This window comes from Electrona antarctica (assembly GCF_951216825.1).
Source record: "Electrona antarctica genome assembly, chromosome: 8".
In the NCBI taxonomy this organism is placed as follows: domain Eukaryota; kingdom Metazoa; phylum Chordata; class Actinopteri; order Myctophiformes; family Myctophidae; genus Electrona; species Electrona antarctica.
Window position 1 is genome coordinate 6549906 of NC_136789.1, and position 144179 is coordinate 6694084.

General features: G+C 40.2%; 8 protein-coding genes across 10 annotated transcripts in view; 2 read left to right on the forward strand and 6 right to left on the reverse strand.

Moving 5' to 3' along the window:
* Nucleotides 1-57190: 57190 nt before the first annotated feature.
* wnt11 (wingless-type MMTV integration site family, member 11) lies at nucleotides 57191-68536 on the reverse strand. The gene is made up of 6 exons (XM_079507298.1): nucleotides 68310-68536; nucleotides 66467-66657; nucleotides 64006-64250; nucleotides 61310-61587; nucleotides 60543-60835; nucleotides 57191-58282 (listed from the first exon to the last, which is right to left on the reverse strand). Exons 2-6 carry the CDS (start codon nucleotides 66571-66573, stop codon nucleotides 58108-58110), a joined length of 1098 nt encoding a protein of 365 aa, XP_079363424.1. The 5' UTR covers nucleotides 66574-66657; nucleotides 68310-68536; the 3' UTR covers nucleotides 57191-58107.
* Nucleotides 68537-77974: 9438 nt separating this feature from the next.
* On the reverse strand, nucleotides 77975-95445 carry LOC306928375 (uncharacterized protein). The gene is made up of 11 exons (XM_079508431.1): nucleotides 94988-95445; nucleotides 93585-93705; nucleotides 91854-91958; nucleotides 89242-89278; nucleotides 87294-89107; nucleotides 87147-87177; nucleotides 85140-86908; nucleotides 84977-85025; nucleotides 81232-83033; nucleotides 81054-81099; nucleotides 77975-80154 (listed from the first exon to the last, which is right to left on the reverse strand). Exons 1-11 carry the CDS (start codon nucleotides 95098-95100, stop codon nucleotides 78638-78640), a joined length of 7404 nt encoding a protein of 2467 aa, XP_079364557.1. The 5' UTR covers nucleotides 95101-95445; the 3' UTR covers nucleotides 77975-78637.
* A 1197-nt stretch (nucleotides 95446-96642) lies between these two features.
* Nucleotides 96643-102203, reverse strand: thap12a (THAP domain containing 12a). The gene is made up of 5 exons (XM_079507254.1): nucleotides 101918-102203; nucleotides 101228-101348; nucleotides 99702-99797; nucleotides 99543-99582; nucleotides 96643-98867 (listed from the first exon to the last, which is right to left on the reverse strand). The coding sequence occupies exons 1-5, from the start codon at nucleotides 102001-102003 to the stop codon at nucleotides 97015-97017; spliced, it is 2196 nt and encodes a 731-aa protein (XP_079363380.1). The 5' UTR covers nucleotides 102004-102203; the 3' UTR covers nucleotides 96643-97014.
* Nucleotides 102204-103522: 1319 nt separating this feature from the next.
* On the forward strand, nucleotides 103523-108624 carry LOC306927399 (uncharacterized protein). 2 transcript variants are annotated; one of them, XM_079507120.1, is made up of 8 exons: nucleotides 103523-103660; nucleotides 103871-103956; nucleotides 104915-104980; nucleotides 105026-105738; nucleotides 105837-106155; nucleotides 106462-106522; nucleotides 106887-107166; nucleotides 107314-108624. In XM_079507120.1, the coding sequence occupies exons 2-8, from the start codon at nucleotides 103915-103917 to the stop codon at nucleotides 107585-107587; spliced, it is 1755 nt and encodes a 584-aa protein (XP_079363246.1). In that variant the 5' UTR covers nucleotides 103523-103660; nucleotides 103871-103914; the 3' UTR covers nucleotides 107588-108624. The 2 variants fall into 2 exon arrangements, with proteins under 2 accessions (XP_079363246.1, XP_079363245.1); XM_079507119.1 differs by having other exon boundaries at nucleotides 104915-105738; nucleotides 107314-108623.
* Nucleotides 108625-108743: 119 nt separating this feature from the next.
* On the reverse strand, nucleotides 108744-119449 carry stt3a (STT3 oligosaccharyltransferase complex catalytic subunit A). Of its 2 annotated transcripts, none has more exons than XM_079507116.1 (18): nucleotides 119320-119449; nucleotides 118514-118638; nucleotides 116678-116738; nucleotides 116457-116578; nucleotides 116097-116242; nucleotides 115874-115964; nucleotides 115659-115765; nucleotides 115380-115544; nucleotides 114379-114559; nucleotides 113987-114142; nucleotides 113757-113848; nucleotides 113207-113362; nucleotides 112607-112795; nucleotides 111211-111327; nucleotides 110520-110622; nucleotides 110084-110272; nucleotides 109575-109690; nucleotides 108744-109102 (listed from the first exon to the last, which is right to left on the reverse strand). In XM_079507116.1, exons 2-18 carry the CDS (start codon nucleotides 118599-118601, stop codon nucleotides 109064-109066), a joined length of 2118 nt encoding a protein of 705 aa, XP_079363242.1. In that variant the 5' UTR covers nucleotides 118602-118638; nucleotides 119320-119449; the 3' UTR covers nucleotides 108744-109063. The 2 variants fall into 2 exon arrangements, with proteins under 2 accessions (XP_079363242.1, XP_079363243.1); XM_079507117.1 differs by lacking the exon at nucleotides 119320-119449 and adding an exon at nucleotides 119270-119315.
* Nucleotides 119450-120273: 824 nt separating this feature from the next.
* On the reverse strand, nucleotides 120274-126586 carry ei24 (EI24 autophagy associated transmembrane protein). Its single transcript, XM_079508722.1, has 11 exons — nucleotides 126442-126586; nucleotides 125029-125165; nucleotides 124041-124186; nucleotides 123508-123568; nucleotides 123039-123105; nucleotides 122812-122936; nucleotides 122578-122697; nucleotides 122251-122362; nucleotides 122042-122153; nucleotides 121850-121924; nucleotides 120274-121740 (listed from the first exon to the last, which is right to left on the reverse strand). The coding sequence occupies exons 2-11, from the start codon at nucleotides 125068-125070 to the stop codon at nucleotides 121578-121580; spliced, it is 1023 nt and encodes a 340-aa protein (XP_079364848.1). The 5' UTR covers nucleotides 125071-125165; nucleotides 126442-126586; the 3' UTR covers nucleotides 120274-121577.
* Nucleotides 126587-127569: 983 nt separating this feature from the next.
* On the forward strand, nucleotides 127570-136122 carry LOC306928179 (beta-galactosidase-1-like protein 2; the record flags this gene model as incomplete). The annotated part of the gene is made up of 19 exons (XM_079508107.1): nucleotides 127570-127661; nucleotides 128078-128263; nucleotides 128351-128419; nucleotides 129532-129627; nucleotides 130112-130220; nucleotides 130304-130396; nucleotides 130517-130598; nucleotides 130718-130782; nucleotides 130902-130986; nucleotides 132295-132432; nucleotides 132615-132692; nucleotides 132793-132899; nucleotides 132994-133140; nucleotides 133512-133583; nucleotides 133723-133801; nucleotides 133951-134038; nucleotides 134207-134318; nucleotides 134454-134570; nucleotides 135587-136122. The coding sequence occupies 19 exons, from the start codon at nucleotides 127570-127572 to the stop codon at nucleotides 135671-135673; spliced, it is 1902 nt and encodes a 633-aa protein (XP_079364233.1). The 3' UTR covers nucleotides 135674-136122.
* A 170-nt stretch (nucleotides 136123-136292) lies between these two features.
* Nucleotides 136293-144179, reverse strand: part of LOC306927756 (galactosylgalactosylxylosylprotein 3-beta-glucuronosyltransferase 1-like) — a 15794-nt gene continuing 7907 nt past the window's right edge. The window contains exons 3-7 of the mRNA XM_079507602.1: nucleotides 143093-143241; nucleotides 140332-140843; nucleotides 139010-139306; nucleotides 138226-138331; nucleotides 136293-137642 (exon numbers count right to left, since the gene is read on the reverse strand). Of these exons, the coding sequence (XP_079363728.1) occupies nucleotides 138245-138331; nucleotides 139010-139306; nucleotides 140332-140843; nucleotides 143093-143210 (1014 nt within the window). The 5' untranslated portion in view covers nucleotides 143211-143241 and the 3' untranslated portion in view covers nucleotides 136293-137642; nucleotides 138226-138244. The remainder of the gene's footprint in view (nucleotides 137643-138225; nucleotides 138332-139009; nucleotides 139307-140331; nucleotides 140844-143092; nucleotides 143242-144179) is intronic.

Sequence of the window (144179 nt, forward strand, 5' to 3'; positions counted from 1 at the left end):
GCCATAGAGAATGCATTGGGCGTTTAAGTTAAATAACTCAGAAACTACAAAACATTTCAAAGTAAAAAGTTCCAGCATGTGTCTCCACAGAAAGCTGAATTATAAAAGGTGTGAATGAAGTTTCTAGGTGAAAGTGCTTTTTTGACGTGCCAATATCTGCCATTGAGCCCCATTGTAAATGTCTCAAATTTGAAAGCACTATATTTCTAAAACGATGTAACATTTCAAAGATTCCTTTTCAGGCAAACATGTCCACCGTAAGATGAACCTAAGTAGGCAAGAATGGGGTTGCTAGGTGTAAGTATGTAGGACTAGTAGCATGCCAAATTTTGTGCTATTGCCATAGAGAATGCATTGGGCGTTTAAGTTAAATAACTCAGAAACTACAAAACATTTCAAAGTAAAAAGTTCCAGCATGTGTCTCCACAGAAAGCTGAATTATAAAAAGTGTGAATGGAGTTTCTAGGTGAAAGTGCTTTTTTGACGTGCCAATATCTGCCATTGAGCCCCATTGTAAATGTCTCAAATTTGAAAGCACTATATTTCTAAAACTATGAAACATTTCAAAGATTCCTTTTCAGGCAAACATGTCCACCGTAAGATGAACCTAAGTAGGCTAGAATGGGGTTGCTAGGTGTAAGTATGTAGGACTAGTAGCATGCCAAAGTTTGTGCTATTGCCATAGAGAATGCATTGGGCGTTTAAGTTAAATAACTCAGAAACTACAAAACATTTCAAAGTAAAAAGTTCCAGCATGTGTCTCCACAGAAAGCTGAATTATAAAAAGTGTGAATGGAGTTTCTAGGTGAAAGTGCTTTTTTGACGTGCCAATATCTGCCATTGAGCCCCATTGTAAATGTCTCAAATTTGAAAGCACTATATTTCTAAAACGATGTAACATTTCAAAGATTCCTTTTCAGGCAAACATGTCCACCGTAAGATGAACCTAAGTAGGCTAGAATGGGGTTGCTAGGTGTAAGTATGTAGGACTAGTAGCATGCCAAAGTTTGTGCTATTGCCATAGAGAATGCATTGGGCGTTTAAGTTAAATAACTCAGAAACTACAAAACATTTCAAAGTAAAAAGTTCCAGCACGTGTCTCCACAGAAAGCTGAATTATAAAAAGTGTGAATGGAGTTTCTAGGTGAAAGTGCTTTTTTGACGTGCCAATATCTGCCATTGAGCCCCATTGTAAAGGTCTCAAATTTGAAAGCACTATATTTCTAAAACGATGAAACATTTCAAAGATTCCTTTTCAGGCAAACATGTCCACCGTAAGATGAACCTAAGTAGGCTAGAATGGGGTTGCTAGGTGTAAGTATGTAGGACTAGTAGCATGCCAAAGTTTGTGCTATTGCCATAGAGAATGCATTGGGCGTTTAAGTTAAATAACTCAGAAACTACAAAACATTTCAAAGTAAAAAGTTCCAGCATGTGTCTCCACAGAAAGCTGAATTATAAAAAGTGTGAATGGAGTTTCTAGGTGAAAGTGCTTTTTTGACGTGCCAATATCTGCCATTGAGCCCCATTGTAAATGTCTCAAATTTGAAAGCACTATATTTCTAAAACGATGTAACATTTCAAAGATTCCTTTTCAGGCAAACATGTCCACCGTAAGATGAACCTAAGTAGGCTAGAATGGGGTTGCTAGGTGTAAGTATGTAGGACTAGTAGCATGCCAAAGTTTGTGCTATTGCCATAGAGAATGCATTGGGCGTTTAAGTTAAATAACTCAGAAACTACAAAACATTTCAAAGTAAAAAGTTCCAGCATGTGTCTCCACAGAAAGCTGAATTATAAAAGGTGTGAATGAAGTTTCTAGGTGAAAGTGCTTTTTTGACGTGCCAATATCTGCCATTGAGCCCCATTGTAAATGTCTCAAATTTGAAAGCACTATATTTCTAAAACGATGTAACATTTCAAAGATTCCTTTTCAGGCAAACATGTCCACCGTAAGATGAACCTAAGTAGGCAAGAATGGGGTTGCTAGGTGTAAGTATGTAGGACTAGTAGCATGCCAAATTTTGTGCTATTGCCATAGAGAATGCATTGGGCGTTTAAGTTAAATAACTCAGAAACTACAAAACATTTCAAAGTAAAAAGTTCCAGCATGTGTCTCCACAGAAAGCTGAATTATAAAAAGTGTGAATGGAGTTTCTAGGTGAAAGTGCTTTTTTGACGTGCCAATATCTGCCATTGAGCCCCATTGTAAATGTCTCAAATTTGAAAGCACTATATTTCTAAAACTATGAAACATTTCAAAGATTCCTTTTCAGGCAAACATGTCCACCGTAAGATGAACCTAAGTAGGCTAGAATGGGGTTGCTAGGTGTAAGTATGTAGGACTAGTAGCATGCCAAAGTTTGTGCTATTGCCATAGAGAATGCATTGGGCGTTTAAGTTAAATAACTCAGAAACTACAAAACATTTCAAAGTAAAAAGTTCCAGCACGTGTCTCCACAGAAAGCTGAATTATAAAAAGTGTGAATGGAGTTTCTAGGTGAAAGTGCTTTTTTGACGTGCCAATATCTGCCATTGAGCCCCATTGTAAAGGTCTCAAATTTGAAAGCACTATATTTCTAAAACGATGAAACATTTCAAAGATTCCTTTTCAGGCAAACATGTCCACCGTAAGATGAACCTAAGTAGGCTAGAATGGGGTTGCTAGGTGTAAGTATGTAGGACTAGTAGCATGCCAAAGTTTGTGCTATTGCCATAGAGAATGCATTGGGCGTTTAAGTTAAATAACTCAGAAACTACAAAACATTTCAAAGTAAAAAGTTCCAGCATGTGTCTCCACAGAAAGCTGAATTATAAAAAGTGTGAATGGAGTTTCTAGGTGAAAGTGCTTTTTTGACGTGCCAATATCTGCCATTGAGCCCCATTGTAAATGTCTCAAATTTGAAAGCACTATATTTCTAAAACGATGTAACATTTCAAAGATTCCTTTTCAGGCAAACATGTCCACCGTAAGATGAACCTAAGTAGGCTAGAATGGGGTTGCTAGGTGTAAGTATGTAGGACTAGTAGCATGCCAAAGTTTGTGCTATTGCCATAGAGAATGCATTGGGCGTTTAAGTTAAATAACTCAGAAACTACAAAACATTTCAAAGTAAAAAGTTCCAGCATGTGTCTCCACAGAAAGCTGAATTATAAAAGGTGTGAATGAAGTTTCTAGGTGAAAGTGCTTTTTTGACGTGCCAATATCTGCCATTGAGCCCCATTGTAAATGTCTCAAATTTGAAAGCACTATATTTCTAAAACGATGTAACATTTCAAAGATTCCTTTTCAGGCAAACATGTCCACCGTAAGATGAACCTAAGTAGGCAAGAATGGGGTTGCTAGGTGTAAGTATGTAGGACTAGTAGCATGCCAAATTTTGTGCTATTGCCATAGAGAATGCATTGGGCGTTTAAGTTAAATAACTCAGAAACTACAAAACATTTCAAAGTAAAAAGTTCCAGCATGTGTCTCCACAGAAAGCTGAATTATAAAAAGTGTGAATGGAGTTTCTAGGTGAAAGTGCTTTTTTGACGTGCCAATATCTGCCATTGAGCCCCATTGTAAATGTCTCAAATTTGAAAGCACTATATTTCTAAAACTATGAAACATTTCAAAGATTCCTTTTCAGGCAAACATGTCCACCGTAAGATGAACCTAAGTAGGCTAGAATGGGGTTGCTAGGTGTAAGTATGTAGGACTAGTAGCATGCCAAAGTTTGTGCTATTGCCATAGAGAATGCATTGGGCGTTTAAGTTAAATAACTCAGAAACTACAAAACATTTCAAAGTAAAAAGTTCCAGCATGTGTCTCCACAGAAAGCTGAATTATAAAAAGTGTGAATGGAGTTTCTAGGTGAAAGTTCTTTTTTGACGTGCCAATATCTGCCATTGAGCCCCATTGTAAATGTCTCAAATTTGAAAGCACTATATTTCTAAAACGATGTAACATTTCAAAGATTCCTTTTCAGGCAAACATGTCCACCGTAAGATGAACCTAAGTAGGCTAGAATGGGGTTGCTAGGTGTAAGTATGTAGGACTAGTAGCATGCCAAAGTTTGTGCTATTGCCATAGAGAATGCATTGGGCGTTTAAGTTAAATAACTCAGAAACTACAAAACATTTCAAAGTAAAAAGTTCCAGCACGTGTCTCCACAGAAAGCTGAATTATAAAAAGTGTGAATGGAGTTTCTAGGTGAAAGTGCTTTTTTGACGTGCCAATATCTGCCATTGAGCCCCATTGTAAAGGTCTCAAATTTGAAAGCACTATATTTCTAAAACGATGAAACATTTCAAAGATTCCTTTTCAGGCAAACATGTCCACCGTAAGATGAACCTAAGTAGGCTAGAATGGGGTTGCTAGGTGTAAGTATGTAGGACTAGTAGCATGCCAAAGTTTGTGCTATTGCCATAGAGAATGCATTGGGCGTTTAAGTTAAATAACTCAGAAACTACAAAACATTTCAAAGTAAAAAGTTCCAGCATGTGTCTCCACAGAAAGCTGAATTATAAAAAGTGTGAATGGAGTTTCTAGGTGAAAGTGCTTTTTTGACGTGCCAATATCTGCCATTGAGCCCCATTGTAAATGTCTCAAATTTGAAAGCACTATATTTCTAAAACGATGTAACATTTCAAAGATTCCTTTTCAGGCAAACATGTCCACCGTAAGATGAACCTAAGTAGGCTAGAATGGGGTTGCTAGGTGTAAGTATGTAGGACTAGTAGCATGCCAAAGTTTGTGCTATTGCCATAGAGAATGCATTGGGCGTTTAAGTTAAATAACTCAGAAACTACAAAACATTTCAAAGTAAAAAGTTCCAGCATGTGTCTCCACAGAAAGCTGAATTATAAAAAGTGTGAATGGAGTTTCTAGGTGAAAGTGCTTTTTTGACGTGCCAATATCTGCCATTGAGCCCCATTGTAAATGTCTCAAATTTGAAAGCACTATATTTCTAAAACGATGTAACATTTCAAAGATTCCTTTTCAGGCAAACATGTCCACCGTAAGATGAACCTAAGTAGGCTAGAATGGGGTTGCTAGGGGTAAGTATGTAGGACTAGTAGCATGCCAAAGTTTGTGCTATTGCCATAGAGAATGCATTGGGCGTTTAAGTTAAATAACTCAGAAACTACAAAACATTTCAAAGTAAAAAGTTCCAGCATGTGTCTCCACAGAAAGCTGAATTATAAAAAGTGTGAATGGAGTTTCTAGGTGAAAGTGCTTTTTTGACGTGCCAATATCTGCCATTGAGCCCCATTGTAAAGGTCTCAAATTTGAAAGCACTATATTTCTAAAACGATGAAACATTTCAAAGATTCCTTTTCAGGCAAACATGTCCACCGTAAGATGAACCTAAGTAGGCTAGAATGGGGTTGCTAGGTCTAAGTATGTAGGACTAGTAGCATGCCAAAGTTTGTGCTATTGCCATAGAGAATGCATTGGGCGTTTAAGTTAAATAACTCAGAAACTACAAAACATTTCAAAGTAAAAAGTTCCAGCACGTGTCTCCACAGAAAGCTGAATTATAAAAAGTGTGAATGGAGTTTCTAGGTGAAAGTGCTTTTTTGACGTGCCAATATCTGCCATTGAGCCCCACTGTAAATGTCTCAAATTTGAAAGCACTATATTTCTAAAACTAGGAAACATTTCAAAGATTCCTTTTCAGGCAAACATGTCCACCATAAGATGAACCTAAGTAGGCTAGAATGGGGTTGCTAGGTGTAAGTATGTAGGACTAGTAGCATGCCAAAGTTTGTGCTATTGCCATAGAGAATGCATTGGGCGTTTAAGTTAAATAACTCAGAAACTACAAAACATTTCAAAGTAAAAAGTTCCAGCATGTGTCTCCACAGAAAGCTGAATTATAAAAAGTGTGAATGGAGTTTCTAGGTGAAAGTGCTTTTTTGACGTGCCAATATCTGCCATTGAGCCCCATTGTAAATGTCTCAAATTTGAAAGCACTATATTTCTAAAACGATGTAACATTTCAAAGATTCCTTTTCAGGCAAACATGTCCACCGTAAGATGAACCTAAGTAGGCTAGAATGGGGTTGCTAGGTGTAAGTATGTAGGACTAGTAGCATGCCAAAGTTTGTGCTATTGCCATAGAGAATGCATTGGGCGTTTAAGTTAAATAACTCAGAAACTACAAAACATTTCAAAGTAAAAAGTTCCAGCACGTGTCTCCACAGAAAGCTGAATTATAAAAAGTGTGAATGGAGTTTCTAGGTGAAAGTGCTTTTTTGACGTGCCAATATCTGCCATTGAGCCCCATTGTAAAGGTCTCAAATTTGAAAGCACTATATTTCTAAAACGATGAAACATTTCAAAGATTCCTTTTCAGGCAAACATGTCCACCGTAAGATGAACCTAAGTAGGCTAGAATGGGGTTGCTAGGTGTAAGTATGTAGGACTAGTAGCATGCCAAAGTTTGTGCTATTGCCATAGAGAATGCATTGGGCGTTTAAGTTAAATAACTCAGAAACTACAAAACATTTCAAAGTAAAAAGTTCCAGCATGTGTCTCCACAGAAAGCTGAATTATAAAAAGTGTGAATGGAGTTTCTAGGTGAAAGTGCTTTTTTGACGTGCCAATATCTGCCATTGAGCCCCATTGTAAATGTCTCAAATTTGAAAGCACTATATTTCTAAAACGATGTAACATTTCAAAGATTCCTTTTCAGGCAAACATGTCCACCGTAAGATGAACCTAAGTAGGCAAGAATGGGGTTGCTAGGTGTAAGTATGTAGGACTAGTAGCATGCCAAATTTTGTGCTATTGCCATAGAGAATGCATTGGGCGTTTAAGTTAAATAACTCAGAAACTACAAAACATTTCAAAGTAAAAAGTTCCAGCATGTGTCTCCACAGAAAGCTGAATTATAAAAAGTGTGAATGGAGTTTCTAGGTGAAAGTGCTTTTTTGACGTGCCAATATCTGCCATTGAGCCCCATTGTAAATGTCTCAAATTTGAAAGCACTATATTTCTAAAACTATGAAACATTTCAAAGATTCCTTTTCAGGCAAACATGTCCACCGTAAGATGAACCTAAGTAGGCTAGAATGGGGTTGCTAGGTGTAAGTATGTAGGACTAGTAGCATGCCAAAGTTTGTGCTATTGCCATAGAGAATGCATTGGGCGTTTAAGTTAAATAACTCAGAAACTACAAAACATTTCAAAGTAAAAAGTTCCAGCATGTGTCTCCACAGAAAGCTGAATTATAAAAAGTGTGAATGGAGTTTCTAGGTGAAAGTGCTTTTTTGACGTGCCAATATCTGCCATTGAGCCCCATTGTAAATGTCTCAAATTTGAAAGCACTATATTTCTAAAACGATGTAACATTTCAAAGATTCCTTTTCAGGCAAACATGTCCACCGTAAGATGAACCTAAGTAGGCTAGAATGGGGTTGCTAGGTGTAAGTATGTAGGACTAGTAGCATGCCAAAGTTTGTGCTATTGCCATAGAGAATGCATTGGGCGTTTAAGTTAAATAACTCAGAAACTACAAAACATTTCAAAGTAAAAAGTTCCAGCACGTGTCTCCACAGAAAGCTGAATTATAAAAAGTGTGAATGGAGTTTCTAGGTGAAAGTGCTTTTTTGACGTGCCAATATCTGCCATTGAGCCCCATTGTAAAGGTCTCAAATTTGAAAGCACTATATTTCTAAAACGATGAAACATTTCAAAGATTCCTTTTCAGGCAAACATGTCCACCGTAAGATGAACCTAAGTAGGCTAGAATGGGGTTGCTAGGTGTAAGTATGTAGGACTAGTAGCATGCCAAAGTTTGTGCTATTGCCATAGAGAATGCATTGGGCGTTTAAGTTAAATAACTCAGAAACTACAAAACATTTCAAAGTAAAAAGTTCCAGCATGTGTCTCCACAGAAAGCTGAATTATAAAAGGTGTGAATGGAGTTTCTAGGTGAAAGTGCTTTTTTGACGTGCCAATATCTGCCATTGAGCCCCATTGTAAATGTCTCAAATTTGAAAGCACTATATTTCTAAAACGATGTAACATTTCAAAGATTCCTTTTCAGGCAAACATGTCCACCGTAAGATGAACCTAAGTAGGCTAGAATGGGGTTGCTAGGTGTAAGTATGTAGGACTAGTAGCATGCCAAATTTTGTGCTATTGCCATAGAGAATGCATTGGGCGTTTAAGTTAAATAACTCAGAAACTACAAAACATTTCAAAGTAAAAAGTTCCAGCATGTGTCTCCACAGAAAGCTGAATTATAAAAAGTGTGAATGGAGTTTCTAGGTGAAAGTGCTTTTTTGACGTGCCAATATCTGCCATTGAGCCCCATTGTAAATGTCTCAAATTTGAAAGCACTATATTTCTAAAACGATGTAACATTTCAAAGATTCCTTTTCAGGCAAACATGTCCACCGTAAGATGAACCTAAGTAGGCTAGAATGGGGTTGCTAGGTGTAAGTATGTAGGACTAGTAGCATGCCAAAGTTTGTGCTATTGCCATAGAGAATGCATTGGGCGTTTAAGTTAAATAACTCAGAAACTACAAAACATTTCAAAGTAAAAAGTTCCAGCATGTGTCTCCACAGAAAGCTGAATTATAAAAAGTGTGAATGGAGTTTCTAGGTGAAAGTGCTTTTTTGACGTGCCAATATCTGCCATTGAGCCCCATTGTAAAGGTCTCAAATTTGAAAGCACTATATTTCTAAAACGATGAAACATTTCAAAGATTCCTTTTCAGGCAAACATGTCCACCGTAAGATGAACCTAAGTAGGCTAGAATGGGGTTGCTAGGTGTAAGTATGTAGGACTAGTAGCATGCCAAAGTTTGTGCTATTGCCATAGAGAATGCATTGGGCGTTTAAGTTAAATAACTCAGAAACTACAAAACATTTCAAAGTAAAAAGTTCCAGCATGTGTCTCCACAGAAAGCTGAATTATAAAAAGTGTGAATGGAGTTTCTAGGTGAAAGTGCTTTTTTGACGTGCCAATATCTGCCATTGAGCCCCATTGTAAAGGTCTCAAATTTGAAAGCACTATATTTCTAAAACGATGAAACATTTCAAAGATTCCTTTTCAGGCAAACATGTCCACCGTAAGATGAACCTAAGTAGGCTAGAATGGGGTTGCTAGGTGTAAGTATGTAGGACTAGTAGCATGCCAAAGTTTGTGCTATTGCCATAGAGAATGCATTGGGCGTTTAAGTTAAATAACTCAGAAACTACAAAACATTTCAAAGTAAAAAGTTCCAGCATGTGTCTCCACAGAAAGCTGAATTATAAAAAGTGTGAATGGAGTTTCTAGGTGAAAGTGCTTTTTTGACGTGCCAATATCTGCCATTGAGCCCCACTGTAAATGTCTCAAATTTGAAAGCACTATATTTCTAAAACTATGAAACATTTCAAAGATTCCTTTTCAGGCAAACATGTCCACCATAAGATGAACCTAAGTAGGCTAGAATGGGGTTGCTAGGTGTAAGTATGTAGGACTAGTAGCATGCCAAAGTTTTTGCTATTGCCATAGAGAATGCATTGGGCGTTTAAGTTAAATAACTCAGAAACTACAAAACATTTCAAAGTAAAAAGTTCCAGCATGTGTCTCCACAGAAAGCTGAATTATAAAAAGTGTGAATGGAGTTTCTAGGTGAAAGTGCTTTTTTGACGTGCCAATATCTGCCATTGAGCCCCATTGTAAAGGTCTCAAATTTGAAAGCACTATATTTCTAAAACGATGTAACATTTCAAAGATTCCTTTTCAGGCAAACATGTCCACCGTAAGATGAACCTAAGTAGGCTAGAATGGGGTTGCTAGGTGTAAGTATGTAGGACTAGTAGCATGCCAAAGTTTGTGCTATTGCCATAGAGAATGCATTGGGCGTTTAAGTTAAATAACTCAGAAACTACAAAACATTTCAAAGTAAAAAGTTCCAGCACGTGTCTCCACAGAAAGCTGAATTATAAAAAGTGTGAATGGAGTTTCTAGGTGAAAGTGCTTTTTTGACGTGCCAATATCTGCCATTGAGCCCCATTGTAAAGGTCTCAAATTTGAAAGCACTATATTTCTAAAACGATGAAACATTTCAAAGATTCCTTTTCAGGCAAACATGTCCACCGTAAGATGAACCTAAGTAGGCTAGAATGGGGTTGCTAGGTGTAAGTATGTAGGACTAGTAGCATGCCAAAGTTTGTGCTATTGCCATAGAGAATGCATTGGGCGTTTAAGTTAAATAACTCAGAAACTACAAAACATTTCAAAGTAAAAAGTTCCAGCATGTGTCTCCACAGAAAGCTGAATTATAAAAGGTGTGAATGGAGTTTCTAGGTGAAAGTGCTTTTTTGACGTGCCAATATCTGCCATTGAGCCCCATTGTAAATGTCTCAAATTTGAAAGCACTATATTTCTAAAACGATGTAACATTTCAAAGATTCCTTTTCAGGCAAACATGTCCACCGTAAGATGAACCTAAGTAGGCTAGAATGGGGTTGCTAGGTGTAAGTATGTAGGACTAGTAGCATGCCAAATTTTGTGCTATTGCCATAGAGAATGCATTGGGCGTTTAAGTTAAATAACTCAGAAACTACAAAACATTTCAAAGTAAAAAGTTCCAGCATGTGTCTCCACAGAAAGCTGAATTATAAAAAGTGTGAATGGAGTTTCTAGGTGAAAGTGCTTTTTTGACGTGCCAATATCTGCCATTGAGCCCCATTGTAAATGTCTCAAATTTGAAAGCACTATATTTCTAAAACGATGTAACATTTCAAAGATTCCTTTTCAGGCAAACATGTCCACCGTAAGATGAACCTAAGTAGGCTAGAATGGGGTTGCTAGGTGTAAGTATGTAGGACTAGTAGCATGCCAAAGTTTGTGCTATTGCCATAGAGAATGCATTGGGCGTTTAAGTTAAATAACTCAGAAACTACAAAACATTTCAAAGTAAAAAGTTCCAGCATGTGTCTCCACAGAAAGCTGAATTATAAAAAGTGTGAATGGAGTTTCTAGGTGAAAGTGCTTTTTTGACGTGCCAATATCTGCCATTGAGCCCCATTGTAAAGGTCTCAAATTTGAAAGCACTATATTTCTAAAACGATGAAACATTTCAAAGATTCCTTTTCAGGCAAACATGTCCACCGTAAGATGAACCTAAGTAGGCTAGAATGGGGTTGCTAGGTGTAAGTATGTAGGACTAGTAGCATGCCAAAGTTTGTGCTATTGCCATAGAGAATGCATTGGGCGTTTAAGTTAAATAACTCAGAAACTACAAAACATTTCAAAGTAAAAAGTTCCAGCATGTGTCTCCACAGAAAGCTGAATTATAAAAAGTGTGAATGGAGTTTCTAGGTGAAAGTGCTTTTTTGACGTGCCAATATCTGCCATTGAGCCCCACTGTAAATGTCTCAAATTTGAAAGCACTATATTTCTAAAACTATGAAACATTTCAAAGATTCCTTTTCAGGCAAACATGTCCACCATAAGATGAACCTAAGTAGGCTAGAATGGGGTTGCTAGGTGTAAGTATGTAGGACTAGTAGCATGCCAAAGTTTTTGCTATTGCCATAGAGAATGCATTGGGCGTTTAAGTTAAATAACTCAGAAACTACAAAACATTTCAAAGTAAAAAGTTCCAGCATGTGTCTCCACAGAAAGCTGAATTATAAAAAGTGTGAATGGAGTTTCTAGGTGAAAGTGCTTTTTTGACGTGCCAATATCTGCCATTGAGCCCCATTGTAAAGGTCTCAAATTTGAAAGCACTATATTTCTAAAACGATGAAACATTTCAAAGATTCCTTTTCAGGCAAACATGTCCACCGTAAGATGAACCTAAGTAGGCTAGAATGGGGTTGCTAGGTGTAAGTATGTAGGACTAGTAGCATGCCAAAGTTTGTGCTATTGCCATAGAGAATGCATTGGGCGTTTAAGTTAAATAACTCAGAAACTACAAAACATTTCAAAGTAAAAAGTTCCAGCATGTGTCTCCACAGAAAGCTGAATTATAAAAAGTGTGAATGGAGTTTCTAGGTGAAAGTGCTTTTTTGACGTGCCAATATCTGCCATTGAGCCCCACTGTAAATGTCTCAAATTTGAAAGCACTATATTTCTAAAACTATGAAACATTTCAAAGATTCCTTTTCAGGCAAACATGTCCACCATAAGATGAACCTAAGTAGGCTAGAATGGGGTTGCTAGGTGTAAGTATGTAGGACTAGTAGCATGCCAAAGTTTGTGCTATTGCCATAGAGAATGCATTGGGCGTTTAAGTTAAATAACTCAGAAACTACAAAACATTTCAAAGTAAAAAGTTCCAGCATGTGTCTCCACAGAAAGCTGAATTATAAAAAGTGTGAATGGAGTTTCTAGGTGAAAGTGCTTTTTTGACGTGCCAATATCTGCCATTGAGCCCCATTGTAAATGTCTCAAATTTGAAAGCACTATATTTCTAAAACGATGTAACATTTCAAAGATTCCTTTTCAGGCAAACATGTCCACCGTAAGATGAACCTAAGTAGGCTAGAATGGGGTTGCTAGGTGTAAGTATGTAGGACTAGTAGCATGCCAAAGTTTGTGCTATTGCCATAGAGAATGCATTGGGCGTTTAAGTTAAATAACTCAGAAACTACAAAACATTTCAAAGTAAAAAGTTCCAGCATGTGTCTCCACAGAAAGCTGAATTATAAAAAGTGTGAATGGAGTTTCTAGGTGAAAGTGCTTTTTTGACGTGCCAATATCTGCCATTGAGCCCCATTGTAAAGGTCTCAAATTTGAAAGCACTATATTTCTAAAACGATGAAACATTTCAAAGATTCCTTTTCAGGCAAACATGTCCACCGTAAGATGAACCTAAGTAGGCTAGAATGGGGTTGCTAGGTGTAAGTATGTAGGACTAGTAGCATGCCAAAGTTTGTGCTATTGCCATAGAGAATGCATTGGGCGTTTAAGTTAAATAACTCAGAAACTACAAAACATTTCAAAGTAAAAAGTTCCAGCATGTGTCTCCACAGAAAGCTGAATTATAAAAAGTGTGAATGGAGTTTCTAGGTGAAAGTGCTTTTTTGACGTGCCAATATCTGCCATTGAGCCCCACTGTAAATGTCTCAAATTTGAAAGCACTATATTTCTAAAACTATGAAACATTTCAAAGATTCCTTTTCAGGCAAACATGTCCACCATAAGATGAACCTAAGTAGGCTAGAATGGGGTTGCTAGGTGTAAGTATGTAGGACTAGTAGCATGCCAAAGTTTGTGCTATTGCCATAGAGAATGCATTGGGCGTTTAAGTTAAATAACTCAGAAACTACAAAACATTTCAAAGTAAAAAGTTCCAGCATGTGTCTCCACAGAAAGCTGAATTATAAAAAGTGTGAATGGAGTTTCTAGGTGAAAGTGCTTTTTTGACGTGCCAATATCTGCCATTGAGCCCCATTGTAAAGGTCTCAAATTTGAAAGCACTATATTTCTAAAACGATGAAACATTTCAAAGATTCCTTTTCAGGCAAACATGTCCACCGTAAGATGAACCTAAGTAGGCTAGAATGGGGTTGCTAGGTGTAAGTATGTAGGACTAGTAGCATGCCAAAGTTTGTGCTATTGCCATAGAGAATGCATTGGGCGTTTAAGTTAAATAACTCAGAAACTACAAAACATTTCAAAGTAAAAAGTTCCAGCATGTGTCTCCACAGAAAGCTGAATTATAAAAAGTGTGAATGGAGTTTCTAGGTGAAAGTGCTTTTTTGACGTGCCAATATCTGCCATTGAGCCCCACTGTAAATGTCTCAAATTTGAAAGCACTATATTTCTAAAACTATGAAACATTTCAAAGATTCCTTTTCAGGCAAACATGTCCACCATAAGATGAACCTAAGTAGGCTAGAATGGGGTTGCTAGGTGTAAGTATGTAGGACTAGTAGCATGCCAAAGTTTGTGCTATTGCCATAGAGAATGCATTGGGCGTTTAAGTTAAATAACTCAGAAACTACAAAACATTTCAAAGTAAAAAGTTCCAGCATGTGTCTCCACAGAAAGCTGAATTATAAAAAGTGTGAATGGAGTTTCTAGGTGAAAGTGCTTTTTTGACGTGCCAATATCTGCCATTGAGCCCCATTGTAAATGTCTCAAATTTGAAAGCACTATATTTCTAAAACGAAGAAACATTTCAAAGATTCCTTTTCAGGCAAACATGTCCACCGTAAGATGAACCTAAGTAGGCTAGAATGGGGTTGCTAGGTGTAAGTATGTAGGACTAGTAGCATGCCAAAGTTTGTGCTATTGCCATAGAGATGCATTGGGCGTTTAAGTTAAAAAACTCAGAAACTACAAAACATTTCAAAGTAAAAAGTTCCAGCATGTGTCTCCACAGAAAGCTGAATTATAAAAAGTGTGAATGGAGTTTCTAGGTGAAAGTGCTTTTTTGACGTGCCAATATCTGCCATTGAGCCCCACTGTAAATGTCTCAAATTTGAAAGCACTATATTTCTAAAACTATGAAACATTTCAAAGATTCCTTTTCAGGCAAACATGTCCACCATAAGATGAACCTAAGTAGGCTAGAATGGGGTTGCTAGGTGTAAGTATGTAGGACTAGTAGCATGCCAAAGTTTGTGCTATTGCCATAGAGAATGCATTGGGCGTTTAAGTTAAATAACTCAGAAACTACAAAACATTTCAAAGTAAAAAGTTCCAGCATGTGTCTCCACAGAAAGCTGAATTATAAAAAGTGTGAATGGAGTTTCTAGGTGAAAGTGCTTTTTTGACGTGCCAATATCTGCCATTGAGCCCCATTGTAAATGTCTCAAATTTGAAAGCACTATATTTCTAAAACGATGTAACATTTCAAAGATTCCTTTTCAGGCAAACATGTCCACCGTAAGATGAACCTAAGTAGGCTAGAATGGGGTTGCTAGGTGTAAGTATGTAGGACTAGTAGCATGCCAAAGTTTGTGCTATTGCCATAGAGATGCATTGGGCGTTTAAGTTAAAAAACTCAGAAACTACAAAACATTTCAAAGTAAAAAGTTCCAGCATGTGTCTCCACAGAAAGCTGAATTATAAAAAGTGTGAATGGAGTTTCTAGGTGAAAGTGCTTTTTTGACGTGCCAATATCTGCCATTGAGCCCCACTGTAAATGTCTCAAATTTGAAAGCACTATATTTCTAAAACTATGAAACATTTCAAAGATTCCTTTTCAGGCAAACATGTCCACCATAAGATGAACCTAAGTAGGCTAGAATGGGGTTGCTAGGTGTAAGTATGTAGGACTAGTAGCATGCCAAAGTTTGTGCTATTGCCATAGAGAATGCATTGGGCGTTTAAGTTAAATAACTCAGAAACTACAAAACATTTCAAAGTAAAAAGTTCCAGCATGTGTCTCCACAGAAAGCTGAATTATAAAAAGTGTGAATGGAGTTTCTAGGTGAAAGTGCTTTTTTGACGTGCCAATATCTGCCATTGAGCCCCATTGTAAATGTCTCAAATTTGAAAGCACTATATTTCTAAAACGATGTAACATTTCAAAGATTCCTTTTCAGGCAAACATGTCCACCGTAAGATGAACCTAAGTAGGCTAGAATGGGGTTGCTAGGTGTAAGTATGTAGGACTAGTAGCATGCCAAAGTTTGTGCTATTGCCATAGAGAATGCATTGGGCGTTTAAGTTAAATAACTCAGAAACTACAAAACATTTCAAAGTAAAAAGTTCCAGCATGTGTCTCCACAGAAAGCTGAATTATAAAAAGTGTGAATGGAGTTTCTAGGTGAAAGTGCTTTTTTGACGTGCCAATATCTGCCATTGAGCCCCATTGTAAAGGTCTCAAATTTGAAAGCACTATATTTCTAAAACGATGAAACATTTCAAAGATTCCTTTTCAGGCAAACATGTCCACCGTAAGATGAACCTAAGTAGGCTAGAATGGGGTTGCTAGATGTAAGTATGTAGGACTAGTAGCATGCCAAAGTTTGTGCTATTGCCATAGAGAATGCATTGGGCGTTTAAGTTAAATAACTCAGAAACTACAAAACATTTCAAAGTAAAAAGTTCCAGCATGTGTCTCCACAGAAAGCTGAATTATAAAAAGTGTGAATGGAGTTTCTAGGTGAAAGTGCTTTTTTGACGTGCCAATATCTGCCATTGAGCCCCACTGTAAATGTCTCAAATTTGAAAGCACTATATTTCTAAAACTAGGAAACATTTCAAAGATTCCTTTTCAGGCAAACATGTCCACCATAAGATGAACCTAAGTAGGCTAGAATGGGGTTGCTAGGTGTAAGTATGTAGGACTAGTAGCATGCCAAAGTTTGTGCTATTGCCATAGAGAATGCATTGGGCGTTTAAGTTAAATAACTCAGAAACTACAAAACATTTCAAAGTAAAAAGTTCCAGCATGTGTCTCCACAGAAAGCTGAATTATAAAAGGTGTGAATGGAGTTTCTAGGTGAAAGTGCTTTTTTGACGTGCCAATATCTGCCATTGAGCCCCATTGTAAATGTCTCAAATTTGAAAGCACTATATTTCTAAAACGATGTAACATTTCAAAGATTCCTTTTCAGGCAAACATGTCCACCGTAAGATGAACCTAAGTAGGCAAGAATGGGGTTGCTAGGTGTAAGTATGTAGGACTAGTAGCATGCCAAATTTTGTGCTATTGCCATAGAGAATGCATTGGGCGTTTAAGTTAAATAACTCAGAAACTACAAAACATTTCAAAGTAAAAAGTTCCAGCATGTGTCTCCACAGAAAGCTGAATTATAAAAAGTGTGAATGGAGTTTCTAGGTGAAAGTGCTTTTTTGACGTGCCAATATCTGCCATTGAGCCCCATTGTAAATGTCTCAAATTTGAAAGCACTATATTTCTAAAACTATGAAACATTTCAAAGATTCCTTTTCAGGCAAACATGTCCACCGTAAGATGAACCTAAGTAGGCTAGAATGGGGTTGCTAGGTGTAAGTATGTAGGACTAGTAGCATGCCAAAGTTTGTGCTATTGCCATAGAGAATGCATTGGGCGTTTAAGTTAAATAACTCAGAAACTACAAAACATTTCAAAGTAAAAAGTTCCAGCATGTGTCTCCACAGAAAGCTGAATTATAAAAAGTGTGAATGGAGTTTCTAGGTGAAAGTGCTTTTTTGACGTGCCAATATCTGCCATTGAGCCCCATTGTAAATGTCTCAAATTTGAAAGCACTATATTTCTAAAACGATGTAACATTTCAAAGATTCCTTTTCAGGCAAACATGTCCACCGTAAGATGAACCTAAGTAGGCTAGAATGGGGTTGCTAGGTGTAAGTATGTAGGACTAGTAGCATGCCAAAGTTTGTGCTATTGCCATAGAGAATGCATTGGGCGTTTAAGTTAAATAACTCAGAAACTACAAAACATTTCAAAGTAAAAAGTTCCAGCATGTGTCTCCACAGAAAGCTGAATTATAAAAAGTGTGAATGGAGTTTCTAGGTGAAAGTGCTTTTTTGACGTGCCAATATCTGCCATTGAGCCCCATTGTAAAGGTCTCAAATTTGAAAGCACTATATTTCTAAAACGATGAAACATTTCAAAGATTCCTTTTCAGGCAAACATGTCCACCGTAAGATGAACCTAAGTAGGCTAGAATGGGGTTGCTAGGTGTAAGTATGTAGGACTAGTAGCATGCCAAAGTTTGTGCTATTGCCATAGAGAATGCATTGGGCGTTTAAGTTAAATAACTCAGAAACTACAAAACATTTCAAAGTAAAAAGTTCCAGCATGTGTCTCCACAGAAAGCTGAATTATAAAAGGTGTGAATGGAGTTTCTAGGTGAAAGTGCTTTTTTGACGTGCCAATATCTGCCATTGAGCCCCATTGTAAATGTCTCAAATTTGAAAGCACTATATTTCTAAAACGATGTAACATTTCAAAGATTCCTTTTCAGGCAAACATGTCCACCGTAAGATGAACCTAAGTAGGCTAGAATGGGGTTGCTAGGTGTAAGTATGTAGGACTAGTAGCATGCCAAATTTTGTGCTATTGCCATAGAGAATGCATTGGGCGTTTAAGTTAAATAACTCAGAAACTACAAAACATTTCAAAGTAAAAAGTTCCAGCATGTGTCTCCACAGAAAGCTGAATTATAAAAAGTGTGAATGGAGTTTCTAGGTGAAAGTGCTTTTTTGACGTGCCAATATCTGCCATTGAGCCCCATTGTAAATGTCTCAAATTTGAAAGCACTATATTTCTAAAACGATGAAACATTTCAAAGATTCCTTTTCAGGCAAACATGTCCACCGTAAGATGAACCTAAGTAGGCTAGAATGGGGTTGCTAGGTGTAAGTATGTAGGACTAGTAGCATGCCAAAGTTTGTGCTATTGCCATAGAGAATGCATTGGGCGTTTAAGTTAAAAAACTCAGAAACTACAAAACATTTCAAAGTAAAAAGTTCCAGCATGTGTCTCCACAGAAAGCTGAATTATAAAAAGTGTGAATGGAGTTTCTAGGTGAAAGTGCTTTTTTGACGTGCCAATATCTGCCATTGAGCCCCATTGTAAAGGTCTCAAATTTGAAAGCACTATATTTCTAAAACGATGAAACATTTCAAAGATTCCTTTTCAGGCAAACATGTCCACCGTAAGATGAACCTAAGTAGGCTAGAATGGGGTTGCTAGATGTAAGTATGTAGGACTAGTAGCATGCCAAAGTTTGTGCTATTGCCATAGAGAATGCATTGGGCGTTTAAGTTAAATAACTCAGAAACTACAAAACATTTCAAAGTAAAAAGTTCCAGCATGTGTCTCCACAGAAAGCTGAATTATAAAAAGTGTGAATGGAGTTTCTAGGTGAAAGTGCTTTTTTGACGTGCCAATATCTGCCATTGAGCCCCACTGTAAATGTCTCAAATTTGAAAGCACTATATTTCTAAAACTAGGAAACATTTCAAAGATTCCTTTTCAGGCAAACATGTCCACCATAAGATGAACCTAAGTAGGCTAGAATGGGGTTGCTAGGTGTAAGTATGTAGGACTAGTAGCATGCCAAAGTTTGTGCTATTGCCATAGAGAATGCATTGGGCGTTTAAGTTAAATAACTCAGAAACTACAAAACATTTCAAAGTAAAAAGTTCCAGCATGTGTCTCCACAGAAAGCTAAATTATAAAAAGTGTGAATGGAGTTTCTAGGTGAAAGTGCTTTTTTGACATGCCAATATCTGCCATTGAGCCCCATTGTAAATGTCTCAAATTTGAAAGCACTATATTTCTAAAACGATGTAACATTTCAAAGATTCCTTTTCACGCAAACATGTCCACCGTAAGATGAACCTAAGTAGGCTAGAATGGGGTTGCTAGGTGTAAGTATGTAGGACTAGTAGCATGCCAAAGTTTGTGCTATTGCCATAGAGAATGCATTGGGCGTTTAAGTTAAATAACTCAGAAACTACAAAACATTTCAAAGTAAAAAGTTCCAGCATGTGTCTCCACAGAAAGCTGAATTATAAAAAGTGTGAATGGAGTTTCTAGGTGAAAGTGCTTTTTTGACGTGCCAATATCTGCCATTGAGCCCCATTGTAAATGTCTCAAATTTGAAAGCACTATATTTCTAAAACGATGTAACATTTCAAAGATTCCTTTTCAGGCAAACATGTCCACCGTAAGATGAACCTAAGTAGGCTAGAATGGGGTTGCTAGGTGTAAGTATGTAGGACTAGTAGCATGCCAAAGTTTGTGCTATTGCCATAGAGAATGCATTGGGCGTTTAAGTTAAATAACTCAGAAACTACAAAACATTTCAAAGTAAAAAGTTCCAGCATGTGTCTCCACAGAAAGCTGAATTATAAAAAGTGTGAATGGAGTTTCTAGGTGAAAGTGCTTTTTTGACGTGCCAATATCTGCCATTGAGCCCCATTGTAAATGTCTCAAATTTGAAAGCACTATATTTCTAAAACTATGAAACATTTCAAAGATTCCTTTTCAGGCAAACATGTCCACCATAAGATGAACCTAAGTAGGCTAGAATGGGGTTGCTAGGTGTAAGTATGTAGGACTAGTAGCATGCCAAAGTTTGTGCTATTGCCATAGAGAATTCATTGGGCGTTTAAGTTAAATAACTCAGAAACTACAAAACATTTTAAAGTAAAAAGTTCCAGCATGTGTCTCCACAGAAAGCTGAATTATAAAAAGTGTGAATGGAGTTTCTAGGTGAAAGTGCTTTTTTGACGTGCCAATATCTGCCATTGAGCCCCATTGTAAATGTCTCAAATTTGAAAGCACTATATTTCTAAAACGATGAAACATTTCAAAGATTCCTTTTCAGGCAAACATGTCCACCGTAAGATGAACCTAAGTAGGCTAGAATGGGGTTGCTAGGTGTAAGTATGTAGGACTAGTAGCATGCCAAAGTTTGTGCTATTGCCATAGAGAATGCATTGGGCGTTTAAGTTAAATAACTCAGAAACTACAAAAAATTTCAAAGTAAAAAGTTCCAGCATGTGTCTCCACAGAAAGCTGAATTATAAAAAGTGTGAATGGAGTTTCTAGGTGAAAGTGCTTTTTTGACGTGCCAATATCTGCCATTGAGCCCCATTGTAAATGTCTCAAATTTGAAAGCACTATATTTCTAAAACTTTGAAACATTTCAAAGATTCCTTTTCAGGCAAACATGTCCACCGTAAGATGAACCTAAGTAGGCTAGAATGGGGTTGCTAGGTGTAAGTATGTAGGACTAGTAGCATGCCAAAGTTTGTGCTATTGCCATAGAGAATGCATTGGGCGTTTAAGTTAAATAACTCAGAAACTACAAAACATTTCAAAGTAAAAAGTTCCAGCATGTGTCTCCACAGAAAGCTGAATTATAAAAAGTGTGAATGGAGTTTCTAGGTGAAAGTGCTTTTTTGACGTGCCAATATCTGCCATTGAGCCCCATTGTAAATGTCTCAAATTTGAAAGCACTATATTTCTAAAACTATGAAACATTTCAAAGATTCCTTTTCAGGCAAACATGTCCACCGTAAGATGAACCTAAGTAGGCTAGAATGGGATTGCTAGGTGTAAGTATGTAGGACTAGTAGCATGCCAAAGTTTGTGCTATTGCCATAGAGAATGCATTGGGCGTTTAAGTTAAATAACTCAGAAACTACAAAAAATTTCAAAGTAAAAAGTTCCAGCATGTGTCTCCACAGAAAGCTGAATTATAAAAAGTGTGAATGGAGTTTCTAGGTGAAAGTGCTTTTTTGACGTGCCAATATCTGCCATTGAGCCCCATTGTAAATGTCTCAAATTTGAAAGCACTATATTTCTAAAACTTTGAAACATTTCAAAGATTCCTTTTCAGGCAAACATGTCCACCGTAAGATGAACCTAAGTAGGCTAGAATGGGGTTGCTAGGTGTAAGTATGTAGGACTAGTAGCATGCCAAAGTTTGTGCTATTGCCATAGAGAATGCATTGGGCGTTTAAGTTAAATAACTCAGAAACTACAAAACATTTCAAAGTAAAAAGTTCCAGCATGTGTCTCCACAGAAAGCTGAATTATAAAAAGTGTGAATGGAGTTTCTAGGTGAAAGTGCTTTTTTGACGTGCCAATATCTGCCATTGAGCCCCATTGTAAATGTCTCAAATTTGAAAGCACTATATTTCTAAAACTATGAAACATTTCAAAGATTCCTTTTCAGGCAAACATGTCCACCGTAAGATGAACCTAAGTAGGCTAGAATGGGATTGCTAGGTGTAAGTATGTAGGACTAGTAGCATGCCAAAGTTTGTGCTATTGCCATAGAGAATGCATTGGGCGTTTAAGTTAAATAACTCAGAAACTACAAAACATTTCAAAGTAAAAAGTTCCAGCATGTGTCTCCACAGAAAGCTGAATTATAAAAAGTGTGAATGGAGTTTCTAGGTGAAAGTGCTTTTTTGACGTGCCAATAGCTGCCATTGAGCCCCATTGTAAATGTCTCAAATTTGAAAGCACTATATTTCTAAAACGATGAAACATTTCAAAGATTCCTTTTCATGGCAAACATGTCCACCGTAAGATGAACCTAAGTAGGCTAGAATGGGGTTGCTAGGTGTAAGTATGTAGGACTAGTAGCATGCCAAAGTTTGTGCTATTGCCATAGAGAATGCATTGGGCGTTTAAGTTAAATAACTCAGAAACTACAAAACATTTCAAAGTAAAAAGTTCCAGCATGTGTCTCCACAGAAAGCTGAATTATAAAAAGTGTGAATGGAGTTTCTAGGTTAAAGTGATTTTTTGACGTGCCACTATCTGCCATTATACATTTCTCAAATTTAAAGCACTATATTTCTAAAACTATGAAACATTTCAAAGATTCCTTTTCAGGCAAACATCTCCACTGTAAGATGAACCTAAATAGGTTTGAATGGGAATTCTAGGTGTAAGTATGTAGGACTAGTAGCATGCCAAAGATATAATCTTTTTCGGACGGCATACTATAGCATGTCGTTTTTCGTGATTTTGGAGGATTTGAAAAAAATATGAAATTCATGAAAAAACGACATACTATAGTTCATGGTTTCGGCCGGCATACTATAGCATGTCGTTTTTCGTGATTTTGGAGGATTTGAAAAAAATATGAAAATCATGAAAAAACGACATACTATAGTCCATGGTTTGGGACGGCATAATATATTATGTCATACTATCATGATTTTGGGACACTATGTCAGAGCCAGGACTTGAACCTGCACCCTCCTGATTCCCAGGCAGGCTCTGCACCCAGTGAGCCACTGTGCATGCTGTTCTTAAAAGGCTGAATAGATAATGACAGAAGAGCCAGAGACTTGTTTCCATTGTGGTTCATAAACATTCAAACGTCTAGAGATAAACAACAGCAAAAGAAACAATAGACAAATCTCCTGTTATTTTATTTTTTGTATTTTATTTTTGTATCAATGTTGTACTCAAAGGGAACAGCAGACTGCATTATGGCTGGTAGCAAGTAGATCAGATCAGTGACTTAGCACACTGGCTGCATGATCTGGAGATTGTGGGTTCAAACCCCACTCAAATCTTTACTTGCCAAAATCTGCCATTGACCCCCATTCTGAATTTCTCAAATTTAAAAGCACTATATTTCTAAAACTATGAAACATTTCAAAGATTCCTTTTCAGGCAAACATGTCCACCGTATGATGAACCTAAATAGGTTTGAATGGGGTTTCTAGGTGTAAGTATGTAGGACTAGTAGCATGCCAAAGTTTGTGCTATTGCCATTGGGAATGCATTGGGCATTTAACCTAAATAACTCAGAAACTACAAAACATTTCAAAGTAAAAGGTTCCAGCATGTATCTCCACAGTAAGCTGAATTATAAAACGTGTGAATGGAGTTTCTAGGTTAAAGTGATTTTTTGACTTGCCACTATCTGCCATTATGCATTTCTCAAATTTAAAGTACTATATTTCTAAAACTATGAAACATTTCAAAGATTCCTTTTCAGGCAAACATGTCCACTGTAAGATGAACCTAAATAGGTTTGAATGGGAATTCTAGGTGTAAGTATGTAGGACTAGTAGCATGCCAAAGATATATTTTTTTTCGGACGGCATACTATAGCATGTCGTTTTTCGTGATTTTGGAGGATTTGAAAAAAATATGAAATTCATGAAAAAACGACATACTATAGTTCATGGTTTCGGACGGCATACTATAGCATGTCGTTTTTCGTGATTTTGGAGGATTTGAAAAAAATATGAAAATCATGAAAAAACGACATACTATAGTCCATGGTTTGGGACGGCATAATATATTATGTCATACTATCATGATTTTGGGACACTATGTCAGAGCCAGGACTTGAACCTGCAACCTCCTGATTCCCAGGCAGGCTCTGCACCCAGTGAGCCACTGTGCATGCTGTTCTTAAAAGGCTGAATAGATAATGACAGAAGAGCCAGAGACTTGTTTCCATTGTGGTTCATAAACATTCAAACGTCTAGAGATAAACAACAGCAAAAGAAACAATAGACAAATCTCCTGTTATTTTATTTTTTGTATTTTATTTTTGTATCAATGTTGTACTCAAAGGGAACAGCAGACTGCATTATGGCTGGTAGCAAGTAGATCAGTGATTTAGCACACTGGCTGCATGATCTGGAGATTGTGGGTTCAAACCCCACTCAAATCTTTACTTGCCAAAATCTGCCATTGACCCCCATTCTGAATTTCTCAAATTTAAAAGCACTATATTTCTAAAACTATGAAACATTTCAAAGATTCCTTTTCAGGCAAACATGTCCACCGTAAGATGAACCTAAATAGGTTTGAATGGGGTTTCTATAGGTGTAAGTATGTAGGACTAGTAGCATGCCAAAGTTTGTGCTATTGCCATTGGGAATGCATTGGGCGTTTAACCTAAATAACTCAGAAACTACAAAACATTTCAAAGTAAAAGGTTCCAGCATGTATCTCCACAGTAAGCTGAATTATAAAACGTGTGAATGGAGTTTCTAGGTTAAAGTGATTTTTTGACGTGCCACTATCTGCCATTATACATTTCTCAAATTTAAAGCACTATATTTCTAAAACTATGAAACATTTCAAAGATTCCTTTTCAGGCAAACATGTCCACCGTAAGATGAACCTAAATAGGTTTGAATGGGAATTCTAGGTGTAAGTATGTAGGACTAGTAGCATGCCAAAGATATAATTTTTTTCGGACGGCATACTATAGCATGTCGTTTTTCGTGATTTTGGAGGATTTGAAAAAAATATGAAATTCATGAAAAAACGACATACTATAGTCCATGGTTTGGGACGGCATAATATATTATGTCATACTTTCATGATTTTGGGACACTATGTCAGAGCCAGGACTTGAACCTGCACCCTCCTAGATCAGTGACTTAGCACGCTGGCTGCATGATCTGGAGATTGTGGGTTCAAACCCCACTCAAATCTTTACTTGCCAAAATCTGCCATTGACCCCCATTCTGAATTTCTCAAATTTAAAAGCACTATATTTCTAAAACTATGAAACATTTCAAAGATTAATTTTCAGGCAAACATGTCCACTGTGAGATGAACCTAAATAAGTTTGAATGGGGTTTCTAGGTGTAAGTATGTAGGGCTAGTAGCATGCCAAAGTTTGTGCTATTGCCATTGGGAATGCATTGGGCGTTTAAGTTAAATAACTCAGAAACTACAAAACATTTCAAAGTAAAAAGTTCCAGCATGTGTCTCCACAGTAAGCTGAATTATAAAGTTAAAGTGATTTTTTGACGTGCCACTATCTGCCATTGAGCCCCATTGTAAATGTCTCAAATTTGAAAGCACTCTCGGCCATGGTACATGCTGTTGACACAATGTTGTAGTCGGCATCACCAGCACAGTTGAACTCCAGCTCACTGCCAATGAAGTACAGGAACTTCTGCTTATTCCTGGGGTTTGCGAGGCATGCCTTCTTCCTCATGGTCAGCTGCATTCCTGGCTTGAAGTAAACTTCAGCTCTGATGTTTGAGCTGGAACATCTCTGGTGTGCTTCATCCTTGGTAGAGGAACCACTTCCATAACCATCAATTATGACAGCAGCATGCCTGTAATGGCGATGTACATACTGCACATACAAACTGGAGAGATTGGCATATGTCATCTGGTTGGGCCATGGCAAGGACGTACACGACATCATCTGGACATTTACTTACTACACAGATTGGTACCTTCTTCACAAGGCCTGTCTGGAGACTGGCCTTGTCTGGCAGACGCATCAGGAGACTGATGTCAAACAGAGCTGTGGGGTAAGCTGACAACTCGTGTGTGAAGAAGGTTTTTGTTTTAACAGTTCCTGTTCCTGCCAGAACAAGGCGCTGGAACAACTGTTTCGGGTCGATTTCTAGGTGTTCTCCTTCAATGGCAATGTAAGTTGAGGCAGCAAGTGTGGTGACCTGATCTCTCTTGCGAAACGAATGCTCTGCTACCGATTTGCCCTGTATAGATTTCAGTATGGCATGACCAAATGACTCTACTCTTTCTACATTCACATTTGTCCTAGACTCCAGATGACAGACTATGCAGTTCCCTCGAATCCCGGGAGAAGGGTTTTCGTTCATAGAAGTAGTTCAGGATCATCTGCACATCCTTGGCATCTCAGGTCATCCTAGCAGCTGTCCTTATGGACCACTGCTTCCTTGATGTCTTCTCTCATGGCCCTGTTGACTTCTCCATATGCTGGGGTGGACAGCAACCAATAGACTTGTCGACTGTTCAAACCCCCGACCTCTTGTAGGACCACCAACCGCCTTAATGTTCCTCATGAGAACTTGTTCAATATACAGGTCACTGTTGCCGTGAGAAGAAGCGAGAACTACTGGGCAGGTATATAGAGTGTATATACCTGCCCAGTAGTTCTCGCGTCTTCTCAGGACAAAGTAACCTGACTCCGCAAGATGGTGGCAGTAGAGAGTACACAGGTTCCCTCCGAGGAGGGAACCTGTGTACTCTCTACTGCCACCATCTGGCGGAGTCATGTTATTGTACAGGTAAAGTGTAGAATGAGAATATTATCCCATTTCCATTTTATCTCATATCTAGCAACTGCCAGCTGTTTACTTATTGCACTTGCACTTAATGAATCACAATGTCTTTAAACACCAGGACACTTCTAGAGCCAGGATTTGTTTGTGCAATTCAGTTTGGACACAATCAAACATGGTTCACATCAAACTAACCCAGTCCATCTGCTAGTTGATGTTCGGCTTACTAACAAGAGGTATAGCCATCTGCGCTGTTGTCTGTCAGGTTCTCGGTCAGAAAGGCACAGGCAAATCAAAGTCCTGTACCTCTCCCTTATTTTCAGTAACTTAATTTCCAGCTGTCTGCCTCCTCTGTCAAGCGTACAGTACATGTGTAAAACTGTCTCTGTAAAAATAAGCTCTGATGGGGCCCTCCAATATCTATCAATAAATAATGAAACACTTCCTGTTTTTATTGTATCCAAACATGTACAGGTTCAGGGACTGGATTTGGAATTAACTCTGACCTGCCACAATGAGAAGGTGGTGCAAGAAATTGAAGGGTGGGGTGTCACTGTTAAACATCATGAAAATAAAGCACCAATGTCAAGCAAGCATGATGAGCGCAGACTTGGTTATTGTCTGGAAAAGTCCAGAGACAATGTCATCTGATAGATACGTTCCTCTCTCCTCAGAAGTCACCAGGGGTTGCAGCAGGAGGAACTCCCTACACTTCTTTCCCTCTGCGCTAGCCTATACAGCAGATCTGGTCTATCTCAGCCACTGCTGCAGGTCACAGCCAGACGTGCATGTGACCCCAACCACCCCACCCTCCCCTTTCCTGTTGCCAGTCCTACGAACGCCATGTCAGGTGTTAGTTGATACCTTTCTGCTGAGGAGGAAAATAAAAAAGCGAGTGAACAGCTTCAGTGGGACTATATTAAAAATCAGGGATGCATTAGGGTAGAAATGTCTGGTTCTGAGGTAAGCTGGTGGTGTTTTTTTTTCTTTTTTTTTTTTTTTTACAGACCATAAAGAGTGCTGCTCCCCCTTGACCTTGTTTTTTTCCCCCTTTCTACAAGTGAGTTAATTATTCTCAGGTGTCATGAGTGACAATACAAAAATATCATTAGATATCAAATATCTAATTCTCAGGACTGGAGGTGGGACAAAGGGGTAAGGGACATGACTGTGCAGTGTGCAGCACACTGATGGGATGTGCATAATTGTCAGTTGGAGCCTCATGGCAATGAAAGCTCTCATCACAGCCTCTTCATTTGGTACCTTATGAAACAACTCACAGTGGGTGCTTGCTGCTCGGGTAAAGTAGGTTTGTTGGTGCGAATCCACTGTGGTGCATCCGGATTTGTCGAGTGTCAGACAATGTTCTCTAGGGAGGGTGTCTGCATGTATTCCGTTTCCGACGGGGTGGGGTGGCGGGAGGAGTAGGATGAAGGCTCTACGTCCTTCTGGGGAAGGCTCCTCACTGGCATGTGTGTCAGTAAAACACAGAAATGTGTGTGGGGAGGAATTAATTGGCATTATGACTAAATTGGGGAGAAAAGGGGGTAAAATTCAACAACTCACAGAGATGCAATTTACTGTCCATGTATTTGTAAGGCTTTATTTGATACGTGCAGTTGAGAGAGACAGGAAACACGCCTTAACCATTGGATGGCTCCCACGGTGACTTTTTTTAATTATCTTTTCTTCTGAGCGAAAGCATATTACAGTACACAGTTTGTGAAAATGTGCACATCTTAGCGAAGGATTTCAGCCACAATTTTCGGCAAAGAAAGTATAGGAAAGGCAGCACCGAGAGAAGGGAATGGGGATGACATGCAGCAAAGAGCCCTTGGTTGGGTTGGATTCGAAGTCGAACCCGGGCCATAGCATCACACAAATAATAACATATTAGTCTAGTCTGACCATTTTATGCAATCATTTAAACCAAACTAAAATGACTTTTCCACGAGGCTTCAAACACTAGTTGAGCCATGTGTCAAATGTGTCAATTTGAGAAAAAATGAAATTACATAATAACATGTAATTTAGCTCCCCCTACAGGCTGGTCTCGGTGCCTGAGCAGAAATGGGAATGGAAGGGATGAACAGCTTGTTCCTCCACACGTGACAGTCAACAGGCTTCTTTTGTTTAAAGTGGGAAACTTTGTATAGTCTTTGTTATTGTCCTAAAATATTGTCTATATACATACATTCATGAATCCACTTGCTGACCGGCTGTCTGTATTGAGCAATTTGTTTTATAGGGGTTTATATGTGACCATACCATTAACATCCTATAGGCTATAAGGCAAAAATGTCAAACATTTTTAAAATTTAAGTAGCATGTGACATGTCAAACTAGGGGGGATTCTGAATCCATTCCAAGCATGAATTTTGCACAAAAAACACTCCTTGGGCTAAACTGACAGCCAGTGTCGGTATTGAGACAGTGTCAGCAAGTGGATTTATGTTCGTATAGACAATATTTTAGGACAATAAAAAAAGCAAATATCCCACTCCACAACCCCGGCTGCCGGACTATAATGCCCTCCTGATGAAACTGCTCACTGTCAGGTGAAAAGAAGCGTCTGGTGACTCCATGTGCACCGGAGGAGACATGTGGTTGTCTACACCTCCCCAGATCAACAGTACTATAGAGGTTAGCAGTCACAGGGACTACTAGTCACACGGCGACGCCGGTAGGCTGCGTGATAACATGCCAGTGCAGTCCTGCATCATCTATGCTGTCAGAACTATGACGTCATGTCCATATTTGGGCAGGAGCAAGACCAGAGCCATAGAGTAAGACAGAGTTACGAAAACTCTGCTCACTTCATGGGGCCAGTTCAATGTCTTCTACATAGACTTCTATTGAGAATGGGGACAACAAATAGGGACAAGTCCTGGACCGGAAGTAGGCAGAAATGCAATGGACCCAGGCAACAGCCCAGCTGTAATCTTAAATCCCTTTATTTTAGATTGTTTTGTAGTAATCGTACAACATAAACATTACAGAGACTTTAGTTGTTACTGTACAATACTTTAAAACAGTTGTCATGTTGCACACATGCCTAAAATTGCTCTTATTTGCGCTGCACTCGTTGAAAACAATGTATTTCAGATGACTGTCCTGGTATGATGTTTGGGAGGCCACAGCTGGGCTCTCCCTCAGAGAGTCTAGTAGGTTTAAATCATGGGGGATTTTCTGAGCTGAGCTGTGCTGTTCTCTCCGTCAGAGCAGACCATGTACATTTAGACTGGAATGAATTAGACTATTATTAATTATCCTGCATGCGGGTCAGTGGCGCCATAAATAACCTCCGACTGAGGAAGGAAAAAATATGACTGACAGTTTCTAACCAGAAAAACAGACTGGTGGGCAGCCGGTGAACTTGAAGAACTTGAGGAACTTCACATTCAGATATGGTATTAGAAGGTATTATATGATATTATTGAATCGGTTCCTTTGTTTTATATAAACATTAAGGTTTGACATTCAACAATATGGAGGATTACCCATGATTAGAAATATGAACTTTAACTGTCTGACTATCAGCTCCTACGAAATATATACTCTGATATTTGTTGTTCTGTAATTAGTTTATTTTTCTTTCTTTCATTTCTTTCAATTTATCAAAGCACTGACAACATGAAAGCTATAATTCTATTTATCGGAATATGATGTTATCTTAACACACTGTATTTAAGTCAAATACATGAAACCACAGTGAGGGTCATGACACCTTTCCTTGGGTTGTAGCTCTATCTTGCAATATAAGCACTAATTTCAAGGCAGCTCAAGTGATCACACAGAATCCTCTGATTTTCAAGGCGCGCTGCAAAAATAACTGCAAAAAGCACCCATGAAATTTATACACTCACAAAGTCTTAGTGTTATTGCCCCAAACCACTCCCGGGACAGCTTTGGTTTTGTTTTTCCCACCCACCAAGGCAAACAGAGCAGGCGTGTAGGACATCAAAGCACTAAGATGCCCTCAGGCAATGAGGGGCCAAAGTATCTGAAACATTTCGGAGTGTAGCAGCCAGTGTATCCCACCCGTGTTAACCACCTTTTCCTCATATGTGTCTTAATCCCCCCTATTTTATTACCTGCTGTCAATCATTTCTCAAACCATTATCGGCGATGGACCACATGAACATTCAAAAACATTCATGAAGCTGGTAGGATCTTTGAATACACTGCATAAACAAATCTGGATATCTTGTTTGTTGATTCAGTTCATGGCCATGATTTGTATGCCTGCTTTTGGTCAGCTCAAGTTAAATATGAGGTCAGTATATTTTGAATCGCCAGCCTCGATTTCAGTCGCCCTTGAGCTGAGACAGAACTCGCCGTACCGCATTCTACGTTAGGAATCAAATAAACAAATAACACCCTTTCCCTTTTGCCCCAAGGTACTCGCCATTCCAGCCGTTTTAGTGATGGATGATTACAGTTTTAATAAGCATTAGAAGAGAAAGCCTGTGGGCCCCTGCCGTGTCAAAACATTTATCCAGCATGCATGAAGCCCAGTGGTTTTACTGGTGGTCAGCGGAGAAAGCATTTACTTTTATTTTAGTCTTCAGCCACCCCGCTGTTGCCCCTTTGCTCCAGTCTTTCCGAGGGCAAACACTAAGAGCATTTAGACGAAGAACCACGTGGCTGAGTCATACATGTCATTGTATGTGGTTGGATGATTCATGGTGGAGGAGGGAAGATGAGGCACCTGCACAATGTTATCCTTGTGCCATCATGGTGGATGATTCATGTAATACAGAATAAAGGGCTACCTGATGATGGTTAGCATCACAATGCTGTATCTTGGATTAAATAAAAAGTCACTGTCAGAGGTCAGAGCCAGAGGTATTGACCAATTTCACACAGCAGCCATTTTACTTCATACTTTGTGGGTGGGTTTTCCCACGGGTCCACTGAGTCTGAAGTAAAAGCAAAAATCACACCTGTGTGAAGTGAGGTGCTCTATCATCATACATCATCATTTCATTCTGGTCAATCACAATTTGCGTCTTCACTTTTCTGTCCTCACTTTTGTCTTCAATGTTTGTGTTTAAACAAATACGAAAAGCTGGGCATAGGAAAATGGCTGCCATCTGAAAATGGTCTATGCAGATGTACATCTCCCGCATGAAAGTCCAACATCTTAACCACTAGATCAAAGGGATATCCCTCTGGACTGGGGGAGATATTAGACTTTTGAGGCCATCAGGCAGAGTTTCTGAGCCACTCTGCTACACTCACCCCCCTTTTGACCTCTTCCCACAAGGAAACCAGATCCGGGTCACGGCACCAATGTAACGCCCAGGATTCGAACTTGGGTCTCCCGCGTGAAAGTCCAACATCTTAACCACTAAACCAAAGGGATATCCCTATGGACTGGGGGAGATACCGGTATTAGACTTTTGAGGCCATCAGGCTGAGGTTCTGAGGCACTGCTACACAGAGCACAAACCAGCAGCACGCTTTTTAAAGTGGTAAGAAATAGTATCTAGCATCTACAAGTAGCCTAGGTGGAGATGATCTGATTGGAAAAGTTTAATCTAATAAGGAAACTGCAGCTGGAAAGCTGCAAAGGCAGTAACCACATTTAAGAAAGAAAGAAGAAAACAATAAATGGTTAAAGAAACATTGTGTGAATTTCCTTTGTGTGATGAACTGAAAATAATTGTAGCACATTGCTTAGATGCCTCTTATTGCACAACTAAACGACAACTGTTTATGGCAGGCCTAGAGTAAGAACTAAAGATTGTGTGGTTTTAAGTGTGTGTGTGAAGTGTTTCAACAGTAATCTTTTGTGTACAAGGTTAGTGCAATTACAGGGGATCTTATTTAAATAGTGATCCATCAGAATTAAAATGACATTGCAGTCGTTGTCTTTGACACCATACGATTAGCGTTTGAGCCTAATTACTAGTAAATTAATACAAGATTCACATGTTGTTTTCATTCATCATGGTTGTGCTATAAATTTCATTCATGCATCATGCGTTGTGCAATAAAACGTCCTTCGAGAAAAGGCCGCGTTCAATAACCGTAACGGGGTGCACACATGCAATGCACTCAATCACTGAATGAGGGGGATAAAAGGGATGGAGGACATTGTGAAAACAATGTTCAGCATTTTTGTTTTAATGATTCAATAAATATAATGTCTCATTTTTTATTGTTTACAGTCCCATTTTATCATTTGATCCAGTGATCCCTAATGTTGGTTCTTAGCTGGCATGTGGCAAAAGGCTTAGTTTCATCTGTTCCTCATATTGTCTTTAGTAACAGTCACTTGGCTGGTTAGTAAAATAGCTGTGAGGAAAGGCATGCTGTGCAGACAGTAGCATGGCTCCAGTGGCTAATAGCCAAGAGTCTGCTGGGTACGTGGACACTGACGAACTCTGCTCAGTGCTCAACCTATTATAAGTTAGACAGAGAAAAATATATCACAGTTTTTCAACCAGCCACTCTGTTTAGAGTCAGACATCTAACAACATCTGTGGGCAATATTTTAATATTGAAAGCACAACAAATATCTCTATAAACAAACAACCAATATAACCATTTTTATTGATAGAGATCAACCTCTTTTTTTTACTTTTGCAAGTGTGTTTTGCAGGTATTACACCCAACAATGCCAGACACTAACTGAGGCACAAGTTTGTCTTTGTTCTATGGAAATGGTTTGAAGTGGCATCTTCTCCATAGTGCAAGCGGTTTTCATGGTCGTGTGGCTTTGCGTTGTCTCAGTGATTTATTATCATTATTAGGAAGGATCTTTTTCTCCGTTCTGGAAATTATTAAAAGATTCTGCTATGTTGGAGACCCAAAGAGAAAGAAGCAACACAGGACCAAAACAATGAAAATGTGCCAAAATGGAGGCCGCAAACGTAACTAGAGGAATGTCAGCCGTTTGTTTCCATTGTTTTGTTTTCTGTATGTTATACTACCAGCCTCTTTTAACGTATTGTTTGTCAGTGGTCATTTAAGTACAGCTATTCAAAATGACAACATATTTTGTAAACCATCTTCATTCTGAAGTGAAAATCTGAAAGGGCTCAGTGGTAGCCTAGGTATTATGAACAGATTTGGCTGTGTTATTGTTCCTACTTTGCGTGGTCATTGTACACATATGTATAACTTTGACGACTTAGTGTGGTACTCAATATTCTGGTGTCCCTCCACATATGTCATCTTCAAAGAGCACAGAGAAAACTAGTTACATTGCTTTCCTTGGACCACTTTCACAGCAGGACAAATCCAAGCCTCAGTTACTGCAGCCGATCTGTTTCCTATAATATTGTGGTACAAAAACAGGGATAAATAACACCTAGGGGGCATTTCTTGTTGAGGGCTTACAAGAAGGTTCTAAACGGAACCAGATAATCCCATGCATTTTCATTATCCTTCAGCAGGATCCATTGTAGAGAGAGAGCTGCATGGACTTCTCATCAACAGCAGGGGCATTCTGCGAGGTAACATGGGCAGACAGGAGTGGCTACAGAATCCACAGTAGCTGAGCCCCCAGATTAAGCTCAGCCTGATAAGGTTGTCTTGGGGCTAACAACAAGCCACAGCAGGAACCCGACCCATCCATTTCCCTGCAATAAAGCCTAACTTACAGCCTGGTACCCCAGGGCTTCAAAGAAAGAGTCAACCCAAGCGAGGCCAATCCTGCTGTGGGTCATAGCTACTGAGAAGAAGCAGTGCTGGAGCTGTTCAACCTGGCTGCTCCTGTTGTCCGGCATGTCTGGCCATATATCAATCCATCAATGCATGACACCTGCACCATTCACCTCCCCTGAGACTCGTGGTCCTAGTAAGGAGTAGACTGATCTGCATCAGGGGTCAAGGAGGGACGCCACATGACTGTATTGATGTAAATGACCTCTGAACTTTTGTCTCTGGAGGAGGGCAAGGGTGCCTTTCAGCTCCTGGCAGCATGTGTCCAGGCCCTGACCCGACACCTGAAGTCCTGCAGTGGCTAAAGGTCTTCATCAACCCATCCTTTAATTCCTGACTTACAGAGAGCCACCCAGTTCAGCAGAGCCAAGCTATCTTCATGACATGATATGTTTGGGCTTTGTGGGGGGAAAGAAACACACTTGCTTTCTGCCAAATTTGCCTGCAATGTTGTAGGTCTATGCGTGAATGCCGAAACAAGAATGTAGACACTGAAAATGTGGCACATGTTCATTCACACATGACACCAAAATCAAATATGCGGAAGTTGCATGCAAATCTTGTACAAAATATCTGAACGGGGCTAGTAGTGTAGTGAACTTAACTACTACTACTTAACTTGTTTTTCCTCAAATAATATATAAAACTAATCCAGAAATCAGGTTTGGGGTAAAATATACCCTTACTGTGTATGCAAATGTATAAGCTTTGTATGAAAACATTTGTGATGATAGCCAACATAAAATGCTTAACCTTTCATATTAAATGTAGAAAAAGGAAGTACAAGGATGAAAATAACAAGAAAAAACTGAACAAAAAAGGGTATTATTAATCACACATCACTGTCAAATCAATCTTACAGCTACGTGATATAATTGAGTTTACAGTGTTTCCAAAACCTCATATGTACTGTAAGGCTGCCCTGTCATGCATGGGGCAACATTCATCTCACTTAGAAATTTATGACACATCATTTCTAGCGTACAATTAGGACCCATAAATTTGTTTTAATGACACTGAGTGGTTGTGTCTGTGCACAGTTTAGCGACACTCCAGGCCTGGGGGGTTGAGTTGAACACTTTGACGGCAACAGTACCCCAGGAGAAGGACAGGGACTGGATGGAACACAACACCACGCACCGGGACACCACTCCTCCCTCCGTTATCACAACAATCAACTCACGACAGCCCTAGGGAGGAGTCACACACTTGGACAGCTCACTTTACAGAGTCCACCATACCATGGCTGGCACTTTGAACGAATACAGCGAAAAGAAAATCCCTTATTTAATTTATACTTTAATTACCTACATTTTGTTAACCCTTCATTGTTCCTTTTCTACTCCAGCTCTTTTCTAATTAGTTTCCACTGAGGCATCGCTCAACTAGCAATGCCTCTGTGTACCAGAAGAACCTTAAGAAAAATCTCTAAAAGAGAAAACCAGCGCTCACGGAAATCACGCTTTAAGGCACTCTTTAATTTATTTAAATGTTGGCATGGTATGCTACAGAGCAGCAGCAACGAACGTGTTTCGGCGTTCAAGCCTTCATCAGCGTTGTCTCCCTATAGGCATGAGACAGGTTCCTCTGTCCCGTGCAGACATACATAACACAGCCAACTACCAGAAGAACCTGAATACCAGAACACCAGAAATACTGACAAAAGACAAAAACAAACTACAGAAACAGATCCTATGTGAGATTGCAGATGTCTATCATTCTACAAAGATGCTCCTAATTTGATGGGCGCATCTTTAAAAGCCAGCCTGCTCTGCTCAATGCTTTGGGCTGAGTCTGACACCTGTTGATTTATTCTAATGGCAAGATGCTGGAAGCCTCTGAGCATCTTTGTTTTGGGAGTGACAGGTTGCCTGCATGTGACCCTATCCTCTGTTCAGAGCTGAACTAAACAGTGCATAACTGAATGTCAGCTCTGATTGGCTTTGGCTTAGCAACAATTGTGCTGGGCAGTTATACAACAGCCAGTCAACTTCATAGAGGCTATAGAACTGTTATGTAAACTGGTACTATTGTAGTTAGCCCATAGTCTTGTGTACAGTGCCTGAGCATGACAGCCGTGGTGTTGAACGTCACTGAATGGCAGCGCTGCATGTCTTTAGAGGAGAGGGCCAATAATGGCAGAGAACCTAGTGGGACCTCCCCCTGTGTGCCAGCATGCTGGGCTGGCCTGACCTCCAGAGCGTGTTCCAGCAGTGTCTTCACCCTATAATCCCACCACAACAGGGAGCGCCAGGGTCAGCTCAGCCAGCTCCACCACTAGAATGGCCAGAGACTCCCTGGAGGGAGGAACTCCAATAAAATCCCTTTGTTGTACTGTGCTGCACCTCAGGTCCTAATCAATGCTGTGATTTGTTGCTTCAACAGAAACCAAATACCCCATGGCTGCTTGCTCTCTTTGTTGTGGAGAGATATATGAATGGTAAATGATGCAATTATAAAGTGCTTTTAGCCAAAGCACTTTACAAAGTGCATTACGTGTACCCATTCACACACTGATGGCAGGTAACCATAAGGCACCAACCTGCATATTGGGAGCCGTTATGGGTTCAGTGCCATGCTCAGGGACACTTTGACACAAAGCCGGAGGAGCCGGGGAATCGAACCGGATACCATCTGATTCCAAAATGCCGCCCCTAGAATGGCAATGGAACATACCTATTTATGGGGCCACTAGAAAAGTATGTGTAGTATATTGTCAGAAATATTTCCCAAAATGTACATATGAAGAAAGACTTTTTTTTTAATAAGGCCCTTTGTTAGATTTTTTTTAGAATCTTCTGCACATGGAATGAAAACATTTCAGAGAAACTGCGGGAGGAGGACTGTTAATTTGGTATTGGGGATATATTCTTCCGATAAAGACGTTTCACCTCTGTTGGGTTTGTACAGCTCTCAGAAAAAGAACATTTTACACATCAAAAGCATTTTAAATAATGTATAATTACAAAGAAGAGAAAATTCCTTTCTGTGCGAATAGTAATTCTTCTGAAGTGTCTGTTTGTTTGTTTCCGTTGCCACGGAGATAAAAAGATAGTTTATAGGCTAACTCAAACAGCCTGGGCTTATCAGGCTCATCATTTAGAAGTCAACATGCCCTTGCTCTCTAATCAGCGTTCTGCATCTTGGAGTCATTTGTGATGTTCTGGAAATCCGAGACAAATTATATTTACAAGCATGATTCTGACAACATTTGTTCTTGGGCTTTACAGTACAAAATGTGCCATCCTGTAATGATCTTCTGAATACCAAACTTGTAAATCAGCTATGAAAGAGACTTCCATAACTATTTTCATTTTAACAGAACATTTATGGAAAATGTACTTTAAAATGATGGTATTGTAAGAACAGTTATGACAGAAATGACTAAACCCAAGCAAAATAGCCTCACATGGTGCCAAATCCCATTTGTTAATGATTCTTCAGATCATGCTGTTGCTTTCCAATGGGTATCCCTGCATGTGAATAAGAGAGGCCACCAAGTGGAACAATCGAGAAAGTAAATATTTGATCCATCTTTCTTCCCTGCTGTGTCTAGCTGTCATTACAAATGGAGGGCAAGATGCAAAAGATTGGATGGTTTGGTGTATAATGACACATAAACAACGGGTGTGCGTGAAATGATATATGGTTTTAATTGAATATAAATGTTTACGGCGGTACAGCAGAACATCAAAGCCTGCAGCGAAACTCTCTGTATATAACTGTAGATTCTATCAGAGCCTGCTAATAAGGTTTACATCAGTTGATGGGCGATCATTCATTGTTGTATTTATGCACACAAACAAACACATCTCTATGAATTGCTGTATGTCAGCGTGGAGTGGTTCAACATCCTCTTCTCATTATCCCAGCCAGGCAACTCAAAGATCCAAAATGGTTGCCGCCTTTTGGCAGCTGACCCCGAGCTAAGGGGAGTGCATTAGATGAACTAAAACTGCTGACCAAAGGGCTGTAGTCAGTGTTGTCTTTGACGGTGAGCGGGCGAGGGTGGCGGGGGCAGGGTGCAGCAACCATCGCCTCCATAGAGATAGACCATGAGCTCCACAGCAAAGAGGCAGAAAATTAGGCATCAAAGCATGACTACAAACTTGCACAGTGTGGGTAGAACCATTCTGATGGGGCGGGGGGGGGGGGGGGACCTTTCTGATTTCCAGTGACCTTGCGATGCAGGCAAACAAGAGCACATTGGAGATTAGAATTACAATTTACAATTTAGGCATTTAGCAGGCGCTCTTAATCCAGAGCGATTTACATTAAGCAATAACAAAAAGCATGGCATACATCAGTGGAAGTGATGTCTCTGAATCAGACACTTTATCTCACATTGCTTTGTTTACTGTATGGTGTGATGTGAGATAAAGAACAATATACTTTTAATGTTACCTATAATGTCATATTTAAATGTGAGGAAAGAATACAATGCGTCTGGTTCGGTTTCCGTTCCTTCCTTTCTGGCTGTTGGGCTGGCATTGTCTCTTATACCTCTATACAAACAGACACCAAATCAACCTGAATAGACTTGCTCAACCAGAAGAAGTTTGGGTTTGAAAAGGGGTGATATAAACCCATGATAATCCATTAGGTAGAAGAATATTACCAGCCTTTACTGGAATATAGTGACATTTACTATATGGATTTGTGGTCGTGTAATGTCCCTTTTAATAGTCCCTTTTAAACTGTTGCATAACAATTTACTTTAAAAGTAATCTTCCACCAGCACTGTTGGGCAGGCGGACATAGAGTGCGGACAGGGGGGATTAGAGCCACTGTCAGCCAGAGAGAAAGGGCAGAGGGGCACACAGGAAATAATGTAGGCCCCATAGAGTCAGGAGGCCAGCACAGCCAGTCCAGCTGCTGTTAAATTCACGTATGGCCACAGGGGAAACAAGTAAAGTGCAAGGTCAGTAGAGTGTTCAGAGAAAGAGATGGATCAAGCACTGAGACACAAGGAAAACAGACAGCAGAGTGGCCAATATGTAGAGAGCAAAGTGAAAACGGAACACGATCGGAAATAAACAGATTCTCCACAGAAATCTGCCTTTCATTTCCTCTGGGAATAGAAGACAGTTTTTACATTGAAGGACCAGCAGCCCGTTGCTTTTGATGCATGATTGGTCACCCCTATCCTTTTGGCAGGGGAGATCTGTGCATGGGTGCTCACTGCTCATTAATCTTATGTGCTGGTGCTGGCTGCCCAGAGACATTGCTCAGGCATGTGGTGAAAGAGGAAGTACGCTACTTTGGCTCCCAGCCACGTCATCCCGTGTAGAGTCAAGGTGTTCTCTGATTCGCTGGGCTCATATTAGTAACAGCTATTATGAAACTGGTAATTGACTCTGGCAGAGGAGCTATGGCTCACAGTCAGACCAACATCTAAATCAAAACAAATGGAGCCCGGCTAATGTGGAATTTCTTAAATACCCGATACAGCCATTAAAAGGATCAGTGCCACTCCAATAAGAGTGAATTAACAGACGGTTTCCAGAACCTTCCCTATGCCCAGTATCTTCACTTGGTGAGCTCAATCTAAAGGGCCATTTTATACTTTTTGAGGGGCGCCAGCTTTGTGTGTGCTTGTGTACCCCATAACGATGATTTGATTGGCTGTGGGCTTAAAAAAGCGAAGATAATAAGTGAGGACAGAAATCGTATCTCCCCATCAATTCAAAAGACCCCTCCAGCATACACAAACTTCACACATGCCTAGCTAACATAAAAAAAAAATCAAGCCCTTCCTATCCACCCCCGACTTAACTAAAGTAATCCACGCATTCATAAATTCACGCCTCGATTATTGCAACTCCCTGTGTTCCTGTCTCTCCAATAAGTCCATCCAACGCCTACAACTAGTTCAGAATGCCAGAGTCCTGACCGGCACAAGAAAATATGACCACATCTCACCAATCCTGGCATCCCTGGCTTCCAATCAACTTTAGAATAGATGTATTATTTTATTAATAACTTTTAAGGCCATCATGGTCTGGCTCCATCCTATAGCTCCGACCTACTCAAGCCCTATGTTCCACAGTGTGGACACCCTGACGTCCTCAGACAAAGCTCTCCTAGAAATCCCAACGCCTAAATTGAAAACGAAAGGCGACCGGGCCTTTGCTTTCATAGCCCCAACTCTCTGGAATGCTCTCTCAGGCGCACAGAGTCCGTCCCTCACTTCAAATCCCTCCTGAAAACTGACTTTTATAAAGCTGCTTTTATCCCCTAGATGAACCCATTATGCCCTACTGTATTTCTGTATTTCTGCATAATTATTGCTTGTTTTACCCTCTGTATACCTATTGTTGTTTATGGTGTGTATTGTTTTTGTTTATATTCTTTGTGAAGCACTTTGTTTCGAAAGGTGCTATATAAATAAACATTCCAGCCAATCACAAAAGTGATTGGCTGGAATGTGATGATGTATGATGATAAGAGCGCCCCTCACTTCACACGAGTTTGATTTTTTTATAGATTGTTTTTATTTCTTTATTGATATTTTCCAAATCACATATGGGTCAAGCAAATGTATAGGGAAAATAACAGATGTTGTACATTGACAATCTGTTATTTTCGCAAACCGGAGCGGTTGTGCAACTACACTACTATACTAGATAACTAGATATACAATTTACTAGTATAAATTGGGCTTAAAGTCTGCATTTAAACATGCCACCCATGTGAAGTGAAGAACAGACAGAAGAAAAGAGTTAACAGGCAGATCACCTATCATAACAAAACAACTCTGTTTGAGACCTAAAAGAGGACGACATCAAAAGATAATCCCTGGGCCAACAATGATTAGACCAAAAAGGCAGAGTCTTTCATGTGGTAACAGTCATGTGCTCATCTTGGCTGCGAGACCAAACCATCTCTTTTTCCCCTGACTGTCAGAGAAACAGACCACCAGACTGTCACCGATGTCTCCTCTGTGTGAGTTTCACTTGGTAGGCCTGCCCTATACTCAGGAAGTGTCATTGCGGAAAAGTGGTCCCTGCAGCTCTATGTCGATCGTGCTCAGTGGGGGATAAGGAGTGACAATCTGAAGTCTGCCAGGCGCTCTGCTACGCTGGAATGGCTTGTTTCTATAGTGTGCAGACTGTGCAGACTGGGGTTCTGCTTCTCTGAGGGAGTAGCCTTGCAATGACTTCCGGTTAGCAAGCCTAAAGACTTCAGTTATGCTAATGGTTAACGTAAACCGATAATTTTAGCTGCCCGACTCCAAACGTTTTTTTCCTTGAGAGTCACAGTGCATTTGTTTTTTTAGGAGCACAGACGGACGATTTCCACTCTTGCGAAGCAACTGCCTCTGATAATCATCAGAAACCCTCGCTCAAAGCAAACCTACTCTTGCATAGAAATGACTTGATTTATATTGAAGTAAGATGCAACTGACATGTTTTCCGTGGCGGAAATTTGAACCTAGACTCTAGTATGGCTTGCATAGTGCAGCTAGCCCACATGTGTTGACCACATAGTTGAGTGCTGGGAGTCTAGTGCTGAGAGTGGGATATGCATGAATGGAGTGGAACAGTTCAAGCCCCATGTAGACAGAATCCATATTATCTCCTGTATTCTTTGTTGCTCCCCTGCTAAGCCTTCATTAAAGCCTTTTAATTTGCATGCGTGCTCTGATACTGAGTAACAAGAGTTTTGTGTAGCCTGTGTGTGTGTGTGTGTGTGTGTGTGTGTGTGTGTGTGTGTGTGTGTGTGTGTGTGTGTGTGTGTGTGTGTGTGTGTGTGTGCGCGCGTGCGTGCGTGTGTGTGTGTGTGCTCACGTGTGCGTGTCTCATGACTGTGCAAAATCGGAGTACACCAATAATGCCAATAAAGTGTCACCATCGTACGACAGTATAAATCAGGCTTTTTTAGCATCACAAATTATATTCTTTGCAACACCCACACCCAAAACACTGCCAAGGTTAAACACATAAACATATCAACTGGACGTCTGGCAACACCTCGGCAGATAGACTGATAACATATCTGTGAAATGTATCCAGGCAGAGAATGAATGATTCAAAGTTCCATTCTGGGGTTCTCATCAAAGCCTCATCAAATTCCCCAGCCAAGATAGAGCCGGACACACAGCTGCACTTCATTTAGCAACTGAGTTGATTTAAACTGTGCTAAACAAGATCTAATTCATAGCTAATAAGGCCCTTGTGTGGTCGAAGCGCAGCTAAACTTTAGACGGTCACTGGTATCAATAACAGGTGCCTGTCAAAAAAAAGAACAACAATTTCCTGACAGGGCTCATGGAGAGAGATGCTCACCATGTCGATTCCCCATGACACACCAGTACACAAGGACCTCCCTCTGACCTAGCACTGTTTGTTCTTGGTGATTTTACAGGGCAACTAACAAGGGGTAGAATGTGTCCTTGTCCACTTATTGAAATTCAATAAAGTCCTCAACAAAGGCAAACAGCCTCTAGTTAGGTGCTGAGTGTGGAGAGTGGCACCTCTGTGTCAGGTCAGTTGAGAGCTGCTGGGCCTTGACTGAATGCCCCAGCCCCTCTGTCCACCTGTCATAGCCACTGATTGTTGAGTATCAGTAATTGTGGATCATAAGTGACATTCTGGCACGAAAGCCTTCAGGAAATCCCTCCAACAAAACAGCCGCCAGGCTGGAATGCTAGCACCACGCAGGCTCTCCAATCCCTTCACCCGGGGCAGCAAGCTAGCCAGTGCCTGGCAAGCTCGAAAGAAGGGCAGAGAGGCATGTGACACAGAAAGGAATGCTAGAGTTGAGCTGGAGGGAGAAGGGATGGTGGTTGGAGGACAGTGGTGAGGGACTGTGGAGGTTATGAGGATTTGGGGCCAGCAGCCGAAGCTGTAGTGCTAATCCCCAGTTGGCAGGGTGAAGTGTGACTGCCTATACGTGCTGACGTCGTTCATCACTGATGAAGTGGTCTGTGGCCTTTCTGTCAAACATACGTAAGAGTGACAGGGTCTGCTATGCCTGGCCAGTGACTGCCATTATCCCATTAGTGGAGGAGTTGTGAGACATCCTTTTTCAATGAAGTAGGGGAGAACAGAGATTAAATCCATAGGAAAAATACATTCATGTACATCATGTTGAAAGTGAGCAAGTGAGCAACAAAATGGAAACGGGGCTTACAATTATACCTAGGTGATCAGAAAATATCTGATACATTTCCGAAAGCATTCCTAATGGCAAATATAGTTGTTTATTCAGTTGTCTCTGTCACGTAGCATAAAGCTGTCATTGAAGATATTTTGACATAAGTCATGCGACTGCAGTTGGAATCTATGGTCATGAGTTTGTGCCTTTCCCAGCACAGCCCAGCCATGAATTACTGAAGCAGAATGACACTAATGTTCATGAGAGTATTGATGCAAATTCTTAGGGGGACAGCTTCATGTCGGAATGCACTTTTGCGCCCATGATCAACCCTCCCCAGCAATGGAGACAATAATCCAGTTCCACCACAGAAGAGAGAAGAGAGAGTGAGAAGGAGGGAAGGAAGAATGGAAAACAGGAGGACAAGAACGCCCTGATGGATATGAGGTTTCCCCATCACGTCTTTATCTTCGTTTGACAGACAAATGTTAGAGCTGTCACATAGAAGATCGTTGCTTTGTGCCATTTTTGCCCAGCTCCCCATATACAAACACATTCTTTCCACACACACACACACACACACACACACACACACACACACACACACACACACACACACACACACACACACACACACACACACACACACACACACACACACACACACACACACACACACACACAAAGGGCTAAACACCACAGAGGGACCTTACACTGTATACAATTGATCAGCGACCTCTGAGGTATTCAACACAGCTGATGGCTATTGCCTTTGTTTGACTCACAGCGACAGGATACAGTCAGTCAGTCTTTGCCGCTGACAGAGGACGAAAGCCCTTCTTAATCATTTACTCTCTGCATAAACAGTGAATGTGACCCCATTGCCACACCACAAAAGCTGGCCGGTTTGGGAATCTGACCCATTGTTCAGTAGTTATACATTGAAGCAAACAAGTTAAAAATATACACATGCTACCAGTGAGAGTTCTACCTTTACAAATAAGCCCACCAGCACAGTACATGGTACACAACAATGCCCACCAGTGTAAGAAAATAATGCACACCAATACTAAAACAATGCATGCTTTCATGTCGGCCTCAGAAACAATTAGACCACTTCCCTTATCGTTTGTCTTTCTTAACAGGCAAATACCAGACAAGAGCAAACACACGTGCGAGCGCACACACACACACACACACACACACACACACACACACACACACACACACACACACACACACACACACACACACACACACACACACACACACACACACACACACACACACACACACACACACACACACACACACACACACACACACACACACACACACACACACTCTCTCTCTCTTAAAGCAAGCGTGCACACCACACACACACACACACACACACACACACACACACACACACACACACACACACACACACACACACACACACACACACACACACACACACACACACACACACACACACACACACACACACACACACACACACACAAGAATACAAATGCACCCCCCACCCCACCATCTGTCCCTCCCTCACTCGTTCACAGAAAAGTCACACAAGGCCCCGAAAGAACAAATGTTTGTTTCCCTCGGCAGAATTAATGAGAGCATCAATTTCGGCCGCCTCCGCTCTCCAGTGCCGACAGACTGCGCCCAAGCTCCTGCTCTGCCTGGGCTTGAAAGGGAGAAGTAAATATTAGGACGTGACTATTTAGAATGAGCAGGAAGCGTACGGAACACAGCAGGGCCAAGAGAGCAGCAGGGAGGGAGAACTGTGGGCCCTAGCTCTATGGGAAGAATGCCTGTGATATGTTCCCCAAGTGTGAGAGGGAGATGGAGGTTAATTGACATAACTGTTCACACATTTCTGCTCTATTCGTTGCCATCAACCGCTCTCCTGGTGTCTCTTTGAAATAATCATTAATCCTTCCCTCGTGTCTATCGCGTCTGATTTACCAAGATGCCCAGAGACGGGGTGATTGGACCCAACGTGATTTTAATTGGGCAATTCGGAGGGCAGTAGATTAAGGGGATTTGGTGCATGGCCAGTCTCCCTCCCAGGTTTATTAGGCTTTAACGTGCGCTGCACATACTTGTAGGCCAAAACAAAACATTCAGTGGCTATTTGTAGCATCTGCAACAACCCCACGGCCACGCACAGTGACAACTAGAACGTGAAATAACAGATTTGGTGGACTCATCGATAATGGGCTGTGGGGAGTGGGTTTGGATGCGAGGTGATGGGGTTCGAGGGGGAGATCGAGGGCTAGCCATAGAGCAGAGGAGAGAGAGTGTGCAGCACTGCAGCAGTCCCCCTTGGCTACAGCAGAGTGTAGATTTAACAACCCAGGGTTGAGTCCATTCCAGCGCTCTAACAGGGGCTAGTAAATCAGGTTGGCGTCAGACTGCAGGTATGATATAGTGGACCTGCGGCCTGTGGCTGAGGGTCTGTGGGTCAGAATGGGTGTCTGTAACAGGCTCCTTACTCATACAAAAGCAACTGGGGATTACGGTGGAAGTAGATGATTTATTCATTTTTTTAAATTTGTCCTTTCCAGTAATATTAAAGTGGAAGTGTTGTCAAACAACATTCTTCCAGGGAATTTCTTAGTAGAGTACTAACGACTACTATACCTCTGCACCTGTTTCAATTTCAGCAGCTAATTATTGGTGATTCATGAGGACATGTAGTTTCCGAACTGTACCAATCAATACTATAGGCTTAGCTCGTAAAAAGGAATCACCATATATTGCCGGTGGGCGTATCTGTAGTCAGAAATTTCACAAATCAAACCAGCACTGCAAACTGTGCTAATCACACATAATGACTCTGCTGGCTGCCATTGCCACTCAGTGTTCACCGAATAGATGGTATTGCTATTACCTCATCCAGCCTGAGAAATATGGAAGCAATTAAAGAGAGGGGGCAATCTGGCTACCACTGAAAATTACACTTACATTGTGTGTGTGTGTGTGCGTGTGTGTGTGTGTGTGTGTGTGTGTGCGTGCGTGGGTGCGCGCACATGCATACATATAATAGCCTACATACAGTGTATACGTACATATAAAAATATTTATATTAAAAAAGAAGAAAAAAAATATAGAGAGAGTTAGAGACACTCTCTCACACACACACACACACACACACACACACACACACACACACACACACACACACACACACACACACACACACACACACACACACACACACACACACACTATATGTATACACATTACACACTATATAGGCCCTTTGAAATGGTGAATGATTTCGGGCGAAAAATGTGAGATTGATTTACAGTGATACGCATGAGTTGCAGCAAGAGTGGAAATGTCTGAATTCTATAGCTCAGCCATTCATTTAGCGAGAGAAACTGGCCACATTTAAACGGATCAGAGAGGATTTGGGCCATGTAGTGAGCTCATGTGGACTGCCCACTTTAAGTTGAAGCAGTAAGGAGTGCATATACCCACTGCCCACTCAACAACTGTGTCCAGTGAAGCAGTAAGGAGTGCATATACCCACTGCCCACTCAACAACTGTGTCCAGTGAAGCAGTAAGGAGTGCATATACCCACTGCCCACTCAACAACTGTGTCCAGTGAAGCAGTAAGGAGTGCATATACCCACTGCCCATGACTCAACAACTGTGTCCAGTGCTTGAAACCAGCAATTATACTAGCCTGAACTCATGTCTCTATTTTAGACATATGTATGTCATTATAGGTGAACAATGTCCAAAACTAGCGAATATAGCTCAAGTCTTGTGATGCGTTGTCGGCGTGTTGGTTGGCTATTCACTGCCCAATCATCATCATCATATGACAATATAATTACTTAAATGGTTAAAAAAAAGAAATCAACACACATGTCTGCTATTTATAAGGTTGCTGAGATAATAACTTGAACCTCAATTATAGCAAAACAATTAAATAAATCAAGGAATCAATTCCTCAATCCAAATAGATGATCAAGTAAAGAGTTGTGAAATGAAAAACAAATCCAGGCAATTTTGAGGAAAAAAAGAGAAGAAATTATCTAATCTTGTGAAAGAGGGGTAACCTCAAACTAAATTGTGTATTTGAGATAATAATTGACAAGTTAAAACTCGTATTGCAACCTACAGTGTGTGTGTGTGTGTGTGTGTGTGTGTGTGTGTGTGTGTGTGTGTGTGTGTGTGTGTGTGTGTGTGTGTGTGTGTGTGTGTGTGTGTGTGTGTGTGTGTGTGTGTGTGTGTGTATGTGTGTGTGTGTGTGTGTGTGTGTGTGTGTGTGTGTGTGTGTGTGTGTGTTTGTTCCATTCGGGTCTGTGCGGTTCAAATGAGATTAATAATTGTGGTGCAATTATGGTGAACAGACGGCCTCACATGACGCGTTATTGACGTGGGCTTTATTGGTGTGAGCCTCATTGACGCTTTCTATGTTTTCACGTTCACAGATTTGACTTCAGTGACATCACTGGGGTTAACTTTTCACCACAAGTTCTGCACCATCATAGAGTCACAGAAGAGTCTGTTTTATTGCTATACTAATGGAACATAAATAATCCCTAAAACAAATGTAACGCAATGATGTTGGAAACGATGATGGCCTTTAATGAGGCCTTCATGGACCTGCATGCACACCACGGGAAATCTGGACAAGAAGTAAAGTAGTAGCCTACTGTGAAGCCAGAGGTTGAGCCATTCTCCTGCAACCAGTGGTCGTATTTGTATTACGTATTTGTATTTTTTTAATATATATATCACTACATTTCAAAGAGTACCACAGACGAATAACAGTCTAAGTCCACACTATTGATCCATAATATATAAATGATAGATAAGGGTTCAGGACAACGAGGCCTTTTCGTGGAGGGGTCAGTCTGAAATTTGGACTTAGACTGTTTTTCGTCTGTGGTACTCAAATATTGTACTTTTGACTCTACTACATTTCTGGGAAGGGGAAAATGTATACAGCTACTTCATGATTCAACCACTGAAGCCCTGTTTCAAATATAATAGAAATATCAGGTCTACAAGCTCGCAACACACCACGATGAAACACGTTGTGAGCTTGTAGATCTGCTATCTTAACTCTTATTAGTTTTTTGAAAATTAAAAACAAAATGCATATGTGTGTTGCATATTTTACTGTTGCTGTCAGGCAAAAGTCGCTACTTTTCAAGAAATGGAAAAATTAACCAATGGATCCAATGTAGTTATTATTTAGTCCCAAACTCTGTTCACTGATTAAATATTTATAAAACCCTCAGACAGACTTGATCACTTTCAACCTATTTTGGGCTTTAATTGTCATAAGTAAAAATGTTAAAAGTTTTTTAAAAATGTTGAAACAATAGTAGATCTACAAGTCACTTTTGTCATACTATGAAGTATAAAACCGGGGCATTAATTTATGAAAATACTTCAAAATACATAATAAAAGATGAATAAAGATGCTCATGCACAGAATGAAATCACAAAATATCCGGCTATGGAACCCTCTAAACATATGGGTTATTCACATTCTCCTAACAGTGACTTAAACACCACGTACAGTCTTGCCACGTCTGCTTATTATATGCAACTTTGGGCTTGTTTTTCTGTGAAGTCCCTTGTAAATATTGGTAGTTGAGGGTTGATCTTTTCTTGTATTCTTGTATTCATTTATTTATTTTTAGCTTGTTTGTGAGTTTATAGTTGCTTATTTGGGTTTGTTTTTTAATGTTGTTTATAAACCAGTGATTCTTAAACATTTTCATAGCAAGGACCCCCAGATTAATATATATTGCTACTAAAAGAACATATTCCCCAAAACAAATGTTTTAGGGATACAGGGATATGTTTTACCATACAAGATTTGCGTTGAAAATCTTACTTTTCCTCAAGATTTTTCAAAATAGCACTTCTATAAAGCTCACAACAAGTCGCATCGCATCGCTCGTCCTGAGCTTGTAGATCGGTTATTTTCAAATTGGGCTTATTTTCATACCTGGTTGCTTATTTCTCTCGCAAAATCTGGCAATGCTGCCCATATATACTGTACGTCAATCCACTATTTCACTTCTCATTATGTTCACACAGAATAGAAAACACTAAATGCTGTTGTCATCGTCCAGATGCAATTCGCATTCCACTTCTTTTATTTGACATTCTAGTCAAAACAGATTGTTGTTTTCCCGCCCTCAATTGTCTATATGAGTTCATTGGGTAAATCATTGCATGCAATATATTGTGTATAATGAGCATCATGTTTGTACAAAAAGATAAGGTCAGCACGATGGGTCTTTGGAGTGTGTAACTTCCCTTCGCACAATTGAAGAGTAATGGAGAACACATGCTGTCATTTCCAAGGGATACAGATGAAAACAAGCCGAGTTGCAGCACAAATGCAAATTTATGTCTGTTCTCCCTCAAAGTGTTTCTCTCAGTGCCTTCAAACTTAAAGGGCCACTTCACCCCTTTTGCAACTAGATCTTACTTTTATGATGTTTGGGAGACATGAAACACTTTCATGGGTTTTTTTATGTGTGGAATACGTGTTTTTAGATATTTTAGTATTTCAAAGTGCCAGTGATGTCACAGACGCTGGTCTCACTTACTTCCTGGACTACATGCTGTCTCAGTAAGACAGCCCTCTCCCTGCACCAAAGCATTATGGTCATTGTAGTAATCCAGCAGTGAGACCAGTGTCCATGACATCACATACACTTTGAAATACTAAAATATCTAAAAACACATATTACCTACATAAAAACCCCCAGGAAAGTGTTTCTTGTCTCCCAAACATCATTAAAATAAGATCTGGTTGAGTCAATTGTCATAGTCATTTCGTTTATATGTTTGATTAAAATTAAATAAAAAGTAAATTGAAAAAAATAAAATAATAATAAGATCTGGTTGCAAAAGGGGTGAAGTGGCCCTTTAAGGCAAGACATCAGGTACGATGTGGATATAGTGCTGTGGCCAATGACCAATGAAGATCAAGTAGAACTTAACTATACTGTTTGTACAAATAAGAAAATACGAAAAAAAGAAATAAAAGTTAAACAACGATAAAAATGGAAATGTGAAATAAATGTTTTTTCCCCCAGGAAATGTATGTATGTATGCATGTCCAAGAATTGTATTTACCTTGACAGCAAAGTACACGAACTGTCCCATTTTATGTTACTACTATGTTAATACTGAGTTTACACATCAGAAGGTGCTATACATTTGAAACATTGTTGTAGATATTGACTGACTTGACTTTTGACGCATGTGGTTGTGATTTTGTGTTATGAGATATTATTTTTCTATTTTAGAGATCGCACTTGGAAATGCATTCAAGCAATTGAGAAAACCTGCAAGCTACACTAATTTAGTTATAAACGGTAACCACTTAAACCTTATACTTAGTTGACTGGGGGTCCCCCAGGGCCTCTCTAGTATTTCTCTGTACACCAAATCTCTTCGCCAAAAATAGCCAATCTACAAGCTCACAACGTGCCGTGATATTGTAGAACGGTTATTTTTGCCAAATGTTCAGCCCAAAAATAGGGACAATAAGGCTCATACGATTAACTTAATGATGTAAAATATTATATAGATATTCAAAACTATTTGTAACTTGTACTTTTTTGATCAAAGCTAAAATAAGAGTGGAAGAAAGCACAGAGCCATCTAGGTTGAGCATATGTAGGCCACGCAAACACGGACAGATGCCAAAACTGTGAGAAACCAAATGTCTTTGAGACCATGATTTATATTCTTCAACCGTACCGTTGAACTCCAGACAGTGGCTGCACATGGAGATCCGTTATTGGTTTTTATATGAATAAGGCAGCTACCCTCTTTAACCCTTCTCAGTGATATCAATTAGTTGGCTGCTAAACTCAGCGTGAAGCCTGCTCTGTCTGCAGGCCACCCGGCCAGATTAACTGTGATTACATGGACCAGTGTTTACTTTTCCCAGAGTACTTAGCTGTCTGTATCTTTTATTCATATACCTTCATTTCCATTGCTCTTTTCATTTATCCTTCTCTTGGTAGCTTACACTAAATGTCCAGAAGCCAGATAAGCACTAATACACCATACATTGGGATTAGCTAGTCTAAATTTATTTGATGCTACATTTTAAAACTGTTTAGTTTGAAGATGAACAATGGCATGCTTTTCAAAACAAAGTGCCACGTTGTGTAATTTAATGTTCCACTATTCTCACGGAATGAGGAAATTCCAAAACACATTTTTCAAAACTATTTTGCAACAAATGATAATTACACTCGATTGTTATATGCTGGGAATACAGTAACGACTAAAATAGAGTGGGTGTAGTCCATGGTTAAAGTGATCTTTTACTGCATACTGAATAGTAGGCCTTTAAGGCCTATACCCTTCTAGTTTTCACAGTTCAAAAGAGATAGTTGACTACATGTTCCTATAAAGGTTCAAGATATTCAGCTGTTCCCTGAGGAAATGTTTGAGTTACATATAAACTAGACATATTACGCTGTTTTACAGTAGGCCTATTGGTTAATAATCTCACTTACTAGAAATAGACTCACTTTGACAAGCAACGACCAAATTTAAATAATATTTTGGAGAAAGACATGACAGAAGACATATCTGTGCATTTATCCTTATTGAATATGCTCTGTCTAACATGAAACAGTTGCATGTGTCTTGCTCCTAGAAAATTATTCGCCTGAAGCATGTTTAATATTCTGATGTTCTGGATGTGATTAAGTCTTGAAAAGCAATATTACAAGCAGGTATAGCGGATTTTTGCAATTATTTGGCAGTCGTTGCTACTTGCTATACATGCAAATAACAACTAACTGACTCAAGAGTATTTTACGGGATACTAACAATTTATCAACATTTACAAGTCTACTAAATAACAAGTCATCAATAACAAGTCATCAAAGAAAAATCACACCTGTGTGAACTGAGTGGTGCAAGGTCTTATATAGTCTGATCAGCTGTGGTCTGACGTCACACACTAACCATAGTAACCATGCTCACCTTTGCACGGACACGTACACAGGTACACAAACATAGATACAGACAAAGCTGGTTGTTGGAGTGGTTTGCACCACTCAAAAATGTTATGCATTGCTCAAAAATCACACCCGTGTGAACTGAGTGGTGCAGTGACGTCACACACTAACCATAGCAACCATGCTCACCTGTGCGTGGGGCCACGTACAGGTACACGGGTACATACACGGGTACAGACAAAGCCGGTTGTTGGAGTGGTTTGCACTTTGCACCACTCAAAAAGGGAAAAAGTTCAAGTCAAGAGGCCATAGCAGGTTCCCCTTTGTTCAACTAAAGCCCTGAACTGATTCAGAGCTAAACCCTCATGTTACTTGACCAAACCTTTCTTCTTTTTTTTTTGGTTTATCAATTTCTGATTATGGTTTAGTATTGGCCTTAAAAGAGTCTCTGTGACAAACCACCACCAAACAGTCTTTTTGATACCTAAAATAGAACCCCTGGCCGTCTCACTTCCTGTACTTTTATAGATGTTCATGGTACCTCACTTCCTGGAACTATTGCTAACATGCTTTTCCCCACAGCTCCCCCTATGAGCAATTCTTGTCAACAGAAAATGAATGACCATATTCAACTACACAAAACAAAACATATTCTTCCGTACACTACATTTCGGGGGTTAATTATACAACCATATTTAACCAATAGATTCCCTTGTTATCAGTATCACCCTTGTTATTTCATTTTTTTCATTTTTTTATTGTTTCATTTTCTTTCAATACTCATACCAGGACAGGAAATACATTTCTTCAGACATTTATGTGGCAGTGTCACAACTCTATAGCATAATGGTCTTTAGTCAAACTTTTGCCAATTTGCCAAATCAAGTCAAATATCTTTGCCTCTAATTGCTATCACTAGCAGTGATCTACTGGTTGGGTGCATAATATCTGCTATCTCTCAGTAATGTGCCTGGGGACACATTCTAACTACACCCCCATCTCTCTCTCTCTCTCTCTCTCTCTCTCTCTCTCTCTCTCTCTCTCACTCACACACACACACACACACACACACACACACACACACACACACACACACACACACAGACACACACACACACACACACACACACACACACACACACACACACACACACACACACACACACACACACACACACACACACACACACACCGTGCTCAACAAAACAACAAAACAACATTTAATAGCACATACTCCTGCTATTTAAAGTGTGGAGGGTGGGGGTGTGTCCTACAAAAGTCCATTTACAGTACGGGTCAGTACATCTCAAAGCCTTTAACGCTGCAGTCAAATTCTTTGTCCCCTTCATTCACAGCAAGTTAGCTTGTACAGAGACTATACAAAGGCAGTTGGCATTATATTGTCTGGACTGACATTAACCCCTGATATTTCCACTGCTCTCCATTAAAGTCCCCTTTCCTTTCTCTATTACAGGGCAATTCTCACAGACACAGGGGTCATAGAAAACACTACTACTCTGGCAAACTGAGACACGTAGACACTTCTCGACAAAGAAAGAAAGAAAGAAAGAAAGAAGGAAACAGCCCCTTGATTTCTACAGCAACAATTAGTTCCATTATTTTGTGTATCCTTTTGGTTCGTGTTATTTTTTTAAATGCTTTACCAGGTTCTTTGAAAGTGGTTGCTCATTCTACTCACAGCTCCTCTACAACTTTTCCGATGGACAAAACAAGAATTTGCACATTTGTCTTATTAAAAAATGGTGCAAATTCTTGTTCAGTGCAACACATTCCTTTCTTTTGAGTGAAGTTGTTTTACGTGTCATGTACCATATCCCCAATAAGGGGTTAAAAACAGGTCAGTGCAATAGTTGCACGTCTTGTTGATAACAATAGTTACTTAGAACATCAGCTACGATTGTATTTCACAGAAGGCATGTCAGACTATAGATACAAATTCAAAATCTAATCTTTTGAGGTGTGGTGAAATGTCTCTAATATACATTGCCATTGTTTTTAGTCTCAAAGATCTGTCAGTGACAGACATTCTGAAAGATATCAGTGAGATTATACGTGGTTCAAACAATTACATGGAAGATATTGTACATAGGGCCTTCACACGACCTGGCTTCCATTGATTGAAGATAAAGTAGATTTTGTAAGACACTTGTCACAGGGTTCCTAGTTGACACTGTGAAGGGTCAAGAGTTCAGTTACCCTCCAAAATGTCAGTATTTCTACCAGTTTATATCAGTTTGTTATTGATGTTTCCCATAGAAGTAAGTGGTTAAATAACCTTCCATAATAACCTTGGATGTAATTAACGTTACATTACTGATGTAAATACACTTAACGCAGCGCCTCACAATAAAAAAGTGTAAAGGTTATGACTGTCTTACTGTCTTTGTTATGTGTACAAGGCTGTGGAAGAGGCTGTCTTGTGAGTTGTGACAAACACCGACATGAGGATGTAATTTATTCTCTGTCTTCTGATAATCTGAATATTGTAGATCCAAGGTGCCACATCATGCTGACCTGTTACTGTTATGGGAACAGCTTGTGACTGAGACATAAGGTTTGTGTATAACCATGGCCTGAGGCCGTTTTTGGCAGATAACTACTAAAGGGATTTTATTTATTATTTATTGGGGCCCTATTTATTTCATAATTTGGACCACAAACAAAGCGTGGGCGCAAGAATTATTGAAATCGTTCCCTTTGGTCGCCATTCACCCTGGTTGAGGGGCAAGCTTGTAATACTGATTCAAACTATGCCTGTATTTTATTCGCATTTTTTTGTATTTTCCTTTTTCGTTTTACCCCCAGAGACCATTAGAAAAGTACTGTGTTTTCAGACAGATGTAAGAATATACGCCTGCATTTGTTACAAAAAGAACTTGCTCCTTGATCTGTACATGAAATGTCCACAGGCGAATGAAAGGACCAATTCTAACAATTTTCCAGACACTCTTTGTTTGTGGACCAAATTATCTAAAATAAGGCCTAGAATTCCCCTACAAAAACCTGTATTTTAATGTACTTCTCCGGTGAGCTCATGTAGTAAAAATCTATCTTAGAAATACTCAAGTGTGCCAGACTGTTTGCCTCAACATCCTCATCGACAGTGGTCTCAAAATCACGACTATCCAACTCCAGTTATTAGGCCACCTCAATTCAATAAGTCCTACATTCAAAAGTTTAGGCCTCACGTTTACAGCACTGAACACAGTAATGCACTGCAGACAGTCCACGCACACACACACACGCACACACACGCACGCGCGCGCGCACACACACACACACACACACACACACACACACACACACACACACACACACACACACACACACACACACACACACACACACACACACACACACACACACACACACACATCTTAACCTCTCCAACTGCCAGGCTGAGGAATGCCAATGACTGAAGGGTCCTCGAGGCTGTCGACAAGACGGGGCTGTATGGCAACAGACCCCCGCTCACCTGCACTTTTTCTTTACATCAGACCTTCCCTCCCCCTAAGTCTTACCAACCCCACAGACACACTGGCCATAGTTGCTGGTGCCTCTTCTTTAAACCACACAAATCTTAGCATCCCTAATCTGGGGGTGAACTGTGAAAATAGCTGATCTACAAGCTCTTGAATTCTCTTCGCTGGCTATCTCAGGCAGACATTTGGGGCTATATCTTGCCCCTTAACCCTTATCCCTAAACTTATTTGCCATTTTTTACTATTTAAAAAAAAAATAGTTCAAATAGCTGATATACAAGCTCACAACATGTAGATGTAGATCGGCTAGTTGAACTATTTTAAAATGATTTTCAAAATAGTCAAAAATGGCAAATAAGTTTAGGGATAAGGGATAAGGGTGGCCCAAGATGGAGCCCTTGGTGTAGAGGGGGAAAAGCGGTGGACAGAATGTACCTTAATGGTATCTCTCCAATATAACCCATTGTCCACTATTGTTACTACACTGTTGTATCATCTTATATCATTATTTCGCTGTTGAAAAGAAGAAAAAGAAAAACGCTTGTATCCAGCTTCTTGGCTTAACTAAAAATCTCAATATGGAATCTGGAGTCACATTTCCCCTCATTACAAGTGATAAAATATGACTAATTGGCTAAGCATAACCCGTGGTTTCACTGCGAAAAACTAAATGAAATGAGGAATGGAAAAAACACCCAATGAAACATCAACGCCCAAATCATAAAAGTCACACTATAGTCTAATCATAAAAGTCACACTATAGTCTGGTGTAATGGTGATGGCATTCCAGCATGGCTTATTGTTCTGAAGCATATGGTGCTGTTTTGGCAGTGTGTGCGCTTCCACAGGCCAGGGTCAATGGTGTTACACTTGTGCAGATATTGCAGACTGGATGTGTCATGTGAGCTCACAGCATGGACCCGTACATGCTCTTCAGCTATTTCTGTCGGCGTAAAATCATGAGAACCACTTCAGCCAACACAAGACTGGAGGGCAATACTTTTGCTCCCAACAGTGCCAAGTCTTTTGTCTCCAATAACAACCTGACCATCTATCAAAATAAAATTGATTTTGTTCTTTTCTCTCTTTTTTATGTAAAGCCATTGGAGGTTTGGTTCCTAAGATGAGTGTTTGTTAGAGCCATGATAGAAGGGATGAAAAGCCCTTTACAATGGCCTTTGTGAGGATGTGGAATGACCAAACAAACACTTTCCCAGGGTTGGGTAATACAGAGGCCGATCCCAAAAGGGCTTTCAGGTTGAACTCTGAAACTCATAATGGAATGTGCTGATTTGATTTACAATCGAAATGTGCTATAAACTGTGTTGAATTGTTATTTTCTAACACTTAATTAATAACCCCATTCTTTTTGCCCCCCCCTTTTTTAAAGTAGCTTAATCCAAAAATAATTTGCCTCCACACACACACACACACACACACACACACACACACACACACAGAGAGAGAGTGAGAAGATATGTGGTCAGAGTAAAGGAATACAAATGCAATTTCCATGTAAAGATCTTGGTAAAGATTATTTAATTAGTTTATAAATATTTCTTTCTTTATTTCAGTATACAAAAAGACAGTATTTACATCCACACAAACGTGGTTTACAAAATAGCATTGAAGGAGAATCCATGAGTTCAGTTCATAAGCTTTCCAAATAAAATAATTTGAACTGCCTGCGTTTCAGACATTGTGGAGATAATGCACTTTTTCACAAATGGCAAGTTCTTTATTCTGTTGTTGCGCTCCTCAGATGCACAGACATGACCGATAGGACCCATGATCAGAGTCAAAAACACCAAACACGAAAATGTTCCACAACTGAAAAGTACTTGAAGTTCCCTTTGTGTTGTTCCTTTTTCTGTCTGTCCGTCACTCCATGGGGGAAAAACGTACCAAAGTACATTGAAAAGAAAACGTACCGTTCGAGTTTCATGGATCCTTACAGAACCCTTTTCATTTCCATGGAATGGTTCTGAAGCCAAACACCCATCTGGGTGTAGTTGGCTTGGAGATACAACACCCCTGAGGGGAGAGACCCTCCTCCACCAGAATAAAATCCAATAGTATTTCTCTTAATAAAGATATAATAAAATAGACTTTCAGTATCCAAGTAGGGCAATTGTGTGCTTATTAACAAGAGAAAAAAAACACACATTAGGACGGTGGTCTTCACGTAAACCAACAGGCATTATCACAACACCCCACGTTCACGTTTGTGAAAGAAAAAAAAAGAAATGGCAGTTCGGGAGATTCGTTAAAAAAAAATAGACTTTCTTTTTTTGAGAAATATACATACTAAAGCTTAAGACAAAAGTAAGCCTTGTTGTTATCGTAGTGCTTTGGTTATCTGTAGCCCGATAGACACTGGGCTGGGTATTAAGGTATAGGACTGCTGGTTGTGCTGTTGTCGGTGGTAGGGATTCATTTGCAGACATATCTCTCCACCATTCTCTCACACTTCTTACAGGTCACATAGCAGCACCAGTGGTACTTGCAGTGGCAGCGCTCTACCAGTTTCTCTGAGTAGGGGTTGTAGCCACGACCGCAGCACATCAAGTCACAGCTGTCACTGCCCAATGAGGTTTTGTTGCACTGCCTGAATGATAAAGATAGAGACAAAGAGAAAAAAAGTCAGAAAATAGGCTTATATATATATATATATTTTATCTGTCCTGTCCTGCTGAGAAAAAAAGTTAAATATTTGTCTCTACATGTGATGATGTGAATGGCTCTGAAAGCCCCGAAATGACTCTGAAAATTCCACACAATTTGGTTTCCTGCCGAGGACAATTAAGTTTACAACTTCTTCTGTGAATCATTTTGTCCAGCGGCGTGTACAATCTCACAGACCACAAGGAGCGCACAATGGTCCCCAAACAGAGTTTGACCAATGTGCTTTTGTACTTTTGCACATTCATTTACCTAAATACTTGAGCAACGGATGCTTCGGAGCCTTTCATTTCAGAAGCCCGGGGCATCTTGAGGGAGCAGACAATAGCCCCACCATAAATCACTTTGAAAACACAGGGGGACCCTCCCTCCATTTAGCCTGCCCTCTACACATAATTGTATTGTTTTATAATGGCCAGAGTGTTAATGACCAGTGTGGTGAGAGAGACATTGGGGGAATGGTTGCCTGAGAGCGGGGTGTGGGTCACTGAGAACGTAGGACTGGCTAATTACATTGGCACGTCCTTTGTGAGTATTAAATCTGCCTAAAATCTGAACAGCTCTATACACATCTAGATTGGTGATTCCCCTGACACTTATTCTATAGTAATCACACATCATCCATTACCTTCGGTGTACAACAAAAAAACAATTTGTGCTTGGATTCGCAAAACAATAGGAGTATCGCTACAAGTAGTACAGCATAAGTGTACATGGCCTGGGACACAGCGCTCTCGTTTCTCGTCAATGGGTCACACGGCTATCAATGCTGACGAGTAGCAAGATTAGAAGTCACTTCAAGGGTAAAGCCAGATTACACCGTCCTGAAGTGGCCACCACTGAGCGAGGGGTCTGAGAACATATTACAAGATTGCACAGACCGCACACAGGAGAAGCTGCGAGACAATTGTGGGATAGCAGAAGACACTGTGACCTTGTGATCAAGTGTTTCTGGGATGGTGGGTGGTTGGAACACCCTCCAGATTCCCCTGGATGATGCTCATGGAAACATACAGACAACCAGAAGCATGTATCGGCATCACACGTTCCCTCGACGACGGCCACCGATTGGGTGCCTCGTGACTTGGCGTAAAGTGCTAAATATGTAGCAGGACGTATGTGACTGCAATACTATCAGGTGGGGGACAAGGGATGCATGGGGCACAGTGAGTGTACTTGATGTGAAGCATATCTTCAGGTTATCTACAGCAGGGGTTCTCAACCCGCGCGACCCCTCGGATGGTCGCCAAATTATTTTGGGGGGTCCGCAAATTATAAAAAAAATAAATGCATTTATCATAATTTGGAAAATACAATGCACTAGCACACGTTATATAGCATACATTTGTGCAACTGGTTGACCAGAACTCTAAGTCTGTGGGTGGGTGTGTCTATATGTGTGTGTGCATGTGTCTGGCTTTCAGACAATGAGGCCCCTCACTGCCCACCAAGTAACTATACTGTACAATACACACACACACACACACACACACACACACACACACACACACACACACACACACACACACACACACACACACACGCACGCACGCACACACACACCATCAACACAGACTCAAATAAAACATTGGGCATGAATGGAGTGAGTCTCTCTTTATCTTAGAGAGACCATTACCTATTTCCCCCCTTTTGTGTGGCGCTCTCAAATTGATATCAGCTGAGTGCACTCAGGCCTAAGAATAAGGACATTAGTCATTGGTTCTGTTCTGATAGCAGCATACAAGGGGCTCAGTCAGACACACGTGCTTAGACATGTCACAGTCACAGACAGGCCAATCTCAGGGATCACCTATCAGCCAACCTCCAAATGGAACGGTGCCATCAAGGAGGTCAACACTTCACTAAAGTCAACATCCTGGACGAGCCGGCAAAAAACAAAATTGGTCACTTCCTGTTTGTTGCTTGGCCGGATCTGTCACTTAGGTTCTGATAACGAGTCCAAACAGGAAATGACAAACTCACTACACCTTAACCACAGCTTCAAGCTTTCAGCATGCATGCACACTGCGTGCGTGCGTGCGTGCGTGCGTGCGTGCGTGCGTGCGTGCGTGCGCGCGCGCGCACGCGCGCACGCAGGAACGCAGGCACACACACACACACACACACACACACACACACACACACACACACACACACACACACAGAGTGAGGGGGATGACCATTACCTGTCCTGGGTGCCGACAGAGCCAAGCTTGTCATTCTTGGTACAGAAGTCCGGGGAGCTCTGCAGGTATACCAGCTCATTCTCTCTCACTGGTCGAATGTCGATGTCTTTGGGCACCAGCTGCTTGCGTGTGCCCATGGGCCGGTGAACCACCTTAGTGGCAGACAGATACTTGGTCTTCAGGTCCATAGCAATGTCTCTCAGGTCTTGCAGGCCTCTCCAGCAGGTCCTTATTGAGCAGGAACCTGACACACCGTGGCATTTACACTTCATTACCAATGCATCTCTGAGGGCCTGGAGGGCAGGAGGGGGGGGGGGGGGAGGACACAGAGGTCAAATTCTGGATGCTTTCTAGATTTCATATGAACAAACTACATTTCTCTTAAATAAATACAATTAATAAATAATTACACAAATGCATATGGTCGCCGTCAGTTTTCTTTTTTTTTAAATAGCAAATATAGCCAATCTAAAAGCTCACAATGAGTTTTCTATATTTGCCACTTTAGTGTGACACTGTAGTATAATGTAGGGCATTCAATAACTAAAAAACACTTGAGGTTTCTGCCCGGCAGCAACACTATTACATTTAATTAAGAAGATATTTCTATAACAGAATAGACTGGGAGATTGCAAATGCAGCAAGTTAAAACATGAGTGTGTGTGTGTGTGTGTGTGTGCGTGCGTGCGTGCGTGCGTGCGTGCGTGCGTGCGTGCGTGCGTGCGTGCGTGTGATGAGTGCATAGTCATATTTAACCCTGAGCTTACCTGTCTCCCGACTTCGCTGTTGTGCAGGTGCATCAGTTTGTTGGCATGGGACCCTGCCTTCTTCATTTTCATGGGGGCGTCACTGAACTTGGAGCCCATGACTAGACCATAGTGCAGGTTGTCTGCACAGCCGCCCCAGCGGTAGCCAGGTTCTGGGATCTCTCCGGGGATAGGACCACATGAGCATAGCCGCAAGTCCCCTGATGTGCACGCCCGCGCTATTGTGTGACTGATGGCCGCTGCAGACAGGGCATATACAAACGCCGATTCCCTCGTTCCTGTCAGATAGGAAAGACATGGATCAGTATTAGGTATATCTACTAAATATGTGGTACAATCAAGTCTCTTGAGAGTTGAAAATGTCAGTATCATTATCTACATCCAGAGAGATGTGCACAGCGGATAAGACTCCTGTCCTTGAAAACACATGTGCAACTGCTGGGCCTGGAACTGAATTCCATTAGAGCTTTCTATCCTGTGTCCCTCCCTCCTTCGTCCTACTCTCAGGTTTCTTACTGTTTCGCTAAAAAGGAAAAGTAAAGTACTGATTAGAGTGAACTTCCCGTGTTCTTTTGAAATACTAAATGTAATTATCAAATATATCAAGGGTATGTCGCTAGTCGCGCTATAACAATGGACCGAGCAGCACTGATGTAATTGGTGATGATGTCCGTACACGAAGAGCACATGTGTTTGGGGGTAGAGAGTAAATGGAGATAAGATAACAATCATGCATAACCAAGGACGGACTGTAGATCAAAGCCAACCCTGGATAAAGAAGCACCGCCTCCCGTCTCCAAGAGCCTCAAAGGATGTTCACTTGGCAAAAGGAATCTGTGTTCTTTTCCGGGGAGCAAGCCCTCACCTACACCCCTTTCTCTGGCCTACTCTAAGTGGTGTTACATCATACTCAAAGAGTAGAAAACACACACCCATGCAGTCCATAGATAATAGCAGGAAATGTATCAATAATGAGACAATTATTAGCCTGGCCCAGCCAGTGTGATTTCTGGTCTATACTCTCTAGAGGGGCGGGTGCCGGTCAAAAACAGGCAGTTGATCCTTGATTCCTATTGGTTCACCGATCTGAGTGCCCGCCCCCGCTCCCCTCCACTATCCAGTAGAAAACACTGGAGAACACATAGATATTAAATAAATCACACCCGTGTGAAGTGAGGGGCGCTCTTATCATCGTACATCCTCATGCATCATCTCATACTGGCCAATCAGAATGCCTGTTGCCTGTTGCCACAAATTTACGTCATATTTGGCGAACATTTGACCTAATTTCTCCTTTCATTGTCGATGGCAAATATGAGACATGTGGGGACAAGATGACCTACATTTTCCCTTCATTGTCAATGGCATTTAATGTTTGTGTTGCGGACATGTTGTGGGGACTAAAGCTGTATATAGGAGGGGCTAGCGCCCCTCAAAAAATAGATGCCTCATTGGCCACTGCAGTTCATTGGAGCGACGTGTCTCCATTGAAGGCAGGAAGTCAAGCGGAACTGCTGAAGGCATTTGCTGAAGGCACGCTGCGTCGCTGCCCAGGTGACGTCACTCATGCGGGTGACGCATGAGTGAAGCTTCCGCTCATGCTTCACAAGGAATCTCGGGAAAATTGTGCCTTCAATGGAGACACACGTTTTCCAACGCGCTTCCCCAGGCTTTCATTTTTGAGCCGAATGACAACTAAAATAAAAGCCTGGGTACCGAGGATAGACAATTATGAAACCATTAAGACCTGAGAACGATTCTACAAATGTCTTCTAAATCAGTAATTCTCACACTTTCAAGATTTTTCAGAAATACTCGTAGCACAGTACAAAGTGATGTGCTGTGAGCTTGTACATCTGCTGAATAGCCAACACAAACATCTAAAATGCTTAAATGCTTTTTTTTTTTTTTTACACACATAATGCTTTCCCAGTTTTAATGTGTTAATCATATTCTAATCTACATATACATTTTTTTAAAGGGAGTATTTTCAAATAACTGTTTTATTACTAGCTTCTGTGGGCTATTTAGAAATGTATGATGTAGGTTATTATGTACAATTAATTTATTTAGCAACATAAAGTATTGAAGATAAACAGGATTTTCTTTACGAAATGACAACTTGAAATAACAAGTTCATCTCCTTTCATTATGTCTACATCATTTGCTTATTCTCAATATAAAACTCACACGAATTGTGGCGTGTGAGCCCAGCCACTGTCATGTTTATGAGCATCATTCCAGAGAATATCCTAAGTGAAAAAGATGCAGTTCATAAAGAGGATTGATGACCTTGGCCTGGGATATACACGCAAAGTTTTCGAACATCAAGGAATCCACAAACCATTGCCGTAAATATTCCACCCTCGTGAATAAACCTAATAAACCATTCCGAATTTCAGATGCTCTTTGGAAACATCAGTGTTCCTACTGAGATTTGAATCCATTAAGGCGATCACGTCACAATTAATTTAACCACTTTAACCTGGTGTCCCAATTTTGGGATGGAAATTATAGTAAAAAAAGAAAAGAAAGCAGCATCGAACATTTTCTGAAAATAGATGTTGTACAAGCTCATCATCGCACTGCAATATGTTGTGAGCTTCTAGAGTGGCTACTTTCAAAATAATGTATAAAAACTTTGTAGTTAAGTGGTTATAACAATCAACTCCTTCTGTTTATGGGCCAGCATGTACCTCTGTCCAGGTCGGGGCGATACTTTGGTGAATCGACGGGTATTTCGATGGAGGAGCAGTTCCAGCGCATGTCAGCGAAGGTCTTCTGGCAAGTTTTCTTGACCTCACGGGCAGCTTGAATGATGGTCTGCATGAGCTCCAGGTTGCTGCGGCACAGCTGGGCTTGGGAGGACACCAGGCCTGGCAGCTGTTTACAGTGCTGAGTCTGGTTGATGTATAACGACGTGGGGGTGTGTGATAGCGCTCTGAAATGGGAAACACAGAAATCAGTCACACACGCAGCACAGAATGTATAATACTGTATGTATTAACATGGACTGTCTTCCGTCCGTCTTAAATACGTGAACCTCTGGCGTACCGATTCTGAGTGCATGTCATGACATTTGCCAAAGATAGGTGAACATTTTGGTGAAAATAGCTGACCTGCAAGCTCACAGCGCGTCGCAATGGGACGCATTGTGATGCAGACATTAATGTCTTGTGATGTGTTTTCACTATTTGACATACAACAGAGTATACGTATACAGTAGGGTTTAATACTTAAACCCATAACGCATCGTATTCAATTTATAACATTTTAAGTGGTTAGGAGAGTGTAGACTGTAGAGACAGGAAAATTACGGCACAGAGAGGAGAAACATTAAAGTTTAAGTGGTTAAAATGAATACGATGCGTTATGGAATCAAATTCGAGAACATAAAAATAGACAACAATAAGTGGAATGTTTTGAGGTCCATCGAGATTTCTATGTTCATTCCTGTTTTTTAGTAATGCAGATTTCCAACATCTGAGATGATCAGATTAAATTGAAAAAATCATACCAAATTGCAGGAAGCAGGGGAAATTTTTGACTTGCTTTGGCAGAAGGGAACCAATTTATCATAATTTCATAATTTATCACAATTTCCTGGAGAAACTCCTGTCCGGTCTCTCACATGTTTCTCCTCTCTGTGCCCTAATTTTCCTCTCTCTACACTCTCCTTTATAGAATAAAGCATAACATGAGAAAACAAAAATCATAGAAAGAAAGAAAGAAAGAAAGAAAGAAAGAAAGAAAGAAAGAAAGAAAGAAAGAAAGAAAGAAAGAAAGAAAGAAAGAAAGAACGTTTTCACTTTTGTTTCAACACAGAGGTCTTGGGATATGCCAGACAATCTTTCATTGCAAAACAAAACACTACAGATCTAACCCAGATCTTAAGTAAGGATCTGCATCCTGTGTGCAAACTGTGCATGTTACGTTCCGCATCCACTGCCATTGAAAGGGTTAGCTCTCTGTGGCCTTAGTTTGACATGAACCACCTGTTTACAGATGATTAAAGAGTGGCCAGATTTCATTACAACAATTTAAACCTATTGAGGATTAACTTAATAGAAGAACCACAGGAGGAGAAGGTCAGCTCTGATCTCGGCTTTCTGCATCTTGCACTCTACAGCGAGTTCGTGAGAATGCAGCGTCTCCTCCTGCACCTTGGCCTGTTTCACATTAAGGTTGAGGGGCCGCCACTCATTGTGCCCTATGATAAGCTGTGACTCCCCTGTGCTTGTGGTAACCCAGCACTCACAGGTGTTTACAGCTGCATCTGTTTTGCATTGGTAGAGCCATGCATTATCAAGGCTGTGAGAGTCCTCACTTGGATTTAGCACATGCCATCCCTTTTCTCATGGGCACATCTGTGTGAATGTTAGGCCAATAACCCTTGGTACACAATCAAATCCTCAGTGTTAACTACTCTGGACCCAAATTGACACGTGAAGGTCCATTTTTTAAATTAACATAAAGGGTACCCCTGTGTAGTGCACAAAAAGGTCTCACTGATAAGTTGTGATTGTGACTGATGTCTTAATGTAGATTCAGTTCCTGAAGAATTTGAAATGCTTGTACCCTACAAATAAACTCTGTATCTCTCTGATGCATATCGGCTGTAAAATGAATCACTTCTCCAATTCTCATAATAATTTACTTTTATGTTGCTTGCAAAAAATTAAACGGTGGAGTGACTTCCTCCCACGCACGGCCCACACCAGCAGGATGCCTTGCCGTTTCTTTCCTAATTATTTGCTTTTCAAATCCTCTCATTGCCATAGTAAATTCAATTCAATGAGAGATTACAACTGAACACACAGTCACCTTTCATAGAATCAGCATACAAAAAACAAGGTTTCACTTGCTGAACCCCAGCCATGTAGACGGAATACAAAGGCCGCCATTTCCCAATTCTTGTATTGTGAAATTGGAGTCCATTTCTTCTGCTCCCATCTATACACTGACATTTCAAGGCCACAAATACGGTAAGACATCTTGAATGTGGGGTCCCCATCTCTCTGCTCTGCGGAGCCTAACGACTAATACAGATCATTTATATACCATGCTGAAAAGTAAAAGACACTTAATTCACAAATAGTGAATAGGCCTATGTGTCTTTTTATGTCTTCAAAAATAGAATAAGAATAGAATACTTACAGCCATTTGATTCCCGAACAGACTTGAGACAGCAGCAGAATCGTGAGCAGACCAACAGGCAAAATATACGAAGTACTCCTCATGATTAGGCTGTGGTTCCGATTCATAAAGGACAGAACTATAGGAGGCTGTTTAACTTCTTGGCTCAGAGAATCCACTCAAAGGTCAGTTGTCATGTCCACGTCTTCACCCTGTCATGAAAGAAGTCGAAACATTCACATTGAGGCAACACTCCAAAGTAAATAAGCCATAAATAACGTGATCATAGATTTTGCCATTTAATATTTTCAAATTAGATGGGAGGACTCCTTGACACATGATGATGCATGGGGTTCAGTAACCACAAGACTAGATTGTGGATCATGAGACAGCCTAACGAACAGTAAAATAAATAAAAAAAATCTTTATCTGAGATAACATGGTGAAGTCAGAAAGGGTATTTTAAGCATTTATACAAAATACAAGAACAGTAGCCTACTTGTATCTATATATAGTCAGTCACGTTATCAAAACAGACAGAAACTGAACACTAGAGATGTGCTTATTTTCAACAGCAAACGTTTCTAGGACAAAGTACATTTGTTTTTTCTTACAATTATTTAGATACACAGGTGCTCTAAATAGAAATATATAGCACTACACAGTCACTAGGTCATAGCCAAACATAAGTAGGCTACTCTAGCGTACACTAAAAATACAGAGATCATGGCACAATCACACAAGCTCAACCAACCAGCTATTTTCTAAACTTTTTCAGGAGACACTTCTCCCCCCAATATGGTAGCTGTCATATGTATAAATGAAGCTATTTGGGGGAAACTTTGAACAAGTTGATTAAAGCTGCTTAAGTGCATTCTAACAGTGTCAACTCATTAGTTGGCGAAGGCGAATCCCTAAGCATTTGAGATAGCAATCTAGGCCTACTTTAAACAGCCATTATAGAGGATACAAACCATCACATCTCCCTCCAGTGGACGCAGCAGTACATCTGAAGCGCATTATCTGATGGTGCTTTTTGTTGTCCCTGTGCCGATAAGGTAGGCTATCTCTTTAGTTTAAAGCGTGCTTCAAATGTGTGCGCACAACGCCCATGCTGGCTGATTGCATCCTTATTTATGTTTGTTTAATTGTAGACCAATTAGCCACAGGAGGACAGACTATTATACAGGTCACTGGACACTGGGCCAGGTCACTGACTGTCCGATAGATTTCACACAAACCATTAGATACGCTACGCTGGGCTGGACTTCATGATTGACAGAGCATCACATTAGTAATGATCATAGCCATTATCACTATTAATGGTAATGCCTGCTGCTACTGCCCATTGATTAGCTGTAATCAAATGTTGCCTAATTTTGAGAAATGAGTAAGCTAACCCCGCCAACCCTCCTAAAAGGGTCACTCTGCAATATATAGCTTTTATTGCACTATTAACAGTGTGACCTTAATGACTCCATAAACAAGACTGCGCCTGCTACCGATGTTGATTTAGGCTACTTTACATACAAGTAAGTGTGAGACTGTGGACCTATTTGAACCAAATATAGTCACAACATTGGCGATGGGTAATTAAGGCTAGATAAAAATCCATGTACCATCTCTACTGAAGATGTGTCCCCTGTCTGTTTTAGACGATCACAGCGCGACATGTAGGCTAAATTCACGCAATTTGAAAATTGCTTCTTTTCTTCTTTTTTTTTTTTTTTTTTACTAAACAATAACATACCTAATACAACCTAAAATTAGGCTATATCCTACACACACTACTAAAACTAATATATGCTTGTAACAGCTTCAACTTTCTTTAAAACGCATTCACGCAAAACGTTCACTGACTCACCTTTACTGAATTGATCACGTTTCGAAGTTGTTGCGAACCCTCCAAAACAAACCAAAAACCAAAATCTCAATATAAGGCGAAAGAAATATCCTTTTCATCTAGTAGTGGGATCGGCCAGGTACACGAGTAGTAAATCCACAACGAGGCGATAGAATAGCTCCAGATGGGTAAGCATCATTCAGTAGAATGATGTGCTCCTCGTGCGTGCAATGCAGTGTGGTGGTGTGTGGAATGTGTGTCGGACAGGGCAGTGCAGCAGCCTCCACTCTCATAAGTACTCCTGCACCGCTTTGATCTCACTGCTGATGTCACCGTTGATTAGCATAAGAAAGCAGCTGGAGGGGGGACTTAAAAGAAGGAACTCCAAATACTAAACATTGTTGTTTCATTTGTATTGAGGAAACAAAAAAATAAAAAATAAAAGATTAATCCACCCGCACACATTCTTTTCTTCATTTATCACTTTGCCATTGACTACTTTGCCATGTTTCCCCAAATCCGCCTTGAAAAATATAGCGGGCTTTGCCAACACACACAATAAAGTATTGTTTTCATTTTTTAAACAGCCCAGCCCTTAAACAATAACACACTTTTGCTGGAAAACAATAGACTAATCTATTATAATCTTATTAATGCCGAAATAATTACAATCGCATACGACTCGCAGTAGATGACAATTCAGCCTAAAATATATTTTAAATCCTAACTTTTAAAAAGTTAATGATTCAGGCTACTTGCCTACTTAACTAATTAAGAACAAAATCTATATAAACTGGATTAATTAGAATAGCTAATGCTGTGTAAACATAAGCATACACCTGAATTCAAATAGCCTACTATAATTTTAACCATTGAAATAAATTCTGTAGCCTAGTCACCATCTGAAGAAAGAAAATCTGAAAAACAGTGCTTTGCTCTATAGGCCTATCAAAATGCACTGAAGAGTACAATGTTATTTAATTACTGTGGCCTGAAGCATTTCATGCAATCTTCATGTTTTGTACACCGGCTACATCAGACTTTGAACCAGAATTCAATAACATTTCTGTTTGGCTAAACTATCCTGTACACTTTCTTGTTTGTACAGGTGTTATTCACTATTGCTGATAAGCTGTATATATATAAAAAGGCTACTCATTATATTAACAGTCACTGTTGATACATATACCGGTACATATACCGGTAATCCAGATATACTCTGGATATACTCACTGCTGAAGAATGGTTGATTTTACACGCGCTGTATATCACATTCACTGTTGTCTGTTGACAATATAGATACGTGCATGTATGTAATATCTAGATGTATATTACTGCATACATTTTATGATAGATTGTATATTTATAGCCTACTTGTATCTATTGATAGAATATACATGTCAACTCAGTCCAAGTGCTGATGTCTAGCGTTAGTCATGTCCATTCATTTCATTTCTATATTTATTCTTATCGTTCACAGGCCTAATTTCACAGGCATCAATAAAGATTGATCTTTTCATTTCAAATTATGTTGTCCTGATCTATACAATGGGAAAAAATATAGAGGCACACTACAATTTCACACAGCTTATGAATATAAAATGTATGTTAAGCCTCACTCACTCACACACGCACACACACACACACACACACACACACACACACACACACACACACACACACACACACACACACACACACACACACACACACACACACACACACACACACACACACACACACACACACACACACACCACACACCACACACCACACACACACACACACAGAGTGTTTCCACAGAAAGCAACAACTTATTTTTTTATTTAATATTCACCCCTTTTTTTACCCATTAAGTTATAAGTTGGATAGCCAGCAACGGGAGAATATAGTTGTACACATTGTCCAGACATTGGTACTCAAAACCATAACATTCACTCTTTATACACTACTGGCCTCTACAGTGTACCCAGGAGATCAAATGTTGTCATGATGTCTAAGTCTAACCCCCTAGAGAAGACACTTTTACAGACCAGAACATGCCCACTTCCTCTGGGAGCATGGGGATTCTACATCCAAAGCTGTTTGCCAAACACGACCCGCTCCAACACTTTATATGACAGTCCCATATGTTGAGGGAGCTCTAAGGGACTGGACATATCTTATTTACAGTGCGGCTATGATCCTGGTTCCAGAGAGAGTCAATGTGTTTTCCATGGCAGTCAACTGTGAATGGGCATAGAGTGAACTGTGTGGGCGTTGTGGTGCTCACATTGGAACCAGGGATGTCTGAGAGCTGAGCTTTTTACACTCAGGCTCTCCATTCCAGACTAAGCCAGGATCAACACACAGTCTCTTGATCTCGCTTCTCACCTTCCAAGTAACACACTAGGTGGGAGGAATGCCTGATTTGTATTTTGCACTTGGTTGTGCGCCGTGTTGCACACCAAAGATAGCTGATCTACAAGCTCACAACGTGATGTGACATGACGTGCTGTGAGACTGTAGATCGACTATTTTTGGTGTATGACACAAGTACCGATAAGTAAGTCAGACTTATGCATTTTGGCTGTTCCAGAGGGGCACGTGAACCATATGAGGATTAATGTTGAAATCATTATTTGGGTAATTATATAACAGTTTATTCTGAGCCTGCTTATTATGACGGTATATCATTTTCCCTTGACTGTCTTTGTCTCTAATTTAGCATGAAATGGTCTAGCCTAATAATTGGCTGGCTATAACACAAATGATGTATCAATCAATTAAAATATATGCAATTTAATTTACAATAAAAATAAAATATGCAAACATGGTTACATAATTCACTCTTCAGCTACACTATTTAGCCCAATGGTATAATCTCATATGCAGGTCAGGTGCATTTTTTAAATATAAATTAAAATGTTTTCACACAACATTTGGTTTAAATAATCGGTTCGCATCAGCACTGAGGTAAATTTCATTGAATTCAGTAATCTCTAAAATACACTGTATTATTCATTGAGCATTGGGGATATATAGTATAATTGATCTACCAGCTCATAATTTGCTGCACCACAATGTGTTATAAGATTATAGATCATCTATTTTTGGTGTGCGACAACGGCGCTCAACTAAGTATAAATCAGACTGAAGTCTTTGGCTGTTCCAACTGAACCATAATATGGAATATGGAAATAATTTCAACATTATAATGTTGAAATCGAGCCTGCTTATCAACATCAACGTTTTCCGGTTTTCCTGTCTGTCAATGTAGTATATGGTCTAATAATTGGGTTATAATTGTAACACTAATGTTCACAAGAATAGAGTGCTACAATCAATATGCAATTTAATTTACATAAATTAGAAATATGCAAACGTGGTTAGAAACAAATGTTCAATCTTAAGGCTATTCTATATATTCTAATGTCAGCTAAAATCTAAATGAAAATGCTTTAACAATAAGATTTGGTTAGAAATAGCCAATTCACAACAACACTATACCCCAAGATATATATTGATCATTTATATTCATTTAATTTTAAATGGTGTACTGTAAAGACAAGCATCCAAGTGTAAATTAAAAAGGAAATAGAAGCTTCAATTCATTTACTCATTTAGTAAGTTCTTCATAGTTTTAATAAGACAATCTGTTTTTATAATAATTTATTTCAACATCTGAATAATCCAGAAAATAAACAATCTGAACTTTCTTAATAAAGGCTTAACTCAATGGAGCCTTGGTGCACATACTGTACAGTGCTAAAGACTGGGGAATGGCTTCTATGGCTCACAGTGTTGGACCATTGTCCATCCTATCTCAAGAGGATCAGGGCAAAATCAAGAGTCTGGAGGCTCACCAGAGGGAGATAAGGACACTCAACTTTCACCCAAGAGACCTGGTTCTGAATGGGTCCCGAGTCACAGCTATACTCCTTGAAAATACTCCCAGGGTTTCATCAGGACATCAAATTGTAATGAGCTTCGTGAAACAATGCGACTGAATCTCTGGCTCAGCGGGCAACAGAGAAACAATTCTGAGATTTAACAGATGCTTCAAAATGAATACACACAACAAACAGTTCATAATGTTGGTGCATGCCGGTGGAACAGCGAACTAACATTAGTCCTTTTTGGATATTGTTTTAAATTCTGAATTTTGTATTCAACCACTAAATAAAAGCATGTTATTTTTCTTCAGCAGTGCACACATCATTCCTTGTTCAAGCCTTTGCATTCATGCACGTACAGTACCAAGTGCAATGTCTAGTACTATAACTATGTTGAGATATCCTAGATAATTTTCCAGTTGACAAATATTCATGGGAATGTGATGCTAATGAATTATTTTATTTAATCAACAAATCCGTAATGTTGCATGCCGCAGAAACCAGCCCTTTCAGGTTGGTGAGGTTGAGATTTGAGAACTGAAAATTGTGTTGTTGATTTCATACAAGGTGCTATATCTATAGTTTACAAGAGATGTGCATGGAAAAAACGTAAACATTTCTAATCAACTAAAGAATATTAGTCGACTAAGACTAAACCAAAGGATTAATCGTCTATGAGGTAACAGTCCTACTAATATGTTGTACATATATTGTAAATATGTTATGTGTGGAATTGTATTACTATATTTCTATCTGGTCTATACAATATGATACATGACATATCTCATCACAGCATATACACAATTCTGTTCAGTGCTTACCGCTTATACTGCTCACATCTTGTGAAAAGAACACATGGGCACCCGAGGTTAGCTCACATCTGGTCTGAATCTATGCTCCTTATTTTGCTATTTTTACTTTCATATTTATATATATTTTTTTTTATACTGTAATATTATATATTATACTTGTTTATATCTGCTGTATATATTTATTTAGTTTGAGATCAATCCACCAAGTCAAATTCTTTCTACGCAGTAAAATCGTACATGTAACTGAAAGCGTTTTTTTACCCAAATGTACAGTGGGTCTCAAGTTAAATGAACAAGCATGATTTTACTGTGTGTGTGTGTGTGTATGTGAACATACTTGGCCAATACAAATATTCAGATTCATTTCTGTTTACAGCAGGAACAAAATTACTTAGTGTCACATGCTGTACACAAACCTATCCTTTTCACTGTCTGCATGGATTCTATCCCCTGAGCATTTCATGCATTCAAATAAATTATATAAATTCCATAGACGTTTTCAATAATGAGATCAACCAGCATTCATGAATCAACATTGGTTGCGTGACGTTAAGCAAACCCCTTTAAAGCTTTAATTACTTTCATTTCTCAGTTATGAACACCGGGACAAATAACTAGAACATTATGCTCTAACCTCTATCCTAATATATTTGGAATACCAATGAATTTTAAACAAGGGATAATGCTTCATTAAAAAAGTCTGTAGTGTTCCGTTCAGCCATGGGAAAATCAAGTCTCTCAGCATTTTCTGGTGCCCCACCTGTGCCTGCAGAAAGTGCTGTATCTCACAGCAGGGGTCCCACCAGAAACAACAATCTCCATCCATGTCATGCACCCACAGGGTGCATGTTTGGACCCACACATCTTTTGTGAACCATTTGTTTATAACCTTTCTTCTATTGTGCTTTGAGGACTAAATTCTTTCAAGTGACAGATGGGTGGCACTTTTGAACATTATATGTGGTCTTAAAGGAGCGACTCAGACTGCTAAACTAGACACTAGAATCTAGTGTCTGTAGTTCAGCAGTCTGATTCTAGTGACTAGATACTACATTATGACTGTTCATCCATGCATGAATCCTATCACAAATATACAAGTTAGAGTTATATGAGCCGATCCCTAAAAAAAACAAAGTTGTGCCTATTTTTGGAGGATGAGTACAAATGTTGTATTCCACAAACTATATGCAAACAATATTAGAGAAAGAGAAACTCAACTTTGAAAAATGTAAATCCTACAATGTGTCTATCTAGCTAAACATATACAAAGCTGGTCAACTTTGTCTGATAAGTATAAAACTGGAAACTATATCAATTTCACCATGTATTGCCTGTGAATATGTGAACATTCTTCAACAACTAGACAAGCTTAAAAATACATATTTTCTCTCAATGTGGCACTGGCAGTCAGGACTCATGCAGCTATTTCGTTGCACTAAATTAAATCATATCACAGTGTCTGATGACAAGGTGTAAGAAGAGCAAAGCGGTGCGGTGAGCAGGTGTTGAGGCTATAGTGGATTGAAGTGAGTAATGCACATGAGGTGATGACAAGGTAAGAGTTCCCTTCAGAGTCCAAGCTGAAGCCCAATTTATATTTTGTAGTATCGGTTCGTGAAAATAACTGATTGTTTAACATATATATATAATATAATTATGCATACATCAACCAACCATTATTAAAAAGAAAATATGGTAACCCATTTGGAAAAAAGAATACAAAAATCTGTCTGAGTGAATTTCTTTTTCTGTTTAAAAATATGTCAGAAATGTATCTTGAATGTATCTTGTATCTTGGAAAAGGATTTTTTTAAGGGCCCTACATTAAATAGCAAAAAGAAAAACACGGTTGAAGCCATAACACCCAAACGGTGTTATTAATGGAATGGGTCACAGCTGAAATGCATTTGAAAATGTATAAGAATGTAATTGGATATACACTATGGTCATCATGTTTATTAGCTGTCAAAAACAAAGATAAATACAAATTTGCTATGTATTTTCTTGAGTGATATGTTTATTTTGTCTCTATTCCATGAAATTAATATTGTAAGGCACAATTATAGTAAATACAAATTATAAATACATAATTGTACAATGTAATACAAATACCGGTCATATAGATTAGCGTTCCCTCTGCTGTCACCTCTCACTAAACATGGGGCAAAAGAAAAGTGGAAGAGCCATAGGGAGAGATGCCAGTGCCACAGGCTTCTAACCAGCACAATAGGAAAATTGTGCAGATACATCTGTTTCTTATGTTTTTTTGGGGGGGGGGGCTCTTTTCATAATGGCTGAAAGCGGTGTCAGTGTACTTGGGCAATTTTATAATATAATATATATGACACTTGAATCTTAAAGTATTACAAAAGCAGAAACAATCAAATGAAATGACTAATCCATCCTACTTGCCTGCTGTTTCTAATGACTGTTCTTTTTTCTCTTCATCTTTTTTTGTACAGTGAAAACATTCGGAATGATGCACAACTCCCCAACTGGTGGGCTGGAACCAAACTATGGGCGAAAGGAATGTTTGACTGTTCTGACAGTCACAGACATGTATGTCTAAACAATATTCTTTTAATTACTAAGCACCCACATCCACATGAAGTGATAGGCTATTTCGGGATAAAATAAAAAAAAACAAAGATGTAAAATACTTCAGGCTCTTTCAGTATGAATATAATTCATTTATATAGGATTCCTGCTCCTTTTCTTATCCACATCTTAAAATTGTTTAGACTGTCCAAATGTACTTTTTTATACATATTGACAACTTGACATCACTATAACTATGAAGTAAGGACTGTATATTTGTAGGTATAGAATCCTTGCCTATACTGCGATTTTCCCTTGAAAGGGGTCCTTGAAATAAAATCCACTTAAGCCTGCTGTCTTCCCCTCCAGAGTGTAGTTAAATCCTGGCTGTGTATGGACATGATTACAGAGTGCCACAGGTCTTACATCAGTGCAAAACCTTGACTTCCAGGAGGAAACCTGGTATATGGGTCAATTATGGCAATTTTTCGGTTTGCTTAGAAACAGAGGATGTCTTCCCTTTGCAAAGAAACACAGAGACCAGCTCAGTTTCACCCCCTTAAGCCTAATTTATACTCTTAGCCAAAATCAGTTCTCATCGGCAAGTGACACCGTCATGCAATGGAATATAAATTTGGCTTTACACTCTGTAAGAATGTTCACCCCTACATCAAAAGCAGAAACAGAGTAGAACCTGTACAAGGAGGTCCATCACTTTTGGCAGGGTGTGTCAGGATGGGGTTATAAGACTATATCGGTATGTTACTGGGCTGCACATGGCCACAGAATGGCCAGGACTGTTCTCCCAGTCTGTGAACACAGCCGATTACCGGCTCACATTGGAGACAGATCCGTTTGCTCAGCAGCCGAACAAGGACATGGAGATGCACCTTTCACACTGACTGAGCAGCAACAATCACGCCTTTGTCGGGGAGGGATCTGCTCTTACAACTCACAGGAAGAATACATGCCTCTTAAGTACATTGACTTACTTAAGGTTATCAGTGTTTAAGATATGAATGCCTCACATCAACACTCAAACAAATGTAAAAATATACTTGGGGCGGGGTGCAAGAAATGAAAGTTTTTCATGAGACCTCTTGGGGCGATGATTCTTATCTATGACATGACATATGGTAGTGTGAAGACCAAATTATTTGGTCATGGAAATTCACAAACATTAGCAATGAGTAGCACATTTCTCAGTCCTGCGACATTACCAAATTCTTTTAAGATGAACACAAAAGAACTTGCAGCAGCGTGATTTCAAATTATACCGACTACAAAAAAATGCAATAAAATTCAAACAGATGCACAAAGTCCACAAGCTACGCATGTTTAAACTGAGCAACAAAGAACAATATCAGGCACTAGTATAAAGCTAGTACTCATTAGTTATGGTGAATGTGGTGCTCAAATTCATTATGTAAATAGGCCCTGCAACAATATGTAAAGGATTTGATGAAAATGTAGGCCTATAACTTTATGTACTGTATGTTCAAAACATGTCAAAACAGTCCTTCAACTTTGTTTCCAGTTAAATCTACAATGAAATGAATTCCCAATTTCCCATTAATACAGAAAATAAGTAAACCTGGAATTTATACAAAGCAACAGCTTTCCTTAGTGGCAATGACTCTACGATGTGTAAATGACCATGAAGGTCAATAGAATTTCTGGCAAATTATTGACTGGAATGTTTTACAGCAAATATGCATAACTGTTTCTCAGAAGAAACTAAACATTAGCCAGATTTCAATAACAGGAATGGCATAAGTCTGAACATTTAGATGTGCAAGAGCTACACAAAATGTGGCACATATAGACGTGACGAGTACTTCACCTGACTTTGATCACTTCCACACAGTGTAGTATTGAGCCTTCCTGTGCAATTTCTGTTTCCCTTCCCATAAACCCATTAATGACCAAGATGGTGGACTTCCCTGATTAAGAAATCAATCATATTTGTATATATTAAATCTAAATCACCATTCCTTATAATGCAGAGCAAGTGTTTAGAACACTTCGAAGCCCTAAGTAACTTAAAACTAGGTAACTTCCCATCATTTGTATTAGTATTTGAGTCCTGGTTAATTGTATGCCTTTTATAACAGCAAGCTTTATTTTTTGCAATATCAGTCAATGTCCTACTAACTAGAAAGATCAAATTAAGTAACTAATTAGACATTTTGAATTTGACTGATTCTTGAAAAAAATAGTTTTAAGATGGGTTTGATATTTGAAAAGTCTACTTTTGACAAACGTGGTTCAGAAGATCAACAAGATATGCATTTAAATTGCTTAATGATACAACCTTGTGTAGCTCTGGATACAGATGAGATTTCTCCAAGGAAGTTTCATTGGCTCACTGCGCCATCTTGTGTTATCTCACAGTACTGCATCAGCAGGTAAATAAAAACTTGACATGCAATGTATTGAAAACAAAGATGAAAACTATTAATCCTTTTGGAGATTTTTATTACTTTTTTGACAAATATATATGAAGGTTTTCCTTTCGAGGAAACATTCTTTTCAAGATACGTTTACAGCAAATCATTCCTATAAAGAGACAGAATCGTCTGATATCATCAGAAGATATATGATGGAACTAACCTATTTGTAAAAAAAGAAAAGAAAAAAGATAGTGGTGCAATTTCATATTTGCAATGAATCAATGAGAGTGATTTATTTAAAAGTCAAACGCATGATTTTTGGTAATGCTAAAAACAAACTAATTTCAAATGCCTGATGGGACAGTGCCATTTTCAAACACGATTTAAATTTCAAACTGTACTGTGATAGATGGGGTGGATTTTTAGTTTTGCATAAAGGCACACAAGCATTGATAACCCTCAGTTGAGCATTGCTTTTTGGCAAGACATTGGTCCCATTGGGCAGTACAATAATTGTTCAAACTACAGAAAAAGAAAAGTCTTTGCTTGCAAGAAAAAGATACATGAAATCTCAAACAATTAAGCTCAATAATGTACAGAGAAATATCGGGCGAGCTCAAAACCTGGGACCTACAGTAAATCAGGGCTGACGATACAATGGGTCAGAAGCATGGTGCCGATGACACCCTCTGAAAAGCTTTGTGTTAACTTTGATGGAAGACCTTCATCTATCAGAGAGGATGCAGTTGGTTTAGGGATCTCTCCTCCTGCTGTAGAAATGCCTGCAAGCTTCTTTTCCCTTGCCTGAAGTTGCTCTCCTTCCTTAAGAAGGGCATAATGATTAGAAGTCTGAGGAGAGTCTCAATGTTACTAAAACTCCTTATCTGCGAGGTCTTCAGAGTGTCGAGCACAGTAGTGGGCAGATAGCCTGCCAAGGGATCTAGCCATTTCTCCTTCCAGGACTTCATCTCAGTTTGGAGGGAGGTTTTGTCTGGCAAATCCTCTTTGTACTGGCGGAACACAATACCATCCACAACGCTGGTTTCAACTTTGGACATTGCAAAAGGCACAATCTCCAAACACTTCAAGGTATCCACTACCTGCTCTGTGAAAAGGTCAGTGACTTCTGAAATGGAGTGTTCTACAACCTTCTTGCTCATTGATTCTTTGTAAAACTCACTTAGGGGCTCTAAAAGCACTGAGTGCAACATTGGAACCTGGAGTTTAGAAGCCAGCTGCACAGCTTCCTTGAACCATGCCTTGTGCTGGGAGTCAAGATCACTTTTCAATTGACTGAGGGATGCTTTCAGAATGGGCAAGGTGTTTACTGCAAGCAAAATATCTAGGGGCTTGCCTAGAAGGGACTGACTTAGCTTCTTGGTTATGCTCAGGACATTCTTCAGCACCACTGCTGAGAAGATAAACTCAAAGTTTCTGACTGCATCAAAGAACTGTGATGCCTGCCGCCTGTCTGGGCCACTCCCTTCCCGCTTAAGCTCATTCAGGCAGAGCATCACTGCCTCTAAAAGCTCTACCATGACTTCATGCATGTCATGGCTTTTATCCCAGTTTTTGATGAGTTTGTCCCTCAGCTCGGTACCCTTTCCCTCATCAAGCTGGAACACATGAATGATCATGTCTTCCAGTTTGTTCTGGCGCTGTGGGTCCTCTGTGAGCCAGAGCAACATGTTCTCCATCAAAACCTCACCACTGGCTGCTTCTTCTGCAGGGGACGACCTGGCCAGCCATACATTAAGAGACAAGGCAGAACTAAAGGTTTGGATAGCCTGGGGATATTTCTTCGCTATTGCTGAACATACAGCCCTCATCTGAGCTCCTATTTCACCAACACTCAACAAGGCCTGTCCTCTACAATTTTCCATGGTGAGGCCCCATTTTTCTGACAGTGTTGTCTCAATAGCATGTGCAAGGACAAGTGGGTCTTCATTGAATGGGATGAAAGCCAATGTCTCCTCACACTGGATGTCCTCTTTGTTTAAATACCTGACGCACAGGGGGACATATGGCACACTACCCACCTCAACAGCCTGCTCGCTTATTATAGTGAAGAATTGAGAGTCCGAGAGCTCCTTGAGGATTTCTTCACGCTGGTGTGGTTCATAGAAAGACATGGTTGTTCTTGGTTCCTGAGTATCTTCTATTATCACAGCAATCACGTCATCAGTGGACAGCTCTGCTACACCGGAAGCATGTGTCTCACTCTCCATCGGTTCAACCACAGCTGGTCCTAATTTGTTTAATTAAAGTGAACATGTGTTAAATCTTGTCTGTGTATTGTTCAACAAATATTGCAAAACGATACCAAAACTCAATACCGATTATTTGCAAAACGATACAAAGTCAAATGATATATGTTGCAGTTTACATTTCGATATACTTCGATTCTTGATTTTTCGATAGTTACTATATCGTTACACCCCTAGTTGATAGCATGCAAGTCATTTTTGTCACACAATACCGTCATACACGGATTACAAATTAGGCTGTAGGTATCAAAATTAGGTACTGAATGACATGGACATGGAATGACATGGACACAAAGTGGGTGCCTATGGGCTATATAGTTCCAAACATTGCTCCTATGGCTAGAACTATCCCATTGAGATAGAATGAGTACTTCCGCATTCCATTGTTACAATGGGAGTCAACGCTAGTGTCACCACTCTTACTATATTACTCTGGATTAAACATACCTACTACTGACAAACCATCATGTAAAGTGAATATGTAGATGTCTAGATGATAATGAATGGATACAGACCATGGTTCTAAACTAAAATGGACACGTGCACATATTGGTTGGTGTCATGTGTCAAAGAATCCTTCCAACAAAACTCATTATGTTCAGGCCTTTAAGTTAATGTAGCTTTAAGTTTACACACCATTCTTACACTGTTAAGTTTAGTCTACACATTACTTAAACCTTCTATACTTAATAAACTGGGTCTGTGTTGACGCTGTAGTCTGTACCATCTCTTTTCCTTCTACACCAAATCTCTTTACCAAAAATAGCCAATCTACAAGCTCACACCTTGTGGATCTGGTATTTTTGGTGCATGCTGCCCTCAGAAAAAGTTTGAGTAAAGTACATTGTAGCCTAGTGTTCATCATTACATTTTCACTTACCATTGCCCAGTTGTTTCAGAATCAGTCCTCGAAAGGTTTCCTTCACCTAAAACATAAAATAAACAATTTTCATTGACTATGAAATACTGTGTAAAAACAACTCCATTAATCAATTTACGACATAAAATATACAATTCTGACAAAAACGTTTTATATACAATTGCTACTGTGAACTTACCTGAGAAAGACACTGGCTGCTCTCTGGATGAAGTTCCATGCACTTCTCAATGATCTCTTCTAGTCCCTGCAGAGTCGGCTGATGAGTGAGGAGCATCACACAATCCGTTTTGCTTCCCTTACTAACAGTGCTCTCTAAAAGTTCCCTGATTGAATTCAGTGTTGTCTTCATCAAGTCGCACTCTATGCTGACACTAGGCAACACGGCCACCAGTCTGAGCAGCAAGGTAATGGTGGGGTGGCTCTGTGACTCAGGGTGGAGTATCGTTTCAGAGATGGATGTGGGAGGCGCAACATCCTGGTACTTCTCCCTCCAGACAGTGGCCCAGTCATTGATTTCCTGCTCCACGGTTTCAGGGTCAGGAAGATCCGTCAGGTAAAGACTAAATGGCTTGTGTGTGGATTCGGGGAGGATGGTCTGGGGATTACATGAAGGCAGCAAAGACAGGACAGATAGCGCTTTCAAGTGGCTGTCTGAGAAGCTGTAATTCATTTCTTCGATGAGACTTCTGAGCAGAGGAACACTCAGGTTCTCTCTGTAGTATATCTCAGGGGACTCATAGGCGTTGGCTTCCTCTGGGAAGCACACTTGTTCAGGAGCCACTTTAGTAGCAAGTTGATATGCCTGCTCAAACCAAGGGGCATGCACAGTACCGATGTTCTCCAGCATTTTGTTAAACGTCTCCGTGATAGCAGGGATTTTCTCCACCTCACAGATGATGTCAGCAGGGTTGCCACAACGGAAGACAGTGCTGCAGTTACGGAGAGGGCCACAAGCATTCTTCAAGATCACAAGTGTGACTATGAAGTCCACACTTCTCAGAGCGGTAGAGAGAACTTGTGCATGCAAAGACTTTGCGCCTGTGGCACTGGAGCTGACAGATTCCAAGCAGCTCAGGATTCCCTCCAGTGTGTCAACAAGGATATCAAAGAAATCCTCCCTCTTCTTCCACCTCGAACAGCAAGTTTCTGGAATCTCCTCCAGGGCTTCCCTGGGTGTATTCAAGAGCCCATCAACAGCCTGTGCCAACTGCTCCTCCAAATCTGCAGAGTGGTCAAAGAACAGTAGCAAATCCTCCACGATATCTAGCATCTTTGTTACAGAAGGACAAGGCACATTTCCAACCAGCCAAGAGGCAAGGCCACAGGACTCACTAGGTGTGACGACAGACAGAGGATACTGCCGAAGGAAATTCAAAGACATTTTCTTCAGACTTTGGTAGCCGGAGCCCAAGTACATGAATGCTTGGCCACGACACTGGGACATTGGCAAGCCCCAGTCTTCGATGAGAATTTTGGCGAGACTCTTTGCTTGCCCGTCACTTTCACAGGTTTCATCAAATGGTAAGAAACCAATGAGCTCCACTTTCGGAGCTGAATCACCCACATACCTTACAAATGCAGGTAGAAAGGTCTTGTCGGCAACTGTAACAGACTTGTCTGTAATAATAGAGAAGAAGGGTGACTCCTGGATTTCCTGGAGTATGACATCTCTGATTGCTTTTATGAGCATTTTCATCATTTCTTCTTCAGCTATGACAGGGGTGGATTTTCCATCATATCCAAACCACTGACAGTTACCGAGCTCCTCCTGGATGAACGTTTCTTGGTCCTCTTTAGAAATTTCAGACAGACTGCTATTCTTCTTCCCCAGTGATGCAGCTAGTTTGAAAACGGTCTCCAAACTTGGGCGATTATCTCCTCTATGGCTGTTCTCATCTGGTGGGTTAACGTCCTCGGCCTCTTTTCTGGCAGTACTTTGCTGAATCATGAGTTCCTCTGCCTCTTCTTTGACGTGATCAACTAAAAGAAAATCCAGAAGAACACATCAAGACACCAGAATTAGTCAATGTAGCCTCTTAAGACAAACTGAACTACACTCTACTCTGTAAAACCTTTTCACATAATGGACCCCCAAAATGATATATACACACTTGCATCTCAAAACACAATACATTCCGTTACACTAGGCGGGATCGTGAGGCCAGTGCCAGTCAAATGCGCGAAATACCACAGTAGAAGAGATCCTCTGCAACCTAGGATCTCATTATTTACATCACAAGTTATGAGCTTTCTATCTAGCACCTCTGCTGGAACACTCCATCATCGCAGTTCCTGTTTACACTGAGCATGTGCAAACCTCCCACAGGAGACCGGGCCACACCTCCGTGCACCTTCCTCTTTATTTTTCCTAGTCTGCAACCAAGGAAGCTCTGAGAAGGAAGGGAAGTGGTCACGTGACTGGGCTGCACCATGACACTTTCATGCACACTTTCATGGGAGCCAAACTCACACCGGAAGTGCAATGAATACATGGCAGTGAATGGAGCCGGCTGGACCAGCTCATAAACATTATTTATGAACAATTGAGACCTTTTGTAAAGTAATCACTTCTGGAAAATAACAGATGACATATCACAGGTTGTTTTCTAATCACTTACTTTTCGATGTGCACAGAGTGCACAGTATATAGGATCTAAACAGCAGCAGGTATCATTTCTGGCTCCATAATGTGTTACATGTCTTCTGTTATTTTCCAGAAGTGATTACTTTACATAAGGTCTCTATTGTTCATAAATAATGTTTGTTCATGAGCTGGTCACTCCAGTGCATTCTGCCAAACTTCCGGGTAGTTTGGCTCCCATGAAAGTGTCCATGAAAGTGTCATGGCGCAGCCCAGTCACGTGACCACTTCACTTCCTTCTCAGAGCTTCCTTGTCTGCAACCAAGGACTGTCTAAAGAGGACGAGACGCGAAGACTGTACGGGCGACGCCATGTTGCTTATGGTGCTCCATGGAAGGAAAGAAACATGCGCAATGGGCTGTATGCAGCCAACACTTCCGCGTTCAGCTTCCTTGGTCTCAACTGCGCATGTTTCTTTCCTTCCATGGAGCACCATAAGCAACATGGCGTCGCCCGTACGGTCTTCGCGTCTCGTCCTCTTTAGACAGTCCTTGGTTGCAGACCAGGAAGTGCAGCCCCCCAGGAACCGCAATGGGGTTGTTTTGATCCGCGGGATAACAGAGGATAATAACCTTCCAAACACTGGATTTTGGCTCATTTTGAGCAGAAAAAAGTTATAAGCTCACGCGTGCACATCAGATCCGTATGTAGGCTGTCTAACAAATGAAATTAAAGAAAGACGAATGATGCACCAAATATTCGGCCGCAGAAAATATTCGGCAGAAAATGGCTAAAAATGCATTTTCGGCCCTAATAGGCAGAAAATTTATCACCGAACAGTATATGCAATTAATGCATTCAAAAGAGCTGAATTAATGTTTTATGAACCCATAGTGATTAATATTTAAGTAAAGTTTTGCCATAACCATTTATTTTGCCATAAATCAGGTAGCTTTAAGGTACAGCCATGACGGCAATTGTAGGAAAAAAGATATATAATATTAATCATATTCGGTATTCGGCCAACTGTTTCCTATATTCGGTATTCGGCCAATAATTCCTCTTTCGGTGCATCCCTATATATATATATATATATATATATAAAGTAAAGTTTTATATATATATATATATATATATATATATATATATATAGTTGTTTTAGATTCAAGTTTTCACGATCTACAAGCTCATAGCGTGGCACGAAGTTACTTGATTTAAGCTTGTATATCTGCTATTTTTGAATAGTTAAAATCTAAAACGACACGGATGCTTTCCCGTTTTAATGGGTTAAGTGAAAATCATTACACTCAGTAATAATAGTGTAAATTGATCACAACAATACCTTCCATATTGTTCTCAGCGTTCTTCATGAGACTTTTCGATTCCTTGTCCTGAAAATACATAATCAGAGAGACAATAATAAACCATCAAATCAATCAATGTGATTAAAAGACAAACTTAATTCAGTGCAATATGTAAGGCAAAGCTAAATGAACAATATTTACCAAGCAGATGCCCTCTAAGGCTTGAGGGGTGATCTTCAGGCACCGACTCACCATCCGGTCAAGGTCTCTGTTGAAGTCAGTGCTCACCTGCAGCATAGCCAGGCATGGGGTCCTGTCTTTGGGGCTGGTATTCCTCAAGTACTCTTGGAACATCTTGTGCCGCATTACTGTCCCACAATCCTCGAGGGCTGTACTGGGTAAAACGGACATGATCCTCAGTAGAGTATTGATGTTCCCAAAAAACTGCATGAGTGGCAGACGCAGTGTATGAAATATCGTATCTGGGATGGTTACAGATGCAACTTTGGTCTTCCATGTCACTCTCCAGCAGCACAGCTCAGTGGAAAAGTTATCAGGATCAGGAAGATCACTGCTGTAGAGGGGAGGCTTTGACTTCAAGCTCTCAAACATGTAACTTACAGTTACGGAGCATGGAACCAAGGAAAGGAAGTTCAGAGCTTCCTTGTGGTCATCTGAAAATTGATCCTTCACTGCATTGATCAGGTTATCCATAAGAGGCACACTCAATGCATCCTTGTAATAACCGACTGGCTTCATCATGTTATCCATTTGCAAAGAGGAGTTTTCAGGTACATCAATCTGCACTCTTAAACTCTGTGCCATAGCACAAGCTTCATCAAACCAGTTCTGGTGAAACACCTTCATATTCGTTTTCACACGGTTCAGTGTGGCCACAACACCACTGATTTGGCAAAGTTGGGAGGCAGCACTGAAATGGTCCTTCTGGAGGGCTGCACTCAACTCTCGGGTGAACGAGGAACTGTTCTTCAAGATAACCATGGCAATGATGAAATCAAAATCCATTATCTTGCGCAAAAGTGTGTGAGCATGATCAGACACGAAAGCTTTCCATCTTTGTGGATTGTTCTTGATTTTCTCTAGACATTCAACCAAGGGCTCTAGCATCTGCACAAACACCTCGTAAGAATCATGCTTTTCCTGCCAATTACTGCAGAACTTCCCTTGCAGTTCTTGGACTTTCTCGAAGCTCTCTCTGAGACCAAAAGCAATGACATGGTCCAACTGTTTTTCAAGAAGGGCACTGTCACCAAAAAACACCAAGACCTCCTCAAAAGTATCCAGAGCCCTTTTAATTGCCGGCACGGGGATGGATTTTGACCACCACGTGTTGAAGGAATAGCAAGAGCAGTGGGTGCATATAGCAAGGGGGTACGTCTCCTGGATTTTGCAGGCAAAAGCTTTTAGCTTATAAGAGATATCGCCAGAGCCCAAGTAGGCTTGGCCTCTACAGTAAGTGAAATCGAGACGCCACTCTTGTGTAACTATTTCTAACAGGCACGACTGCATGACTTCACAGTCAAGATCCGAGTCAAGGAATCCCATCAGCTCTAATCTCATGACATCAAAACTGTCAACAAACCTAAGAAATAGGGGGAGATAATCTTTTTCCCCAAACTTCACAACACGGTCAATGAACAAGGAGAAGAATGAATTCCCCACTTCCATGATTATTCCTTCCCTGACTGCGCCCTCGCAAACGGTGAGAACCTCTTTCATCTCAGACTTGGACACGTACTCTTGTTCGGCAGAAACCTCACCAGCTTTCCTGCTGTGGTGGCTACTTGCAGCACTCACTGCAATCTGCAATGCAGATTTGAGAGCTTCTCTATCAGTCTCTGCACACTTCATCTCTACAAGTTTTTCACTCTCCATTTCCAGGGTCATGATTTGCACTTCTTCTTCATTGTCCCGCTCAGTATTGGTTCCATCACTTTCTAAGGCGAGTGCTGAAATGAAGATGTGAGAATGGCAAGATTACAAATTAGAAATAAACAATTGTGTGTTAAAAGACAGATTATAATTTAAATGGCTGCCATGGGCTTACTTATACTTTAATGACGGAACATAATGTTCAGTTTTTATAAAAGAATGTTAATTGTATTGAAATTAAATTAAAATTAAGTTTGACTGTGGAAAAAGACAATTGGAATTAATGACAGCTACGCAAAATATGGAAAGTCTCACCTTCAGGAAGTTTTTCTTCTTTGCCATCGCCCTAAAAACAAACACAATTTCAAATTAAAATAATTTCTTTAAAGGATATCTCATGTTCATAACACCAAAACCCTGCAAACTATGACAAGCAATTGACTAACACTCCATTTTACTTACCATTTGCAGCAACTGCAAGATATCAGGATGCTTTTGCACATAGGATTCCACCATTTGCTCAACACTGAAGTGCACGTCTTGGTTTACAAAGACATATGCCATGCTACACCGCCTCTGGTCCTCCGGTGTGGCCGTTAGGTAGGAGTGACATCGCTCCAGCACCATGTTGTACTGCCCATACACGTCTGCCTCTGCATTCACACATGGAACAGTGCCCAGCACTCTCAGCAGACTCTGCACATTTGGGTAAAACCCTATGTCTGGAATTTTCAGTGTAGCAAAGACAGTGGTCGGCAAAATCCTGCGTTTGCTGGCATGCCTCCACTTCACTTCCCAACAGCCAAGCTCTTCATAGAATGTGTCAGGCCTGGCGAGGTTGTTCAAATTTGCATCTGCCACTTTATCCCGTCGAATACTGAAATTGTGATCGGCCATGTAAGAAGGCACCAGTGAGAGCCATCGAAGAATTCTCCCCATTTCAGTACTGAACACTCGCTTTACCTCTGCTACAAGATACTGTAGGATGGGCCTGCTCAGCGTTTCTTTGTACAAGTCCTCCATTGGGGTTTCATCCTTAGTTTCTTCGTTCGTCTCCAATAAGATCTCTGGCTTAGTGACCTCAACTCCCAGCTTCCTTGCTCTGCAAACTGCATCCGAGAACCACTTCCTGTGGAGTATTGAAATCTCCTGCTGATATTTGTTTACCAGCTTTAGGGCATTGGAAATTGTGTACTGCAAGGTGCTGCTGATGCTTATGACTCCCTTGAGACTTGAATTTAGAATGCTCACACAACAGAGAGTGTTCTTCAGAACAACAAGGGTAATGATGAAATTGAAATTCTTCAGAATGGGCTTCAGCCGTGCCATCTGTTCAGCAGTTTCTTCGTCCACCTTTGAGATCATCTCATTGATGCAGTTCAGGAATGGTTCAAGAATCTCCAACATGGTCTGAAAAGCATCTGTGCCGTACTCCCACCTACCATGGCTGGCCTCCTTGATTCTGTCTGCTTCACCTTTCATATGCCCATATGTCATCTGGATCTTTCCATCCAATCTCTTGCAGAGCTCTGGTGTTCTCCTGAGTAGCGCAGCCACCTCCTCAACAGTATCTGCAACTTTCTGAATTGAAGCGACAGGCATGCAGCGGATAATCCAAATGTTGAAGGCATACGGGTCACTGGGTGCCAGCACTACTTGGGGAAACTCCTGAAGAATCTTGCAGGTCAGGTCTCGCATCTTCTGACACATGCTGCCTGTAACCAGATAGGTGAGTCCTCGACAGTGCTCCATTCGCAGGCCCCACCTATTTCTCAACTCTGAGATGAGAATATAAAACAGACCCTCAGCATCTTCATCACAAGGCAAGAAACCAACAAGGTGTTTTTGAGGGAACCCCGCTACTGTGACAGACCTAACGAAGACTGGGATTTGCTGCTTGCCCTCTATGATGGTTACATCTTGGAGCAAAATGGAGAAGAATCGTGCTTGACGTAGGCTGTCCTGTATCTCTTCCCGCATGAGGTCCTCACTGAACTGAAGGATTTCCTTCTGGTCAATTTTCTCCACACAGATGGGATTGAGAGTCTGCCGACCTCGTGCACTTCCCATTTGCTCATCCGCACTGGTATTTGCACCATTAATGCTGAATCCAGTGAGCGCAAGGATTTCTTTGAAATGGACTATTAGGATCTCTTTTGCGTTGGTGGTGGCTACATTTTCGGGCACCTGGCCATCTTGTTGTGATTCATAATTCACACTGTTCTCTCCAGATACTTCATTTGCTTCCTCAGTCCCAGTGGGGGTTGCTGTACTCTCTGATTGGAAAAATAAAATTATATTATAAATACATAAATATTAACAGGAGTCACAACTATACCATACAAAGAAACGTTCAGAACAGGCAAGGCATTTATCCTCATCTTTTGGTCTGAAGATGAAACAAACATACCTTTAGTTTTCTTCACAGCAGAAGGTTCCTCTTCCGTCTGAGAAAACAAAAGAATTGGACATTGAAAAGGTATTGAGGTAGTACACAGAGCTCACTACTTTTGGTCAAATTAGTCCAAGCAATGCAGAGTAAAAAAAATAAAATAAAAACATAAGTTGCATGAGTAACTACATCATTACTAGGGGTGCACCGATGCATCGGCCGACAATCGGTAGGGGCCGATGTTTGCCATGTTAACTGCCATTGGCGCATCGGTAAAAAACTTGACTTTCACCGATGGCAGTAGCCGATGTTCTGCTCTGCAGCCAAATCCGGTAATACACCCTTGTACGGAGATGTATAGAGTGGCTGCGTGTCGCTCAGTGTACTGCTACCGAGTCTGAGTGCAGTGATATTCCTCCTCCCCGGTTAATTTCACTGACGTGTACAACCTTTATTCAAATAGTTGAAAATGTATTCATTAAAAAACTGAGCACATGTATTTTTGATCTATACGGCCAAACCTCATTTGAAAGAATATATTCAGAGTAGGCTATATGACAAGAGCGCTTAAGACGCGCATCACCGAGCATCGGAGTGATATTAGAACTCAGAATATGCGCAGTCCAGTGGCGGCTCATTTTATACAAGCTGGCCATAATGTGTCTGCTTTAAGATACATTGGAATAGAAAAAGTGGAAAAACCACGTAGGGGAGGAGACTGGGAGTCTCTCCTGCTGAAAAAATAAGCATTTTGGATATATGAATTAAGAACCCTTGAATTTGGAACTAGATATCAGACCATTCCTTTAATACACCTGCCTGACATGCCGCTCGATTATTATTATCTCGGTGTATTCCTTTTGTATTGTATATATGTATTATGTTTTGGTGTATTTATTGTATTTTAAACCTATATTGTTCGTGAGTGTATGGCCCCTTAATTGATGTATTTGTATTGTTCTGGAGTGGATATTCACATACAGCCTATTGGCTTATCAATTGATTGAATGACGACACCCAGTTATGTTACACCTATTTAAGGATTTCAAGGCCATACCCATGTAACTTGAGAAAGCCCGGAGGGGCGAAACGTTGTATTTATAGGTAATAAAAAAGAGGGGAGCAGATATCTATTGTTCTGAACGTTACCATTTGGAAAAATACGGTATACAAACATCGGCGACTATCGGCTAGATTGTGTTTTTAAACATCGGTATCGGTCAAGAATTTCCACATCGGTGCATCCCTAATCATTACTGTAAATAAGATTACATTGTCTATTGTCCAAGTGGATAAAGACAATGGATAGAAACTTAGAAAGACATAATATTATTACATGTAAAATCTGGGTATATCATTTTGTTCAATTAGTTTGAACTATGATGCAATTTAGCAGTGATTATCAAACCTTTTAGTTTCAAGGCCCCCATGATTGATTTGCATTAGGGTCAGGGACCCCCACTTGATACCATTTTGATCTCTGGGACCCCCAATCTAACACTGTAGTATCATCAGTGTCAATTTAATTCTGAGCACATACAAATGGAACCAAATGAGTCAAATTGGTTCCATTTGTACGCTCTCTGGGTTACAGACACATACAGTAAGGGTCCATTTAGGGCTAAATTGCGCTCCGGTAACTGTAGAGGGCGCTCCGCTACCTGTAGAGGGCGCTCCGCTACCAATCGTGACTAATCTGACCATAATATGGTCAGATAGGGACATATGTGATCATTTGTTATTTTTTTCCTACGTGCCTGTGCTGTGTGTGTGTTCAGTCTTCAGTTCCAAATTTGCATTTCAACTTTCTTTACAATGTCCACCATTGTTGATTTTCCAAGGTGGCATGGAATGGAAACAAGCCTGTGTTTATCTAGCATCGGTATTATAATGACTCAACTATTAAATAAGTTGCATATCAGCACCCCCACCACCTCAGTCAGGACATTGTGGTACTGCAGCTAAAACAGCTTCAGAAGCAAAAAAGAAATGCCATGGACTGGTTATATCAGAGTGGTGATTGAGGCTCAAACCATTAGAAGTAAGTTTGAGGGACATAGACAATATGATATTAAATATTAAAAACAGTTAAAATTCATGTTATAGCTGCTAACTAAATTGACACTGCACTTGCTGCTCTTGAGCCTCGAGACACGAGACTAACTTGGAACTGTACACAGTTGACTTGTCTTGGCCACATTACTATTGTAGCGTTCCGAGGCGTAGGGCATTAACCCGGTCGGTGCCAAATTTTGCACGCACACTCCCTGGATGCCAACGATGAAACTCTGCCCCACATTTTCCAGAACGGCCTGTTATAGCGCCATATTTCATATTAAATCCTAATTGGCTAACATTGGCTTTCAAAGTTTGCAGCATTGGCCCGTTTTGAACAAAAAGCCTCAAATCATGAACGCAGCATGCAATTTACATGAAATCTTTCACAGACTTTCCTACTAGGCTGAGGAATATATCCCACCCTTTTCACATTGGCCTGTTACCAACAGGTGGATTTTTGACAAATTTGGATTGTATTGGATAAAACCCCAATAGTCAAATTTAGTGAGGAAACCCATTTATTTTGTTACAAAAAAAAGAAACAATATCGTATCATGAAATGAAACACTTACAGGATGTGCTCGTTTCCTGTTGCAAGTTGATGGATTGTTTGAAGATGGTGTGAAGTCAAATATTGTTGGAATGGCATCTTCCTTCAAGACACAACTGGAAGCACTCTGAAACACAAATAGTAAGAGTTTATACATCGATTATGATGTATGTTTATTTGGTTTGAGCTTTTGCCTACAAACACACCTCTGCCACATCATATTGGGCAAAATATGGGTTTATATGAGCCAAGTTTATATGAGTGCATTTATTTTTGTAATAAATGTACTGATAGCTATTAGCTAGGTAGCCTGTGCATAAATGTATTTACGTGAAAACATATTGAGTTGCTCGTTTGTCAGATGTAACCACCAGGAAGTAAAACTGATCTACCCCTGGCCTCTGTAGCTGCTGTAGAGTAGAAACCATCATGGTAAAACACACAGGAGGGACTACAAAATAACAGTGGAACTTGTGGAAGAGGGGACATTTAGATGTTTCATCACTTTAGTGTTTTGTTTACAGCTAATGTTGCCACCGCTTTGTCTGAAGCAAGATTAGCTTATCAGTCAAATTATTTGCAAAGCCAGGAGTGCTTGCTGTGGTTGGCTTTAGATGTACTTACTTCAGACTATTTAAATATCCCATCACACTGTGGGTGCATTTTGTTTGTCAAAGTTAAAGCTCTGCAATCAATGCCGTTTGGTAGCGGCAATATTTTTAATATGATTGACTTCACTCCAGTGTCTCAGATGACAGCTCCCTAAACAGACTAGAGACTACTACAGATTACTACAGACTTGCAGGCGAAAGAAGTCGTGAGATCAGTCAGTCAGTTGGGGGGTGTTAAGTGAGTGGCGCTCTTATCATTATACATCATATTCCATGCTCAGTCAATCAGCTGAGCACATTCCGTGCTCATACGGACAGACACATACACAAAGCTGTGCATAGGAGTGGCTAGTGCCACTCAAAGTGACTGAATGCACAGAGCCGACACCAAGTCACAGACAGACGGCTACTATGGCGCTACAGTGTCTTTTTCAACAACACATGAACACATGCAATGTATTTTTCAACATATAAGCATCATGTACAACATTTGAGAAATTATAAAGATAATGACTGCACTGCAGGGTGCTTAGGGCATGGGCACAAGTTTATTTGTATTTTATAATATGGTGTATTTAATAGGTATAATGTTAATTAAAACAGCGTGCCTACAGCACAGTGAGCACACTGCAGTGAGCACACTTCGACTAATGATCGATAATATAACAGCTAGAATGATTAGGGAAAAAATGGAAGCCTATCATTTCTGTTTGAGTAGCCTACTGTATGATTACTCACTTCACAAGCCTTGCACATCCACAAAGTAAGCTAATCCAATGTTTCAGCATCCTCATTTTCAATTGTTAAAATTACCAAGTATGAGCCCTCAGGTTTGCATTTGCAATGAAAAAAAATTAAAACTCAAATGAAACCTACAGCTGTCCCCACTGCCTGCCGACAAATTATAATTATTATGACATGACTAAGAATTGTCAAGTAAACACTTTTATTTTAAATAAAGGCTCTCATTTTTTAAACATTTTGGCTTTGAAACATTGTTTTTTAGCCGGAAAAAATAAATTGTATTTGTATTTTGCGAGTCGAGGTTTCGGGGGTATAAGTAGAATAGTCTTTCACATCCCTAATAACCCTACTCTGCTGAACCATTTGCTCTTCCCTGAGGTCAATCAGCTAAAGCTTACCTGATGGGAGATCAATGAGGGCTCAAAGTGTTTTGCACAAAGTCTGTAGAGCTCGTGCAACTGTTCTGGAGGTTTTGATGCCAAGTCCTGGCGATGACAGTTGTTCAGCCATTGTTTACATCTGTGAAATGAAAGATTAAGAAAGGATAGACATTTTATCATGACAAGAAGCAGTAATGTTACAAAGAAATAAAATATATATATGTAATTGCATTAGACTACATTTCACACAGAATAAAGCATGTTTTATTATCCCTGCAATTTTTGTAGTATTTTGTAGGGTAAAGGGTTTAGGGTGTAATGGGTAAAACAAAGTTTCACAGTACGGATTCATTTGACATAGCTTCATGCACTCAGGGAGGACTTTTACTGCTTGTTATGTTTAGCCAATTAATTTCACCCGCATAAAATTGCAGGTGTAGGTGCAGTGGAGTCTGTTGGTGGGTAGTATTAACAGCACAAGAAAAGTACTTCTATCAGTCAAAAATAATTAAATAAAAAATAAAACGAGGATGATTACAAAATATATGTATTATTATTAGTTAATCAGAGAAGTCAGACCATCAAAGGATACTTGAAAATAATTTGAAATAAAATATATGGCAACTTTATGTGAAATTCACTCCTTCCAGAAATATATGTCTGAGTGACTTTTGAGCAATAGGAGTTCAGTTTCAGCACTATAATTTCCAATGCTTATAAGTGATGTTTACTATGAGTTATTTATTCAATATATAAATCAATATTTTTAAGTGAATAGCCCTGCAAATGTCACAAAATGAGCACAAATGAAGTGACAGCTCAGTAGGGGGCGCCATACTGCAATTCCCGGAGAGGAACTTTTATTGTAACCTTCATTCAAAACTAAACCATCATAAGACTAGTAGTAGTAGACTACCTTTACTGTCCTGGTAAAGTACAGACAGTTTTCAAGTTCTACAATCCACAAATGGACTGCGCAGATTAAAGTGAACGTAACATGGCCTAGATGACGATAGCAAGATTATAGCTGGTGGTTGGGAAATTAATTTCCGTAGGGCCCCAGGTTATCAGTCAATGGACTAAAACAACATTGAACCACAGTGGGTGGGTGTCACACGTATTGATGGCGATGTTAATTACATAACTAAAAGTTTTGTGTGTGCTTTATTTGAAGCGTCTTTGGTTGTATATACAAAGATACCATTTGGCCAATAATTATTCATGCGCATCGAGCAAACGGTGAAAAAGAACAGAGTGATTTTTACAGGGACTTTTCTTTCAGAAATAGTCTGCGCCATTTTCAAGAGTTGTCACTAGTAGCTAGCGTGCTGCCTGCTAGGCTCCTGCTAATGGTGGATGTTCTGTTCTGCACACCCTGTACAGGCTAATTTATAAACTACACCATCCACGCAAACTCTCACCTTTCTGGGTCTACGGGGAAGCTGAAAAGAGGAGTCGCGTTGTCCGATGATGAGTCCTCTCTGTGAAATCCACAGTTCGTTGCGGCACAGCAGTCAGTCATTTTGGACTGCATGTACCTAGCTAGCTGGCTAGCTAGTAGCTAGCACGCTAACTGGCGGCTGCAAGCTTGCTAGCCTAATGCAAACCTGTGTCTATCTACTGTACTAGCACAGCATGATGCAACAGAGATGAATAACACTGGAATCGACACGTGGACTTTTCTAAACTCGTCGAAATTCAACCATATGAGCTGAGAAATCAACTCATTTCCTTTCTTTCAAAAGTTGATGCTGCGTGATGTGCCAGAAAAGCGTGCAACGACATAAACCAGGAACTAAGTGCAGGGAATTACTTGGCCAGCAGAGGGCAGAGTGAGGCAAACGTTGACCACGCTTGTAGATCTGCTTCCTTCCTGCTGCTCAGCTCACAGCCAAAGATAGTTTATTCCCCAAATTGTCTGGAAATGGTCTAAATTCTACAGCATAGTTCTAGTCTCACACACACACACACACACACACACACACACACACACACACACACACACACACACACACACACACACACACACACACGTCCTTGTGGGGGAGCAAAATGGTATAAGCATGACTATTCTATTCAAATCATAAGGTTTCACATTCTCCACTCGGATTCCGTACAAATTACAAAATCAAAAAAATCTCTTAAGGGTTCCTGGCACAAAATCTGTCAGATGGGGGTCTGCAGTTTATATAATCTGTCAGATGGGAATCTACAGGTTATTACAAACATTTTGGGGGCAGTTATAAAACTTAAACACTGGTGTAGCCCACTTCTCATACACTCCCTCACCAGCATGTGTACTAGTATTATTTTACTGTAAAATTGAACAGTTACATATTTTGTACCTGTGTAATGATTATTTTATTTGAAAGTTAAATATCCCTTTAAATATACTCCCAAATTAACCATATGGAGTTTAATGTGTGCAACCTGAACACAGGGATCAAAATTTCTTACCCCATCTCTGCTTTTAAAAACAAGTCAGTATGTGTTGCATTTCACCCTGACACCAGTTCATCTTGAGGAGAAAATAAACTGTTTTCCATTTATGTTTTTTATACTTGTCTGATGTCCAATTGTTATGCTCAGTTAAATTCCAGCTTGCTATTATAGTCTCTACATGCTAATAATGTGGCTAGGAGGCTGGAGCAGGTCGAATTCCACTAGTTTGCTTAATAACCATAAAGACCTGGAACGCATCTGTGTCACCTAAGCTTTTATTCCACTTTAACAATTATTTTAAACTTTAGCCATTAAAAAAAATGGCAGATATAGAAGCTCAGTGTGGCACCAAGTGCCACGCTACAAGCTTGTGCAAAAACGTGTGAAAATCTTTGAATATATATTCTTTCACAGCGAACATTTTTAACTCATCTTTGCTTCTGGGAGGTCCCTGGAACAAGAACATATTTTCAGATAGGGTTGGCGGGCAATTAGATAATTTTTGTGGTCTTTGACATGAAATAGTTTGAGAACCATATAGAAACGGGTTTTTCAGAAAACTGTCATGATTTAGAAGGCATTTGTAGATTCTTGAGGCTTCTAAGATCACATCAAATATGACAAACCAAAAAGATAATTAAATGTGTATTTTTTAATGATTCACATTTTAAACTCCAGTTTGGTGTCTCTTAAAAACAAACAAAAACAGATTTTTTTTTTTTACCACAAAAGCACAATTAAATCTGGGCATGAATCAGACAATTCTGTTTAATCTTTTACAACTGTGAAATCAAAAGGTGAACAACATAACTAAAGACAATGATAAAAGTGAGAGCTGGAGTGTTTTTTCTTTTTTCAATTAAGTTTACCTCAAAAGGACAATTAAAACTGCACAAAAAAATGATGATTGTTTAGATATATCTATCAACAACACTGTAGAAACTGTAAAACACTGTCTGACCTATGATTTCAAGGAACAAGTGATTAAGGCCAACTACACATTCTCCTACTTGGGGAATGTTTTCATGTAAGCCTCAACCATGGAGTCCAGGTCATGTCTAGCATCACAGTTTACATTCAAAAGAGAAAGCCCCTTTGATCTGTCGATTTCTTGAGTGTTCTCCACATATAGCTTGAAGCGCCTGTAGGCCACATCGTAGCTGCTTTCAAGATTCAAGATTGGTAGGGTGCCAACCACCCTAAGGACTGCAAGCATGTTGGGGAAGAACTTAATGTCAGACAGTTGCAGCGTTTCACTAAGAGTGGAAGGCCCGTTGTCCTCCTTGCCTTTGTGCACCCATTTAACCCACCAGCAGTGCAGCTCGGCAGAGAGAGTGGCTGCATTAGGGATGTCATTTTCATACATTTTTATATCAGTTTCGCCCTCTGAATTTAAAGACTTTTTCTGGCCCACAACAGCAGGGATGAGCAAAAGACATCTCAGAGCCTTTAGGTGATTCTCGCAGAAGAGTTCTTTTAATTCTGTAATAACATGGTTCACCACAGCAATGGAAAGGTATTCCTTGTAGTAGCTCTGTGGCTGGATCACAGAAACTGTTTGTGGCCGATGCTTTCTCAAGACTGACCTCGGAACCTTGACAGTGATCTCCATTGCAGTTGCTAGGTTAATGGCTTCATCATACCAGAATTCATGATACACATCAATGTTGTCAGACACTTCAGCCAATGACAGCAGTACAGCTTGAAAACTGTTTGCTGCAAAATATACATCTGTAGCTTTGCTTTGCACATTTTTCCCAAACGCCTGTGTAAGTGACATAATATTCTTAAGCACAGTCAAGGCCATGACAAACTCAAAATCAGCTAGCGCCTTGGAGATCTCCAAAGCGTCATGTGTGACTTGGTCACTCCATCTCATGTCTTCGTTATCATGCACACTATCCACACAGAGTAGTATCGACTCTATAATGTCGACTGCCACTTCAAAGGCATCATGCCTTGTAGTCCAGCTAGTGCGACAGATCTCTTTAAGTTCATTAGCTTTCTCTGCCTTGTCCTGGTAGAAAATTGCAATGGCATGCTCCAACTCTAATTGTAGGGAAGGGGAGTGACTGAAAAATGACTCTATTTTCTTAAAAGTCGACAAGACAAGCTGGACTGCTGGTGAAGCCATGCCACTGGCAAACGCGGTATTCAACGAACAAGTGGATCTTGGTACAAGTACTGCCATTGGGAATTTTTCTGTCAATTTGGTGGCAAACGCTTTAATTTTGCCAAAATGTCTGCCAGAGTAGGAATGAGCCTGACCTCTGCAGTGTTCCATAATCAAACCCCATTTGTCAGAGAGATCAGACAAGAGTCTCTCCGTCAGAGCCTCTCCATCTCCCTCAAAAGGCAAAAATCCAACAAACCTTTCCTGCTGGCAATTACCTTGGTCCACGTAACGCAGAAACACAGGCAGGTGCCATTCCCCAGAAATCTTAACCAAATCATCGGTTATCAATGAGAAAAATACATTTTTCCTGACTTCCTCCAAGATGCCTTCACGAATGCTTTTCTCACACACTTCGATCAATTGGTTCAGCTGCATTGGGGGGCAGCATTCTTTGTTTAAAGGGTCTGAATTAGACATCTTTTGTAGGGCTTCATCCCCAGTATTCATGCGGTATTCTAGCAATGCCTGAAAGTTATTTGAAACAAGGTTCTCCTGTGCTGAAGATCTTTCAGCAGGTCCCTTTAAAGGAATGTTTTGCTCCCCCAACAGTACAAGAGCTTCAAAAAAAGACCTGATACTCTGTTTATAGACCTCCTCCTCTGTAGTAGTAGTCTGAACATCATCTTTCTTTGCAGTAGTCTGAGCATCATCTTTCTTTGCCACTTTTTTGGCCTTTGCGTTTTCTACAAGGAAAAAATAAATCATTGGAATTGGTCAATTCAATATCTGACAATGAAAGTGTAGGCATTTCATATTGGGGCATTAACAATGACTAATTTGCATTAGGGCTGGGCAATGTATTAATATTATATCAAATATTAGCATTTAAGCCCCATTATACTGTTATTGTCACAATAGGTATCAAGGTATTGGTCAAAAACATTGTGATATTCACCCAGCCATACTTTGAATGTAAGCATTTCTTTTTAAATATCGATCTAAAACCTACAACCTGTCAAATATCAGGGTTGTGAATACATTCACTGCACTGGTAATAACACTAGTAGTAGTATTAAGTAGCCTCGGTCCCAGGCTTACTTTTCTGCGAAAAGAAGAGCCTGGTCACAACGTAAGGCAGAGAAGCTATCGGGCGGATGTATCCTCCGGAACATCAGTCAGATGTATTTCCCCCGGATACGATATTTCCCCGACCAATCACAACACTTGTTTCATTCGCGGAGAATGTAAACTGATTTGTAAAGCATCAACGTAATTTCCTTGGGCAATACTTCCGCTAAAATCCCGCAACTTCCGCTGATAGTCTTTTCAGCGTAGGTCTTGCCCAGGGTGAGTATTAAGTATTAACATTAATTTACACTAGCTTGAATATACTGCAATTCAGGTTAAATTCAACTTACTTTTCTTCACTTTGTCTTTATTATCGGTCTCATCTTCAGTCTAGCAAAAAAATAAAAGAGAAAACATTTAAATGCATGTAGTGTGTATTATACCACGAAATGTATTAAAAGTACTCAAAAAAACATTTTTTCATGATGCACATGCTTGTTTTTCCCTACCGTCTCTTTACTCTGCTTCTGCTGTTGTGGTTGACTTGCTACATCAAAGATGGTTGGTATGGCATCATCCTTCAGCATGATATTGTGAGGATCCTCCTGACAAAATAAACCACTTAAGCTCACAACAAGACACCAAAATATCACATTACATTCCTATATAAGCCTACTTTCTTTACCGTCAAATAAGTCCAGCAGGTATTCCAGCTCCTAATGGTTTAAGTTGTTTCAAAAGGTTCCATTGGTCAATGTTTCTGTCTGAGATCATACATTCCCAAATGTTTCAGACATAATACGCCCCATAGCCCTTGGTGTATCAGAATCATCTTTGTCACATCACAATTGTTTTATGTAAAAAATTGTGTGAAATTCATTTTTGTGCATACCGGTAGTTCAATTAATCATAGAAATATATTCCGTAACCTTGATGACATATCAGAATCTTACATGTATGCCTCAATTATGTGCGATAACCTGCCTGTAGAATAGAATTAGAATGTCCTAATCTCCATTCAGCCAATGAAATCTAATACAATAAGGCTTGCAAGTCTGCTGGTGATGCAGACTTGGTGTTGGCTGGTGATCTGCGCCTGCGGACCATTCGCCATGATTTATTTCATTTTACATACAATAATTTGCCACCCTCAAGACAATTTTAAAGTTGTACTAGGTAATTATCTTTGCGTTACATGTTAAAAATCATTGAAAATATCAATATTTGACCTAAGAAGCTTTTTTTGGTCAATTAAAACAGATTTTGGTATACAAGTGAATCAATGAGTGAGTGCACTCCATGTTTAAGCAATTGATTAATGTACTTGTCCTCATATTTCAATGAGGGCTTCAGTCTCCTCATTCGACCACATCGATCCACGGTAACAGGAAATCTTCACTTCAGACCTTCACTCCCTAGAGGCCAAGGAAAAACCTTTGTCCTGCATTTTTCACATGCCTTTTACAGCGCCACCAAGAGGCCGACTTTTGTTAAACACATTTTTTGATATTACTCCTCCAGATTCTGTCCTAAAATCCCGCACATCGTTTCATATTCCATCCTAATTGGCTAACATTGGCTTCAAACGTTTGCAGGATTGGCCCGTTTTGAACACAAAACCTCAAATCATGAACGCAGCGTGCAATTTACGTGAAATTTTTCATGAATTTTTCTACTATAATGAGGAATAAATCTCCCCCTTTTCACATTGGCCTGTCATACCACCACCAACAGGTGGATTTTTTGCAAAACTAAACACATTTTTGGAACAAAATGCCTCAAATCATCCAATTGCCATCAAAGGCGCAAGAGGAAAAAATCTGCATTGTAAAATAACTCCCGTCTATTCAGAAAAAGCATTAGTTTACAAGGCATTGACAGACACAGGTCCACAGAAATATTGACTACTAGTGGTCCATGATGCAAAACTATTTGGAGACCCCAGATGTAAACCGTTTGACCACATCGCATTTTAATGTGCAGTCTGCAAACTATAGTTTAAAAAAAATGTTTGGCTCTATAATGCATTACTTACATTATTCTCAACTGAAGATGTTTCAAAGTGCTTTGCACAAAGCCTGTAGTATCTGTACAAATTGTCAGGTGATTCGTCCTCAAGATCCTTGCGATGGCATTTTTCAGACCACTTCCTGCATCTAATTAAGATAAATAAAATGAAAAATGGAAGGAGATTAATGCCATACTGAATTTTCTTCATTTCCAGGTAATAATGATCAAAATAATGTAACATAATACACAACATGCAGTTGGTCCGAACCTGTTTTAAATGGTACATTGAATAAGAGCACCCAAAATATTAATATCAATCAATTTCCACAGATGCCACAGGAAAACCATTCTAGATGAGATTATGGATGTGAAATTCCAGAATTGAGCGTTATCTCAAGAATATATGGAAAAGCAGGGGTGAGATGTCTTCACGTTTAGGGGTGAGTTGTCAGGACAACTCACCAAAAGTGGCAAAAGGGGTGAGTTGTCTTGTTACCCTACAACGTAGTAGTATTCTCAGAGGATGCATGTCTCACTCTCAAATACATATCACCCATTTGTGTCCAACACAGGCTCATACAGTTTAATGAATGTACCGGTAACCGAATTGTCTTTACATTTGTACATTCTTCTCAGACTCAGAATAAAACGAACAACACTTGAGGATTTGGTAGGAACACATGCTAACTAGCTATGCTAGCAGTAGCAGAATTACCTTTCAACATCCTTTGGAAACCTGAAGAGAGGCTGGTCGCTGGATTTACCACTAGTGCAGTTAAGCACCGCGCAGTGGTTCTGCATCTTTCACGACTCAATGCAAAGCGCAAGAAGTGACTTATAACGTTGTTGTCTGCTAAATATAACTAAACTATATCATCCACAGTCCACACACAACAAAGCAGCATGCAACTGTCTCCAGTCCACTGAGTCCAGTCCAGAGAACGCGCGCGCTGCTGCTGCAGGGTTCCTGTTCCCACAATCCTTTGCGAATTGCGATCCTCAGAATTAATTCAGAAACAAGCCCGGGCAAAAGTTGTTCAGTTGGCCAACTTTTGCCCGGGCTTGTTTCTGAATTAATTTCTGAACTGAACTCATAATAAAAGTAATACTAAACATTAAATACAGTACATAAACACAACAGGTTCATCTTTTACCTCCATTATGATGAATTCCTGTTCTGTTCTGTCTATATAGAACAGAAGTGTCTATTTGTACGTCTCTAAATGTTTTTGATTGGGTCGTCCACTCACAGTTAACAGCCTTTGTATTGAGTTTGTGCTTGAAATGTACTGTAATTCTGCAAACTGTTAATAAATATTTCAATCAATCAATCAATCAATCAAAATCTCTTGATTTCTGGCGTCTGTGACATGTATGTTAATGATGTTGACAGATTTGTTTCTTTGTTAAATTGTTTGTACATTTATTATATTATATAAATTGTATAATACATAAAATACATGTGACACTCCCTTGCAATGAAAGTTAAATAGCAGCCAGCCAGCTATCTGGTAAAGGTAGGGAAGCATTGTAAAATAATGTGAAATGGGTAGCAGAATCCTTAACATAGACAGACAGACAGACAGACAGGCACCAGGCAGGCAGGCAGGCAGGCAGGCAGACAGACAGACAGACAGACAGACAGACAGACAGACACAGATAGATAGATAGATAGATAGATAGATAGATAGATAGATAGATAGATAGATAGATAGATAGATAGATAGATAGATAGATAGATAGATAGATAAATACTTTTTGTGTTATTCTTTTATCCCAAATGTCTGTCTGACTGTCACTGTACCTTGTGCATTTGTACATTTCTGACAAATAAATTATGCAATCATTTAAACAACATACATAAAGCCAAACAATACATCCATCTGTGGATCTCCCCTTTGAGTTTGTGTGTCTCCCCTTTCATCTATGTGTGTTTAGAGACAAAACAACACTACTACTGTACTCAGTCACCCGTGTACTCTACTGTCATGGTTTGGGCGTGTTGCTTTGGCGCAGCAGTAGGCAAGTAGCCTAGTGCAGGAATTCTGTTTAGGTTTAAACCAAGATACTGTGGGGAATTAACCTGACTCCGGGGGAACCCAGTGTACTCTCTGCTGCCCCATCTGGCGGAGTCAGGTTAGTGGGGAATGGTTGTGTTGTTCAAACATTCAAAAAGAACAGAGGAGGGTTTTTCAGGACAGAAACTCCGCCTCCACGTGCTTCACGTCTGGTGAAAAATAAATCCTATTGGTTGGATTTGGTTTCGAGCGACCTCATCCTGACCAATCCCAGCGCAGCGGCGCCAAAGTTAAAAAGCAAAGCAGTTTGTTTTTCACTAGAATGCAAATTGCAAGGCGAGGCATTCAATTCAACTGGTAGCACAAGACACTTCATCTTTGTCCTACATCGGTTCGGTTGGTTCGTTTTTCCATAGTTCCACACTACACCAGGGAATTGAGTAAGTTAACATTATTCGCACTTTTTCTACAACTACAATGGGAAAATTCTCGTTACTGTTTTATTAAGCAGAAATAACGATCTATCGTGACTTCGTTAAATATGGTAACGTAACTAGCTACTACATTCTACAAGGGAGCAGTTAACTCTAGGACCGTTAGCATTTGGCTAAGTTGCTAGTTAACATTTGTGTTTTTTACTCTCCCCTCAGATTCTCATTTCGTTCCTTAACTGGCCGAGAGAACGAAGAAGAAAATGGACAACATAATTTCAAGAAGACACTACAACAACAAAAGGGTAATTTAATGTTTTTCACGATTTAAAATGTTTTATATGCAATTTAGACATTCAGCACATGTGCTCAATAGCCTTAGTAAAATGTAGATATTCGGCTGTTTACACTGTCTGTACTAATACTTTTGAAGGAAAAACAAATCAATTGCAATAAATGTATTAAAATAAAATGTACTTGACAATTTGCATGTTTGAAGACTTTGAATAGGCATTAGCAGGCCTACAGTAGGTAGGGGCGTGTCTGATCAAATTAATATCTAACATTTTACAATATAATATACAAAAGCCAGAGTAGACTAGATCCCAGTAATAAATAAGTAATAACTTAACTTAACTAACCTAAAGTTCCGTGAAATATGGGACTACTTTTATTTGTATATTGAAGGATGGTTGCATTAACAATTTGTAATTGGTAATACATTACGGATATAATCACTATTGTCAACAACAGAATGTGGAGGGGTGGGGTTTTTCTTTTTTGACTGCTAGTTGTTTTGTTGTTTTGTTTTTTTCTTGTCTCTTTCTTTTGTGTAAGTCATGTGTATTTTGTATGCTTTATTGTAAAATCAATAAAAAACTTTGATGACAAAAAAACCAAAACGTAACTAACCTAGGTGAGATGTGCTAAAAAGCAGCATCAATAAGACATTGGTGCAGACATGCAATGAATGACTGTAGAGCAGTGCAGATGGGCATAATGTATAACATTTTCAATCTTCCCTGGGATGCTGAGATAGTATATTCTAGCCTATATTTTGCAGTTGCAGCCAATGGAACAAATACATAGTGTGTGTATGTGGTTGACTGAATAAATTAGCAACTGTGATACAGAATATACATTCTTGCAGCAGAACATTTGCCAAATAAATGTGTTATGATAACACTTGTCTTTAGGCTCCTTCTACACACAGACACTTTTTTTTAATTTTTTTACCTTTTTTCTTTCTCTCTCTCTCTTTAGGTTAACAAAGAAAATGCTCAGCCTGCAGATGGTAGCAAGACCTCTAAAACACATGTTTCCAAAACAGTGTTTACCACTTTGGCCCCACTGTGCCAGAAGAGCAATGCAAAGGAGGCAACCTTGGCTACAGATGGTACTTCTCAAAAAGTAAAGCCCAAACAGGTGAATACAAAGAAGTCATCTGGAGAGGCTGTGGAAAGACTGAAGACAGTGCAGAAGGCTGATGTCAAACCCAAGACAACATTGAGTCAAGCTTTTCTCACTGAACAGGCTGTGAGACATAGAAAACTAGCTGCAGAGGTTCCAAAGCCACCAGCTGCTGTGCCACCAACAAAATCTGCTCCTGGCATGTATAAAGGCAGAGTTGTCCAGTCTAAAATTGGAGCCATTTGGAAGTCAAATCTTTCATTAGCAGGGGATGATCAAAAACCAATTGTAAAACCATCAGTGCCCAAAGTAGAAAGCCGAACGGGTGGAAAGTTGATGACAATGAGGTCTAAATCTGTTGCAGACTTGCCTCGGCGTGGCATACAGAGTCTTCAGTCCCAAAGGTCAAAATCAGTGTGCAATGGACCTCCAGTATCTAAGCGCACAGTCACTGGCCGCCCTACTACAGGCCTTTGCTCTGCCATCCCCCCTAGCAGGTCCATTCCAGCAACTGTGGCTAGCTCCAGGAATGCTACCGTGTTGCCCAAGGCAAACGGAACACGGAACATCAAGCCCAACAAGTTGCCAGTTGGTACGGACAAGAAAGTCAGCAAGCCTTCTGTTACCAGTACTATCAGCCAATTCAAAGGTTCTATGGAGACGGCTGAGGAGAGGAGGTTTGCAGTCTTTGAGTTTTTCTTCACTTTATTTCCATTGTTTCATTCTCACTCTAGGGATTGTAGATTTGATCATGTTTTATATGTTCCTCCACCAGGGCAAAACTGGCAGAGTGGCTGGCATCCAAGGGGAAGACTCTGAAGAGGCCAGCAATGGCAACAGTAGCTCCCACCAAAACTAAAACAGCTGTTAAGCCAAACTGTCAGCTTAAATTCCAGGTTGATACCAAGATAGTCGAGTCTCAGCCTCTGTTACCATCTGATTCTGAATCTACTGCTGCTCAGCCTGAAGATGACCAGAAACCTGTACAGCCAGCATATGACGGCTCAACTCCACAGATCATGAATACCACTCTGGACCTGTTGGACAACTCTGACGTAGATCTCCCTGTTGACCCAGAGCCCAGACTGAGCGACGTAAGCTAAATAAAATAACCCTATGGCCCTTTCAGTCTATCATGTTCTCTGAAAGACCCAGTGGGACTTTCAGACAACATAAATCTTATTTTTGGTGTGGTTAATGTGTTTTTGGTTTTTAACAATGGATACACTTTTCATGAATGTGTATTTTTATTTTCTCCAACCAAAACTATGGTAGTTTTCACTACCAGTGACCTCGTCTGAAAACCAGTTAAAAAAAACATTAATGAAAACCACCAGTGTTTTCATAGTTGGTCTTTAAACAAGTTACTAACCAGCTTTCCCCGTAATTCTATTTGACAGGTTGTGGTAAACTTGTGTGATATCTTGGCAGCCCTAGAGATTCCCTCTCCATGTGAGGATGGTAAGTTTAGACAATTTAGTGCACACTACAAAGTACACACTAACACAGCAATAATGTATTGGGGTGTCAGTTCAATGTTCAAACAAGGTTTATATGCTGAAATTGTATGGTGGTAAATCACGATTGGTTCTGTGCCATATACACAGATTGTGATATTGGTTGTAACTTGTAATTGCTCTCATCCATATAAATAATATAAAAGGATAGTCATATTTACTTAGCCACAATCGGTACATTAAAAATGTAAAACAAACCAGACTTGAACTTCAAGAATGTATGTTAGCCAACAGGTTAAATTAAATGTTAGTTGCAATATAAGCAGACATGTTTTAATTTACATGCCACATTGCTTCTCATTCCAAAGGATCCCAGCAGACAAATGATACCTCTTGTGAGGTGGAAATGGAGGACAGCGGGGCAAAAGATGAATGTTGCGATGAGGAGAATGAACTAGGTGACGTTGATTATGTGCCAGAGGATGTCGAAGTGAAGACTAAAGATGAAGAGGAGAAAGTTGATAGCGAGGAAGATGAGAGTGATGATTATGAAGATGGCGATGAGGACTCTCTGGAGACCACACCAAAGAAGGATGAGAAAGCTTCCATGGTGAAATACAGTGTGAGCACCACTCCATACCTGCAAAGGTGTGTATTGTTTATGGCTCTGATAACAATACATGTAATGTACTTATTTGAACTAAGTTGATTCACAAAAACAGTGTGATAATAAAAGTAATGTAATATTAACCAGGATCAGTCCTACTCAACCCTTGCTAACTGCCTCCTTTTTAGAGTTAAAAACACAATCGAAGGTGAAGCAAATGCATCTGGGTCCCGGCGAAAGAGCAACATTAAAGACCTGAAGTTCCTAACGCCAGTGAGGCGTTCCAACCGTATCCATCGCCAAACATCTCGTCTGCCTGGAATGCTGGCCGACCACGACCCCTGTGTGTCTTCACTGGCGGAGCTGGCGGGGTTAGGTGATAATGACCCCACCACCGCATACATCTACAGAAGAAACCCTGCCCTTCTGGAAGATCTGCCCGACCAGCCGCAAGACTTTTAGACATGTTAGGTTATTCACACTGGCGCTAATGTTCACTTTATGTGGGTTCTGCATTTAGAATTCTGTATTCTAATACATTTGTACAAATTGTTTAAAATGGGTAATGCTTCAGTGCAGTGGTTCCCAAACTGTGGTGCACCCCTTGTGGTGCGCGAGCGCCTTCTAGGGCATAAAAAGGCTGATGGTGCTATGGTTTTATTTTAAATATATTAACATTATGCCCATATAGGGCAAGTATATACAGAACATAGCCTATGCTGCATATATATGCCATATTCAGGTTCATATGTGGATAAATAGGAAATGTCTCTTTATAGCTTATTCAATTTATATTTCCATGTGGGGGGGTGCGTTAGCTAGGTCGGGCACTAACAGGGGGTGCATGGCCAAAAAGGTTTGGGAACCGCTGCTTCAGTGCAATCAAACTGATTGCTTTTATTATTTTAAAAGCCTTTATCATTTTCCTTCCTTCCATGTGCAATGTATATTTTATTATATTTGAATGCTACAGTCGTTACTTGTACCGGTATGTTGTTGAGGTACTTTCAAAATTGCATGATTGCTTAGTCTACTGAACGGTGTAATTTGTAATACAAGTTAATAAACTTGTTATTACCTCTTTTATCCATCTTTTTTAATGCAGCTTATACTTATACTACTTCTAGAGAATTGTACCATCTATAGTTTGGGAATTCGTTAAAAAAAAGAGGGTAAAATGATGTTCAGACCTGATATTACATTTTGTGGTAGTTGAAGTTCAGTAGGATCAGCTTTGCCAGCCACTGAAAATGTATTTTGAACTGAGAAACTAGAAGTGAGGTCTGTTTTTACAGCACCAGGTTGAAGTATTGTCTATAAAGCGCTCAACTTAAGGTAGTGTAAGGTCAGCGTTGCCATCTGTTTGGAATACACAATCGGTTCCTTTCATCCACCGTTTGCCTGTATGTTCTCATAACCAGTTATTTATAACAGTTGATTTCTTAAGCCCTATACTTGTATGATGTGACTAATAAAAATGTTCTTTGTAGCTATAAAACAGTGCAGATGTTTTGATCATATACTTAATGTCCAGCACTTGGCCTAAATACAGGCATAAGATATGCACACAATCCTCTGAACAAAAAACAAAACTCGTCCGAAAAATACAAACTCAACATTTTATCACATTTATCCCACTTTATTGACCATATTGTACAAATCCAGGCTCTCAATTGAACATTTTCTTTTGGCCACAAGATTGTAATAACACCTTGACGTTTGGATGTTATCACCATCTCCCTCTGGTACCAGATGAGACATTTCATTGTAACAAAATAACAAAACAAATTATCCACAAAACAATCTCTTGTGATTTGCTTTCCCCAACATAAGGTATAAAAAGTATTCATTTAATTCCCACTCATCTGCTAACCACAGGGGAAGGCATTCAGTGCTGTGTGCTAAAAGGGGTGTGTGATTGCAGACAGATGAAAGCTCTTATGTCCTTGACAGTCCTCGGTTGTCTAGGTCTTTCACCTGCAAGGTTGAACACAGATTTGTTTTTAATCAAAATGAGCTTCTACAATAGTTTACAGAAAGTGACAAACTATGAAAAAGTTTGTTGAGTACTGAGTTATGATGACTAAGACTAAATATATGGTCTGGAAAATTAATTTTATATTTGGTTGTGCTTGTGTGTTGGGTTCTGAAAATATCTATGAGCACGCAACAAAGTGTAAAATCAGCCATTACGATGCCATCAAGGCCCGCCAAAATACATCTTTGTCGACAAAATCAACTGTAGAATCTAAAACTAAAACATTTCAGATTACAAAATATGACTTAAATTAAAATTAATTCAAAAGATTGACAAAACAGTGTACTGCCTTTTGATGGACAAGAGCAAGAACGCAAGCAGAGATCAGATCATTTTCTTTATCAAGACAATGAGGAGAAACTAGACCAAGAGGCACATAAAAAAAAATGGTCACAAAGTGACATTTGTTACCTTGTATATCCTAACCAGCCAGTGCTCTGTTGTGTAGGCCTCTTCCAGCACGTCCAGTTCAAAGTCTTTGTTCCCGATCTCAGCGTTTCTCACTCGGTCATAACCAGGTGGGCGCTCTACAGAACAGATGACAACAGGATTAAAGTTGATCTCAGATGCAACAGTAAACTTGAAATTGGTTAACTGACTGAACATTTGTGCAGGTATTTGAATAGTTTTGGATGACAGTTATTTTAACCAGTAGGTGATATCTGCTACTATTGCACAGATTTGTTTTTGTTTTAATGATTCACCTTCAAGTACGATTATGTACCAGATTAAGGCTTAAAATATGAATTTCTGTGCTGTTAAGGACAATATGCCCTTCTTTCTCTAGCAAAGAAGGCAACAGCAAGGCATCAATTGTCTAACCTGGCTAACATTCTATGAACTTAAAAATAGTTGGTAGACAACAATTTGAACCTGTAATTTGTCAGGTAGCAGGACCTGCCGTTCCAGTGACTACTTACTGGCCTCTGTGTAGACCTGTCCAAAGCGGTAATAGCACATCTTGTACATGAGGCAGTTGAGGAGGACGGGGGAGCCCTCCCGGTCCACTCTGAACTCCCCGGTGGGGGTGTAGTAGTCGTGTTCCTTGATGTGCTTTCCTGTGTCTGTGCTGCCCCCAATACGCACCATCCAAAGGAATTTATTGATATCTAAAGGAGGCAGACAGATGTTTTCATTAAATACACCTTATGTAAAGACGCTGTCTCGTAATTTAAAGGGATCATGCTAAGAACAAGCATTAGGAGATATATGCTTAACATTTCCTTAGACTGGAAATGACAAAGGAAGGCAGGAGACGAGCAAAGGGCTCATAGGCAACTCACACATGCTGCATTTGAAAGCTCAGTGTTAAGAGTTACATCGTGTTTGTCTTGTCTACCGTTACGCCTGACATACCGTCTGAGGAGTAGCCTGTCAGTCCTCCGAAGATGACCAGGACGTAGCTGACGTCCAACTCCCTCATGATCTCATAAGCCCTCTCCTCTGTGGACGCCATAGCCTACATAGGGAATGGAGATAAAAATATTGTAGTGCAAAGAAAGGCACGTGTTGTGGCTGATAATAATTTCCATTAAATTACTCATGCCGGCAGGCTAAACATGGGAGTTAAAAACAAACTGTAATGACGCGCCAAACAATGATAAAATGATTCATATCGAAACGAGCTCATAAGTTTAAAATGTTTATAGTTATTCAGTGCACCAAATATCACAAAACAATTTCAATAAATATATATATATATATATATATGCAATAAATATGTGCAAAGAATCCAAACAATCAAAACAGTGAGCAAAACAAACGTGAATGAATCAATATATCAACTAAAGTGCGAGTGCGGTCAACAAAATGTATCCTCCCAGCTCACCCTGCCTCCAAGTTCAAACAGCCTTAGAGTGAGCTGGTACAGATACCTCTATTTGTCAACTACCGGTGGCCACCCACAGAGATGCTCCCACCAATAATGGAGCGTCAATGCGGTGCCCACACCCATCACCAACCAAGTGAAAATTACTATAACTAAGCACTCTTTGGCTCCTACAGCACGGTTACCCTTATTACATCAATCTTATGTCGAAAGGCTCACCTGTCCTACTCTGGAGATGTGCGTATTGTTCCACGTGTTGTTGTCCACTAGGATAGTTCGATTGGCCATGGCAGTTATCTGATAACCATAATCCCACCATGACATGACTTTGGCATCCTGAAAATAATAAAGTAGAACATTTTCACTATAACACAAGTCACAGTATAATAGGTACAGTATTAGACCATATTTTGGACATCAGCAAATGACCAACGGAAAAATAGATAAAACTGATTATTTGTCACCCAAAAAGCTGAATACATAATGTTTGTTGCCGAAGAACAAACTATCCACTAAACCTTTGTATTGACTGACATTTTGAAGTCAGATCATACTAAAATGACACTTTGATTAACATGCATTTTCACACCACTCCAAACATTACCCTTGAAACCTTTAAGACGCCCTGAGGGCGAGAAGCGACCTCGCTCTAAAGGGTGACTGCTGGGCGAGTGCTGGCGCTTTGGAATGGGGGTCAGATCGACATATGGAATGAATTCTGTACTGGCCATATATGGAGTGTGTCTTGAATGTAGAGGGTTTGATGAGGTCAGATCAACATATGGAATGTCATAACAGGTCAGCTCCATATATGGAGATCTAAGGGTTTAAGTTTAAGGTCAGATGTAGAGTTGCTGGCCGGCTCCATATATGCAGATCTAAGTGATGATCCAGTCTTCTCCATGTATGGTTAGTTATCCAGGGTTAGATGAGGTCAGTGTCGTGATCTTCATATATGGAGATGGCCATATATGGTGGCACGAGGCGTGACCATATATGGAGGCGTGGGTGACGGACGGCAGGTACAGGTTTTCATAGTAAATCGCAACTACAGTAAATACATTCACTAGGGTGTGCACTACTGCCAATTTGTGTATTTCATTTCAGACTAATTTATTCCTTCATGGGAAGTAATATGGCAATTACAATAATAATCTGAATTTCTGTCATAGACCAACATGGTCTTTTTTGCTAAGTTTTTTTCACTATGATTTCCTGTTATCTATCCGTGGGCCATCACGAGTTCATAACGATCACCCTCAACTCGGCCCCGTTTGGTCTCAGGGGCCAACAATCCCCCCTTTTGGGGAAAAGCTTCTGGCAAAATTATGAAATTGGTACTGCAACTGCACAAATGCTCAGAAAACCCTCAAATTTGGCAGGATGTATCCTGACACATAAGGGAAACTACCAGAAAAGATCCAGGGGTGTCCCGCCTTTCAGTTCTTAAATATCACCTTTAACATACCCCAAAAGACAAAAAAAAAGTCTGAAAACCTACCATCAAAAGTGATCAATTTCCAGTAGACATGGGTAAAGACATGCATGCAACACAGGTCTCCGGAGGGGGATGAGCAACGTGGCCTTTAAACAGATAACAGGATTGTTTTCTAACCTCTGGGGTGTTGTGGCGGAGCCAGTAGTAGGCCTCTCTGAAGTCGTCAAAGATGATCCGGCTGCCGTCGCCGCCACGGGCAGACAACACAATAGAGGGAGAGGAGTAGGCCTCGCTGGTCACCCAGGTAGAGTGGAAGGTGTAGGTAATGAGGAAGAAGGTCATGACCAAAATCATCCCACTGGCAACCTGGTGGAGAAACGTCAAGATATAATGATATGATGCAAGCCAGCAGATAACACAGGAGCACCAAATAGTACACCAAATAGTACCATTGTCAAATACAAAATCTGTGTCAATTTAATTATTTGTCTTTTATTTGAATATCAGCCTAATCAGCAGCTGAGCAAAATGTAATAATGTATTTTTGAATGAATTATTCATCTATGTATTTTTTGTTAAAATAACCTGAAATAAAATGTATAAGGTGATAGCTAAGTAAGTGCCATAATCTGATTAATCGTTTAAATAATAGTCTGATTAATCGATTATGAAAATAATTGTTAGTTGCAGCCCTAAATGTTTGACATCTGTTTAATGACACAAATCGACCAATTATATTGTCTTACACAACCCTTCAAAGATGGCCCTCTGCCTCACCTCATTTTTGATTGGGTAAGTAGCGTCATGCTGCTTCTTTGACTTCTTGTCTGGACGGCTGACATCCAGGTTCTTCATGTAGGTGGTCAGCACCTGTGAGACGCCAATACCTGATAATATGCACATGACTGGAGCCAGGACCAGCATCAGACGCACCTGAGAATAAAAGATGGATTGTTGACAGATTTTTAGTATCACATATTGCACAAAAAACACCTTTCTTCTATGACTTTATTAATTATACTTAATACACGTGGCTACACGTGTTCACGTGTTGGGTGCCAGTTAGTGCCTTGTTCTTGAGGTTGGACCAGCCTCAAAAGTAAACAAACTCTTGGCAAAAGACTATTGTCAAGAAACACAGGTGTACTTTATAGGCTGTATAAGACCATACCATGACAGGTGATAGGTTTTAGGACAACAATGGAAACAAGCCCTCTGGGCTTTTTGTGTTATCCTTTTAGCATTATTGTATGACTGACTGTACCCCTGTACTTTTTGTAGATCAAATAATCAATCAAAAAGTATATATACTATATCAACAACATACCATGACAGCTGAGAAGTACATGCTGGTGACTCCATACATGATAATGAAGATCCTGGCATCAGACAGGTTGTTGAAGCAGTAGTACAGACCCACTGTAATTAAAATGAAAAGGAACAATTAACATTTTTATTATTCGTTTACATTCATGAAAGTTAATTGTCAATATTGCATACTTACACCAACAAGAGATGAATTGTGCTTCAAGTCTAATAGCATGTTGGTCTACTTACCTGGGAACATGAAAACCAGCAGTTGCAGATCAAAGTAGTAAGAGGACCAGGTGGTGGGCTGATGCTCAGAGACAGATGCAATGATGGGGATGTTGTTCTTGGCATAGGACGGGTCCAACAGTGAGTAGAAGCGACCAGTCCATGGTGAGATCTTGCCTAAAACATGAGACATGATGGGGGTCAACAACTTGATAATTCTACAAAAGAAGCACCTCCATTAACCAAGATGAACCCAGAGTTCCCTCTAAGCTTATGAACACATCAGTGAAGTACATTTGCACAGTTGCATCCACAAAAACATTTGTTTTTGAATCAACTTCATAGTGCTAGAATATATCTGCAAGTAACGGGGTGGCACACACAATCTTGCTACTGGGGTGGACACTTCTTACCAGTCAACATGAGAACAGTTCCCACAGACAGCAGGACGAAGCCCACCAGGGAGATGACACTCTTAAACAGGACCTCAAACTGCTGGCCGTTGAGCTTGCTGCGCAGGTAGTCCACAAAGGCATGGATCTGACACAAGCCGAACACACCGAAGGCAGCCATGTGTTCTGAAGACTGCACTGGCTGCAAGAGAGACAAGAGGACAGGGTGAGCAGGGTTGTACATCACAGAACAAAACTGAACCCAATGACTCCTTCAAGGTGTCAAACAGTGTCACATGACCGACAACCAATTTAGGCATTTAGCAGACGCTCTTAATCCAGAGCGACTTACATTAAGCAAGAACAAAAAAGCCATGGGAATACATCACATATATAAAAATGCATTTATCATGAAACATGCGTTAGCTAAGAGCTAAGAACTAGAACATCTATATAATGACACTATACATATAAACTATACATATATGCTATACTATGCTATACATATGTCCTATGAAGTGCTATGACTACATACAATGCAAGTATTGTGCTGTCTACATGACATGCTATAAGTCTGTTTCAAATGCTATCTAAGTCTAAAAAGTGCTATCTAAGGGGGTAGGGAAAGTGCTATGGGCAAGCGCCTTTGATGCCGTGTTGTGAGCTTGTAGGACAGAGGGAGTAAATATGCAAAAAACAATATAAAGAACATTTCAATATATATAAACCTCCCAATGTATGAATGAATGAACCATTGTAAGGCGCTTTGAGCACTTGGAAAAGCGCTATAAAAATGCAATTCATTATTATTATTAAAGGGTTAGGAAGACCAGTTGGTATTTAGAAAGCTCTTTAGGGAGGACTTAAAGCTAGCAATAGCAATAGAGTGCTAACTGACTGCACTGCACTATAAGGTGTCCATTCCCAATTTCCCATACAGCTTATGAATATCCATGGTACAAAGTATGTGGAGTTATGCACCAATTATTTGATTAATCTCTGATTTATGTGGCCGTTTTTACCTGGAATCCGACAAAAGAGATCTGCATGGAGAGGATGGTGCCCAGGCAGTACACAGTGCAGTACGCAACATAGATGCGGTGAGAGAATCGCCCTGTGAGCATCAGCACCAACACATGGAGGGGGATGAGGTTTATCAGGAACACATAGCCACCCCAGGAGGACACCTGTGAACGCACAAATACAACCCTCCAATAAGTGTGATTGAAGCCCAAATTAATTTTGTAAACACGTCTATGCATCATTGGTTCTCTTGTATTGCCATGTAGATAGTTACTGACCATGTAGAAGTAGGCCAGTGCGCAGATGGACGACCAGTACACTGAACCCGTCTTGACGGCCTTGATCCACATGTAGTAGGTCAACAACATACAAAAGATGGCAATTCCTAGGTGTAAGAGCAAAGCAGCATTTATCGCATTTATCGTGGCTAACACTGTATTTAATTTTCGATTCGAAAAAATAAATGAAAATACTGTATGCATAAGGGCTTTACCTTCATTGTCATAAGAACCAGCAACAGAACGGGAAATATAACCAGGCACGATTGCAATCATGGCAGCAGCTAGAAGTCCAGCACCTGCATCCTGAGTATAGAGAAGTCCAGGAGAGTACCAGAACAAAGTTAAGAAAGATGATGTACAGTTAGTATGTCACAGACTGTCATTTAAAGTCAGCATATGAGAGAGTTCCTTTTGCTTGTCCATTATCTAGAGTACCTTAAGCTCTTTGGTGAAGTGGTATGTGACTACGCAAGTGAAGGAAGAGAAGAGGGGAGCCAGGAAAACACAGACATTGCGGATGTCGATTGTGATGTGAAAAAAGTGTAGTGCATGGTAAAGGGCAGCGGAGGTGACCATCAGACCTGTTGAGGTAGACACAAGAGAAGATATAAGCTTGCTATTGTCATAGTCCAAGTGGTAACCTAACAGCACACTTGATGGACATCCCACATCCTAACTGCACCTAAGCCTACTTTGTAGTCTACCACAGTAAATTAATAACACAATAATAAGAAACAAACAAACAAAACCAGACCAAAGTAATTGTCATTTTAAAAGTTTATTGAGCATTCGTACCTGGGTAGATGGTGCCACCAATGATTCTGCCCAGAGGATACCATGCCCTGTCATCAAACCAGTTGTGGAACTTGTAGAAGCCTTCCTCCGTTAGGAAGCGGGTGGTACGGTAGTTGAAATATCTGAGGATACAGTATGTAAATTTAAGCACCACATTGGGGGGGGGGGGGGGGGGGGGGAGATCATTAACAGTTAGCGTTCAATGAAATGCAAAGACTTACGGATCAAACTCATGGATGACACTTTCAAACCTCAGTACAGAGAACAATCTGGTGGAAAAGGCTAGAAAGGGGTAAAGAAAAGCATACATAATTCATTCCGAGTTTGTTCTTAGTCTAGGCATGATTCATGATAACTACTTTTTATATATGTGATGTATGCCATGCTTTTGTTATTGCTTAATGTAAGTCGCTCTGGATTAAGAGCGTCTGCTAAATGCCTAAATTGTAAATTGTAAATTGATTTATACACTGGTGCATCATGTACAGTAGGTAGGCATGCAGGTTATAACCTAAATTTGGTTTAGTGCAGTCAGTCACAGACTTGGTTCTCAAAGTGGAGTCCAGGGAGTCCCAAGGGTCATTGAGACTGAGAGGGTCCCCAGGTACATTCATTATTTAACATAGCATCCAAATCAGTTTCACCACTTAAATATAGTCACGATACAACACGCTTAGCCGCAATTTGCAACTCTAGATTTTTTTATAATGGGATGAATCTAGAGTTGCAATACCCTCCATTGACTCCGCACTCATCCAATTTGGTTTGTGATCTGCTTGTCTTAAACAACGTTAAACTCACCAACATTGCAGCTGTAGTCCAAGCTTGAATTATCCTCTTTCAATCTGCCAAGCTTGTTTTTCATAAAAATCCTCGTAGACATGTTATGAGCTACTTTCTGTCAAGTGTTGCAGTTTGGAAGCACTCGTTTTTGTTAACGGGTCGCACTGCTGCCTCCTGCAGTATGTGCAAATTTGAAACAGGTGGTACACAGGGCCGTTCAGTGACTTATGACGAGTGCTTCCAAATTCCAGCACTTAGAAAAAGAATCACCTGCAGGGGATGTCTTGACAGAAAGTATCTCATAACATGTCTACAGGGGATTTTTATGAAAAACAAGCTCGGCAGATTGAAAGAGGATAATTCAAGCTTGGACTACAGCTGCAATGTTGGTGAGTTTAACGTTGTTTAAGACAAGCAGATCTCAAACCAAATTGGATGAGTGGGGTCAATGGAGGGTATAGCCCGTCTCCGGACCCCCCGGGTTGAGCTCCTTTGGACCTACCACGTAGGGTCCGGTCTCACCGGCGTCAAGCGACATGGGATGCCATCTGATTTCCCCTGACTTAGCCCTGTGCTGCGGTGTGGGTGTCATGCTGACATATTCCAAACGAAGCATATGAACGCTATAGGAGACAACGAACCATCTGACCCCCCCCGCGAACGGCTCAGAAGCCGTTAAGTATTTTTAATGTTTGTACGATCGTTTTGCCAGCTCTGAAATTCTCTCTTCGGTCCCTCCTTGTTGACATCTCGGTTGGCTAGCTGCGCCTACGAGGCGCGTAGGGAGGCGCTGCTAGCCAACCGAGATGCCGAGAGGCGGTACAATGGGATGTCAACAAGAGAGAATTTCAGAGCTGCCAAAACGGTCGTACAAACATTAAAAATACTTAACGGCTTCTGAGCCGTTCGCGGGGGGGGTCAGATGGTTCGTTGTCTCCTATAGCGTTCATATGCTTCGTTTGGAATATGTCAGCATGACACCCACACCGCAGCACAGGGCTAAGTCAGGGGAAATCAGATGGCATCCCATGTCGCTTGACGCCGGTGAGAAGGAACCCTACATAAAGTCATCAAAATGTCAGAAACTTTAACGTAGGGTTCCGAAAGGAGCTATGGAGGGTATTGCAACTCTAGATTAGGCTACAACACGCTGTGAGCTTGTAGACCTGCTACTTTCAACAATAAAATCTCTAAAATATAAATGCATGTTCACTTGGGGGTCCTCGACATGAAAAGGTTGAGTTTGGTGCTTCAGATGTGGTGGGGGGACTCACAGAGGATAGCAGCCATAGACAGAATGAGCAGCTTCAGCAGTGTGTCCTGCTTCTCATAGGACAAACGCAGGAACCCCAACTTAGTCATCTTGACAATGTTAGGGACAGCTATCCACACACACTACCTAATGGAAGAACACAATACAATCCTCAGTCAGTGCTGAATCTACAATAACAAACTCTAAATTAGTTCACATTTTTCTCCTGAGATGAAGGTAAACTTTGTTTAGGTCAAGTCCAACCAGATAAGGACACGCACTTTGTTGTGGCATTAGGGGAACCAACCCGGAAGTGGGTCCGTATCTAGAAGCTAAAACCAGTGCAAGAATGACACTCACATGACATTTTAATTTTAAACGTCAAGGACAGCAAGCGTAAAAGATCTCACCTTATTACGTTAGATATGTAGGAAGTTAGCTAACCTTGCAAGAATCAACAAGAGCAATGGAAACATATCCGCAGTGACTAGTACACCTGATATGTACATTAAACATGAATGCAACATTTGCACTGAACGATTGTGTTTGCAACTCTTAATCATTGTTTGCGTGCATTTAATGTGTCTTACTGTCTTAGTGACGTGTGAGTTGTCTGGTTCCATTCAATGTTAACGTTAGCTACTATAGCTAGCTAGCTGCAGTCTAAATGAATGGAGGCCTCAACCCCTTCCCCTGTGTTCTTTTTACGAACCCCAATAACTCATTTTAATCCCACAAACACAGAAAGATAATTAGAGTTAAAAGCATTGATGATTACCCCGCTCGAATGTACAGATAAGTGAGCAGTTTATGTTCAGTAACACTCACCCACTCCGCTCCTGTCTCTCACCACTTTTCACACACAGACAACCCTGGGCGTATACTAGTCCCGTCCCAACCAGCCTTACCGCCAGCGCCAATTGGCTAATTGCTGTTAAAGTGAGACGTTGCACAACCGTGATTGGCTCTTCGGCTAGTCACTCAGTCGTGTTCCAAACATGCGGAGAGTCCCTGTGGCGCTGTGGTGTGACGTGTCCTTAGAATAGAGTCAAATCATCACTACGCCCTCTGGTGGCTTAAATTAGAATGATTGTTCCTATTCATCTGGGATTTTATCTATTTAGTTAGTACATTACTGGTCAATACAGTGCAGTGGTGGGAAGAGTACTCAACCTCAACCAGAGTAGATACTTATGGACACTCAATTACAAGAGACTATTATAAGAGAACCTATCTGCAATTTCTAACTACAACGTTTAATAAAGAAATGACAGTTTACAGTACATATTTTTTGCATATTATTGTATATTACTCTTTCTTTAAATCAAGTCAAATCAAATCAATCCAAACTTTATTTATATAGCCAATTTAAAACAGAAGCTGACAAAAGTGCTGTACAAGGTTGAGGCAAACAAAGCATCAACAGGCACTCATCAGCACAGAGTAGACAAATATGTACATAAGTTTAGAGGAATTGAATATACAGGACCACAATGGAAACAAGCCCCATTTGTGTAATCGTACCACTCTATCTTTTTTGCAAACTGTAGTGTGAAAGTTGCTTTGTCAAATTTGTGCCTGGGTAAACCCTTTTAAACCACTGCAATGTACAATGAATTAAACAATGCAGGAATTCAGCTTTATTGATAAACTATGGTAGTCCTACATAATAATGCAATTAATATTTGTATTGTTTCAGAACCTTGTGGGCTACAAATGCATTTATTAGTCCATCCATTCCTCTCATTGATTTGAGCATTGAAATTACACAAGGTGAAAATGTTTAATACTGACCAATTTTTATTGAAATTAGACGTATTACTTTTACAAAACCTCACTCACAAATCTGCACAAACACTATGCACTTCTTACAATTACATACCGTTTGAAAAACATGGCCCCTTCCCATGGCCATGAGCTACATGTGTAGCAGAAAGGTTGGTGATGTTACCTCATTGTAGGAATCTGGTTGAACATTCAGAGCATAATTTCATTATACACAGCACACAAACAACAAGAGGCCTATTGTCTGTATAGGTTTCTGCTTCTGTGGGGAAACTAAAATTAGTACTTAAGGGTATGCATATTCCTTAAAGTATGCATAAATTTACATCTTTTTATACTATACAGCTCAGTGTGTGAATTCAACACAATGTAGATGAAGCAATTTGGCAGTGTCATTTGACCCAGCAGCAGTCTGTAGCTTCACCTACCTCACACACACCAAATAAACAGATTAGCCTTTCCCATGACTTATTCTTTCTTTTCCACAATTACTTGTTAGAAATGCCAAACTGTTCTACAGTTGTTTTTTCCTTCTTCTTTTTCTCCTCACTATTAATATCAGGCACCTCTTTTCTTATCATGTACAAAAGGTGATTCAAATATTTGGATTCCATTAGCAAGGTTACCTTTCCTTTTATGGTACATTTACTTTGCTGACATGTAAAGTTCCACTAAAAACAAAGCACTTACTAGAATTTTAAAAGCCTCCCTTTTTTAATGCACCGGATCCTTTCTTGAACCTTGACAGAAGGAATCACATGGGTGCTGTGATGTAACAGAGAAACAGATCTTCATCTGCAAGAAAGCATTCACTTTAAGGAAAGTCACTTGCAACATTAAAAAAAGCAAATGTAACGAGACAAAATCTGTGCTTTGCTTCTGAACGCAAACAAGCTCCTACTACAGCGTATTATGTAACTTTTGTAGTTACATCAGCATGGACAAGACTTCTTGTACTGTGCTTGATTAGAGTGACACTCAAATGGCACATCAAACATAAAAATACAACTGAAGACAAATTTAAACAAAACAAAAACATAGCATACATGTGTTTTGAGTGTGAGGCACAGGACAGTCAATCACAAACATCATTCACATTAAAAAATATAGCTGAGGAAAGGATGCTCCAAATGAATAACCAAAGGGCCAAAAATGTGTTTAAATGTGTAAACCCTTGTACTTAAGCAAAATACAAACTTCATCTTTACGATAAATCTGCTTTCTTCTTTTCCTTCTTCCCTTGTGTGAAGCAGCTTCTAAGTTGCTTCCGTCTCCTCCTAGTGTGTAGAAGGAGAGGGACATCACTGGGTGGGCAGGGGTCTCTGACGGGTGGGGGAGGCATGGGGTGATGGTAGCTTCTCTGTAGAAGCTGAAGAGGTCATGGAGGACTGCAGGTGAACAGTCTTGTGGAACAGTTTGTTGCTGATCAGCACCACCAAGGAAAACAGACGCAGCTGGAAATGGCTGCAATACGGAGAACACCCCATTATGACCAGTGACTGATGACAAACAAAATACATTTGAAATTATTATACAGTAACTGTTAATGCATAAATTATATACGTATACTCACTACAGCTTTGTTGGGGTCTTGGCCTCATTAGCGCTAATAATGAACAGAGGGAATAGGATGGAGAACAAGCAGCCACTGGAAGGAAACAAACATTAAAAAACACATTAAGGACAAAAATGATGGCTGTTAATTGAAAAACCTTTATGTCCTCTTATCACTGTTGGAGGGTCCGGAAAGTTTTTGATCTCATACCTGATAATATATGAGGATGGTAGGGCTGTCAATAGAGCCATGGGCAAACCAAAGCCAAAATAGTACGGCCAGTTCCTCTCTATGTTGGACAGTCTCTGGTGCATCTCGATGCCTGAAAGATGTGCACGGCAAATGCATATTTATGACATGCTCTTTGAGTGGCACTACGGGACGGGATCTTTTGTGTGGGAGTGAAAGGGGCATCTTACCATGGTTGAACCAGCGATACTCGAAGCAGTATAGGGAGTAGAGCAGAGACATGTGGAGGAGGCTAACCATCTGTCCAATGGCATCAATGGGGAAGAGGCTAACAATCATACCCTGTAGCACAACAATTTGTATAAATATAACTTTTGAAATAATTTTACAGTTGATTTTACAGTGAGCAATTCTTCCTTTATGTGCAAAAGTACTGATTGTGATTCAAACGAAAAACTTGGGGCAGAACCGACCATTGACCTCAAAACTGACAAAAGTTAGAGCATCAATGACACAATATATGGTGGGTAAATCGACATCACAAATAAGGGCAGTACCTGAATGAGGAAGAGAGCCTGGAGTAGTAGATTAAAGAGCATATCTGCAATGATCTTGCTGACGCTCGGGAAGGGCTGGGCCTTACGGCCAGACACCTCAAACGCCAGGTCAGCTATGTCCTAAGATGAGATAAGAACGCACAATACAAACACTGTGATTTGACATGTATTGTGCGGTGTCTAATGAATGTTTTTTTGATAATCATGAAATGGCAGCATAACCAGGAACCTTACCTGGAACCAGATGGCATTGACTATCTTGCTGAGAACAAACAGAGGAAGCACCCAGAGAGCACTGAACACTGAGGTGAGGATGAACTCCAACCAGGACCACACACTGCCATGGAGGGACGGGTCACCTGGAAGAAAAACAACACTTCTTAATGTTCTTCTTAAACGTCACTGAAGTCCCAAAATAATACACCCCTGAGATTTGCTAGCAGGCGTAGTACAATACATACCAATGATTTGTGCCGTGAGAGACTGCAGCAGTGGGATAAACACCCGATAGAAGAGAAACAGACTGAGCTGAGGAGAAAAACATGAATCGTTACTCTTCATTCAAGTGTTAATAGGGAGAGGGGGGGGGGGATACATGTGATGTAACTTAGTTGATTCTCCAATTTTCTCAGTTTATGTTTAATCATATATTTAGTTTCAGTAATTTGTTCCAATTCTAATTCCCAAAGGACAAAGTGAATGCACCAGTTATAAAACAATGTGGCAATTAAAAACCAATATGTTCCCAAAAACAGTGACATTTTTATAATCATGAATCCTATTTTATACTTTATGTAAAAAGCATCAACATATACGGTACAATGGGTACATTGTACACGTGCGCCCACCTATGCAAAAAAAAACACAACAATGTATATATACACAAAGTTAATATAAATTACATAGGCATGTAAAAGCAGTATAGCTTACCCAGAACACTCCTCCATTCCATGCACAGCACTGAAAAATCCTACTGGCTAATTTGGGTTCACTGAGAAAGAAGAACAATTTACAATTTAGGCATTTAGCAGACGCTCTTAATCCAGAGCGATTTACATTAAGCAATAACAAAAGCATGGCATACATCACATATATAAAAAAGTAGTTATCATGAATCATGCGTAAACTAAGAACGTAACAGTGGAGTATCTATGTAAACTATACATACTATACTATATAATATATTATACATGTGTACTATAAAGTGCTATGACTACATTACAGAACATAACCATACCACCCATAATGAACATCACCATTGCAAATCATACAAGTCATTAGCAGCAAAAACACACTAGGTTGTTCAAGTTTAAAGCCTAATTTTGAACTACAGAGTATGACGTTGTTGCTTGCTGACAAGAGCAGTTCTTGTTGGAATGTTGTGCCAGTATCAAGTAAGCTTAACTCTTGTGAATGGATAAGAGAGCAAAAGTCATTGCAGCTCGTTCTAGTGCCTAACATACTTGTCAGGTCTGCGTTCCTCGCTCTGTGCCCGTCTCTGTGCCAGGGCTCCACTGACCCTTCTCCTCCGCTGCTCTTCCCTTTTTTGCTGGATGCGGGCATCCAGCTTAGAGATTGTTCCAATCCCCAAAATGGAGTCCTTGATCCCCTGAAGAGCAGGGGAAAAAAGATTTCAGTTTTCATTCCTGCGTTAAATGTAAATATAATATATCCTGTACATTTTGCAAGTTTCAAAATAAGGGCTTCAGATGGACCCTTGTATGCGTGGTAGGTCAGTAAAACTGCTAAATTCTGAAGCATAAAACCACATTTATACTTTAGTTGCTAAAGGAGCAGTCTGTTATTTTTTCCATGAAAACATCCAAGATAAATAGTAGGGGGAAGATACAGTAGTGTCTGAATCTGAACATTGACCAGGGCACCAAAACAATGCCTTCTTCAACTATTATTTGTGACAGTGCACACCAAACAAACCAAAGAAATATCCGGCAATGTCAGTAGATAGTCATTCACACCATGGCCTCCTTTATGGAAAGGTTCCATATAATGTCTGTTCCAAGTAACATTAGACAACTGTTACAGATATAGTATGTAATATTTGCACAGAAACCATGTAAAGCATGTGAGACATTTAGGGATGTATTTTGGACAAACAGAAATCTGGGTGCAGTCGGGACAAAGATTCTTTTAAATTGGATGGAATCTGACACATTGATTCCCACCTCAGCCCAATGAGGCTATTATTAACCTGCTATGCAGTATTGAGTAGCAACATAATAATGTAAAAAATAAATACATAAGATACTATAAGAAAATGTAAGAAAATACACAATTGTGCCAGAGAACATATCAATGACCCTGCCCATTTCAAAGACACGGCCAAATGGGGACAGCTCATTTGCATGATGCATCTATTAAAGCCCCCCGAGTACTGCGTGTCACTTTGTTTCACTTGTGTGTGTGAGGTGAGGATGGGGTTTGTTTGCTGACCGTCGCAACATTGCGGAGGAAGGCCCTGACGCTGTCTGTCATCTCTGGGCCAGCAGCAGATCCATCAACTGCAGAAGGAGGGGGGGCTGGTGACTTGGTGGTCAGTTCTCATGGCAGAGAGGGGCTCACTCAGTAACCTGTCAAAACAAAGCACAAGAAAAGCACACTTCACGTTATCAGCTTAAAAAACACTTATTTTCAGACAGCATTGAAGCAATGCCATTGTATCAGAAAGTATAAAGAAAAATCTCTACTCTGTTGATTGCTTCTATTGTTGGGCAAAAGGGAGACATCAAAGAAGGACGGGTGGGGACGGATCAACATATGGAATCATGTCAGAACAGGTCAGCTCCATATATGGAGATGGAGGTGTGATGTCACGAGGCGTGACCATATATGGAGGTGTGATGTCACAAGGTGTGACCATATGGACTGGAGTGTGACGTGACACGCGGAAATGCAGGTTTTCATAGTAAATGCGACCTATGGTCGCAATAATAATACATTTAAGGAAATCGTGTATAGTTTTATTTCACTGTCACTCCTCCAGCCAGTCAAAATACTGATGTCAGCCCATGACAGCTGATCAGCATCTTATTTCATAAGTGCAATATTACAGTGGCTATTTTGTGCTGATTCACCACTGCCATAGATTTCCTGATGATGTAATATGAAAGAGTTCAAAATCCCAGAAAACATAATTTAATGAAAGTGTAATGCTGAAATGTTTGGATAGGCCTATGCCATATTAAACACCTCCTCGGCTCCTCGTAATGAGGAGTCTTTGGTTTGCCTGCCTAGATAACTTTGACAATTTTCATATCTTAACCAAATGCTGAGTGTTCTGTGTTCAAGACACTACGGTGAATACTTACTGTGAATGCTGAATGATCTACAAAACAAGACAATCACATATCTGAGGTGCCGTTTACTTTCTTAAAACCAAGAATTACATATGGATAGATGTATTAATTTATACTAGAAGGACCATGTCACAAACAATGGTGTGATCACCATGTCAAAGCAGTTCAATCTCCGATGCAATGAGCTGTTCGTCGTGTAAATATTTGTCCTGACAAAGATTCCTGACAATAACGCGAGCTGTAGTGGTATGGGCCTGGGTTACCAAGATACTTATCTACATGACATGATGGGGATAAGGGTCGAGATAGATGAAACTCCCCATAAATAGTCAGTCCACCCAGAACAGTGTCTCTGTGTCTGTGATAACTTTACTCAATACTGGACTTCAATCAACAGACAGCATGACTTGTTTGCTTTAGTGTTTGGTTAGCGTCTGTGTTGCTACGTTAGCTGGGCGACCAACTTTGGTGTTTTTTCACGAAGACAACATGTTACCACACCAGGAAAGTCAAAGACAAGGTAGCAATGTAAGTATTAACTGCTGCTTACCTCATGCGATAAGACCACTGGGTGTTATTAACTTCGCCAAATCGTTCTTTTCCACCCTTTTATATCACAACAACAAAACCAAACAAACGCTACAAGACAGGCCCGTGGAGAACATATTGCGCAAGCTCAAGAAACCTCAAAGGATCATGGGAAGTGTAGTGAATCCAAACTAGAGAACTACTATAAACAGAGGCTCCGTCTTTTTGGCACAACTAGTATGTTTCCCCCCCGGCCCCATACAAAAAATAAACAAATGAAATCAAGTATCTTAATGTGTTTAGCTAGCTTGGATTTTGAATGTTATCAAATGTGCCATTTTGAATGTGTAACTTAAGGTCCATATCATATCACATTTGAGTAGGCTACACAAGAACTTTGGTTTTGGTTCATAAATAATCAGCAGAACTATAAAGTTCTTCTCGAGGTGAGTGAATGCAGCATGTTAGCAATCAGTGTCATTAAAAACACAATAACAGCACGCACGCACACACACACACACACACACACACACACACACACACACACACACACACACACACACACACACACACACACACACACACACACACACACTAATGTAATCACTCAGTCAAATTGTCGTTCAGTTCGGGTTATAAATAAAAATCAGTAATTCAAACCACAAGGTCTGACTTAAGGGTTGTTGAGCGATTTTCTACATGGCGACACAGTCCAACAATGACTCGGCTACAATACAGCTATATATGCATATGAATAGACCTAATAGGAATTTCTATTACACTTACACAATTATTACACACTTACACACTTATTATTATTATTATTATTATTATTATTATTATTATTATTATTATTATTATTATTATTATTATTATCATCTTGTTTTTTAATGCTCAGGTTTATAGAGATTCATATTATCACCTTTTTGGCCAATAGACTCAAAACCAGAAGATAGAAATAAATGGTCTATTGTGAAGTTTAGATGTTGATTTTGTTTCCATGGCTACAGTGGCACACCCACAAGGCGGTGTGTTTCTGCCCAGCAGCATCTTGTGCTCATCTTCGGTGTACGAACTCTTACTTTTCCATTGAGGAACTCAAGTTGTTTGACGCCTATGTCATTTGAAAGGCACCTCCTACACTCTATCGATGGTTGTTATGAGAATAAGAAATGCACAAAAAAGACAATATGTGCTTATCTGTTTGAGCATCATTGGCTTCATTATGTACAGATACGTCAGGTAAGTTCTTAAAATTAATTTCTTCAACTATGATGTCTTCATTATAATTATTTCTAGCTTTCTTCCTTTATTTTACTACAGATGATTGTCATTGGCAAAACTAACACATAAAAACTGAAATGGCGTGGTGTGTGTGTGTGTGTGTGTGTGTGTGTGTGTGTGTGTGTGTGTGTGTGTGTGTGTGTGTGTGTGTGTGTGTGTGTGTGTGTGTGTGTGTGTGTGTGTGTGTGTGTGTGTGTGTGTGTGTGTGCATGGTTGCTGATTTTGTATAGTGTTTGGAACACATAACCATTTGTTTAAATGTGTACTGTTGGCTATTCAAATCCCTACCAGGCATGTTATCAGTCATGTGGTCTGTCTGTTCAAACAAGATGCCATGTGTCTGTTTGTGACACAAAACCCCAATTATTCTCCAGAATGCCAAAAGGAGGTGGGAGAATGACTAGGAAATTGGGTCTGAATGGAAACTCATCTCAGTTCACCCTGGAGGGAGAGCCTTTTCGTATCATTGGGGGATCGGTCCACTATTTCCGCGTCCAAAGGGCTTACTGGAAGGACCGGCTGATGAAGATGAAGGCCTGTGGCATCAACACTCTTACTACGTAGGATGTACATTATAGATCACAATGTTTTATATATCACAAGCCCGGTCACTGGCTGAATACTAACAAAAACACACTTCCCTGCAGGCATGTACCATGGAGCTTACACCAGCCACAGAGAGATGTGTACGACTTCCACACGCAGCTTGACTTAGAGTAAGGACCAAGCTGTTTCTATCGTAATATTGAATTGTGCTGTAGTGTGTAATTCTACATTCTGCATGGTAGAATGACATACCATGCTTTGACCTGGAGTGAAGTTTGATAAACCAACTCTCACTCAGTTTCATGATAAAATTAATAAGAGCCTTCCAAACATAAAAACAGCTTTCAAAAATGTCTAGTCATGTCAATTATATTCACCAAAGTTGACCAAAGTGTTGTACAGCATGATGCTGTACAACACTTTGGTCAGCATGTGAATAAAAACAGCAAACAATACAACAGTCAATAACAAAGGTTACGTTAGAATTAAAAGTGCATAAATATAACCGATACAGAATAGAAGATAAAAAAGTAGCCTGCATGACATGGAGAATGGTTTAAAAAAGGTTCAGGTGTCTGAGTCTTGATTTGAAAATGTCTAGAGAAGGGACAGACACTAACAGCGAAAGGTTAGTTATTATTCCACTGTTTGGGGGCAGCAACAGAAAAGGCATGATCACACATTTGCACGCGGTCCAATGAGCTATACAAAGTGGCCTGAGAGGTGATGAGAGGGAAGAGTAGCTCAGAGATATAGGGTTGTGCTAGTCCATTCAGGTTTTTAAAAACAAATAATACTACTTCAAGTCTGTAGGGGTAATGCAGTCCTGCTTAAAAGTGCCAAACTACGTATCTAACAATAATATGTATGTGTATTGGGAATTTGTCCCTTTGTGCATGGTGTCAGGTCGGCATTGTAGAGTGAAGTATAAATCAGGTCTGGTGTCTGGTATCATGCACCACTGGGTTCTAATGCCCAGGGGAGTAGGTAGCAGAGGTATTCACCTGACAACTAGTGGCAAACCACAACAACAACCTATCGTGCACTTAATTGCACAGGGGTCATATGTAAGGTGAGATGTGATCCCTAATTATTTCACACACAGTTCAAATAAGATGTTGTGGAACTACACTGAAACAAGAAAAGAAAACCCTTTGTGTGTACATAGATATGACTTAGTGTCACACTTAATGACAAACTCCGCCTTAAGTTCTCGTGCTTAAAGTAAGGTTGAAGGTTGTTTTTTAATGCATTGTGAACATATTCTCAATCTTGATTTCAGAGCCTATATTAACCTTGCTGCTGAGTTAGGACTCTGGGTGATTCTACGTCCAGGGCCATATATATCTTCTGAGCTGGATTTAGGAGGGCTGCCTAGGTAAATCAGTGTGCAACACTAATTCACTAGGGGATTCTTTTGTTTGTTTGTTAGTTTTTTCCCCAAATACACAATTTGATTCAATTCAAGGTAGAATGTACAGATCAGCCAAAAGTGCCTTGCATAACAAGTGCTCATTCTAGAGGACATTTCTCAATACAATATACAATTAACTTAGTAAGAGTACACATCTGATCATGTAGAAAACACTTGATCTCACACCACAAAGTAATTTGTATTGCTGCATGTAGCCATGGCGACCATGGTAAGCTACATTTTCATGCGAGGAGAACGTTTGCTGCATGTGAAGCTCAGTGTCCTGCCTCTCTCATTATTGCAGCTCGGTGGCATTGCCACGGAAATAGCAGATCTACAAGCTCAGTTCTGTGATTGTAGATCGGCTTTTTTCGATACGCAACACTGACACATGCAACTAAGCATTACCTACCTAGGCTTCAGAACATTGTATTCTGTCCCTTTGCAGTTGGCTTCTTCGTGATGCAAACATGAGGCTGAGAACAACATACCCAGGATTCACGGAGGCTGTGAACACTTTTTTTGATAAACTCATTCCAAAAGTCATTCCACTACAGGTTATTGTTTTTACTTGACAATGGGTATACTGTAGTTGTACTATGTTTTCTTTATAATCATGTAATTTATTGTGTTATTTCAGTTCAAGAAAGGAGGTCCCATTATTGCAGTCCAACTGGAAAATGACTATGGATCGTTTGCAAAAGATGAGAATTATATGCTTTTTATTAAGGAGGTAATACATTGCTTATATACTAATGCACAAACAAAGATATAGAGATAGAGACAGACATCGAGAGTGGGGGGGGGGGTGCTGATGACGCTACTGTAACTTGTTTTGTTGTTGCTTTGAAAGGCCTTACAGTCCAGAGGGATCAGTGAGCTCTTGCTCACATCAGATGACCACAACGGATTAAAGGCAGGTGGCCTGACTGGAGGTACAGTATGTCATTTATACACAGTAAAAGAGAAAATGTAATAATAGACATTAGACACGTAAGGCTTCGGATTTGGTGTCTGGAGACATACTGACAGACACACACTCTATCTCTCGCAGCCGTCAGAACATTGAAGTTGCAGAAACTCAACATGAAGTACATACAGGAGCTGAACGCTATCCAGGTATATGTTCAACCTGTCCACATGACTTCTTTATCATCATACTATACAAGTCAAGGCGACAATAAATCTGCTTTACGAGTTTTCTGCTGTATAGTTTGGACATTCTTTCTCCGTTTCAGCCTAACAGTCCTGCTATGGTGATGGACTACTGGACTGGCTCGGTTGATGTGTGGGGTGATCTCCACCACGTGCTACCACCAGAGGGTATGAACAGCTTCCTACATGCACCAAATTGTAGTCACAGATGCACTAGATTACAGTGGTTCCCAAAACCTTTTCATGTCAAGGACCCCCAAATTGACACTAATTAGCCCCGCAGACCCGCAGATGAGAGAAGATTTTTTACGGCTCTAGCAGTGATTCTCAACCTGTTTAATTTCAAGGACCCCCAGTTTGACATGCATTAGTCTATGGATCCCCATTTAATGGCATTTCTATCTGTGAGACCCCCAATTTATATTGTAAAATCAATGTTAATTTAGATGACATTGATGTTTATAATATTTAGCCGGTGGCTCAGGGGTAGAGTGTCTGGATGGTAACCGTAAGGTTGCCAGTTCGAACCCGGGCTCCTCCAGAGTTACTGTCGAAGTGTCCTTGAGCAAGACACTGAACCCCTAATTGCTCCCGATGTGCTAGTTGGTGCCTTGCATGGTTTCCGCTGCCATCGGTGTATGAATGGGTGAATGTAATGCACAATCTCTGTAAAGCGCCTTGGATAAAGGCGCTATATAAATGCACCATTTACCATTTTACCTACTTTGCATTGTCCAGCACGTGTGTGGGCTGTGGGGCCAGCCCTGCTGTAGAACAGGGGAAGTGAATTAACTCAATGAAGGAGGTCTAATTTCAGCATGTAGAATTAAAGTATAACCATTGTTTCCCAAGCATTTGTGGGCCAATGTTTATGGATCACGACCCGGCCATTTTCTTTTTCTACATTTAAAAATACATATATTTCAAAAAATAAAATAAATACATTTTAAAACAAACAAACAAACAAATATAAGAAAGAGTAGTGAAAATAGGCAATCTACAAGCTCGCAGGGTGAGCTTGAAAAAGCGCAGGGTGCACTTATAGATCTTCTATTTTCACTAGTTTGGGTACTGTGCAAACCAAACGTCTAATGTCTCTTTTGGGTCTCATCCTGAAAAGTTTGGGAAACACTGGTGTAGCGTATATACAAGTGTAAGGATACTGTACAGTACCACCTCCACAGTATTAGGCTAAGCAATTTAAACTTTGTTGCACGACTGTGAAGTGTCACCAGGCTCAAAGCAATATGGACATAAAACTTAAACTGAGGGGGCAAAATTTGCAACTGAGGGTTCCAGCCTGCAAGGCCCCTCTGGCACCCCCGTGGCGCCAGGCCTGGGGTGCCAGAGGGGGCCTCGTACCCTAAGTGCCCTTCAGTCATTTCATTGTGGAGCTGAGCCTGCAACTAGTTTTCACTGTCTTACTTTTATGCCAAAGCATTCATTAAGCTGTCACGGTCTCTGTCTTTTCGTCAGATGTGGTGTCAACTGTTCGAGAGATTCTAAGGCGAGGCATGTCCATCAACCTTTACATGTTCCACGGGGGCTCGAATTTTGGCTTCATGAGTGGAGCGCTGGCCAACCCTTCCTACAAAGCATTAGTGCCCAGCTATGGTGGTTACCTTTTATCATTTTTATACATAAAATTATTGTACCATTACTAGATCAAGCAGAATGAGATTTGTTGTTATTTATCTCGCTGTTCCCAACTTCCCATAATGCTGTTACTTTTTATAACCAGCAGTCGGCAGTATAAGACAGAAAATCAATCCTTCTTTTTGGTGTATGTTACACAGATTATGATGCCCCCTTGTCTGAAGCCGGGGAGTACACTCCTAAGTACCATCTCCTCAGAGATCTTTTTAGCCGATACAGTAAGTTTGATACTAAATGAATATAGATACGACTCTGTAATAAAATGCTTAGTTCATGGAGGCTGACTGACTTGTTTTCCCATTCACTACTTTGTGGCAGGTGAGGGTCTCCTCGATATGCCAGCGCTGCATTACAGGGAGGCTTATGAACCAGCTATCATGTATAATCACCTGTCTTTGTGGGATGCCTTGAGCTTCACTGAAGGGGTAAGTGTGCCATCCATTACTTTTAGTGCATGAGTTTGGTGTATAAGACAGCCTCTTGCATGTTCACATCATATCCACCTATCGTTTTCCATAGTCATTTAAATCTTCCACACCAGTAAACATGGAGAATCTACCACTGAACAATAACAATGGTCAGTCATATGGATACACCTTATATGAGACAACCATCACCTCTGGAGGATTACTCAAATCTGAAGATAATGTTAGAGACCGTGCAATGGTGAGTATATCTTTGTACATGAGTCATCAATCAGCTCACCTTATGCAGTCCTATTAATAATAATTTCAGCACAATAGAAGGCAGTGTCCTTTGCCATCAACTTGAATTACTGCAACCACTCTACAATATCAGTGAATTTGACATACCCTGAGCTGCAACATGCCTGCTTATTTACTAAATTATTATTTACTACAGTTTACTCTACTGGCAATTAACACCTGTCATTAATTGCACAACAATTAGGATATACAGTGCAAGTAGCTTATAAGGAAATAATGACATTGGCCGAACTAATGTCCCTCTGAGATACGCCTGGCTTAAAACATGACAGCATTGATGTTATTTTGAAAGTGAGTATTTTCTCTCTCCAGGTGTTTGTAGACAGACACTACATTGGACTTTTCAAACGGCGGAGCCTGGAGCTAGCGGTACCTGATGGTAAGGTATGGCATCATGATGGACAGTGAGCACAGTTGTCCATTGACCCTCAGTCTGTTCTATCCAATTTTATAGCCAAAAAGCATTGGCTCATTAAATAATTTAGACATATTATAAGTGCCTCACAGAGATTTCTCTCTATAGGAACAACGGACATTGAGCTTGCTAGTAGAGAACTGTGGACGGGTGCACCATGGAAAAGCCATTGACAAACAACACAAAGGTGTGCTCAAGCACTTTGTGGTATACAACATTCCCCAGTATTAATTGAACTGTAAAAACGTCACTTTTTAAAAGAGAACATTGAGAATTTGATTATGTAGCAGTGCGAATACAGGCTATTTTTGATGATTGTTTTTCACTTTCTTGCAGGTCTCGTGGGAGATATTTTATTAAACAATATCCCTTTGCGGGATTTTACAATATACAGCTTGGATATGAAACCCAGCTTTATTGATAGGTTTGTGGTCTTTAGTTCTACTGCGTACTACGCGTTACCCGCATTATAATCAAATATTCTACACTGCCGAGATTGTTTTATTACCTTTAGATCATACGCTGAAGTATTTTGGCACTGTACATTTAATTAAGATTTTACATGGAACTTTAAATGGCTGCTTTATTTCAGTCTCTATCAAGCACCTTGGAAATCCCTCCCTGAAAGTCCCAGCTTCCCAGGATTTTTCATGGGGAGACTGTTTACATATGGTTATCCAAGTGATACATTTGTCAAACTGCCAGTGAGTGGATACCAATCAACATATATAAGCATACAATACTTTACTCACTGTGATACAAATGCTTTCATTCCTTGTTAGATTTCACTGCATAGGTATTTTACAAAACCAGTGTTTTTACTCTGTCCATGTCCACAGGGCTGGGGGAAAGGTGTTGTCTTTATTAATGGAGTGAACCTGGGCCGTTACTGGTCTATTGGCCCACAACAAGCTCTATATCTCCCTGGCCCCATTCTCAACAGTGGAATCAACCAGGTAAGTACTGCAAAATGGCATTTGTTGGATCTGTTCAGGGCAGGGGAATGCTTTGTCACATGGAGCTTTTTAATTTCAAGGACCTCCCATTTGATATTATTTGTCTCTGGCATTTTATCTCTTTGTATCCATCCATACATTGTAAAATCCTTGTGTTCATTTAAATTCATAGAGAGCGCAGAGTTTTGCACATTTGCACACTATTAGCCGCAATTTGCAACTCTAGATTTGTTTACAATGGGATGAATCTAGAGTTGCAATACCCTCCATTGACTCCCCACTCATCCAATTTGGTTTGTGATCTGCTTGTCTTAAACAACGTTAAACTCACCAACATTGCAGCTGTAGTCCAAGCTTGAATTATCCTCTTTCAATCTGCCGAGCTTGTTTTTCATAAAAATCCCCCGTAGACATGTTATGAGCTACTTTCTGTCAAGAAATTCTGTGCAGGTGATTCTTTTTCTAAGTGCTGGAGTTTGGAAGCACTCGTCATAAGTCACTGAACTGCCCAGCGTACCACCTGTTTCGAATTTGCACATAATGCAGGAGGCAGCAGCGCGACCCGTTAACAAAAATGAGTGCTTCCAAACTGCAACACTTAGAAAAAGAATCACCTGCAGAGGATGTCTTGACAGAAAGTAGCTCATAACATGTCTACGGGGGATTTTTATGAAAAACAAGCTCGGCAGATTGAAAGAGGATAATTCAAGCTTGGACTACAGCTGCAATGTTTGTGAGTTTAACGTTGTTTAAGACAAGCAGATCACAAACCAAATTGGATGAGTGGGGAGTCAATGGAGGGTATTGCAACTCTAGATTCATCCCATTATAAAAAAATCTAGAGTTGCAAATTGCGGCTAGCACACTCTCTGAGTGATGGACCCGTAAGGATTCATTTGGTTCCTATCAATCATTTAGCTGGGGACCCCCTGGAACCTGGAACCCCTGAGGGTCCACGGACCCCACATTGAAAACCCCAAATGCTCACAGTATATCTCACCTTTTATGACACTCAGATCATTGTGTTTGAAGAGCAAGAGGCTGAATACAAGGTCCAGTTTGAGGAGATGCCCGACCTTGGCATGGCAGCAGACATCCAGTGATTTCTTTCTCCCCATCAGAGCAAAGCATGGACAGAGTTTTGTTTTTCTGTATATTAGATACAGATTAATATTACTTTGATTAATACATGAAAATGTATACTATGCTTTATTGAAGTCCATGTTTTGTATTAGACTGTTACTCCTGTGATACACCTGTAGATACTAAACCCCATCCAACAGATACCAACCCAGTCACAAATGCCAATTGAAAGCACAGACACATGTATTAGGAGAAGGCTTTATAATTATGTACATACCTGCCTACAGTGAGTCTTTAATAAACAGAATTACCCTTTCTTTTTTTTTTGCTTCTGGTTATATCCATTTAAGGCAATAATTTCTGGTTTGGTTAGAATCTGGTTACAAAACATCATTATGTGTGTGGATTGTATGCATACTGACTGCAGAATGTACATACAGAACATTTGGTGTTTGTAAAAAACATGTTTTTTTTAAAAACATTATTCAGTGATATAATATAACTTCTTCCTAGAAGGGGTGCATACATAGGTATAAATAACAACAAAAATGAAATCATCACAACCACTTTAAACTGTCCTTATGTTGGGCATGCCACTGGGCAAGTTGCGATACAATTGCATTATGAGCTTGTAGACCCCTCTAGAGAGTTGATGTCCTTTTTAAGGCCATGATGTGTCCTTTGCTGGATTTTTTGGAATCCAGCAAGTTGGATCAGTAAGGTCCTGTACAGTGTATGTACAATGTTGAGTTATATACCACATTAACTTGGATTAGAATTACCATACTACCGGGTCATTTACAGTAGGTATGAAAATGTTCTCACTGTTCACAGGCTTCTAAAAATGAACCTTGCTTTTAACATGAAAATATATAAATAACTTGTATATCACCAACAAGCCCTAAAGGATATTACATTACAGTGGGGTATTGTGCTACAGTACTCATTGATCTGTGCATTTGAGTGCATGTGTGTGTGCGTGTGTGTGTGTGTGTGTGTGTGTGTGTGTGCGTGCGTGCGTGCGTGCGTGCGTGCGTGCGTGCGTGCGTGCGTGCGTGCGTGCGTGCGTGCGTGCGTGAGTTACAGGACTACTAATTAGTGCTGGGTTTGGGGTGCTATCTGAATAGCTCAGTGTTGTTCAGTCCAAAGTGGCGAGGGTTCACCATGCCCTCCAGGCTGTCAGCAGCAGTGGTGGACATGGCTTTTTTCATATCAAAGCATAACTTAACATTTTCCCAAAGAAATGCAAAGATTTCCCAAAGAAAAACGTTTCAATAACAGTGAAAATAGCTGATCTACAAGAATGCGTCGCACCGGTAGATGTAGTGTAGTCAAAAGTACAGTACTTGTCTTTGAAATGTAGTGGCATAACAGTAGGCTACTCAAGTAAATGTACCTTGTTACTGTTCACCACTGCTCCTAATTAGTGCAGAGTTCGGGATGCTATCTGAATAGCTCAGTGTTGTACAGTTGAAAGTGGCGAGGGTTCATATCCCCTCTGTACAGTCAGCGCTGACTCACTTGAGACAAGGGTTCCTTTATTCCTCTGTGCAGGCCAGTGCCCAGACAAACAGTTTGGTCCGGGACAAAGGGGACCCTATTTAATGCCGATTGGATGGTTGGCTGGTGTTGTCTGGCTTAAGCAGCCCTTTTATGGCTTGCTGTGCCATCCCTTGCTGCAATTTAAACTGCCTGACATCCTTTGTCTTGGCTCTCCGGAGGGATCTCCATGGGCAAGCAAGCTCATGTTGGCAGCTTCTGCCTGGGTGTTACATCTGTCAGTGCCTCTAACAGAATAGGGTAGTTTCTTCAGTGCGGATGTGCTGTGGATCCAGCACACGCTGACGCTGCTTGTGCTGCTCGTGGTGGCCCATGTTTGCCTCAGTTCCTAAGTTATGGTAAGGTCAGCTACAGTACAGCACTGCAAAACATTATTGACCCCAGCCCTGACCTAGCCTTACGGAGCCACAGGGTTGCTTTCAATCCAGCCTGAAACAGTACCAGTAAAACAACAATGATTACATCCAAAATAAATAAATGGGTGAAGACAGTATAAAAATGGCCATACTGTATCTATTGAAAACCTATATAGTGAGAATCACATTTTACAATTTAGGCATTTAGCAGACGCTCTTAATCCAGAGTGATTTACAATAAGCCAAGTCAACACAAGGTACCATCAAATGCATAGAAATAGTGATCTAGGATCATCAAGGTACCAAGAACCTATCATCAGTCTAACAGTAGAATATCCCCCCCAAAAAAATCAATAATCTGTACAATCTGAAATTATACACACTATACAACATAACATGCTATTTAAATTAAATGTTAGCCTTTTCATAAGCCTGCAAGGTCATATAGGTGCAACAGACTAAGGTGGAGTCTGAAGAGGTGAGTCTTCAGATTCACTGACACTGACTTGTTATTTTACCTGGGATACAGTACAATCACAACAAAACATGACATGACAAAACATGACAGGCAGCATTCCAAACCTACTGACCTTAATCACGGGGCGGACATTTTCCTGCATGTATGACTAAATTGCTGCCTATAGCTCTTTTATTACCTGTATTGGAAGAAGTATCTCATATCTCCACAGTGGAATCTGTAAAGCCCTTCTTGCCCTCATTGACCAGCACAGGCCTTTCTGTCCGTGTGTGCCATACTAGTACCTGAAATCAAGAAAACAGGGAAGGGTGAAAATATATTCAATGTTATGGATATACAATTACTCTATAGGCCTATTTCGCTTCTGGCCTTATTCAAGATCAGATAATTGAATTCAAGCATAGAGGCATACTGTAAATCACGCCATAATGTACTCAATGATGATTGCACAATCAGTGGGGAATAGAGGCCATCAGCCAAACACATCAATTTAAACAAACAGGAAATGCATATAGTCTGCCTTATATAAAACAACAACAGACAACTGGAGATGGAGAAGTGTAACACATTTTTTCCACTATTTTAAATGTAGTTGTACTCTGTGATCAGCACCTATAACCAATATAACTGTGTCTATTTTCTTTTTGGTTGGTTATTATGATAGTTAACTGAGAATGAGGACAGTCTGTGCCCTGTGGTATTAATTCACATCTGACGGATATTGTACAAATGGTTCCGCTGGATTATTTTGTCATCAGATGGTCCAGTAGTTAATCACGTAATCAAAATAAATAAAATCTGCACACCAGTGTACTAATTTTGAGATGTTAAATGGGAGTACATTGGTGTGTGTATTTTATTTATTTTGATTACTTCACTACAGCAGCACCCAACCCCAACCTAGTAGGTGCCTTCTTCTCATCCTAGTAACATTTCATACGAGCAGAGCCATGCTGTATTACCTTAGTGCAGTTAGCAGCCTTGGGCTCCAAGTCATGGAGAGTGACCAGCTCCTTTAACAAGCTGCTCTCCTGATAGCCGCCCTTCACCCCTCGCAGCTTGAAATAGGCCTGAGGTTTATAGAGTATGAGGCGTAGGTTCACGGCAAAACCAGCCATGTCGATGGCGAACGGCCGGTGTGGGTCGAATACAGTCTTCCAGCCATACACCTTGCCCAGAGTGTTCACTTTAGGGGATTCATACCGTAGGCCTCCCACAAAGGCCACAGGCCACACGGACACCTTTCTGGTGGAACGCATCTATGTAGATGGAAACATAACAAGTGGTGGAAATTATTCTCACAAGACATTTTGAGTATGTTAATACTTATAACACCATCTCAAAACAACCCAGCTAAGTGGCCTTGTGGTTAGAGTGTCCGCCTTGGGAGTGGGAGGTCGGGGTTAAATCCCTAGTCGGGTAATACCAAAGACTCTGAAAAATGGGACCTAGGGGCTCCAATTTTGTCGCAGCCCTTACCCGCAACGCGGCCCGCAATTCAGCCGTTCCCCGAAAATTACGAATATAGGAGCTTTCTCTGTCCCTTAATGGTATTTTCGTCCCACGTCACCCGCTATCTTTTTTGCAGACACTGGTATTTGCGCCTAGAGGTGTGGTCATGGGTGTGTTGGCACGCTTTCCCCTAAATTGCTATTTTGGTCACATACATTTGGGAAGTCGATAGTGGAGTTTAAAAGCACCCGTAAGCCGTGCCAAATTTGGTAGAGCGGTGGTGCAGCAGTGAGACTTCAGGGCAGCGGCTATGAAGCAATATAGCACTAACGGGCGACGGATAAGGGATCTCTTAAAGGGATCTCTTAAAGCCAAGACTGGTGATTGGTTAAATTTGGTTTAATTATTGTAACGCCCAAACCACACCTATGCATAATATAACGGGTAACGGAGGTGTTTAAGGGATTTAGACAGGTAACCAAAATACCAACTTTAGTGGGGGAACACCCTTTCCCCACTCCTAAATCCCCAAATAGTGGCTTTAGAAAGATGAGACAAAAAACTCCATCAAGGGTTGGATTGGGGTAAATCCCTGTGACATACTATAGTGTCATGTCCAGGGGGTGTACTTGTACATGAAGCTGCCTCACGCTACAGAAACAGGACATAGGATCTTACTTCATACTTATAACGCAGGTTATCAGAATCAATCTAAAAAAATGATCAGTCAGATTAACACCTCAATAGTTACAGACTAATACGTCTATAGAGTTTCTTGCCCAAAATGCAGACACACATTGTTGTTTCTGTCCAGGATACACTCCCCCCTCACCTCTTCAAACAGTTCCAGACTGTATGTGTTGTCGTCATCTGCAAAGTAAACAATCCCTGGCTGGCTTCTGTTGCCACTGAAGGTCTCCCTGAGCCACCGCAGGGCCAGATTTCTCTGCATGGTCCCCCGTGGGATCCGGGGGTCCCTGGTGTCCCCGCGTACCTTGTAGTTCCTGGGTGTCTCCACGTTGAGGTGGGTGTAGTTGAGGGTCGTCTCACGGAGAAGGCGGCTGACAAGAGATGTCCTTCTCTGGGAGTCCTCCACCAGGATCCAGTGTAGGTTGGGCACGTGGAGCAGCGTGTTGGCCAGGCGTGTCAGCTCCGCCTTCTGCACCGACCGGCTGTAGGTAGGGGTGATTATGTGTAAGGTAGGCAGCACGTCGGACCAGGGAGGGGGCCGGCTGTAGACATACTCGGTGCGTACCACCTCCACGATGTCAGGCTCCTGCAGGGAGCAGGACTCCTTAAGCGCAAAGGTGTTCCTGGAGTTGGACGAGCTATCACTGCTTTCATCTAGGACCCAATGGATAAAGAGCCCAATGTTACTTAATGGGTTTCTGTGTACATTTGGGTAATATCTGATACTTCCGTGACCACGAAGAGCAAAGGTCAGTTTCTCAGTGGATTTATCATCTATGAAGGATAAAAAAACGAATTAAGCCCCCATGTCCCTTGTGAAAATGCGGGAAAAATTTGTAAGAGCCCCATTGGCCACCATTAACAACCTGTTAAAGGGATAGTTCAGATTTTTTGAATTTAAGTTGTATGAAATACTTGCCATTAATATAGTGGTTGCAACTGTATTAATTGATTGCCCGAGTCCCATGGTGGGAGTTCTGCTCTGGTTTTGGTCAATATTAAGTAGTTCCGGTCATTTTGTGGGGGGCACTGGGGCCACGCAGTAAAAGTAAATTAATCCACAAAACGAACGTAATTTGTATTGTTGACCTATTTCTAAAATATTAGCACGACTTTCGTTCAACTTTGACCCCTCTATCACATGGAACTATTTTTTGGGCGTAGTGATATGGACACAAAAAACATAGTTCTGTGTAATAGAGGGGTAAAAAAAGAACGGAAGTTGCACTAATATTTTAGAAATAGGTCAACAATACAAATTACGTTAGTTTTGTGGATTAATTTACTTTTACTGCGTGGCAGGGCCGTGCAGAGAGCACTAGGGGGGCAGGGGCTCAAACTCCAAAAAAGGGCACATGTGTGGGCGCGCGTAGCGCGCGCCGATTTTTGGGGGTGGTCTTTTTGTGGAGTCCTTCCCTTGTGCCATTTCATGTCATTGGACAGTAAAATAAGAAATATGTTGTCATTAGTCTGAAACTAAAACTGACTGATGGCAGATTAAAAGTTAATTCATTATGATAGTGGCATTTATCATTACTTGTCAAATGTTCGTCTTGAAGGGCCAATGGCACTTATTGGCCCCCCACACAAGCCCTTATTGGTCCCCCACACAAGCCCTTGTTTTCCCCCCACACAAGCCCTTATTGCCCCCCCACATAAGCCCTTATTGGCCCCCCACAAGCCCTTATTGGCCCCACATAAGCTCGTATTGGGCCCCCACACCACTACCCCCCCCCCCCCACACACACACACACACACATGTCTGTATGTGGCATTTTTTTTTAAAAAAAACTTTGTTTTGCCCTTCCCTCGAAAAAATTAAATAAAATAAAAAAATAAAACTTTTTTTTTTTTTTTTTTTTTGTTTGAGAAAGGGCACTTTCTGCAAAAGGGCAGGTGCTCAAGCCCCCCTAGCCCCCCCCTCTGCACGTGCCTGCTGCGTGGCCCCCAGTGCCCCCCACAAAATGACCGGAACTACTTGATATTTCACCAAAACCAGAGCAGCACTCCCACCACAGGACTCGGGCAATCAATTAATACAGTTGCAACCACTATATTAATGGCAAGTATTTCATACAACTTAAGTTCAAAAAATCTGAACTATCCCTTTAAGGCAAAATAAGGCAAAAATGTCTACATTTCATTATGTTTTAAGTGGCATGTGACGTGTCAAACTAGGGTGTTTGAATCCATTCCAGTTGTGCACAAAAATGGGCTAATAACGGCCATATCCGTCATCACAAATGTGATGAGGTCATCACAAATGTGATGAGGTCATCACAAATGTGATGAGGTCATCACATTTTGGCACATTTGGGCAAGTGGCTATGGCCGAATTTAGCCCAAGGAGTGTTTTTTGTGAAAAACTAATGCTTGGAATGGATTCAGAATCATGAAAATCCCCTAGTTTGACACGTCACTTAAAGCAAAAAAATCTTCGCCTTAACAGATTGTTAATGGTGGCCATATGGATTTGGGATTTTGCCCGCATTTTTGTGGGTGGCATGTGGGCTCAATTTGTTTTTTAACCTTTATAGATGATAAATCCACTGAGAAACTGACCTTTTCTCTCCGCGGTCACGGAAGTATCAGATATTACCAAACTATTTTGGAGACACCTGTGATCAACAGAGATCATTAAGTTATTAAAAACCCATTTCCCTTATTTGAATTGAAACATATACAGTTCTGAAATTTCATTGAAGGATTAACCAAATGTATGATGTTTCAACAAGTGACTGACAGGTAGCTAGCACTAGCAGAATTTAGAGTCTGTCTCAGACTGATGTGTCTTCAATGTTTGTAGCTTTGTGCACATTTCACAAGGTGGCACATGCACAATAGCAAAGCAGAATTATTAATGGGATAATCATAGACAGAAAAAATGTATGACCCAAAATGACCTTTGTCCTTTCGAGACGCTAGCAGAGGGGTGATGGTACTTTGGTGCCAAACAGTGATGAGCAGTGTCCATGGCAACACAATCAATACAATAGCCAGAATGTCTCGTCTCTTCGGCATCTCCAGGATCAGACCTGAGTCAAGTCATTACCTGCAGCACAAATCAAACATCACATTAAAAACTGTGGGGAAACCAGAGGCTGAAAACTACAGAAGATAAATAAATAAAAACATTAACAACATTCATAATGGGTGTGTTAGATTTAAGTGTGCCCAGAGTCATGGCTGTGCCATTGGTACAGTTCAGTAGTAGTGCAGCCATGATATTTGGTTTGAAGACATTTTTGTTTTTGGTATCATTTGTATGAACATTTGCTTCTGATCATCATAGAACAGAATATATACTGTAACAACCAAACATAGATACTGACATGAAACTTTGATACTTTCCTTCATTTTTGTTTTTTTTGTATTGTATTTAAGTTGTGTCCATAAGGATTACTGATAAACGAACAGGCTGGGGATGGTTCACTTTTCCCCCCTCCATTGAGACAGATATTCTAAATCGGCATCTTCTTCTTATCCCTTATTACCTTGTATTGTTATTATGGTTGCTATTATTATCTCTAAAGAGACATGACTGAATGAATTCAAGTGGCTCTCTTACTCTCATCTTTCTTTTTGAAAGGATCATTCACCTCCTTTGAGCTACTATATTTAGCTCTCAGTGAATAGAGGAGCCCATCCATTGAGCCTGTCACAGTTACTACAGTATGTGATTTGTATTCTAAAGTAATATAGGCCCTCCATTGAGATTCAACATAGCTGCTGGCAAAATACTCCAAGGAGGTAGCCTATGTTGTATAGAAAGTGTCTCTGGCTCACTGGAACATTGCAGACTGGAAAAATAGGTCACAAAATGCTTCTAGCTTTTTTGTCTCATTTGAATGAAACCATGCTGTATAACAAGGGAAAGCATGTTTCAGTAATTTCAGTGATTGGGGAAGTCTACAGCATAGCAGAGAGGGTCTCATTGGAGTCTACAGCTTAGCAGAGAGGGTCTCATTGGGAGTCTACAGCTTAGCAGAG

Excerpts from the sequence above, each read along its gene's own strand:
- wnt11 (XM_079507298.1), bottom strand. The coding sequence starts at position 66,573 with ATGAATCGGAACCACAGCCTAATCATGAGGAGTACTTCGTATATTTTG. Across the intron at positions 61,588-64,005 it reads TCGCCCCGACCTGGACAGAG|GAACGAGGGAATCGGCGTTT; the intron begins GTACATGCTGGC and ends CCTATCTGACAG. Across the intron at positions 60,836-61,309 it reads ACAGCGAAGTCGGGAGACAG|GCCCTCAGAGATGCATTGGT; the intron begins GTAAGCTCAGGG and ends CCTGCCCTCCAG.
- LOC306928375 (XM_079508431.1), bottom strand. The coding sequence starts at position 95,100 with ATGCAGTCCAAAATGACTGACTGCTGTGCCGCAACGAACTGTGGATTT. Across the intron at positions 86,909-87,146 it reads AGAAGAAAAACTTCCTGAAG|CACTCGCCTTAGAAAGTGAT; the intron begins GTGAGACTTTCC and ends TCTTCATTTCAG. Across the intron at positions 80,155-81,053 it reads TCTGAAACAACTGGGCAATG|GACCAGCTGTGGTTGAACCG; the intron begins GTAAGTGAAAAT and ends TAAACAAATTAG.
- thap12a (XM_079507254.1), bottom strand. The coding sequence starts at position 102,003 with ATGCAGAACCACTGCGCGGTGCTTAACTGCACTAGTGGTAAATCCAGC. Across the intron at positions 99,798-101,227 it reads CATCTTCAGTTGAGAATAAT|GAGGATCCTCACAATATCAT; the intron begins GTAAGTAATGCA and ends TTATTTTGTCAG. Across the intron at positions 99,583-99,701 it reads AGAAGCAGAGTAAAGAGACG|ACTGAAGATGAGACCGATAA; the intron begins GTAGGGAAAAAC and ends TTTTTTTGCTAG.
- LOC306927399 (XM_079507119.1), top strand. The coding sequence starts at position 103,915 with ATGGACAACATAATTTCAAGAAGACACTACAACAACAAAAGG. Across the intron at positions 103,957-104,914 it reads GACACTACAACAACAAAAGG|GTTAACAAAGAAAATGCTCA; the intron begins GTAATTTAATGT and ends CTCTCTCTTTAG. Across the intron at positions 106,156-106,461 it reads CAGAGCCCAGACTGAGCGAC|GTTGTGGTAAACTTGTGTGA; the intron begins GTAAGCTAAATA and ends TCTATTTGACAG.
- stt3a (XM_079507116.1), bottom strand. The coding sequence starts at position 118,601 with ATGACTAAGTTGGGGTTCCTGCGTTTGTCCTATGAGAAGCAGGACACA. Across the intron at positions 116,739-118,513 it reads GTCTATGGCTGCTATCCTCT|CCTTTTCCACCAGATTGTTC; the intron begins GTGAGTCCCCCC and ends ACCCCTTTCTAG. Across the intron at positions 110,623-111,210 it reads ACATCTCCAGAGTAGGACAG|GCTATGGCGTCCACAGAGGA; the intron begins GTGAGCCTTTCG and ends TTCCCTATGTAG.
- ei24 (XM_079508722.1), bottom strand. The coding sequence starts at position 125,070 with ATGACAGACAGCGTCAGGGCCTTCCTCCGCAATGTTGCGACG. Across the intron at positions 123,569-124,040 it reads GAGGAACGCAGACCTGACAA|TGAACCCAAATTAGCCAGTA; the intron begins GTATGTTAGGCA and ends CTTCTTTCTCAG. Across the intron at positions 122,937-123,038 it reads TCTCACGGCACAAATCATTG|GTGACCCGTCCCTCCATGGC; the intron begins GTATGTATTGTA and ends TTTTTCTTCCAG.